The 118,737-nt window shown below is 45.0% G+C and overlaps 4 protein-coding genes and 2 long non-coding RNA genes across 9 annotated transcripts; 2 read left to right on the forward strand and 4 right to left on the reverse strand.

The window, feature by feature from the left end:
* Positions 1 to 268: 268 nt before the first annotated feature.
* On the forward strand, positions 269 to 35,191 carry Ripk1 (receptor interacting serine/threonine kinase 1). Of its 3 annotated transcripts, XM_021657763.2 has the most exons (11): positions 269 to 586; positions 7,810 to 8,031; positions 8,701 to 8,857; positions 11,332 to 11,469; positions 13,288 to 13,516; positions 15,795 to 15,944; positions 21,631 to 21,707; positions 25,773 to 25,863; positions 27,526 to 28,068; positions 29,914 to 30,054; positions 32,298 to 35,191. In XM_021657763.2, exons 2-11 carry the CDS (start codon positions 7,868 to 7,870, stop codon positions 32,582 to 32,584), a joined length of 1,977 nt encoding a protein of 658 aa, XP_021513438.1. In that variant the 5' UTR covers positions 269 to 586; positions 7,810 to 7,867; the 3' UTR covers positions 32,585 to 35,191. The 3 variants fall into 3 exon arrangements, with proteins under 3 accessions (XP_021513438.1, XP_060228597.1, XP_060228598.1); XM_060372614.1 differs by lacking the exons at positions 269 to 586; positions 7,810 to 8,031; positions 8,701 to 8,857; positions 11,332 to 11,469 and adding exons at positions 12,636 to 12,747; positions 12,840 to 12,900; XM_060372615.1 differs by lacking the exons at positions 269 to 586; positions 7,810 to 8,031; positions 8,701 to 8,857; positions 11,332 to 11,469 and adding an exon at positions 12,645 to 12,900.
* Positions 35,192 to 37,717: 2,526 nt separating this feature from the next.
* Bphl (biphenyl hydrolase like) lies at positions 37,718 to 72,870 on the forward strand. Of its 2 annotated transcripts, XM_060372617.1 has the most exons (8): positions 37,718 to 37,877; positions 45,502 to 45,605; positions 47,828 to 47,994; positions 51,221 to 51,374; positions 61,718 to 61,849; positions 65,128 to 65,251; positions 70,435 to 70,513; positions 72,452 to 72,870. In XM_060372617.1, exons 1-7 carry the CDS (start codon positions 37,771 to 37,773, stop codon positions 70,463 to 70,465), a joined length of 819 nt encoding a protein of 272 aa, XP_060228600.1. In that variant the 5' UTR covers positions 37,718 to 37,770; the 3' UTR covers positions 70,466 to 70,513; positions 72,452 to 72,870. The 2 variants fall into 2 exon arrangements, with proteins under 2 accessions (XP_060228600.1, XP_021513447.1); XM_021657772.2 differs by lacking the exon at positions 70,435 to 70,513.
* Positions 48,894 to 50,841, reverse strand: LOC132649253 (uncharacterized). Its single transcript, XR_009587689.1, has 2 exons — positions 50,701 to 50,841; positions 48,894 to 49,707 (listed from the first exon to the last, which is right to left on the reverse strand). It is a non-coding gene; the product is annotated as an uncharacterized LOC132649253 (long non-coding RNA).
* A 231-nt stretch (positions 72,871 to 73,101) lies between the features above and the next one.
* Tubb2a (tubulin beta 2A class IIa) lies at positions 73,102 to 77,098 on the reverse strand. Its single transcript, XM_060372616.1, has 4 exons — positions 76,939 to 77,098; positions 75,599 to 75,707; positions 75,191 to 75,301; positions 73,102 to 74,353 (listed from the first exon to the last, which is right to left on the reverse strand). The coding sequence occupies exons 1-4, from the start codon at positions 76,993 to 76,995 to the stop codon at positions 73,293 to 73,295; spliced, it is 1,338 nt and encodes a 445-aa protein (XP_060228599.1). The 5' UTR covers positions 76,996 to 77,098; the 3' UTR covers positions 73,102 to 73,292.
* A 5,975-nt stretch (positions 77,099 to 83,073) lies between these two features.
* On the reverse strand, positions 83,074 to 87,117 carry LOC132649211 (tubulin beta-4B chain-like; the record flags this gene model as incomplete). Its single annotated transcript, XM_060372485.1, has 3 exons — positions 83,074 to 85,545; positions 86,590 to 86,700; positions 86,997 to 87,117. Coding segments are annotated over 3 exons (303 nt in total), but the record flags the coding sequence as incomplete, so codon positions are not given.
* Positions 87,118 to 90,728: 3,611 nt separating this feature from the next.
* LOC132649219 (uncharacterized) lies at positions 90,729 to 94,591 on the reverse strand. Its single transcript, XR_009587660.1, has 3 exons — positions 94,509 to 94,591; positions 93,732 to 93,852; positions 90,729 to 90,946 (listed from the first exon to the last, which is right to left on the reverse strand). It is a non-coding gene; the product is annotated as an uncharacterized LOC132649219 (long non-coding RNA).
* Between the last annotated feature and the right edge of the window lie 24,146 nt (positions 94,592 to 118,737).

Genomic DNA, 118,737 nt, shown 5'->3' on the forward strand with positions numbered 1-118,737 from the left:
ACAGTGCTTTCCAACGGGCCAAGCCGCCTCCGCCCTGACAGAGCAGCTCTGATTCTTGGAACTAGCTAGAAAGCAAGGCCAGAATGCCATTTTTTTTTTTTCGCGGGCAGAGCCTCGGGGATCTAGGCTCTAACCTAACCCTAACCCTGCCCCGTTCAGGGCAGCTCCGTGCCCAGCTAGGAGGCTGGCGCTCGCCGGTACACACCGCCCCGGGGCGTGCGCAGAGGCGGAGACAGGGGCGGACGCAGCCCAGCGCCGCCCAAGCGGAGCTCGGTAGAGGCGGACGAGCGGCCCCCGGAGCGGCCTCGGGAGCGCGGGTGTCGGTGCCGCTCAGCACCCCGGGGTGTCGAGGGGCCGCGCGGGCCCTGCAAGGAGCGCGGTGCACGCGGCGGGAGGCGGGAGGCCGCGGCGAGCCTGGGCGTGGCTGGGCGCCTCTCCGGCACCCGGCTGGGTGGCGTCCTCCTCGGGGTCCTGGAGCCGGCCCGGCCCGGCAGCCGCGGCGAGGGCTGCTCCTGACGCTCACCGCCCGTCCGTCCTCACCTGGGCTACGGGGCTACGTGGCCGCGGAAACGAAAGCGACTCCGAGGTAGGTCAGAGCCGGGGCCGAGGCCGGGGCCGCCGCTAGTTTCCCCAGCTGCTGGCTTCCCGGAAGGGGCGGGGGCCGCGCGATTCCAGCGCGTGGACCGGAGGGCGGAGCTCGTTGTTTCCGGAAGCCGGGTGGTGGGCGGGACCGCAAGCGTACCCGGAAGTCGAGAAGCGCGGGAGTTGCTGTCTCCCAGCGGGAAGTAGGACCTTTGAAGTGGTTTTAGCTTAGGTCGCGACAGAGAGTGGATCTCTGTGCGGCGGCCCTTGGGCTGTGGCCATGGTTGTGCTGTGACTGTAGAACAGGTGTTCCTCTTACTGTTCTTTCGGTAGGGATGATGGGTTATCGAAGCGCCAGTACCCTAACAAGGTTACATGGATGTAACCTACAAACCCTTTGAAAGGATCAATTACTGTTGTACTTGGGGCAGCAGAGGGTTGCAGAGCAATCAGTAGCTTTCATCATTATCTTAGAGGTGAGCTGACAAATGAGGAGACCTCAGCTAGAGACCCCTGGCAAGCATCCAAGGCTTCTCTGGTCCTCGGTGGCATTTGCTTTTATGGATTGCTGCACACCCTCTCTAGATTATGAAAAAAGATAAGCCGTATCCTCCTCACCTAAGCGTTGGACAGAGCTTCCCGAGGATGGATAGATGCTTCGGTCCAGGGTGGCTCATTCCTTGTCTCTTACAGAGCTTTTGAGTTCCTTGCTCTTTTATTTTGGATAAAGAATAAAGCTGTTTTAACCACGAAATTACACAACCGTGGGGGGGGGGGAGGACTCGATGACAGAGTGAACTCTGAGATGTAATGACTTAGTCATGTAATTTTTGGCCACTGAGAAGATGCAACTAAGGCCTATTAGGAAGGTGAACTATCACAGCTCTGCTGAATACAGAAATATACTGGTCTTGTCCAAAATGAAAGTTGGGATGTTTCCTTTGTATTACTTTGTATTGACAACAGCAGCAACGATTATCAAGTTCAATTTCCATTTTTTTCTCTTTCTTTGCTATTTTGAGCATCATACATAATGTTAAGCTTTCAGGATTGTATTAATAAATATGCCCAAGGAAATAATTTACAAACAGGGCATGGCATTGCTACTTATTAATTTGTGATATTAGTATCTCCAATAGGATCTGCTAATTGAATAAAAAGTATAGCTTCCCACACTTCAGTTGGATTATTATTCTGACAGATGTCTCTTACTATATAAACATGGACTTAATACTTAGTTTTATAGCATAGTTTTCCTACGTTTTTAAAATTTAGTCTGTACACTCCCCCCACCTCATGTTTTTAAATGTAGAATATTTATTTAATCTGGATAAGTCTGATTTATTTATTTTTTGTTTCTTTGTTTGTTTATTGTTTTTGAAAAAGGGTCTCTTTATGTAGCCCTTACTATCTTGAAGCTAGCTATGTAGAAAACCAGGCTGGCCTTGAATTTCCAGAGATCTGCCTGCCTCTGCCTCCCTGGTGCTGGGATTGAGGCATGTATCACTATGCTTGGCAACAATTTGTTTTACATCTGGGATTTTGAAAAGATAAGTCGTTAGTTGCCTTATAATAGTATGTATTAGAGAACTGGGAGTAGAAGTCTGAGAAGGGGTAAGGTTTGAATCTGTTCATTTCAGGTAAATCTTTTAACCTCAACTTTTAACTAAAAGTTATTTATAAATTGAAAATAGTCCTGATAAAATGATTCACAGATCACAATGTGCTAATGTATTTGATCATTCCAATTTTGTTTTTTTAATTAAATTTTTATTTTTTTAATATTAGTTACAGTTTATTAACTTTGTATCCCAACTGTAGCCCTCCCTCCCATTCCCACCCTCCCTCCTTCATCTTCTCCCTACACCTTTCTAAGTCCACAGATAGGGGAAGTCCTCCTCTCCTTCCATCTGACCCTAGCTTATCAGGTATCTTCAGGCCTGGCTGCAAAGTCCTCCTCTGTGGCCTAGCAGGGCTGCTCCTCCCTCGGGTGGAGTGGGAGAGGTCAAAGAGCCAGCCATTAGGTTCATGTCAGAAAAAGTCCCTGTTCCCCTTACTAGGGTACCCACTTGGATACTAAGCTGCCATGGGCTACATCCAAGCAAGGGTTCTAGGTTATATCTATACATGGTCCTTGGTTCAACTTTGTCTTTTATTGGTGGTTTAATTCTTTGTTCATTGCCCTTTTTGTGATCAAAGCACAAGCTGTTTTAATTAAGATGGCCTCTGATCATGTCACTTACCTGAGTAAAGTCAAAATTCTATTAGGTAAGAAGGGGGCATATTAAGCAATTGACATTCTTTGTCCTCCTGCTCTTAGTATATGTGATTGTCTTTGGAAAGTTAATTGAGTTTTAAAAGGAGTCCAGCCACTAAAAGGGTGTGTGTGTGTGTGTGTGTCTGTGTGTCTGTGTGTCTGTGTGTGTGTGTGTACACATTTTCTGAGACAGGGTCTCACTGTGTAGCCCTGACTGGTCTTCACTAAGTAAGCTTGAACTCAAACAATATTATGTGTTTATATAATGTAGACTTATTTTTACCAGAGTTAATTTTGAAATTTCTTGGAAATTCCTATTGATTTCAATGGAAAAATTTTACTTTCCTGTAGTTCTGAATTAATAATCATTTATCTCAAAACACTAGCAAGTCCCCATTGAAAAGGATATGACATTAATTGAAATTAGTTATGGCTTACTATAACAGTTCAACATACCTTAGTTAATTATTTCAAACACTGTTTGATTACTTGGCTTACTACCTTACATTTTGTGTTTTTGCAGTTCTCGGATCTACCTCAGTAGATGCCCACATGGCTCTCTCAAAATACACTGCTGATTAACCAAATGGGGCTCATCAGTAGAGCACTTGACTGGCATGTCAGGGGTGTTTGGTTCTGTCTCTAGCATTGCCAGATAATAGTAGCATAAACTTGCATTCAAGAGGGGAATTAAAACACAAAAGAAATAATTGAAAATCCATCAAAAGAGGATTTGTACTAAGACCAAACTAAGAAAGAAGAAGACTAGAAGAACTGACTTGGGTCTGGAGCCAAGTTCCCAAAGTGTGGTGGAGTCCTTCCCTAGCTCCACTCCACTGGAGGCTCTGGAGAGACAGACCATGACCCATGGTTTCATGGGTCTTGGCTAGGTAGGAGAGATAACCAAGTAAAACTCATAGGGTTGAAATCATGCCCTTGAATTGGCAGATTTCAGGACATGGTTGTAGTTTATTTGCTGTGGGCATTTGTGTGTTTGTGTTCTTAAACACTCTGTTTTTTTTCTTTTTTTCATGTGTATGAGTGTTTTGCCTATGTGTATGTCTGAGCACCACATGTGTGCTTGGTAATGGTGGAGGCTCAGATCCCTGGGAAGTGGAGTTTCAGATGGTTGTGAACTGCCATGGGGGTGCTGGGTATCAAATACAGGTCCTCTGCAAAAGCATTCTTAACCACTAAAAGCATTCTTAATCACTAAGTCATGTCTCCTCCACCACCCAAATTTCTGTTTCAGTGTTTGTGATTTTGCTTTTGTTTTCCTTCCTGAGACAGGCTCTCACTATGTAGCCCTGGATGGTCTGGAACTCACTAAGTAAGCTTGAACTCAAACAAAATCGCCTCCCTCTATCTGCCTCTATAACTGGGATTGAAGAGTGCACCACCCAGCCCCACAAAACATTTTCATCCTGCATCATTTTTGAAAACTTTCAGCTGTATTTCAGAGCATCAGTGAGTTATAACAGCTCTTCTGTACGTACACATACGTTCTACATGCCTTTGCTGCTGTATGTGACATCACTAGGAACATTACTGTGCGTCGGTGTGTCAGGTCGGATTCCTCAGAATAAACAGCTACTGAGTTAAGCTGTGATTCTTTCAAAACATAACCTTGTTAGGAAAATAATTTGTGTTTATTATAGGAAATGTAATAAAAAATGTAAAAGGCCAGGAATGGTGAACGACAGCTGTAATCCCAATACTCCAGAAGTTGAGGCATGAGGATCACCTATCTCAAGCCAGCCTAGGCACACACAATTCCCTGACTTAACAAAAGTAGAGAGAAGAAAGTAAACATTTGCCCTACAATGTAAATAAAATGCTGGCGAATAGTTTGGTGCCTTTCTCTATGTCTTTTTTCCCCCTGTATTGAATTACCATATAATCTATTTTATACTTTATAACCTGTTTAACTATATCCTTTGTTTTTTAACAACTGAATAGATCTTGAAATTTTTTTTTTTGCCACTTAACAATTGCTTACTCTATGTTTGGTTCTGCTGGGTGCTGGGGACAGTGGCAAAACAGGTTTTTTGGTTTTGTTTTGTTTTTTACCTCTGTAAACTTCATTAGAAACAGTTTTAAATAACTGTTTGGGGAGAGTTCAGGATCTGTAAACATCTTATAACAGGAAGACTTAAATGGGTTTCCCCAGGAAATGAGAGTACTTGGACACCTGGCAGACCAGCAACCTCTAGTCTTCCTGACTAGAGGTTTTAAAGGAATGTGATTGGGAGAGAAGCACACTGTGAGATGGGGAAGATTAGGCAGGGCCTCATGTCTCAGAGCATCTATAGCAAATGAGGACTCCGGCCTGGAACGTATATTAACGTTTATACCTTCTGTCTTCACACTGTTCCAGCCTTCCTCTCAGTAGAGACTTACTGGGTTGTCACAGTTCAATGTTAAAGCCCAAATTCAACCTGTAACCAAGTAGTTCTCTGGGGCCCTGTTTCCTTGGCATGGCAGAGCCCTCAGGAACACCTTGATGGGAGATGGCCATTGTAGTTCTACCCCTTCTCATTAGGCATCATCTTAGAAGTCTTTTTTGTACACTTGGAAATGCCCCTGTGTACACAGGCCCAGTGACACAATGGGGGTCGCCAGAGCCCTGGTGTTTAAACATAAACAACAGGGATAACTGTAGCCACAGCCAAGAAGCAGGCAATTATAGTTTCATGTATTATTTTCTCTTAAAATCTTTGGCCAGTCCCAAGAAGGGCTATTAATTCCTTTCACAGATGAGGAAATGGAGGTTTAAGTAAGTTCCTTAAAGTCACAAGGCAAGTGAATTAAGAGTTAATCCTCTCAGGAGGAAGGTCCTTACTCTGTACTGCCCTAATGGCTCTTGCTAGCTTGCCTCCAGTGCCTTCCTCTTTCCTCAGCCTTCATGCCTCCTCTCCTTGACCCTACCCCAGGGCTAGTCTTCTTGCTTGGCAATTCCTGAGACATAGAGAAGATCATTTGTCAGTCCATCTGCTACCAGGTGTTACGTTATGCCGGTGTCCTTCAGGGAGCCTCTGTACAGTGTAGGAGATTCGACTACTACCCAAGCGTTCTGCCGCAGGCCACTAGACAAGATTACAGGCACCCGGTGCTTGTAGATGTTATCTCTTCCTTGACTACCTCTAAGATAAAGTGTCTGCAACTTGTAGACCTGTGAGTTCCTGATAACAGAAAATGTCTCACCTAAACTATCCAAAATCTTTCACACAGTGTTAAGAGGATTCCCGGAACCAGGCCTGATAATTAGTGGTACCTCTGTATTTCTTGATACTATTGAAGGTCTTAGGTCTTCTCCCACAGTAAAGCACTCTGGGGCTGTGCCCTCGAGAAGAGCCTTTACCTTCTTGGTAGATGAGCATCATAGTTCCACCCCTTCTCATTAAACACATTGCCTCGGGCGTGGTCTTTTTACACTTCTTATGTCTCCTGGATTTTCTTTTTGGTCACTACTTCACCTTTTAGGTACTCATTTAGAATGTATTGCAACCCATAAACTATATTTCCTTGTATTTTATCTTCCTTACTTTGGAGTTTTCTGTCTTCTTTTCACAGCATTCAGAGTGGGAATAAACTTTCCTTATGTTGAATGGGCACTGTTTATAGTAAGTAACCTTGTGTGGAGGTTGGCTGGGAAGACGTTGAACTCAGCGAAGCTGCAGCATTTATCCTGGCACTGCAGCTCCATGCCAGCCCAGCAGAGCACTCTCCTTTAAGTCCTCATCCTGAGAAACAGCGAATGTCACTCAGCAGAGATGGGCAGATGTCTTGAGTCCTCATTCTCTTCCACATCTTTCTATTTAGTGTTATTCTTTCCAGTCCCCAGTTTTGCTCAGAATTACTTGGAACATATTTATTTCCTAATGTTATTAGTAGACTAATTACCTGAGGCTCTCACCAGTTTTTGGTACTGCTGTCTGTTGTATACTGTTATACATACTGAGTATTATACACACAGAGTCTAGCTCATAGGGAATTTTTTAAAATTTTGTTATTTATACTTTTGGAAAGGGAGCTTATGTTAAGATAACCTAGGGAAAGGACAGATTATGTCTGATGTGCCTTTAAGTTCTTTATTGACTTTAACCTGATAATATGAAGATGTCATCAGACTATGACCTCTTTCTAAATAAACATTTTTAATTCTGGGACTCCTGCCCTAAAGAGACAGCCAGGATCTGCTAAAGGCAAAACCCAAACTTACTTGGAGATGGCTCAAGGTTATGAATTCACAGAGAATCTTTTTTTAACACCCATTCCTAGTTCTAGACATATGTATTTATTTTATGTATTTATCTGCTAGTGAGTGCTTTTTTATTTTTTCCAGTCCATCTTTCCACTGAGAAGTAGTATGCTGAGGAGGTCCAAGTGATGAGGAAGGCCTCATTCCAACCCTCTTATGCTACATACCACCTCCACTCCTAACTTAGGGCCACACTGGTAAAGTTGTCATCCTGTGAGTCATTGCCCCTTGTGTGCTGTTTGTCCCTAGATTTTTTTTTCCTTTCCACTGTACTGAACTATGAATTTCAGTGGACGCTCAAATTATGTTATCTAACATGCATAGCTTTGATACAAAATGTTTTAAATTTTTTTTAATGTTCCGTGATGCCAAAAAAAGAAACATCCATTGGAATGAAAATCAGAGTCTTCTGAACAGCTCATGTTACTGGTTACACCTCTTCCTCAATAAAAACAACCACACCCCACATATGTGGTGCCTTTGTGGGGGTTGTTTTCTGAGACAGGACTCACTATATCGTTCAAGCTGGTCTAGAACTCACTGTGGAATACAAGCTAGCCTCGGACCTTAAATTCTTCTGACTCAGCTTCCTGGGTAATGGGATTCCAGGCATGTGTCACTATGCCTGACAACATGTGGTATTTTTTGTTTTGTTTTGTTTTAGTCATGGTCTTTTTGCCCTGATATATCCCCTCTGTTTTCTTTATAGGTCACAGCACTAAGCAAGAACCAAACGTGTGGTGTGTTGGGGATTCTGAGCATTCAGAATGCAACCAGATATGTCCCTGGACAACATTAAAATGGCATCCAGCGATCTGCTGGAGAAGCAAGATCTAGACAGCGGAGGCTTTGGGAAGGTGTCCTTGTGTTTGCACAGAAGCCATGGATTTGTCATCCTGAAAAAAGTGTACACAGGGTCCAACTGTGCTGAGTGAGTTGGGAGCAGAGATGCATTGGCCTTATGCTAGCTACCTTCAGGAAGTAGTCCTCTCCATCTGTGTGGCTAAGCACGTGGAGTGTTAAATGAGGCTGACCTGCTGGGAGACTGTGAGGGGTGGCATAACTCTTACTATTAATTTGAGTGAGGACTTTGGGGTTAATGAAAAGATATTAAGGCTTGAGAAATGTATGGGAAAGACATCATTAAAGACAAGAACCTGGGTAATAAGGGGAGACAGTGAGAAGAAAAGAGAGTCATGGGTGGAAACACCTAAACCTGAAATAAAATAAAAATTTTAAAAAAGGCCAATTCCACCATGAAAAAGCCCAGCAACCCTAAAAGGCAGTCAGTGGATGGTATCTCTCTTCCTCAGACTAGTTTTGAGAAACATGCTTTTTTTTTAATTATGTTTTCCAGGCCAGGTCAATGCTGTCCTTTTTATTAACTGATTTGCATGTCAGAAGTGCTCAACAGCCAGTTTCTAAGACAGGGCTAGAGGGAGGAGTATAAAGATGAAGTGAAACCTCTCTGCCTTCTAGGACCTGTCTGCCTAGAAGAGACAAATGTCTGCAACAGGACGCACTGTGGGAACACTTAGGCACCTAGGTAGAAGGGTTCACCCCGCCCTGCCCAGCCTAGCACGACCTTTCCTGCCCACAGGTACAACGAGGCTCTCCTGGAGGAGGGGAAGATGATGCACAGACTGAGACACAATCGCGTGGTGAAGCTACTGGGCGTCATCATGGAGGAAGGGAACTACTCCCTGGTGATGGAGTACATGGAAAAGGGCAACCTGATGCACGTGCTGAAGGCTGAGGTAGGTGGCACCTTAAGGCAGTCTGTGCTACAGTGTCAGGTGATAGCTGCTCTTGGGGCTTTGTTTGTAGCTTTCTGGCTGGGAATTTTGTTCCATGGTTGAGACTTCCTTCCTTCCCTCCATCCTTCCTTCCTTTCTTTCTTTCATCCTTTCTTTCGTTTGTTTGTTTGTTTGTGGGGGTTTTGTTATTATTGTTTTGAGACAGGGACTATCTGTTATGTAGCTCTGGCTTTTCTGGAACTCGATATATAAACCAGGCTAGTTCTTCAGGAGCCCATAGCTAATGCAACACAGGCAAGTGCAAGAGATGGAAAAGCAGGTGAGCACATGACGTGATGCTGTTTGATAGGCATTCAGTTCCTGCTGTGGAACATAGGCGAGGTGCCCACCCCAACGTGGGCTAGGTGGGAAAGGCTTCCCGCAGAAGGACATGTTGAAGCAGATAACGAGGGAGTAAGCGTTCCAGGCACAGAGAATGACATGTGGGAAGGAGCGAGAGGATGCCAGCCTTGTAGAACTGCCGCTCACCGACTTTGGCCAGAGCACAGATTGCATGTAAGGGGCTGAAGCATTTGGCTGCCTTTGTGGCAAATATTCCCCCTCCCTCCATCTCCCCACACCTCATGTCTGCTAAATCAGCGGGTCACTCAGAAACATGAACACCCATGGGAAGGATAAAAGATGATACACATGGCATTGTAGTTTGACCAGATGGTTCCCCCAAAACAGGTAAGATCAGCCATATGACAGAATTAGGCATTTTGATCCAGACATAAGTCATCTGCGATGGAAGGCGTTCTGTGGGGTCAGCCAATAATAAGCTTCACAGGGTGCAAGAAAAGTCAAGGACCCAAGAGAAGCAGGAAGAGGTTGGGTGGAGGACAGTCATACCTGCTAACAACGCTTTCCTGAAAGTATACCAATGAAGGCAGGAGTACATCTCTGGTGCTGTTTTCAATTCATCAAGTAAGTTTTGCAAACAAGGTCGACGGCAAAAATAATCCTTCTGCCTCAGCCTTCTGGGTGTCTGGGCCTACAGGCGTATATTGCCTTCTGCTGTCTTTTATGTTGTGGGGGTCAGCCTGATGATACTGTGGTTCATTGGCAGCAGGATGTGGATGAACACAGTGTGAACACTGTGGTTTGGGAATCTAAGTTCTGTCCCCTGGACCTTTTCCTGGGAACCAGTAACACACACACACACAGGGTTTAGGAATCATCCTGTCTGTACACTGGTGTTAGTATTAAGAAAAACTGAAATTTGCCAGGTGGTAGGGATGCACACCTTCAATCCCAGCACTCAGAAGGCAGAGCAGGCAGATCTCTGTGAGTTCAAGGCCAGCATGGTCTACAGATCCAGTTCTAGGACAGCCAAGGCTACACAGTGAAACCTTGTCTTGAAAAAATAAAAAAGTAAAAAGAAAGAAAGACTGAAATTTTAACACTTAAAGAGAAACATGCATTTATGATACAGAGTACAATTTTAATAGTGATGTAAGATTCTACAAAGATCTGAAGTGCTGCTGCCAGGTCACCACATAAGTACTAATGGGTCCCAGCATGGCTTAATAAGAATAACGTTAAATAGCAATATCCTATCACATAAGTACACAGTGGAAATATTTGTGGTTTCTGCTGGTCATTCAAATATTCTGGACATTATTTTAGGTATACAGAGGCAATCTTTACAGTAGTGGTATAATTAGAAGTTATACTACTACTAATAGCAGTAATAATAATAAATGCCATTGTTTGCAAGGAGTTTGATCTCAAGATTTTGTAAACATGAGTTTCTATTATATAATACACTAGAGGATATCCTAGAGTGAGTAAAATATCAACTGTTCCCAGGATAGTCTTTTATAAATAATTTATTTATTTTTAAAAATTAAAATATAATTACATCATTTTCCTTCTTCCCTTCCCTCCCTTCGACACCTCCCATGTGCTCCCTCAACCCTACTCAATTACTTATGCTCAAATTCATAGCTTTTTTTTTTTTTTAATTTTTACAGTATTTTGGTTTTTCATCTTGTTTTGTTTTCAGTACAGGGTTTCTCTGAATGTAGTCTTAGCTGTCCTAGAACTCTCTTTGTAGACCAGGCTAGCCTCAAACTCACAGAGATCCACCTGCCTCTGCTTCCTAAAGTGCTAGGATTAAAGCCATATGCTACCATGCCCAACTTCTCACAATATTTTAATATGCATCCAGATGGGCACAGAATTTTTTTTAGTTTTTTTTTTTTTTTTTTCACTGACCATTACACAGCATTAGTATGTCGTACCTGTAGGCCCTGGAGTAGAATCTTCCTTGGAAGGGGCTTGTTTCCCAGGGACAGCGGCGCTGCACCCCACCTGGTGGGAGGAGCCTGCTCACGCTAACCTTGAGCTCGCATTCCACCCTCTCGGATGGAGTAGTTGCTCCTGCCTGTTAGGCTGCTTCTCCATTTCATAGACTTAATATGTTGTTTCAGGTCAGTGTCCCGCTCTCTGTAAAAGGAAGGATAATTTTGGAGACCATCGAAGGAATGTGTTACTTACACGACAAAGGCGTGATACATAAGGACCTAAAGCCTGAAAATATCCTCGTTGACCATGACTTTCACATCAAGGTAACCCACAATCTGTACACTTTGAGGAGGCTGAGTAATCATAGGTTGAATTTTCCATTGGAAATTCATCCCTGTAGGCAACCATGATAAAGGAGGACCTAGTTCAGCATTGAGCAGGACGGCACTACTTACAAGGCTGCTGTGGTATGGAAGAGAAAGGTGCAGGCTTGATTGGCTCTGAAGATAACTGTAAGGATATATAGGTGAAAAAAAAAATCTCATCCCCGGTTCCTGGGTTTTATTTCCTCTGATTAGACTTGGAAATGGAAACTCTCAAGGTTTGCTGTCTTCACTCTGGAATGGGCTGTCCTGCTCATCATTTTTTCCCCAGGAAATCTTGTGACTAAGACTTATCCGTGCTGGAGGTAAAGGAAGTAAAATGGAAGTGTGCGGATAATATTCTTAGAATTCAGAGTCACAGCAGCAATAAATTAGCCATTTTGGTCTCAGAATCATCTGCTTTGTGGAGCTAGGGGCATGGTCCAGTGCGGGAATACTGGTCTCACACATCTGAGGTCCTGGGCTCAGTTCTGGCACCCCAAGACAAAGTCCTCTGCTTTGACATTTTGTTTGTTTCTCTTTTCACTTTAAAAATAAGTTTCCTTTTGAAAATTTTTTTTTCATTATAGCAAACGTAGTAAGGAAAAGAACATCCATCGATAGTCTATTCAGGGACTTCTTTTAACAAGGGAAGCAACAGCACATAAAGTTAGTGTTGGCAGCTAGAATCCAAGCTGAAAACCTGAAAGGGACTTGATAGCTCAGGGGCAGAGTCTTGGATTCATCCCCTGAGCCACATCAACAAGAACCAAAAAGAACCCAGGGAAGAACCAGGACCTGCCTGCAAGATCCCCATAAGATACCATTCGTGTCTTAGACAATTAATCCCAAGGTCCTTTATGACTGGTCACTCTCTCAATTAACAACTTATCCTTTATGTTCTGGGTTAACATCTGACAACTTCAGGTAAGCTCATGCTCTACCTAGCTCCTCCCCAGATGCTTCTTAAGAGACAGAAGGGGGCCATCTCCTTGGATTCTTCCATAACTGTCCTGCTCTGCCATTTCGCCCTGCCATTATTTTCTTTGCTCTGTGCCTGACTTTGTTGTCTTTCTGTGCCTTTATGTGTGTTTCTATTTCCTTCTCCCTATCCTGTCTTCTCTTAGGTTCAGACTGCCAACTCAAAACCAGTAGCAGCAATGGTCTCATCCTCAGGGTGGCTTTGGGATGCTTGGAAACACAGCCATGGTCCTCTGGATGCTATTGGGCAAACCAAAGGTGTGGTAATCAGTCTCCATCTTCCCCAGAAAAAAAATATGAAAAGTAAATGAGAAGCTAGCACAAACACAGTTTTGTTGTCTTTTCCCCAGTCTTCTTTATGCTTGAGAATTGAGATGCCAAGGCCCCAGCAAGATGGCTCAGCTTCTAAAGGTACTTGGTGCCAAGCCTGAAGACCTGAGTTCATTCCCAGCACCCACCTGGTGAATGATGAGAAAGGACTTCGGAAAGTTGTCTTCTGACTTCCACACACGTGTATTTTGGCATATGTGGTCCTTCCATAAATAGATAAGTCTTTAAAAAGAAACTTAAAAAAAAAAATTGAGATGACAGAATTTTTACGTGAACGTTCCAAGATTCTATGAGAGTCTATTGAGAGGTAACTCTTCTAGCTAGGCCCAGTGCAACCATTAGAGAATGGACTGTGCCACACATGTACTGGATAAGCCCGTACTGGATAAGTTCGATTTCATGAAAATCCAGCTTGATTTACTTGTAGCCTCCATGCAGTAAATTTTGGTGGCCCCTCCTCTTTTACAGATAGCTGATCTCGGTGTAGCTTCCTTTAAGACGTGGAGCAAACTGACTAAGGAGGAGCTCAACAAGCAGAGGGAGGTGAACAGCTCCTCTAAGAAGAATGGAGGCACCCTGTACTACATGGCGCCCGAGCACCTGAATGACATCAATGCAAAGCCCACAGAGAAGTCCGATGTGTACAGCTTTGCCATTGTACTGTGGGCAATATTTGCAAATAAGGAGCCCTATGAGAGTAAGACATTGTAGTCATGGTATTTTGATAGTAATCAAAATTGTTACTTGAGGGTTGTTGAGATGGCTCAGTGAGTAAAGGCATTTACCACCAACCCTGACAACTTGAGTTCAGTCCAAACTCCAGGACAGAAGGAGAGAACTGACTTCCAAAAGTTGCCATCTCACTTCTCTACATGGACTATGGCTCGCAGATGTATCTCCTCTCTCTCTCTCTCTCTCTTCTCTCCCTCTTTTCCCTCCTCTCTCCCCCTCATACACACACACTGAATTTTTTACATGTAATAATTTTTTAAAACTTTTATATGAAATAATGGTCTTTAGTGAATTCTGTTCCAAATCTATAATTGTTCATTTCATTGCTTTCTGTAGTGTCATAAAGGCTGGTCCTAGATGTAATTTATTCACTGGTATTTCTTTAGCAGATATAACACACATACAGACACAGACACACACGCACATGCACACACACACACACACACACACACACACACACTGGAATACATAAGGTACTTCAGAAGACTTCTGTTGAGTTAGTCATCCAGTTTAGGATGAACTTGTCAGCTGGATAGACTCCTTATAATCTAGCTTAGCTTGGAAGTTGCTATAAAACTCCAAGATTCTTCCTGGAGTGGGGATGGCTTTTCATATTATCAGGCATACACCTTACACTTTGATTCTATTTGTGAATGAGCCTTTTTCATTACGTACTGTGGGCAGTTCATTCAGTTGGGAATATAAAAATGAGTAAGTCATTGTGTAGGGGAACAGTCATGCTTAAGTTAAGTGTGGAAAGAATGGCTGCTTTCTGTGAATTCCTTCTGATTATCAAAACTAGTAAATCAGGGATCATCATCACTTTGCTGATGCCTCTTAAATCTCAGTCTTGGACCACGGCCAGGATATCTGCTTGCCTGTTAGACCCAACACAGGAACCTCCAAAGTAGCATCCCCGAACAAAGTTCCCAAGTTAGTCAGCACTCTCCCATAGCCCTCTGGTTGCTTAGCACCTGTACTTAGTGTCACGATAAGTGACTTTACCAGCCCCTGAGCCTCAGCCTTGTCCCTGTCTTCCACATCCAATAAAACCCCGAAAACTGAATTCAGCAGCTGGAGTTCAAGCTCAGTGTTACTGCAATTGTCTACCATGCACAGGGCCCTGGGTTCAAGCCCCACCACTGCCTGAAAAACTACATACTTTTCTTTCTACAAAGCATATACCCCATACATGATGAATAATCAACATCTCTGTGTCCCCACTGGCCTTCTTACTTTAGACCCTCCTTATTTCTGCTGCCTTCCACAATCTTAAAGCCGCTAAGAAAATCGTCTTAAAAGGCAGACAGGATGGGCTGAAGAGACGATTCAGTGGTAAAGAGTACTAGCTACTCTCGATTTCTGACAACCAGATGGCTGCTCACAGCTGTCTATAGTTCAGGCCCACAGCATCTGAAACCTTCTTCTTGCCCCATGGGCATTGCATACATGTGGTGCACAGACATAGTACAGGCAAAACACCCATACACATAAAATAAAAATGAAGGAAATAAAATTTTTGAAAGCAGGTAGGACCGTCTTGCCTACTTAAAAATCCTTCAAAGACTCTCATAGCCTTCAGGTTCCTCAGTGTAAAGTGGGAGATCCTTTATGGCTCCACTTAGGCTTCTCTCTAGCCCCTCTCTGGTCTCTCCCTCACGTCAGTATTTCCACCTGGGCACAGGTCCCTGGCGAACATCATGATTTCTATCATACCCATCCTATCAGTTTCCTGCTTCCCTAGCCTGGAGTCTCCCTCAGGAGTCCTCCTTCTTGATTCTTTACCTAGATAATTCTTTATTTTCTGGACTCACCAAAATCTTAGACCTTCTGTTTTCATCTTGATTGTTTTACTAGAACCCCTCATTCTTGCTTCTAGAATATCAGTTATCAGTTATATTTTAAGTCACTCTCACTAAACTGAGCTTCTAAAAGACCAGGCCATTCTGTATTTGCCTCTGTATTGAACTCTGGAGAATTCCCTGGCTTTACCCATGCATACTGTTTGCTCTTTAAAAAAGTAGTATTGTTTTGAATTTTGTCTCTCATCTGCAAAAAATCAAAACATCATTCTATCACCTCTACAGTACACTATGTCAGCTCCTTGTCACAAGGCTGTTGCTCTGTGGAGTGAGATAGCCATGGGAAAAGCATGCCCTAGGTAGAGACAAAATAGCAGTATTGTCCAGGTCCTGTCATCCTCCTGCTTGAGAGCCCCAGCTGAAGCTCATCCCTCTTTGCAGATGTCATCTGTGCTGAGCAGTTCGTCGTCTGCATAAAGTCTGGGAACAGGCCAGACGTGGAGGACATCATTGAGCACTGCCCACGGGAGATCATCAGCCTCATGGAGCGGTGTTGGCAAGCGACCCCAGAAGACCGGCCAACATTTCCTGGTAAGAGCGGGTGTGAACCCCACGTGGTGACACTCTCCGGTAAGGTGACACTGGTAGTCTGTTGACTCTTTCTGTTGCTGTGACAACATACAGGGCAAAAGCAACTCGAGGGAAGGGTTTATTATGGCTCAGTTCAAGGGTCCATTCTACTATGGCAGGAGGGTATGGCAGCAGAGGTGTGAGGCAGCTGGCCACATTGCACGTAGAGTCGGGAAGGAGGCAGACATGGAGGCTGGTGCTCATTTGCTTTCTCCTCGTGTTCAGTACAAGGTCCCAGCCCATGGGATAACACCGCCCACATTCAGGAAGGGCCTTCCCTGCATAACACCCTCACAGGCACACCTAGAACTACATTTCCCAGAATCACCTGGAAGTGAGACCCTAAATCCCGTCAAGCTGGTAATAAAAGTCAGCCATCACAGACAGGAACAGGCTTTGAGTACCCACTTCGCATGTGGCTTCAGAGCGACTTGACAGATGTCAAGCATCTTGTCAATGAAGAGGTACCACCCTTCCCCAAAGCATGGGCTCCTTCATTTCCTTCTTTAGTTTGGGGAATTGGCATGTTTATTGTTCTGAAGCATGTGTAACACTTTCCATTTTAGCTCTTGTCAGTACAGTCCAGTGGTGTGAAGTCCATTTCTATTTTTCAGCAAGTTACCACCGTCCCTTTCCTGGATCCAGAGCACAACTCTGTTCTCAGGAAGCATTAACTCCACTTCCTCCTTTCCCCTTTATAGCCTTAGTGTCACTCTTCTATTGAATTTGACTGTTCCAGGTGTCTCATGGAAGCAAAAATTGCACGATACTTCTGTTTCATATGTCTTGTTTTACTGAGTATGTCGTTAAGGTTTATCCATGTTGTAAAATGTGTCAGAATTCTCTTTTTCATTGCAGAATACTATTCCGTTCTATAGATACATGGTTTTTGTTTGTGTATTCATTTGTTGATAAACACTTGGCCTAACCATTTCTAGCTTCTTTCACTTATGTGCCTCCCCTTGGTTAGCATCCTAGTGGTATCCTTAGAAATGTATTCTACCATTTTGATTGGCTCCGTAATTGAGGAAAATGAAGGAGACATGAGTGTTTGGCCTACTTTTGTACCTGTCCCATCCCCTAGATTACCTAGGATGTGAAGTAGGCCAAAGGAGAAGAACAGAGATACAATAGGATGCAGTCCGGAGTATACAAAGCATCATGCTGTTGTATTTCTGTGAGAAAACAGAACTGGACTTCCACCTATTACTACTATTTGTGGACCAGGCTGGCCTCAAATTTACAGAGATCTCCTGCCTCTGCCTTCTGGTTGCTGGGATTAAAGATGTGCACCATCACGCCTAGCTAGAGCCCCACCTCTAATAGGTCCCAGAGTTCTTGACAGTGCTGCAGGCTGAGGACCATACTGTACATTGGAGGTCATTCAGCATTCAAACTATAGCATTTTTCTGAAGTGTCTAAAACCCTGTATTAGAATTTTAGTTTGATTCATCTGTAGTGTTTTTCTCTGCATGGTTTTCATGGACATTCTAGGCATTATATCATCCATATGTCATTTTATCACATGGTTTATTTTTCCAGTTTGCCATTTTAGCACCCCAAGTGAAGTATGGGAACCTTTCCTTTCTCAGGTATTTCTCCTGTACACACGTAGGCTGCATCAGACCATGTTGTCTCAGCTTTAGTATTCACAGTTAAAGAACCTCAAAAAGAAAGCCTTTTGCTTTTCTTTACCCATTGTTTTGACTGCCTTGTGTCACTTTTCTGATAGTACACATATTTTGCTTATGACAGTATATAGGCTGTCATGAAATTCCACACTTAAGGGCTTAGTCTCATGTGACTATCACCAACCTTGCACACATGGGATACCCAGGCTTCTTCCCAGCTGACTATGACTTTGAGTGTGCATACTCCATCTCAGGTTTAGAAATAGACTCATCTGGCTCAAGAAATATTGCACTTAGGTATACCTATATGTTGTAGCATATCAAGGTCAAAGGCAACCAGAGAGAAGAGTGTAGGCAGCATATTCAGGTAGAGGCTGCTGAGCCTCCAGACCCTCTGCAGGCATGCCTCCTCAGTATTTCTTTTGTTCACCAACCCAGAAACTTTTGGACCCAGCCACTTACGGGTTTGTGTAGGAGTTGTATTATGTGGGCACAGTTGGGCAAATTGTCAGTCATGAGTGACTAAACTTAATCTCCAGTTCCTCTCCCCAGAGCTCACATGGCGGTGCCCAGCACTCCAGCTCTAATCAGCAGCTTGGCTTTTCTAGGGACCATCCCCTGTTCTGAGGCTATTACTCCTCCTGCTTCTGCCCCAGTGACATCTTTACTTCATCAGGAGTTTCAGGGATTTTAAGAGCTACATGAACCAAGCAGGAGAAAGGCCAAGGTTGTAGTTGAGAAATCATGGAGTGTTTGTGTGTATGTGTGTATCTCCCTATCAGACACACAGACACACACACACACACACACACACACACACACACTCATTTTCCTGTGGATAGTATTTTCCCTGGTTATATTTTTAGTATTTTGTCTTTGCCTTTCAGGTTAGTTGTTTGTCTTAGTGTGGAGTTCTGTTTCTTCATGCTGAGGTTTGCTGAGTTTCCTGAATACACAGGTTTTTCTCTCACCATTATTTCAGAATCTTTAACTGTTTTTTTTTGTTTTGTTTTGTTTTGTTTTTTGGAGTGCTTTTCAACTCCCTCTTCTTCCTTTCACCCTCCAGTGCTCTGATGACATAAATACCAGATGTTGGTTGTGGTACCACAGGTCCCTGGTATGTTACTCTTTTTTTTCCAGTGAACTTTCTCTCTCTTCTTCAGATTCGGCAGCTCACTGTTTATTCTCTGCTCCTTCCACAGTTTTACTTTTAAACCCTTACTGAGCTTTTTGTTTTGGCTATTGTATTTTTCAACTCTAGGATTTGTATCTCTTTCTGTGTGTGGATGTGGTATGTGTGTGGTGGGGGGGGGTATTTGTTTGTCTGTGTATATGTATGTGATGTGTGCGTGTTAGTATATGTGTCTTTGTGTATGGTGTGTATGTGTGTGTGGTATGTGTGTCTGGTGTGTGCATGCTGATGTGTGTGTATGTGGCTTGCACTTGTTGGTGTGTGTGTGTCTGTGTGTGGTGTGTGTCCGTGGTATATGCATGTTGATGTGTGTGTACATATGTGGTGTGGGTATGTGTGTGCACCCATGCATGTGCACACAGGCACACTGAACATTAACTGAGAGCCTTAAGTATGCAAAACTCACACTCTATACCACTGACCTGTATCCAACTGTGTCTTCTTTTCTTTGGAAATGACTCTAGCCAGGCCGGGTGGCGCACACCTGTAGTCCCAGCTAGGAGGCTGAGACAGGAGGATCGCTTGAGTCCAGAAGTTCTGGGCTGTAGTGCGCTATGCCGATCGGGTGTCTACACTAAGTTCGGCATCCCTCCTGGGATCAGGGACCACCAGGTTGCCTAAGGAGGGGTGAACTGGCCCAGGTCGGAAATGACGCTAGTCTTCATTTGTTTCAAGCAGGTTTATATTCCACTAAGCCACTGAGCTGTTTTAATGTCACTGGCAGATAATAACAGTGTTTGTTTTCTTCGTGTAGGCATGTTTTAGTCCTTTTATCAGCAGTGTAGACTCTTTATGGTTTAATGTAAGAAGTGTTTTTCCTACTTTAACTTACATACTTTCGACCCTCTGTATGCTTCCTGTTCACGCTGAGTTTTCTGATGCTGCTCTAGTAAGGGGAATAGCGAGCAGCACCTTGCTAAAGTCAAATGAAGCTCCAAGGTCCTGTGGACCCTATTCACAGCTGGTCCGAGTCCCTCTGCCTCTGAGTGGAGAGCCCTTATAACCACTGGAAAGCGAAACATGCCCCTGCCATCTCTACAAAGCTTTCTCGGACATTTTGCTGGTGGTGCGAAAAGGAGTATCTCATTTCTGCCTGGCGGGTACCAGGTTACTCCTGTGACTTACTGATGATGTGGGATTGGAAGAGCTCGTTACCAGCTTCAGGAGGGAGAGTTCTGTCTTTCTTTTTGATGACCTCTTGTATCATGCTGGCAGGGACTGGCAAGCCTCTCTTCAGGTTGGAAGTTTGCTTAGTTACGTTTCTATTGCTGTGATAAGACACCAGAACCAAGACAACTTATAGAAGAAAGAGTTTACTGGGCTTACAGTTGCAGAGGACTAGGACTACCATGACAAGGAACGTGAAGACAGACAGGCAGGCACGGTGCTGGAGCAGTAGCAGAGCTCACATCTTAAGACAGAGAGGGTAACTGAGAATGTCTTGGGCTTTTGAAACCCCCGAAGCCTACCTCCAGTGATACGCCATCTCCAAAAAGACCACACCTCCTAATCCTTCTCAAACAGTCCCACCAACTGAGGACCAGGCAATCAAATATATGAACCAATAGGGTCTGTTCTCGTTCAGACAACCACAGAAGTCTAGATTGTCTATTAGTGAGTCTGTGGGAATCGGGTGAAATCTTGGTTGTTCTCTGTGTGTTATCTGGTATAGTAGATTGATCACTGACTGAAGGTTTTACGTAGTAGCAGGCTGTTTCATGCTTAGTCTTCTGGCTAGAAAGAGCAGGCTTTTGTCTCTGTTTTGTTACTGCTGTTGTCTGTGCCTGGTGATACTTCTGTATCACTAGCTTTTCAGCTTTAACTGTGGGGTATATGAGGCCGAGAGAAAACACAGTGAACTTAATGCTATGTGTTTTCACAAACCGTGAAGTCCCAGTCACTTTGTCTACCTTTCTTTCGTCCAGAGTATCCATGGTTGTTTTATATATAATATCTAGGCAGCTTTATTTAGAAGAAAGAATAAGGAAAAACGTGGTAGTCCATCTTCCTAGAACTGAAGATTTCCTGTTCTGTTTTGTTTTGTTAAGATGGGCCTCACACTTTAAGTGTAGGCTAGCTTGGAACTATCCTTGAACTTGTGTCTCAGTCTTGCAAATTCTGGGATTATACGTGTAATCTACCATGGCCAGCACCACCCCCACCTCCATTCCAGTAGCTCTTGCTTTTTAGTGCCAGAGAGATAGAAACTTGAAGTTCAGTCAACTTTATTCACTTGGAGATTACCTCACATCATCAGGACTTTGTGCTGTGGCTGAGCAAGGCACACTGTCCTGCTGGGGCCAGGGACTGCGAGTGTTAACCCTGAGCTGTCCACCTGGCACTGAGCTCTGGTCTCCTCATCAAAGTCAGTGAGTAGGAGTTTCAAACTTTATTCCGTTGTTTTGTCTACATACTATGATGAGTGACTTAAAAATAATAGGTTATTAATATTAGATTTTTTTTTTATTTAAGAAATTCAGAGGACTGGGAAGAGGGCCCTGTTGGTAATGCCTTACAAGCAGGAGGACCTGAGTTTGATCCCCACATAAAAAAGCCAGTTGTGATGATAAATACCTGTCATTCCAGCGCCAGGAAGGGGGAAACAGGCAGATGCTGAGGCTCAATGGCCACCCAGACTAGCCTTGGCAAGGTTGAGGCTAGCAAGAGACCCTGTCTGTAAAAGCAAGGTGGATAGCAGCTGAGGAATGGTGAATGTTCCTTCGGGCCTGCGTACACACTCACACAAGCACGCATGCGCGCACGTGTGCACACACGATAAGAAATTTAAAGACTGTTTTTTGTTGTTTGTTTGTTTTATATACAGACATTGGGAAAGAATTTAAACCTTTTTACTTGAGCCAACTGGAAGAATTTGTAGAAGAGGATGTGGCAAGTTTAAAGGTGAGTGATAGAGCAAGTGCCTAAAACATCGGCACACCAAAGTGCATTATTGAGCATGGAAGAAGAAGCAGTGTAATTTGTTACTGAGATTGAAGTAAGCTAGCTTGGGGAACACAGAAAACAAAATTAGTAATCATCTGAAGTGTCATGTTAGCAGTTGGGCCCATTTCTCCATTGCATTGCATGAAGTGAGAGGGAACTATATCTATCAATACAAAGAAGAAGAAGAAGAAGAAAAAAAAACACCCAACATCACTGGAAGAGACTGGGATGTGTTACAAGTGAGTCGGTCATTCTGAGGAATTTATAAAATACTTCCTGGGGATATGGCTCAGTGATAGATCATGCATGAGGCTTTGAGTTCTGTTGTCAGTAAAGAAAAAAAAAAAAAACAAAAAACAAGGCCCAAATAGAAAGAGAACAGAAACATACCTGTTGAGACACGCACAGGAATAAAAAATAAAAAATGCTAATCCACAAGTTAGTGCTGAGAGAGGAGCCATGGAGAAGCAAGCAGACACCGCTAGAGGCAGCCATTTGAGAACCACATGCATGCTGTCAAGATAATCTGCTTTCTCCAGGTACTTCATGCGAAGTTCTGAGTGGCAACAGCATCTAAGACCGAAGTAGGGAGTTGGGTGTCTGGAGTCTGAGGGCTACATCAAAGCTTAGGTTCCAGCCAACCAGCTAAGAGGAACAGAAACCTGTATGAGCTCTCTCTCTTGAAAAGTAAACTTCAGTAACTAGACCAGGCTGCTCTACGTTGTGTGAGTTTTCAAGACTCAGACTTAAATGCATTGTGTATTAATAGTAACTATAAAAATCAAAATCAGGAACGGTGGCCCACACCTTTAATCCCAGCACTCAGGGAGGCAGAGGCAGGCAGATCTTTGTGAGTTCAAGGCAGGTCTGGTCTACAAAGTGAGTCTAGGACAGCCAAGGCTAAACAGAGAAACCCTATCTCAAAAAACAAAAGAAGTAAACAACAATGACCAAAAAAAAAAAAAAAAAAAAGACACACAAAGAAGACCTATAAAGAGAAAATCACTTGGGTAAAAATGCTGGGCATGGTAAAACACACCTTTAATCCCAGCACTCAGGAAACAGAGGCAGCCTGAGTTCAGTTCTCTCTGAGTTCAAGGCCAGCCTGATCTATATAAGTGAGTTCCAAAACAACCTAGGGCCACATAGTGAGACCCTGACTCAAACACAATGAACTTAAAGCTATATTTGATGATAAATAAAAGCAGCATTTAAAATGCGCCAAAGTATGGACATACAAATATGCAATGGTATGCCTTCCCAAATAATGAACGCATTTACAGCGTGTGATTTTGAAGCACTTACTGATTTTAGCATCCTGCTAAGAACAAAATACAACTGTTAAGCAGGAAAAAAAAAATCTTGAAGAAAATTTATAAAAATGTTAACCTTTGTAATAAATAAATATATAAACAAAATTAAATTTTAAAAATTGTTAACCTTATACCTTTTGGGAGGCTTTCGAAAAATATAATTTCCTACATTTTAATATTTTTTAATTTTTATATTAGTTAGAGTTTATTCATTTTGTATCCCAGCTGAAGCCCCCTACCTCATTCCCTCCCAATCCCACCATTCCTCCCTCATCTCCCATTCCCCTCTTAAAGTCCACTGAAAGGGAGGTCCTCTTCCCCTTCCATCTGACCCAAGTCTATCAGGTCTCATCAGGACTGGCTGCATTGTCTTCTGTGGCCTGGTAAGGCTGTTCTTCCCTCAGGGGGAGGTGATGAAAGAGCCAGCCACTGAGTTCATGTCAGAGACAGTCCCTGTTCCCCTTACTAGGGCTCCCACTTGGAGACTGAACTGCCCTGGCTACATCTGTGCAGGGTTTCTAGGTTATTTCTAGGTTATCTCCATGAATGGTCATTGGTTGGAGTATCAGTCTCAGAAAACACGCCCAGATTGTTTGGTTCTGTTGCTTTCCTTGTGGAGCTCCTGTCCCTTCCAGGTCTTTCTTTCTCCCCTTTTTTTTCATAAGATTCCCTACACTCTGCCCAAAGTTTGGTTATGAGCCTCAGCATCTGCTGGGTAGAGTCTTTCAGGGACTCTTTGTAGTAGGATCCTGTCCTGTTTCCTGTTTTCTCCTTCCAATGTCCGTCCCATTTGCCTTTCTGAGTGAGGATTGATCATCTTACCCAGGGTTCTCCTTCTTGCTTAACTTCTTAAGGTGTACAGATTCTAATATGTTTATTCTATAGTAAATGTCTAATATCCACTTATAAGTGAGTATATACCATGTGTGTGTTTCAGCTTCTGGGATACCTTACTCGGTATGATCTCACTTTAATAATTTATTTTTTAATAAAAGTGTTACAGAAGGAAGAAAATTTTCTTTCTCATCACCTTCCCCTAATCCTGAGGTTTGATCTTAGGGTCTTATGCATGCTAGGCAAGAACTCCACGACTGAACTGTATCTCCACGCCTATTTTTTATTTATTATGATAAAATACACATAAAATTGAGTTTTCAAGCCATGTGAAGGGTTGTGTGGCCATTACCACTTTCTATTTCTAGAATTTTATCATCACAAACACAAACTCTACTTACTAAATGATAAGTTCCTATTTCTCCCCCTCCCCAGCCTCTGGCAGTCCTTATGTTCTGTCTCTGAATTTGCCTGTTCTAGGTAGTCCACAGGAGGAAGACATACAGTGTTTTTCCACTTGTAGAAGCATTTTGTCTACTATGTCATTCATTTTGTTGCTGAATAAATGACATCCCACTGTCGTATAGTACCACTTTTGTCTGCGCACTCTCCTGTCCCTTTGAGCTGTTATGAAGCTACGGAAATACTGGTGTGTGGGCTTTTGTGCTGAGTGTGTGCTTTCAGTTCTTTGTGGTACTTACTCGGGAATGGAACGGCTAGGCCATAGACATCTTGTTCCTCTTTTTAGGAGCCTTTAAACTATTTTCCTTGGCATCTGAACCATCTCACCAGCAGCCTAACATGAGTTCAGTTGCCATATCCACACAAAGACTTGCTATTTTTATGCTGTTGCCATTCTTTTTGTCTTCTGTTTAGCCATTCTGTCCAACATGAAATGGCATTTCCTGGTGGCTGAGCATCTCTCCTGTGCTGGTACTTATCCCCACTTATATATCTTCTTTGGAGAAATGTTGATTCAATTGCTTCTACTTTGTGGGTGTTAGTATGCTGTTTTTGTTTTTGACAGTGTCAAACCAAGTAGCCCAAGCGTGTCTGCAGCTCATAGTCTACCTGACTCCACCCTGCATGCTGGGGTTATTGACATGCCCTCACATCCATGCCTGGCTAAAATAACATGTATGCTTGGAACCCAACCAGGACCTTCCACATGCTGGGCAGTGTTCTACTATTATAAATTGTAGGGGTGTGGATGGTGGTGGTCATTGTTGTTAAGTTGTAGTTCTTTGTATATTTTGAATATTCATCTCTCATCAAATATATATAATTTGCAAACATTTTTTCCATCCTGTGGATTGTCAGTTCACTCTTTAGATAGTTTCTTCTGGTGCACACACTTTAATTTTGATATAGTGTAAATTTTATTTAATTATATGAGAATTGTTAGCTGGGCTTTTGGTGTCATTGTCAGAAAATCATTGCAGGGATCAGTGTCATGACCACTTTCTTCTGCACTTACTTCTAAGAGTCTTATAGTCTTGAGTGCTTGAATTTGGGTCATTGATGTACTTTGAGTTAATTTTTGTATGTGGTAAGGGTCCTTCTTCATTTTTTATATGTGTATATCCAGTTTTCCCTCACTGAATGTTCCAAGCATAGGGGTGGAGAGTATTTCTAGGCTCCCTATTCTGCTAGTATCAGTGTTTTGATTTCTGTAGCTTTTAAAATCAGGAAATATAAATCCTCCAACTATGTTAATTTGACATGCTACTTTATCCATTGGAAAAATGTTTAATTTGTGAAAAAATGTTACTGCTTATTAAATTTGTATGAGATGTTTTGATGGTGTGAAGAGATTGATTCTTTGCAGAATAATTTTCTGCTGGTTACTAAAGTGTATGTGTGTGTTCAATTATAGAAAGAGTATCCAGATCAAAGCTCAAATTTGAAGAGATTGTATTCTCTCCAGAATGATTGTGTGCCTTTACCTCCAAGCAGGTCAAATTCAGGTAAGGTACCCATTCATTCATTTGCTTACCCACTCATTCACTTCAGCCCCTAAAATACTTCCAAAAACTATAGAAATTGGAAGAAAACATGAGATCAAAAGGATTTTTGTGTACTTTAGAATCCAGTCATGTATCTTGGAAATATTTCTTAACTATATGCTCATCAAAATCAGCACCCTGATAAAAACAATCTGATACATCTCACAGGAAGACAGTGACAGTTCAGGGAGTATGTGGATGCAGAAACCTTGAGATGAAGGCACTGCAAAAATGTTGATCTCAGACTCACTTTTTGTGGGTGCTTTTTTTAATATGACAAAAGGGAAGACATAGTGTGAGATACAGGTCATTGCCATCTCATCTGATCTGGACCAAATTACCTATCCTCACCCATTCATAAATATAATGACCTGCACTTCCAAAAGTTTTTTGGTTTGTTTGTTTGTTTGTTTTTGTGACTAAATCTGTGCACCACATATGGGCAGTGCCTGTGGCAGCCAAAAGAGGGCATCAGATCCCCCTGGAACTGGAGTTAGAATTTGTAAGCTGCCTAATGTGGGTCCTGAGCAGAGAACTGAACCTAAGTCTTCAGCAAAAACAGCAAATGCCTTTCTGAGGCATCCCTCCAGCCCTCCTACAGGCTTTTAAAAAACAAAAGAATTATTTTCTCCCTCTTCTGATGACTATCCCATTTGCCTTTTTGAATAAGGATTGAGTTATCAGAAGAGGGAGAAAACAGGGAATAGGACAGTATCCTACCATAGAGGGCCTCTGAAAGACTCTACCCAGCAGGGTGTTAAAGCAGATGCTGAGACTCATAGCCAAGCTTTGGGCAAAGTGCAGGGAATCTTATGAAAGAAAAGGGAGATAGAAAGACCTGGAGGAGACAGAGCTCCACAAGGAGAGCAACAGAACCAAAAAATTTGGGTGTGTTTTCTGAGACTGATACTCCAACCAAGGACCATTCATGGAGATAACCTAGAACCCCTGCACAGATGTAGTTCATGACAGCTCTGTCTCCAAGTGGGAGTCCTAGTAAGGGGAACAGGGACTGTCTCTGACATGGACTCAATGGCTGGCTCTTTGATCACCTCCTCCTGAGGGGCAGCAGCCTTACCAGGCCACAGAGGAGAACAATGCAGCCAGTCCTGATGAGACCTGATAGGCTAGGGTCAGATGGAAGGGGAGGAGGACCTTCTCTATCAGTGGTCCTGGAGAGGGGAATGGGAGGAGAAGAGGTAAGGAGGGTGGGATTGGGAGGGAATGAGGGAGGAGGCTACAGCTCGGATACAAAGTGAATAAATTGTTATAAATAAAAAAAAAATTAAATAAGAAAAAAGAACAACAGTATATGCATAGGACATAGGTGCTGCTTTTCTAGACTCCACGTGGCTCCAAGGTGCTAGTCACTGTCTCAGTCCAATGCAAGTCCTCTTCTGCCTCAGCCATCCATGCAGCACTCTCTTTTGTTGCTTGTGAATATTTCCTTGTGTTCTTCCCTGGCAGCCAGGGTTCTGCTGAACATATACTAACTAAACTTAGAGGAACGGGCTATTTATGCTTTCCATGATCCTTATTTTCAGTATGTTACTCAAGGTCAGGTTTATGAAAATGTTCAAGCTTAATTTACTTTTAATATCGCTCATTTCTTCTCTGCTGCAGAGCAACCCCATTCACTGCACAGCTCCCAGGGACTCCCGATGGGGCCTGTGGAGGAGTCCTGGTTTTCTTCCTCCCCAGAGTACCCACAGGAAGAGAATGAACGTAGCGTGCAGGCTAAACTCCAGGAGGAAGCCAGCTATCATGCTTTCGGAAGATTCACGGAGAAACAGACAAAACCACAGCCAAGGCAGAATGCAGCTTATGACAGAGAGGAGGAAAGGAGGCGGCGGGTCTCCCATGACCCCTTTGCGCAGCAAAGAGCTCGTGAGAATGTTAAGAGCGCAGGAGCTAAAGGTCTTTCCAATCCCAGCACAAGCAGTTCCGCAAATGCAGCACCCCAGCTGTCGGGGCCAGGCAGCCAAGCGCAAGTGCCACTTTGGAACAACGGATTATATAATCAGCATGGGTTTGGAACTGCAGGTGCAGGAAGTTGGTATGGGCCAAATCCAAGCCAGATGTTTAACACTTATAAAACGCCAGTGCCTGAGACCAACCTATCAGGAAGCACACCCACCGCTCCCTTCATCTCCTTGCCGCTAACAGGTAAATGAAGTTTTAACAGTTCCTATCTTGTCGTTTCCCACCCCCCCACCCCCAAAAACTGAAGCCACCGTTAGCATTGTCATTGATTCTAAGTAATTGATGGAGGCGAAGAGTAAGCTACTCAGAGCCTTCAGCTGGCAGGTACAGCCTTCTACATTGAAACGGTCTCCATCAGATCACTCGGGCTGTGATTGTGTTTGGCCTGTGACTCATCATGGATGCCTGCAAGCCTTATAACTGACAAGACACCCAACCTCTCCAGTGAATGGAAGGATTCTCTTATATTCTTTAATCTTGCTCCTTGTCTTCTGAGGATAAGAAAGAAGTCTTAGGTGTCTCTGTTTCTTGTTTAGATATAGACTTATAGTTTGTGGTAAGAAAGGTGTTTTTTAATCTTTTATGGCTTTCTGGTGAAATCCAAGCCAGTTGATGTAGTTTCTAATAAGAATAATAAGTTTCTAATAAGAAGGGACTTAGTATCCATCATTATTACCAAATAATAATGTTGCCTTCACTTACCCAGATGTCATCCATTAGCAATTACCTACTGTGTCCTAGGAATCCTGAAATCAGCATGCATAGAGGAAGCTTTGAGAACCACAGAACTTTCTGAGCTGGCTGTGTAGCTCAGTAGTACAGAGCTGGCCTAGCATGCATGAGACCCTCCGGTCCTTGATACAAAACAAAAGACCACAGTTTCTTCCAAAATGACAAATCCGCTGAAGTATCCTGCCTTCTCTGTAGGTTTTTCTGTGAGTTCTGTGAAAAGGACATCACTGGACTAGGTTGAAGTGGGACCTACACCTATATAGATAGGAGTACCATACATATACTCATGAATGAGCTGTCCTGTAGTTTCTTTTGCATTTTTAGCTAAACTGTTTTATGTCACCATTATATTTTGTCTATTCATGATTGACTCAGTAAAAATCCCTAGAGTGCTTCCTGCTTTGTGTCAGGTTGCTGGAGAGCTGTAACATGAGCAAGCAGCCTGAACTTCTCTCCTTGTTTGGCTCGAGTGGGTCGAAAGCAGTCATAACCCGTATTTAATGTGTCAGGTTTGGGCTTTTTGTTTTGTTTTGGTCCTGTCTTCATACGCATAGCCTAGTCTTACTAGTTCACTTCAAGAGTCCTCACTTTCTCTTTAATCCCCAGCCCTGCCATCTCTAAATGATGCCGAGTTTTTGCCATTAATAGGAGATCTCAGCTCAGTCAGTCATGGAATCACCATTGCCTAAGGAGGATCTCTCAGAGCTCCGACTTAGTAGCTGAACAGGTCGTGTTTCTCACTACAGTGTGATTCTTTTGCTTGCTTCTGTGATCAGATAGAACTAACAAATGTGACCTTCCTGACTCTAACTGCCATATAAGGAGGATGTGTTTACCAGTAAGTGGGAATGGAGAATAAAGTAGCACAAGAGTTGTTATCTATTATTTTGGGAAATGCTGCTATAAATGTGAATATGGCCATCTCAGTCAGTCTTTCTCTGGGTCTCTCTCTTTGTGAGTGTGTGAGAGAGAGAATGTATGTGTATATACATACCTAAAATGGTATGCTAAAATCATATGGTCATTCTATCTTTAATTTTTGAGAAAACCCTGTACTGTCGTCCCAAGAATGTATAGGTGCTTCATCTTTCCACATTCTTGCCAATACTGGTCTTTTTTCAATGGTAGAAGTCATAATGGTTGTGAAGTCAAGTAGCCATGTTGTAAAGAAATGACTGTCAAGGGTGTCAGAGGATAAGCAGTTGAGCATCTGTAATTAATGCCTGTACCTTTACATGCCATATATTTTCTCTTGCTTTCAATCTCATGCACTTACCTATCTCTTTCTCTACTCAGATGAGTCCTTAAGATATACCATACTCAACAGTTCTGGCATTCAGATTGGAAACTACAATTATATGGACCTTGGACTGAGTTCACAACCACCAGACTTCTTGCTCAAAGAAGAGTCAGCTTCCAAGTACCAAGCCATCTTTGGTAAAGTGCTCACTGAGGACCAGTGTTGGGCTGAGGCATAACTATGGTAGACTGCCTGCCTGGCTTGCATGAAGCCTGGAATTCAATCCCCAGCACTGAAGGGGATTTTTAAAGGGGTCTTATGTCTTGGACATCTCTTGACCATTTTTTTTTATATTAATTACAGTTTATTCACGTTGTTCTTGACCATTCTTACTTCTTGAGAGGATATAATAGAATCTTAAAGTTTCTTTTAAGATTCTCTCTGAAAATTATCCCATGTTTCCTTGGTAAATTTTTTTTTAGATTTATATATTATTTGTATGACTGTTTTATCTGCATGCATTACTTGTGTGCCTGGTGCCTACAGAGGCCAGAAAAGGGTGTCAGATCCTTTGGAACTGAAGTTACAGATAGCTATGAACTCTGTGGCTTCTGGAATTGACCCAAGCAAGAACAACAAGTGCTATCTACTCTAGTCCCTACTCAGTCATTTTTAATCTTTTGTAATCACAGTATCACAGGTGGTAGTATAGTGAAGCTTCAGTTAGTCAGTGTGTGTTGAAAATGCAGGGCGCTGCCTGTGAATATTAAACACGTCATCACCATCCACAATCCTGTTCAGAATTTGGAAAATAGCTCTTTAGGCTCTGCAGCAAAGGGATTCTGTAAAACAGAGAAGACCATGCCCTCCATAGCACTCTGTAATAAAAACTGAGTGCTCAGAGGTGTCCACAGCTTTCTGCCATGTGGGGTGATACATGCCTGTAATCCCATCACTAGGGCAGTTGAAGTGGAAAGATTGTGAGTCCCAGGCCAGCTTGGCTATAGCAAGACCCTGTCTCAAAAAGGAACCAGAATTTGGCTTTCTGGTTTACTTGGGGGTTGGCATTTGTTTTCTGTGAAGGGACACTGAATAGGCAAGGCTCTGCTGGCTCTGAGGCCTCTTTGTCATTGGAGTGCAGAAGCAGCTACAGATAGTCTGCATGTCAGTGAGTACAGATATGCTCCCTGAAACTATTTACAAAAGGCAGGAGCCAGGCTAGGCCCACACCTCACATAAAGCCCTGAACTACCCCATAATTACATTTAAAATGCCTGAGAGACAGGTTCTTAGCTTTTGAGGAACTAAAGTTTACCTTTGTGTCTTCACGGACACCCAGGGCTCCTCTCCTACAGAGACTGGCCATTTATCTTGGGAGGTTCTCAGTCTGCTGCCAGAATTGACAGACTGAGGAAAGAATGGGAACTGAGGGATAAATAAGGTGGTTTTCCTCCTTAGATTCAGCCTTCTAAGGGCGGGGATGGGAAATAAGGACCAAAGGTGATTTTTTTCCTTTTTCTTTTTTGAAATGCGGTCTCTCTCTCTCTCTCTCTCTCTCTCTCACTCTCTCTCTCTCTGTATATATGTGTATATGTTTGTGTGTAGTCCTGTCTAGAACTCGTTCTGTAGACCAGGCTAGCCTTGAACTGACAGAGATCCACCTGCCTCTGCTTCCCGAGGGCTGGGTTAAAGGAATGTGAATGTGCCCCCACACTGGGTCATTCCTTATTTTCATGCGTCCCCTTTACTTGCTAAGATGATGGAGTTAGTGGCAAGAGAAAGGTCACGCATATATAAAATGAAGGGTCAACAATTTGATGAAGGGAGAGAAAAGTGTATGTGCCTCATCCATTGAGAGAGGAGGGAAGACACTGTAATTGAATGAGGGTGACACTTGGTCTGAGTGTCCTTGTTAAGAGGAAAGTCTGCAGGTAGGTGGCCTTGGACTATGGCCATGTGTAAGCTGACAGTGCCCCAAAGGGACAACCCTGTCCTGCCCAATTGCTTCATTAGTCTAACTAGAACAGGACTCAAGTGGGAGTTTAATAGAACCACTAGCCATGCACGGCATTTGTTCATGACGCCGTTAGTTATGGCTCAGGAAGGTGAACATCTGCCAAGAAGGAAGGGACGCCCTATTTTAAGTCATGCAGTGGCTCCTTAATGGCTGCAGTTAGGCCAAGTATTGTCCAACGAATCAACGACAGCTATCACCAGGCGTGGCGGTGCACACCTATAATCCCAGTCCTCGGAGAAAAAGGGGCTGCAGAGCAAGATTGTCTCAAACAAAACAAAAGGCCCTTTGTGTGTGGGGGGGTGTCTCTTTGTACTCTTCATTTTTCTGGGCCCCTTTCAGCATGACAAGACTGCTACATTTCAGTATTACAAGAATAGTGAAATGGCCTAAAACCTGATGCTGCTTCTTTTTTCTCTTTGACAGATAACACCACTAGTCTGACTGATAAACACCTGAACCCTGTCAGGGAAAACCTGGGGAGGCAGTGGAAAAACTGTGCCCGCAAGCTGGGTTTCACAGAGTCTCAGATCGATGAAATTGACCACGACTATGAAAGAGACGGGTTGAAAGAAAAGGTGTACCAAATGCTTCAGAAGTGGCTGATGCGGGAAGGCACCAAGGGGGCCACGGTGGGAAAATTGGCCCGGGCGCTTCACCAGTGTTGCAGACTAGACCTGCTGAACCACTTGATACAAGCCAGCCGGAGCTAAACCTGGGCTGACTCTGGTGGTGGGAACCAAACTGTTCATCCAGTGCATTAGGGCCTTTTGCTCCCTGGCCTTCAGAACCCTGTCTCATATGAGCTCTGTGTCTGAGCGAACAGTGTTGTGCATTTGGGAACTGATGAATGAGAAGAGATATCTGAAATCACAATGATTCTTCCGAAAGTACAAGCATGAAGGCAGCTGAACAGTCCAGAACCAGTTGGGGGGAAAGGATAAAAAGAACAGCCTATTGGGTTTTGAAAAGGAGAGACAAGGTGTTGGAGGAAAAAGATGGTCTTCGTTCAGCTTGTGTTATTTTGTGTCTTCAGTTATTCTATTTGCTCAAGTTTCCTGTGGTTTCATTTGGGTGTGAGGGAAAAAAGGAAAAAAAAAAAACATTCAAAGAATATAAAATCAACTAGCTTCCTACTTCATGCACTGCAAATGCAGTAACGTTCTGCTCAGATACATGTCTTATATGAGCCACGGTTCTTCTGAAAACTATGGGATTTGTTAATGTTAGCATCCAATGCAGGACTGTCACCTTAAGCTTTAAGAATCATGTGCAATTCCCGTCTATCAAATTAACATTCAATGAGGAATTCTTAAGGAGTGCTAAGGAGGAGAAAAAAACTACAGGGCAAAGGGAGATCTTCAGATTCTGGCTGTCATCACTGAGAACCGCTGTTGATTACAACTATTGAAAAACTACTGTAAGTTTCTAAATTTCCTCCTACGATTCTGGTGCTTTCTGCAGTTTCCTGCAGAAACAGGTATGCAGGAAATGTTGATCAGGACATGTCATCTCTTCCTCCCTGGGTATGATTGGCCCCTCAGCACTGCTTACTATAGAGCTGTTTCCTCAGTTTACCCCAGAGTGTTGTAGAAATTTGTTTCTTCCATGTGCCACAAATCAAAAAAAGGATGGCTTCAGAGTCTGGTCATTGTGTCCTTTAGCAGGCCCACCCGCAACCTACAAGTGAGTGAAAGAACTAGAAGAATAGAAAACTGAAGCCACCTGAGCTAGCTGCAGTCACTGATGGCACTTGCTGGTCAAAGGCTGTGCAGTGACAGTCTGGCTGTTAAGAAAGATTTTGGTGTCTGGTTAACAACAGTGGGTTGTGGTTCTGAATCCCCTCCAACTTCAGCACATACATAGCACTCCTAGAATGAGCTGCGAAGCAGCTTCTGCCTTGTTGGCATTTTGGCACTAGTGGGCACTTCATCCTCCTCTGTTGGGCTATCCTGTGTTCTCTAGGATATTTGGAAATATTCCTGGCCTTATCTACAGGAAGCTAAAAGTACAAACCAATCCTACCCGCCAGGTCTAACAAAAGTGTCTCTAGACATTGCTATGTGTTCTCTGGAGAGACTCTACTGTAACTTAATTTTTCCCCCCAACAAAACACAGTTTCTCTGTGTAGTTCTGGCTGTCCTGGAACTCGTGATGTAGACCAGGTTGGCCTCAAACTCAGAGATCTACCTGGCTCTTTTTCCCAAGTGCTAGGATTAAAGGTGTGTGCCACCGCCACTGTCACCACCACCAACCACCACCCAGCTTCCTACTGTAACTTTACATGCCTCAGTTCTCCTGTCACATAGGCTGGGTTCATGCCTTAATTGCATAGAACATGTACAGTGGAAGGGAATATGAGCAGAGAAGTTTCCAGGCTTTCCTGGAGGAGCCTGAGTAGTCTTTAAATGTTTTCCTCTTGTCCTCTCTTCTAATGCTGTTTTAAGAAAACAGAATTGGGGCTGGAGACATGGTTCAGAGGTTAAGAGCACTGGCTGTTTTTCCAAAGGTCTTTTCCTAGCAACCACTTGGCTCCTAAAGCTCTATAATGAGATCTGGTGCCCTCTCCTGGTGTGCAGGCACACATGCAGGCAGAATATTGTATAAATAGTAAATAAATAAATCTTTTTTTTTTAAAGACAGAATTAGAAGTACTTTTAGTGGAGTTTTTTTTTGGGGGGGGGAATGGCAAGAGAAGACAGGGCTGGTTTTGGAATTGTAGTAGCAATCAGGGTTCTAGTATTAAAATCATGTCCATGAGGAAAGAATTGTGTGTCCATTTTAAAGATAGGTGTTTCAGGTCTAGGTCCAGATTGTGACCACAGGCTTCCATATCTTTTCCATACATAACTGACCAGGCCCACCACTGACATCCAGACAATTGCTTGTCACCTTGGGCTGTGGCTGAACCTACATGAGTTGAAGGACAGTCAACAGATGAAGCATGCTGGCCAATCCCTCGAACAAGAAAGATTTGGACCCACTACATGGAGCCAGTCATTGATAGGTTAAGCCCTCCATTTGTATTGGCTGTCCATGGTCAGTGGCACTTGCTGCAACCTCTGGGAGCTCAACTCGGAGTTAGACCACCACTTCCCAAGCTCTGCAGAATGCTGTGAAATGAGGTGCAAGTCAGATCTAAGTGAGACTGTCCACATCGTTGAAGAAAACAAGATGGCCACTACTAGGATGCTGAAGGCCCGAGGAGACTAACCCTGTTCGCAGAACTGAGAGTTCTGTTTGGTTCTATTTTTAGGGAGTTAGCCTTTCATGTCTGTGTATGTGTATACACATGTAATGAAATAAAATTTTATACTTTACATACAGGGTACTGAAAGATGTTTGTGTGAATATACTATTCATGTTGGCATTCCTGTGCATTCTCCCCATTCTTCTGTTGCTGATAGAAAAGAGTCTGGTGAAAAGCTATTCCCAAGCAGTACGTTCTCTCCCCAAGGGGCCAGCAGCAACACAGTCCCTCCACATGGCTTGGAGGCCTTTCCTTCATCTCTGCTCCAAGTGGGTCCCTGAAAAGAGCCACGTTTACCTCTGCAGGTTTCAGTCTAAGACACGTTCAACTACGGTGCCTGGCCAGAAACCAGATAAGCAAGGAGAGCCAGACCAGAAAACAAGGGAGGAGACTCCACAGTTACTCTCAAGCACAGGTTTCCCACTTGCTGTGGTTGTGATCCTGCCTTCCATCTGCTGTGTAGTTACTGAACAGGAACAAGAAAAAGAGTCTACCTCAGAAACAGCTTAACCATTTATTTTGTTTGGTTGGTTTTTGTTTTGTTCTGTTTTTTTGTTTTTTTTTTTAATTTACTTTTATGTATATGAATGCTCTATCTGCCTGTATACCTGCATGACAGAAGAGGGCATCAGATCACGTTATAGATGGCTGGGAGTTGAACTCAGGACCTCTAGAAGAGCAGACAGTTCTCTTAACCACTGAGCCATCTCTTCAGCCCTTAACCATTTATCTTTTGCTTTTTAAAGAGTTGTTTACAAAAAGATACAACCTATTTTAACAAGATAGATACTTTCAAACATTTCGCTTTGAGTTAATGAAGGTTCACAAATGACCAACATAGCCAATTAGCACTTTCTTCCTTCCTTTCCTTCCTTCTTCCCTTCCTTCCTTCCTTCCTTCCTTCCTTCCTTCCTTCCTTCCTTCCTTCCTTCCTTCCTTCTTCCCTTCCTTCCTTCCTTCCTTCCTCCCTTCTTTCTGTGCACATGTGGGCTAAATGGCATCTTAATAATGAGACCAACAGCACAGTTTTTTGTTCCTTCACATCAGTTCCTTGAGAGAATCTTGCACCTTTTTTCTTACTACACATTTCCAAAATGTCATGTTCATATTTCAATGAAAATTCCAAACTGTCAGCACATCTGGATGCTCTTAACTGTCAGTACTTCTTCAGCTGTTCTTTGCTGTACCCCCAACACTTGTGAGGCTGAGAAAGGAGGATCAAGCATCCAAGGCTAGCTTCACCCTAGGCTTCTCCATGGCATAAGCAATTTACAAAGTTGTCTAAAAGGCTGACTTTTAGTTTGTGGAGCAGCTTAGTCTGATAATGTTTCATAATTGCTGACATAGTAATACCAACAATTGAACCAATTGCCTCTTCATGTCTATGCTTCGGGGCCATGGAAGGTGAGGAAGAAGGGGAGGAAATCAAAGTGGCCTTCATAGCCCCCCCCTCCCAAAAAAAAAAAAGGAAATTTAAAGAATGGAGAAGGATGAGCTCAATGACATTTTACAAACTATAAAGAACTAAAAGCTAGTGTTATCGAAGTGAGAGGTATGGTGTGTTAATACAGCATTATGAAACTAAGCAGGCCTCAATGCCTCTCCACAGCTGTGTGATCCAAGGCTTTCTAATGTCCCTTGCCACCGTTGCCTCATCTATAATTCGGGGGTAAGGGCTTGGGGTAGAGTAAGAATATATACTAATTAAAAATAACATGAAGCACTTGAAGGTGGTCGGCACAAACACGATGGTAGTTTCGTCCTGGTTAAGTAGCTTTGTCCCCCGTCAGTGGAACCAATCATCGGTGGGTGATTGGACCATGAGGGTTCTGATCTAATCAATGAAGTAACACATTGGTCGTTTGATGGCGTTACCAGAGGCAAGGCCTTACTACAAGAAGCATGTTACTGGGAGCACATCTTTGGACAATTTCTTCTGACCCTTTCTTATCTCTTTCTCAGTCTCTGCTAAAGTGCTTGGCCTCTGTTCCCACCATGCACTGCCTTGCCTCAGGCTCAAAGCAGATGACCTCGGACTGAAAGTTTTTCCTCTCTTTAATTGTTGTTCTCAAGTGTTTGTGACAGTGGTGCACGAAGCTACCACGGTAAGATGTAGAAATTATGATTTTCCTGAAGATTTATGTAATGAATGTTGACACGGGTAACCTGAACGCCTACGTAGCAGCCAGGGAACAGGGCTAGATGTGTGGAAAGCAGAATGTAGCCAGATGCAGCGATGCCGGCCAGTAATCCCCGCATGAGGCGGGAGGATCAGGAGTTCAAGGTCAACATTAGCTACAGTTCTAGGCCAGCTTGAGCTACATGAGATTTTTTTTTCTCAACAAAGGCAGGAAAGCAGTGGTGGTCTGCCTGCGGCGCACCTGTCACTCATTTCCCAGCAGGTGAGGGCAGGGCAGCAGGTGACCCCACCTCTCCATAGCTTTGGACGTCGTTGCAATTGCTAGCAAGGAGCGGTGCCTACTGGACTATCCACCCTGGGAGAGCTGGGAATGAGAGAGGATGAGCTCCTTTCTAGGGAGGCCCGACGAAGGCCTGAGCGGGCTGGGGGCGGGGCTTCAAGCCTAGCACTTGAAGGGTGGCATCCTGCCAGGCGCACGCGCGTTCAGGGAAGCCGTGCGACCTGCAACTATGGCTACCGCACCAGTCCACCCCGCAAGCCTACGGCTGCGGTTGCTCCTCTCGCCCTTGAAGTCCAGGATCCAAGTGCCCATGGCCCAGCGCGCAACCGCCTTTAGGTAACGGCGCGCTCCGGGTAGCGGGAGGGAGAGAAGGGGGCAGAGGAACGGGGAGGGCCGCTGCCTAGGGAGGGACAGGGGCGCCTGGAACCGACCACCCTTCCTTCCTCATATCCTCACCCAGATCCAGTTGAGCTAGTGCGCAAGCACTTCGGTGCCTGGGGTTCGGTTCTAGGTGCTGAGCGGTGGTCCAGCCTCCTTAGTGCAGAGCAAAGGAACGGGGAGTGACGTTTGCCGTAACAGATCCCAAACCCAAAGTCTGTTAGCCAGTCGCTGGGGACAGTAGTTATTCCTGCCTCCTCAGAAGGCTGCCGAAGTTTTCCTGAGTCCTCTTGCCTGCTAATCTCAAACTTCAGTGTGCAAGAGAAGCCGCTTGGGAACCTGTGTAGATTCAAAGTCCCAGGCGCTCCTGCCAGAGGTTCTGCTGCGGGTGTGGGGGGGTGGCCAGGAAGACTGCGTTTTCCCTTCCATTCCCACCGTGCTCCACTCCAGCCCTTTGATAGAATAGTAACATTCAGGCAGACCTGCTGTCTTGGAAACGGGTACCCAGTCTCAAGAGAATCCTTTGTAGAAAATGTGGATAGAACAGCCTGAAGTTGTACGTGCGCCGCGATATACACACGCAGACGTAGGCAGTGCGCGTGTGCAGTTTACTGTCCCTGAGCCGTTGACACTGGTGACCGGCATTTAGAGCTTTACTAGGTGCAATGTGCAAGCCCGTCGTTTGAGCCCATCATCTGGAAGCAGAAAGATGGTTAAATTGACTCAGGTTTTGTTTGTTTGTTTTTTTTTTTACATGTTCATAGCATGACTGTGTAGCTCTTTGGTTTTATGTCTATTTCAGATTTCTTTTCTCACTTTAAGATTATGTGACTTTCAGCACATACAGGTGGGGAAACACGTCCGTGGCTATGGCTGTGTAAATCGCTTGTGAAGAGCAGGCGTTTTATCCAGTTTCCTCATTGAAGGATGGGATGGGATGAGGCTGCTGGGGTTGTGTTAATGCAATACTCATCTGTGACTTGATGGCTGTGGAGAGTCCCCATCAGCTGCACTGTAGATCACTCTTCCTGAGAGATCTCTGAAAAGGCTTCCCTGCCTCGTTCCACACAAACAGGGTCTGTAACCTGAGAAACAGCCCCAGATGGTTAACCCTGAAGCCAGGCTGCAGCCGGGGGCAGCAACTCTTGCAAAAACCCGTGCGTAACCAGTGTCCAGACCACAGCTAGCTGAGTTGTGAGCCACAGAGTTGCTTGTAAGCTGGCTCCTTGGAACTTTGACTCTTTCCTTAACTTCGTCATCTCTGTGATCTGTCAAAAGGTTACGATATTAATAATTTACCTACCGAACCTGACTATCTGAAAACAGCACTTTCTGAGCTAACCTAAAGGAGGCCTGGCCAGAGAATCAGGTTTAATCCTTCTTCTCAAGCCTGCCTCCACCCCCTACTTGGCAATCAAACCGAATGCCACCCCAGCACTTTTGCCCTACTGGGGACTCAGTTCTGGCATGAGATTAAAGAGATATCATGGCCTTTTGAATTCACGTAGTTTATGTAGCTGTATTATTGCTCCTTCCTAGCTATGTGACTGCAGACTAGTTACTCAGCCTCTCTGGATTTCCGGCCTTGCAGGCTTTATATTTGAAACAATGACCGTGAAAGGCCTGGAACAGAGTAACTATGGATAATTAGCAAGTGCAATTAATGATGTAAACAGTGAGCATATTAAATGAAAAAAAAATAAAGAAGAAGAAAAGGAAAGGATGTGACTGCTCCAAGGTATGATGGAGGAGAAACTTTATTGTAGATGTGTGAGAGAGCACAGCCAGAGGCAGACACATCTGGGAGAGTCCAGAATGGTCACAACCCTGAGCCATGTAGGGAGGGAGAGGGGGAGAGGAAGTGAGAAACGGGAACCTAGTACAGCAGCCAGGAGGCCAAAGGTACAAAAAAGGGGTGGGTACCCGAAATATCTGGATTCTGGAAGGAAGAGCCTCTGGGGAAAGGGCAGCTGAGCCCCTGGGCAAAAGAGTTCAAGGTAGAGGACAGGGTTTGCCAGCCAGACCCCGTAACAGGTAGGGAGGGGCAAGAAATGCGGGAAGAACCGGAGCATAGATCTGCTTTGATTATGTTAAACAGATGCCTCGGCCAGCTGTTTTCCCCAGGTTTGAAAACCTAACACAGCTAAATAATAGCACAGTGTATAAGAGAAGTCACCAACCTTCATGTAGTCAAGCCCTGGCAGGCAGCAGCTGATATGGTGACTCGTGGTTATTCTAGAAGCAGCAGCGTATACGCAGTAAAGGCATTCCAAGTGAACCCAGATATAGCTAAGCAGTCTCCACTCTCATCTCTAAGCAAGGTGCTTGTCTTGAGTTTCTATTGCTGCCATGAAAGCATCATGACCAAAAAGCAAGCTCGGGAGAAAAGAGTTTATTCAAGCTTACACGTCCACAGCACATCATGGAAGGAAGTCAGGACAGGAATTCAAGCAGGGCAGGGACCTGGAGGCAGGAGCTGATACAGAGGCCATGGAGGGGTGCTGCTTATGGAACCCAGGACCACCAGCCCAGGGATGACACCATCTACCACGGGCTGGGCCCTCCCTCATTGATCACTAGTTAGGAAAATGCCCTCCGGTTGGATCTTATGGAGGCATTTTCTCGGTTAAAGTTCCCTCTTCTCTGATAACTGCAGTTTGTCTGTCAGTTTGTCATAAGACCAGCAAGCACAGTGCTGAAGCCAAGACTCCAGCTCATACCTTCAGGTACTCATCTGGGCTGGGTTATCCTGTGTTTGGCAAGCTAGCTTTCCCACCAACTTCCAGCCTGTCTGTGGTAATGTTGGGTTAAGTGCATCATACAGCTTAGAAATGAATGGCAGGTAAAGTGCTAACAGAGCGCAGACACGTAGCAGTAAGTACTAGATCTAGTCTACCTGTGTGCCGCAAGCCCTATGCTCTAACCTTCCCACACTATCACCTCTCCCTGTTTGAGGGGAATAGACTCCCCGCCCCCACCCCACCAGTACCATATAAAAAAATCGAAGGTCTTGCTCTCAGGGAAGGGAAGGGAGTCAAGGATGACACAAGACAGGAAAGGTGCACTCTGAGGGACTTTGGAGCCTGTTGTTCTCTACGAAATTAACTCAGTCTGGCTAGCCTGTTGGACTCTCCTGAGGAAAGATGCCCACTTCCCATTCAGACTGTGGTGTGGTGCAGCCCTGGGCTCACGGATTTAGAAGGCTGGCCCCAGTGATTTGCATCAAAGGTTGCACCCTGCTGAAATAACAGAGAAAAGAGATATTGGTGCTGAGTTGCACCCACAACCCAGGCTCTCTACCACCTCCACCTTCACCTGAAAGGCTCCACACATGCACACAAAGCCTCGGCGCTGGGTGGCATCTGTCCATCTCCTGCTAGCCTTCAAGCTTCAGAAGGACACACCTTTAGTGTCCTGCAGGTATGACTTTGGTAGCTTCTGCACGGCGGAGAATCTCTCGGGATCATCCCAGACATGGGTGTTTGTAAAACACGATGCAATCTGGTAAACACACCTGCTTCAGAGCCCATGGTGAGAAGACAAGTTGTTGGGGGGATGGGAAGAAAGCGGGGAAAAGAACCTCTGGTGGCCAAGAAAGAAGGGTAGATTGTTCGTTAAGTTTCCTGAGGGTTTCTGTCTTTATTCCTACCTGAGGGTTTGAGAAATCACTATTGAATGAGTAGTCCCAGAAGTAAGCAAGTGTTAGAGCTGTCAAAGGCTTGGGCGATGTGCCTGATCCTTTCCACACATACTCAACTATTTATAAGGGTCCTGACCACAGCTAAAGAGACCTCTTGACAATCTGGAGCCAATGCTTTGGGCTTGAAATGACCCCAAATGATTTACCACGTGTTTCTGTGGAAACAAGGCAGCTTTCACTCACTCTGTAACTAAACATAAACCTTTCCTTACGGTTGAAATGAATAGTTTCTTAATGTTTCATAATTTTGTTCATAAATAATTCTTTACCTTCTCCCCAGCCTTGGAGAGTGGAATCAGGTGCTTGGCAGGATGGGCTGGTGTGATGCCTGTACCTCTGGTGTGGTGGCACACTGGATGCCTATGATAAAGCACCAGGAACCGACTCCACTTATGGCAGAGCCCCACACCATCCAGTCCCTGCCCCTGTCCCTGTGTCCTCCCTGTCTGGCTGAACATGGGCTTATGAGCAGGCCATATGGTCTCCCAGCAATGCTGTCCTGTAATGTTCTCACTTAGATGTTTACCTTTCTTTGGCATTTCTTCACGAAAGACACTTTTCTCTCCTCTCAGATACCTCTCCCCAACCTGAGGTGACTTTTCTTGTTCTCTCCACCAAAGCCAGTTCTAAGCCTTTGCAAATCCTTCTCACCGAAGAGTTTCTAAAAAGCTGAACTCTAACAACCTGATGTCCCTGTACTCCCATTAGGTGGTGATAATTTAGAAAGAAGTCTGGATGGGAAACCAAAACTTAGATACAGCCAGATGATGGAAGAAGTTAGATTTGTTGCCTTCCTTCCTTCCTTCCTTCCTTCCTTCCTTCCTTCCTTCCTTCCTTCCTTCCTTCCTTCCTTCCTTCTTCTCTCTTTCTTTCACAAAAGAGACTTGAGTATGATCAGAGGAGTTGAAGGAGAGATGCCCTTTTGAATCAGTGCTCCAGGGAAAGATAATGATGCTCAGGGCTCTGGCAGCAACAACAGTCCCCAAAAGCCACTGGCTCTGTACACTGAGGAAAGCAGGGAAGGGTTTCCTTTGTACAGAATACCCGAATAGCGCAAAATGACTTTAGCAAGCATATTCTTGGTACTGCAGGGAAGGGGCCCCCTAAAATAGCTCTAGTACAGAGACACCAGTAAAAGGAGAAATAGCATTTTGTGCTTTACTTCTAACATAAACCCAGTAAACGTCAGTCAGCTGCTTACGGGGGCGGCTTCATTTAGTATCAGAAACAAGAAACACAGAAAGGAAGTTTTATCTGGCCCTGGTGCTCCAGCCCAAGCCAGCCGTCCCTGAGAAAATCCTCCTGGTCTTTGTTTTCTCTCTGGCTGGGCTGGGAGCAAAACAGATGTGTCAGTAAGTGAACTGGGCTGAAGTGAGTCTTCGTTGGTAGACTGTGCTTCTTCGAGTCTGTCTGGATTCTAAGATGCTTTATTAAAGCCATCCTAGCAACAAAACACAATTCTTTGGAGGAACAGGATGTTAACAAAAACAAATTGGAGTCGTTGGCTGTTACTTAATGCTCCTCCATTATTGCTCCTCCTATGTTTGTATGGATGAGTTGATTTTAGGCCTTTTTATTTCTAAATTTTGTCATGTAATTTGTGGAAACTATATGCTAATATTAGGTGTACCGGCATTCAAAACACATGCCAACATTCTTTCTTAATTTTATTGCTATTGGGGGCTGGAGAAACGGCTCAGAGCTTAACACTGGCTGCTCTTCCAGGGGTCCCGAGTTCAATTCCCAGTGACCATCTATAATGAGATCTGGTGCCCTCTTCTGGCCTGCAGGCATAACACAGTATATATAATAAAGTTTTTTTTCAGTCATTTATTTTATTATGCTGAAAATATAATGAAAAAGAGAATACTTCTTTTTCATCTTTTTTTATTAATTACACTTTATTTACTTTGTATCCCCCCATAAACTCCTCCCTCCTCCCCTCCCAATCCCACCTTCCCTCCCCCTTCTCCACACATGCCCCTCCCCAAGTCCACTGATAGGGGAGGTCTTCCTCTCCTTCCTTCTGATCCTAGTCTATCAGATCTCATCAGGAGTGGCTGCATTGTCTTCCTCTGTGGCCTGGAAAGGCTGCTCCCCTCTCTTTGAGAGGTGATCAAAGAGCAGGCCAATCAGTTCATGTCAGAGGCAGCCCCTGTTCCCATTTCTATGGAACCCACTTGGACACTGAACTGCCATGGCTACATCTGTGCAGGGGTTCTAGGTTATCTCCATCAATGGTTCTGGGTTGGAGTATGAGTCTTAGGAAAGACCCCTGTGCTCAGATTTTTTGGTTCTGTTGCTCTCCTTGTGTAGTTCCTGTCCTCTCCAGATCTTACTATTTCCCACTTCTTTCATAAGATTCCATGCACTCTGCCCAACAGTTGGTCATAAGTCTCAGCATCTGCTTTGATAGTCTGCAGGGCAGAGCCTTTCAGAGGCCCTCTGTGGCAGGCTCCTAATTTGTTTCCTGTTTTCTTCTTCTGATGTCCATCCTCTTTGCCTTTCAGGATGGGAATTGAGCATTATAGCCAGAGTCTTCCCTCTTGATTAGTTTCTTTAGGTGTACAGATTGTAGTAGGTTTATCCTATATTATATGTCTATATGAGTAAGTATAGACCATGTGTGTCTTTCTGCTTCTGGGACCAAAGACCTCAACATAAAACCAGACACATTAAATTGGTTAGAAAAAAAAGTGGAGAAGAGCATTGAGCTCATTGGTACAGGAGACAACTTCCTGAACAGAACACCAACAGCACAGGCTCTAAGAGCAACAATCACTAAACGGGACCTCATAAAACTGAAAAGCTTCTGTAAAGCAAAGGGCAGTGTCATCAAAACAAAATGAAAGCCTACAGATTGGGAAAGAATCTTCACCAACCCTCTATCTGACAGAGGGCTAATATCCAGTATATATAAAGAACTAAAGAAGTTGAAAAGCAGCAAATCAAGTAATCCAATTAAAAAAAAATGAAGTTTTTTTTTAAAAAATATATTGCTATTGTTTAAAAGAGTTTCCCTACATATATATTCCAGGCTGACTTTGACCGTGTGGCCATCCTCCTCCCTGTACCTTCCAAATGCTGGGTGTTCATGTGTGCCACTGTGTCCAGCTTGTACTTTTATTACTTGAACTTAGCGACTCAGACAAAACCAACACAAGGAACACTAAACCTTGTGTTTTCAAAAGTGCCACATTTGGGGAACCATTTTGACCAAGGAGAGAGACGAGGTGAGGTATGCAGAATAAAAAAGAAGTCAATGGTTGACTTAAACTTGCTGCCAATCCACAAGAAGAGTAATTCCTCTTAGCCTCTGTCCTGGCACATACACACCCACACCCACCATCCCCTACCCCCCTCAGGGAAGTGGGCAGAAAGGTCATAAGATCAAGAACTGAAGCAGAGGCCATGGATGAATGCTGCTTACCAGCTTGCTCAGCTTGCTTTCTAGTATGACCCAGGACCACCTGCCCAAGAGCGGCACCACTCACAGTGGGCAGGGACCCTTCCACATCAGTCAGGAAAGTTTAAAAATGCCCCATAGACTAGCCTCTGGGCCAGTCTAACAGAGGCCTTTTCTCAACTGAAGTTCCTTTTTCTGAGATGACCCAGGTTTGTGTCAAGTTGACCAGGAAAAAAAAAAAATCTAACCAGGACAGAGGGTGCGTTCCTGGGCGCTCCCGTGGGTCAAAACAGAAAGACACTGTCCAGATTTGCAGTCTGTTATGAAGACACAACCTGGGTTGGAAAACTGAAGGCACAAATCAAAGCAGTGCTGTGTGCCCGAGTGAGTGCAGGAGAATGGATATTTTGTCCTATTAGATATGTCAGTTTGGCATGATAAGTAAGTCTTCCTTTGGGAATTTCTTTCTTTTCCAGCACTGCCGTAACGTCTGCCAAGATACCTGTGAATGGCGTTAACCTGCATTATCATCGGGTGGGAGAAGGGGAGCACGCACTCCTTTTACTCCCGGGGATGTTGGGTATGTATGGATTTTAATGGGATGCTCCTGGAGGCTGTAGATCCTCCATTATATATCGGGATGCTCAATGCCAAGCATTGATGGTTCCCGTCAGCGACTGCTAAAAGCTGTTAAGGGATGTTTGCCTCGCTCAAAGTGGAGTGGTTTAGGAAAGTAAATAACTTTCTACTGTATTAATTTTTTATTCTTTTGCCCATTTCCTGCCCCATTTAGACACACTGTGGACAGGGTTTTCTGCTTTTTGCAAGGGTTACACGGGTCATGGAAAGTGGGGTCCAACGAAGGAGCAGATGGTGAAGATAGCAAGGTGTTGAGCAGCTACCCTAATTAGTTTGCCTGGTACCCAGAGCTCTTCTGGAATGTGAGACTTGAAGTGCTAAATGCAGGAGAGGGGGCAGCTGAATCAGTTCTGTTTGATTTGTTTAATGAAAGTGAGAGGTGGGGGTGAGTGGGCTGTTAAGAGACTGCTCTCTCCCTCTCTCTCTCTTCCTAACTCTAAAGCTTAAGTTCACCATAGCCTCATAAACACTGAGATCGACAGGTTTGTGCCACCATACCCGGCCAGTTAAAGTCTTCTTTCTGAATCAAACTCAGATTAACACATGACCACCTGCCATTTGTAGAGCATAGGAGAGCCTGCTGAATCTCATAGAACAGCAGTTCAGGTTTAGAAAGTTCTGGAAGAGAGTCTGCAGTGATCTTGGGACATTGCAAATCTACTCTTAAGGTTTTTGGGTATTTGTTTGTTTGTTTGTTTTTGGTATTTGTGAGAGTGTTGGAACACTTAGCACCATTTTCTTAAGCTGCTGTAATCAAGGAGATACTTACTCCAAAAGCTGGTGTCCGGTTAAGTCATCAGCAAAAATCAATTTACCGTGTATATTATTATTACTTCATGATTGCAGTCATCAACTACACAAAGCATTCACCAATATAATTTTTCATTTTTGTAAAGTATTGGTATGATTCTAAAGCTTTAAAACGGATCAGTGGGAGTCTCTCTCCTACCTTGTCCCCTAGCCCCCATGGGCCACTCAGAATCATGTACTAATGATTATGTATATTCTTGAAACACTTAAGGTTTCTTGGCCCTAGTCTTCAAGCGCATGCACACATGTCAGAAAGCAAGTGTTTCTTTGTTTGTGAAACTGTCATTTTTACCCTGACTTCCCCCATCTTCCTGTCTCTTACTTCCTGTCCCTCCTTCAGGATGGTTCCATCTCTCCTGTGAGAGAGCAATAGAGGAGGTCTGAAAACCCATTGGTCTGCTTTTGGCATGGGGTTCTTTTTTTAATTTTATTTATTTTTTTGCCCCTAGGACAGGATATGTCTGCGTAGCCTTGGCTGTCCTGGACTCGCTTTGTAGCCTCGAACTCACAGAGGTCCACCTGCCTCTCTCTCCCCAAGTGCTGGGATTACAGGCATGTACCGACATGCCCAGCTGGTTTGGGCTTTTTGAATGACCTTGATCACAGTAGGTGAACTTGGCTGTCTGATCAGGCAGTGTTTCCTGTGTATTTGTGGCCTGAGTTCTGAGTGCTTAGAAATCAGACAAACTGCACAGTCAGTATTGACCTGCCCCTCTTAGCAAGTGACCTTCCACTAGCCCAGTGGATGTGAGCACAGATGGGGATTGCCAGTCGGCCGCCACAGTCTCTTGGCATAGGCTCCTTTGTTCTGGCTTGATAAAGTACAGCTTAATTTCTTTACTTTTCTCTGTTTTGATTGTACCTAAAAAAATCAACTCTTAAGAGTCATTCATATTAGCTTAATGAAACATCTGGAATATGGGACTTCTATCTGGATGTCATTGGGATCTCCATCATTTCTAAGTCATCTTCCTTAGAGAAAAGAGAGAGAGAGAATACCCAGAAACTATCAAAAATGAAAGTTCGTTTCAATGTGGTTTAGTTAATTCTTCCAAAGGAGAGGGTGTAAGGACTAAACTGAAAGGCTGTGTCCTAAATGCTACAAAAACGCTGCTCCTGAGCCTCGCACTGGACCTGTGTCTTCTTCAAAATCACCGCTAGGGGGAGACCGGAGGCAGGTCCTCACTCCACCGGGAGTGGGTGGAGTCGGCCATTGAAAGACAATTTTCTCCTGGCTAGCTTTGAAGAAAACCAAGAACTGCGTTTTGAGCTTGTTTACCGCTTCTGGTTCGCTGGGGTGTGCTGGCTACGCTGAGAACATTCAGCGGAACCTAACCGGGTGGCTGTTTTCAGGAACTGGGAAGACCGATTTTGCGCCTCAGCTACAGAACCTAAATAAGCAGCGTTTCACAGTGGTGGCCTGGGACCCTCGGGGATACGGATATTCCAGACCCCCAGATCGAGATTTCCCACGGGACTTTTTTGAAAGGGATGCAAAGGATGCTGTTGACTTGATGAAGGTGAGCCCCGGAGAAGGGCTGGAGTAGGGGAAGAGAGTGGGCCCGTTTCCATTTCTAATTCCTGGTGTTCTTTCTTTCTACGAAGGTAATAAATATTACCATGAGAGTCTTCTGTAAGGAAGACCTACAGGACCAAGTAGAAACAGAGCCCAGCTATCTAACGATGCTACTGGAAGACACCAAGGCTCTGCCTGGCCCTCTAGTCTCATGGCACACATCGGTGCTGTTTTAGTTTTGTTGTTTTGAGACAGGTTTTCATTGTATAGTCTTAGCAGGCCATCAGTGCTTAACCCTTCTGCTTCAGCCTCTGGCATGCTAGGATTGCGGGCCTATTACACTACACACAGCAAAACACACAGTTCTATACAGACGTAACTGGGGTCCTAAGCCACCGGTTCAACTCCACAGCGTCCAGTGTGTCAGGTGTAGCCACTCACCCCAAAGAAATCAGGGAGAGTTGGTGAAGAGAAGGGAAGGCATTTTGAACAAAATTGCCATTTGCTGAAGGTAGAGAGTAAGCCCTTCAGCCCATCTTCGAGGATTGACATGAGATTTGGGTTTAGGTAGCCCAAGAATTGGAGAGGCAGCAGGAAATTTGCATAACTAAGCAGCCTTGGCCAGGGTGTGGTCTGATGTTATCTCAGTTCTGGTTCTACATGGTGGCCCGAGGAAGTCATGACCGCCCATGCTGAGGGGGTCATTTGGTGGGGTAATCTGTCTGTAAGGTTCTGCGGTTCCTGGGATCTAAGCTGACTTTAGTCAAACTTAGAGCAGTGTGTCCAGGTAAGAGGCAACAGTAAGATGTCATCACTGCTGTTACGTTTGTGCCTTCAGTGTTGAGGGGTTGTCCTAGTTAGGGTCATCCATTGCTGTGATGAAACACCATGACCAAAGCAACATGAGAAGGAAAGAGTTTATTTGGCTCACACTTCCACATCACAGCTCATAATCAAAGAAAGTCAGGACAGGAACTCAAGCAGGGCAGGAACCTGGAAGCAGGAGCTGATGCAGAGGCTGTGGAGAGGTACTGGCTTGCTCATCATAGCTTGCTCAGCTTGCCTTTTTGTAGAACCCAGGACCTCCAGCCCAGGGATGGCACCACCTACAACAGGCTGGGCCCTTCCCCATCACTCACTAATTAAGAAAATGCCATACGGGTTTGCCCATGGCCTGATCTTATGGAGGCATGTCTCCGTTGAAGCTGCCTCCACTCTGTTGACTCTAGCTTGTGTCAAGTTGACAGAAAACTAGCCAGTACAGAGTTAAGATTGGCTAGGTACCACCAGCTTTTGGACAGCTTTTGCTCCTCGAATGCTTAACATGCCTACATGCAGAACTGAGCAGAAATCCAACCCAAAGTGAAGAAGATGCAAAATGAAGATGGAGAAATATCCAGCTTTTATTCTTCCTCTAGTCACCTTATAGGCCTAGGGGAGGAGATGGCTGGTGCTTTTAGCAAGCACAGTATTTTGTCTGGTAATTTTGGTTTTCTGAGGCAGGACCTTGCTGTTTAGCTCTGGCTAGCCTCTGCCTCCTGCATGCTGGGCTTACAAGTGTGTGTTACTCACAGCATCACACCATACCTTACACGTCCTTCCAGAGTGCTTCTTCCACTGAAGACCTGTCAAGGAGATGCTGTTTCCTTCCCGGTGAACATACGCCATTATGCCCTCTCCATCCTCTGCTTTCAGCTACCCATGGGTCAACTGTCATCTGGAAATATTAAATGGAAGTTCCAGAAATAATTAATCCATAATTTGTAATGTTTTATCATTTAAGATAAGTTTACTTTTAGCTTTTATATTAAGACATGAAAAATTGGTACATGCCAGGGGATTAATAAAGGTTCCAACACATGTCTACGCAGTGTTCAAATCAGGCTAAACATGTCTGTTTCATCAACTGTTGCTGGTCAGTTGCTTTGCACCTTGATTTTTGAAACAAGGTCACTGGCCTGAAGGTCACCAAGCAGGCTAGGCTGGGTGGCCAGCAAGCCCCAAGGATCCTCCTGTCTCCACCTCCTCAGAGCTGGGATTACAAGCATGTAGCTTTTCATATGAATCCTGGGGGAGAACTCAGATCCCCATGCCTGTACCACAAACACTTCGCCAACACAACTATCCACATCTGGCACCCGTCCCCAACACTTATCATTTACTTATGAGAAAACTTTCGAAATATTTCCTTCTGTCTTTCTGAAATGCAAGTTGATTGATGTTATCTGTAGCTCTCTGTCCTGAGTTTCAAATCCCATGACATTCTGAGTGGTGCAGTGAAGTGATGCTGCCCACCCATCCTGCCTCCATCTTACCCAACTTTTAAGACATTCCCTGCCCAGAATACTCACTCAATACTGCATGTACGTGTATAGCCCTTGGTACCATCTATGTTACATGGCATCCCTGGTGAGGCGGGGCCTTAGAATATAACCCCAGTACGTACAAGAGAGTTGATTTTAAGTTACTTTTTGTTAGAAGTTATTCATGAACATCTGTCACTTTTTGTGATTATGAGCAATGTTGTTTGTGTATAACCTGGGTCTGTCTCCAGATAAGTGAATCCAGACTGCAGAAAACGTAGAACCTCATTGTGCATATTAATGTCAGATGATTATCCCGAGTATGTACACACATGTGTGATATCCAAGTATCCCAACTAACTTTTGTTAGTCCCTTAGCTTTGATCTTTTCAGACGCTCCATTTTACCTCTGGAAGCCTCTCCTGTATGCTTTGTCAGCTTTCTCTGCTGAACACATTTTCAGTGTCCTGGGTGGACAGATGCAGCTTCGTCATGACACCAGGGTCCCTCGTCTCTAGCCAGCTCTTCCCACAGCTGCAGCTGTGGCTTCACCAGTTTCCCTGATGAATTTTATCTTAAGCTCCTCTCCAGTCCACAGACTCGCCCTCTGAACCTTGCTCAGGGCATTCACACACAGTGCTTGCCATACCCAAATACAGCGGGTCGCTGCTGCTGATTCTGTACTTTGACATTTTATCCAACCAGAATGTATGATTCCCGAATAAGTCAAAAATGATACTGTGTCCTCAAGGTTCTATGACAATTACAGTGTAGCAAAGCGAATGGCCAACGGGTCTCCCAGTGGCAGACCTGTGAATTCTGATCACCACCCAGGTTCTTTCAGCAAAGTGGAATGATAACTGTGCCGTGTTTTCTGGCCACAGGTGAGCAGTAACTATGTTGTCTGTGCTGCTCTGCTGCCCACAGGCGCTGCAGTTCAAGCAGATCTCCCTCCTGGGCTGGAGTGATGGCGGCATAACTGCGCTCATTGCTGCTGCAAAGTACCCATCTTATATCCGCAAGATGGTGATCTGGGGAGCGAATGCCTACGTCACGGAGGAAGATAGCAGGATTTACCAGGGTGAGTTCTGCCAGCCAAGGCGGAGTCATGACGATCCTCCTTGCTCCCTCCTCATCTCTTGTTTTGATGTGTGTTGACTGACAAATCATATCTCATCCACTTCCAATTCTCAGCTCTAAGGTCAAAAAGAATGAGTTTTCATAAAAGTCATATAATTTAACTAACCTAGAAATGGACCGTTTTCTATTTCCAGAAGTGAAACTTGGATGACTCAGGCCACGGCTCTGGTTAGGCGGTGTTTACATTCACTGCCACGGTTAGTAAGCTTGAAGGAAAAAGGGGGCGCTGTGAAGTGTTACTCATACCCTCATTTAAAGCAACGTAAAAGCCGGTTGGGGTGGCACACGCCTGCAAACCTCAGCTACTTGGGAGGTTAAGGCTGAGTTTGAAGCCAGCCTGGGCAATAGAGCATGACCTGGTCTCAACATAAAAATCACAAGTGAATGAATATATGAATATAATGAGTATTAAAGGAAGCACTAGACTAAACAATGAATGGATGTTTTGGTTGCAGCAGTCTGTGCAGTTTTCTTGGCCAAGGTCTCCTTTGAGCTTCTCCTGGAGGTTTTTAGGGGCACACAAGTGGGGCCTGTGATTCAACTCCAGCCACTTGCTTTTGTAATATCTGAGGCACCAATGAAAAGTTAGTTCATGAGTTGGAGGCGAAGCTGGGGCATCTGTCTCTTCCTCATTTTCCTCCTCCTCCCAGCTTTGCTGCCTGGGTAACACCAATAGCCAGAGCATATGGGAGGCATCCAGTCTTGGCATTGTTTAGTCTCTACCGAGCCTTCTGAATTGAGAAGATCATGCTCTCAGAAGAAGAGAGGTGTTCCCCAGGGTGTGGGGGTCACTGGGGCAAAAAAGACGCTACCTCGGCTTCCAACGACTTCTACCAGCCTCCCTGGCACATCACACCCACTCCGCCCCTGCCTCTCAGTGAAAGCTTTCTGTGTCTCAACTAAACCAAAGATGGCCTAACAGAAGAGGTTCACTCCCAGGGGACCCAGCGTTTTCTCTCTTCAGCTGTGTCTATATTCTGTCTTTGGTGGGTGTCTTGGCCTTCAGAGGCTGAAATATTTTCTCCCTGTCCCTGACAGGAAAGTTTGCAGAGCTCTGCTCAGGCTAAGTCTCGTCCAGGTGTTCTGCATTCACATTACTTGGAGGCCACATCCTGTTCTAGAATCCTAGTTCTCTACTGTCTTCCTGTTTTTAGGGCAATCTGAAACTCTTAAGTGACAGATGATTTAGAAAACAATCCTAATCTGGCCTCTGTTTGTCCTCATCGTCTCCCCACCTGGCTCAGAGTCTCCCGTTCCACCATTGCCATCCATTACCCCCTGCTGACTCTGGCCCTAGAGGCCTTTGCTTTTCCTGCCATTCTCTTACTGGAACTTTGCTCTCCACCTCAATGGATAAACATTACTCTTCCTCCAAAGCATTGCCACCTTTCCCTGTAGTTCTTCCTTAGCACACTGTATCCCACCCCACAACTTTATTAAACCAAGCATCTCTGTTCTCTCTCATTCTGTGGCATTGTGGTCCTTCTGATCCTCTCTGCTGAATGGCTCTCACCATAGCAAGTATAATATTGTCTCAGACAGTGGATACTGTTGACTTGTCAGTAGCCCTCCCTCACTACTCTATAGACATTTGAGTCACCCGCTAAGTTTGGAAAGGTGGTAGACATACCTCCTTCATCCGTATTGGTCATCTGTGTCACCAATTCTTTGCCTGGCCAGTCACTGATCTTTTCAAAGCAGCAGCACCTAGTGTTTTCTGTCTTCCATTTTTGTTTTCTGTCTTCCATTGTTTCCATCCTCCTTCTGTTTGCTCTGGGTTCTGATTTGCTTTATTTCCTCTGATCTCCAAGTAAAAAATTTGGATCATTGATTTGAGATGTTTATTCTTTTCTAATATCTCATTTTAATGCTGTAAATTTTCCTCTAGAGCTGCTGGATCTAAGCACCTGTGTATATAAGGAGGATAGACTGGTTTACAAGAAGCAGTCTGGGTAGCCCAACAAGGGCTGTCTCACCATGGAGCAACTGAGAATCCAGTAGTGTCTCCATCAGCAAGGCTGGCTGTCTTAGTGGTCCCACTCTGAAGGCCTGGAGGATTCTTAGACAACCACTGGTCTTCAGTCTACATTAGAATCGTGAAGATGGTTTGAATATTGATGAAGGAAAGCTGCAGTGTCCTTGTTAGGAATCCTAACTAGGACATGATAAAATTCCATGACCAAAAGCAACTACTGGGAAAAGGGGTTTATTTTACCTCACAACTTTTGGGTGACACTCCGTCACCAAAGGAAATCAGGGCAAGAACTCAAGGCAGGAACCTGTGGGCAGGAACTGAAGCAGAAATCTTGGAGCAATGCAGACTACTGGCTTGCTCCTTTTTCTTTGCTTGCTCTGTCTGCTTTCTTATAGCATTCAGGACCAATAGCCCATGTGGTTCCACTCAAGTGAGCCTGGCCTTCCCACAACAATCACCCAATCAAAAAAATGTACCCACAAGCTTGTCCACAGGTGATCTGGTGAGAGCATTTTTTTTTTCAATTGAGGTTCTTTCTTCCCAACTGACTCTAGCTTGTGTGAAGGTGACATAAAGGTAGCCAGCACAATCAGCAACAGGATAGATGGACTCGCCAGCAAGAGTGAAGGCAAGCAGGCAAAAAGAAATGTCCTTCTTCCTTATCCTTACATCTGGGCCGCCATCAGAAGCTACCATCCACATAAAGAGTGGTTCTTCCTGTTTCAAATAATCTGATTAAGAAAATCCCCCACAGGAGTGCCCAGAAGTTTGGGGTTTAACTGGTTCCAGATGCTGTCAGGTTGACAACCAAGATTAGCCGTCACAGCACCTACAAATTTACTGTGTTCTATTTCCACTCATCAAAAGATATCTTTTCTAGTATCTCCTCAGGTTATGCCTTCACATGTACATACTTAGAAATGTAATGTGTGATTTCTAAATACTTGGGGTTTCCTAGATATATTTCTGCTGCTAGTATTTGGTTCTTGGGAGGCATTTGTGCTCTTTCAGTTCTTTTAAGCTGGTGAAAGTTTATTTTATACCCTGGGACAGGGACTGTCTTGTTCTAAAATTGAACACCGCCCCCACTTCTCCTCACCGCCTCCCCACTTTCATTCAGCTAACAGCCCAAACCCTCTGAATGCTGGCATGCCTCCCTTGAGGGCTCAGTCATCTGAGCTCTGCATCTCATGGTGACTTTGTGCTGTTGATGCCACACACTGACTCCTGAGTTACATCCTCCTCCTCCATCCTCCTTATCCCCCCCCCCCCCAGTTCAGAACCTCAACTTCTTGGGTTATTCTGTCCTCCATAGGGGGGAAAATCCTTTGTAAGGCAAAAATCAAGCGATTCCATCTCCCACTTAAAAAAAAAATCCTTTAGTAACTTCAAAGAAGTCCCCTCAGCTTCGCAGGCCCTTGCCAGTCTGGTTCAACTCCACTTTCTGACTCTTTTATCCCCATCTTCCTGTGATCTTCCTGCGTTGATAAGCTGCCTTCCCTTGGTGCACCTTGCCCTCTCCCAGCCACACCCTTCTCAGTATTCACCCCAATACCCAGTTCCCAGGTACTTACCTGGGAAGGTATCCCAGAGCCTGTGAGCCTGGTGGGCCCTGTAATGGTTTGCACATGTGCACACTGTGGTACTTTGCCCCGGGCACTGTTACCCTTTACTCCTTGGCCTCAGTCACTGTAGGATAAGTTTCCCCATCACAATGGCTCTGACTTGCTTTTCCTGCTTTCTGAGACAAAACAAAATAAAAGCTCTCCCGATCCCACAATACTCTTCCCTGTCTAGGATATCTGTTTCCCTCTCTAAACCATTGCCACTTCCTCCAGTCCAGCAGAGACGGTGCCTTCCGTGTAACCAAACCCTCTGGACACTTGCCTCCTCTGTGTTCTCCCCCGGCCCTCTCTGTGGCCACTGAAAGCAGTCTCCTAATATTCATGGTACAGCTCACACCCTCTTCTCCGGCTTCCTCTGGGTCGGCTTTCCGGGCATTGTGTTGTCAAGGCCCTGGCGTCTCTCTCTGCTTGCTCTCTGGCTTTGAAATGTGGGGCAATGCCACTGAGGTCCTCAAGAGCCATCCTTGCTTCTCTTTCACTGTGTGTGTGTGTGTGTGTGTGTGTGTGTGTTGTGTACATGTATGAGTGTGGACACTCTTACATGCACACATGTATGTGGATGGGTGTGGGTGCCTGTGGACGTGCCCGTGCGTGAGGAGGGTAGAGGTCCATTTTGGGTGTGTTTTGTTTTCTGAGCTGGGAATCTCTCACTGGACCAGGAGCTCACTGGTTGGCCTGTGAGCCCCAGGGATCTGCCTAGCTCTGCTTTCTGGCTTATCAGTGTACACTACATTCAGACTTTTTCCTTGGGTTCTAGAGATCAGACTCAGACCTTCATGCCTGAGTGATAAGCGCTATACTGACTGAACTATCCCACAAGCCTCATTGCGCCCCCCCCCCCCCACTTTTAAAGACAGCATTTCAGCGTGTTGCCCATGCTCGCCTCAAACCCTTAGGGGTCGGAGCAGTCCTCCTACCTCAGCCTCCTGAGTAGCTTAGATTGCAGGCGTGCTCCACCATGCCCACTCTGTCCTCACTCCGCGCCCTTCTCTGACTTCTCCTGGCTTCCAAGCCCCCCATAGTGGACTCTTCATTTGATTCTTCTTTATCTGGCTGCCATACAGAGACCCCTCTATGTCTGCAGCCTGAACTCAGTCTTTCCTCTTGCTAAATGTCTTACCCTGGTAAATGATTCACCCAGAAGCACAGTACACAGTGGGTTCAGGCTGGAACATAGCCTCCTGTTACCTCGGCTTTACTTTCCGTGGCTTCACTTAGCTGTGTTCTGAAATCATTAATGGAAAATTCCAGAGCAATCAGTCACTGCATTTCAAGCTGTGTGGCGATGTGAGAAGGATGCTGAACTATACCGCCGTACCTGGGGCTGCGACACGCTACCCAGATCACAAACCGTGCCTTTGCCCGATGTTTCTTTTCTTTTAAAGGATTTTTTTTTAAAATCTATTTTATGTATGAGTGCTCTATCTGCATGTACACCTACACGTCAGAAGAGGGTGCCAGATCACATTATAGATGGTTGTGAGACACCATGTGGTTTCTGGGACTTGAACTCGGGACCTCTGGAAGAGCAGCCAGTGCTCTTATGCTCTTAACCACTGAGCCATCTCTCCGGCCAGCCCGGTGTTTCTATTACACTCTGTCCACTGCCTGCCTGTTGGTCCTCAGAAACCTTCTTGGTGAACAGATTCACTGTCAGCTTGTCGCCATCCCTGCGTTCCACCTGTTTGACTTAAAACACTTCACACAATGAGGAGCGATGCGGGCAGTCCCGCTGCAGCGTCTTCTAGTTGTTCTGGTTTATGTTAGTTATTGCTAATCTCTCTTACTGAGCCTCCTTAGCAATGAGCAGCAATCCTGGGAGAGCACAGCATTTGTGAAGCTCGGCGCTTTGCACTTTTAGGAAACCAGGAGTTCTGGCAGTGTTTCTGGCGGACAGGGGCAGCTGCTGGGCCGTGGATGCTGTCTGTAAGCTCTTGACTGTGAGGCTCTTAAGACGAAAGCTCCGTCTCATCTGTCTTGGTCCATTTTCTGACACCACGGCCGCGGCAACTTATAAAAGAAAGTGTTTCATTTGGAGCTCATGACCACCGTGATGAGGGCATGGCAGAAGGCAGGCAGACGTGGTGCTGGAACAGTAGCGCTCACACCCGCACCCGAAGTAGGAGGTAGAAAGAGCGAGCTGGGAATGGCAGGGCTTGTGAAGCCTCAAGGCTCTTCTCCCCAGTACACACTTCCTTCGACACGGTCACACCTCCTAATTCTTCCTAAACAGTTCCACTAGCTAGGGAGCCAGTATTCAAATATATGAGCTCTTAGGGGCTGTTCTCTTTCAGACCACTGCATTATCCTAGTTTCTACTGGCGGGAACAGGCACTTAGCAGACTTTTTGGGTGCTTACTGAATTAACTTAATTAATTAGTTTTCATTGTGGTTCTAGTGTTTAGTGTGGATTCTATGCTATAAAAGAAAGAGGGGGGAATATATCAGTTTCTTTTGGGATCCAAATTATGTTTTGAATCAACAAGCAGTTTGATTCAACTGGTTATTCTGGGCACTTGCCTATGAAGCATAATTACTGATTTTGGGTAGTGATTATGCTTTGGGACAAAAATGGCTTTCTTTTTAAATAAATTAACAAAAGTAAATATATAAATACAAAGCTATCTTTCTGAGTACATTTTGCATGCCAGGCACCGTTGTCAGCAAATTTCGAATAACTGCTTACTCTTTATTCTAGAGCGTTCATAAAATTCATATTTTCTGAAATATGAAATAGGAAATGAGCACAGAGAGGTTAAGTAACCTGCCCCATTTCATACAGCAGGAGGTCTAGTTGTTGAAACTTCCATCTAATCAGTCTGATTTCCAAGCCTGTGTTTCAACCACTGTTTGTAAGAGCAGCAGCTGAATCTCCCATCCCTGAGATCTTGTGCCCTTTCCTCTGGGATCCTGAAGGCTTGCTGCAGACCTGACATTCCCGCAGACAACCTTCATTCCAAAAATCTACATGCGATTAATCCATTAAAGCTCCTCGTACTGTTCACAGCAGCTCCTGTTCTTCGCCAGGGGACACTCTGCTGAACTCTCATCCACTGCACTCCCAAAAGCTCTCGGATTTCACATCACAAGGAGCTTGGTTTTCCTCATTGATTTTTAAAGGGATCCCCCCCCCCCCATCGTGCTTTGGTCACATAGGCATAAGTTCCCGAGCAACATAGATTTGTCAGCAGGCCACACGACATAATTTCTTGCTTGCACTGCCTTCTCTGACTCTTCACTACCTTGCTGAGACTCTCTCGTGGTGCCGCTTGTGGCTGTGGTGGCCTGGTTTCTGCCAATGGATTGTATTCTCAGATGTTATTGGGAAAATCTGCCAGAGCAGCCTTTTCCGGACTCACCCTTCCTCCTTGGCCCTGTTGTCAGGGTTTGCTGTTTTTTTTTTACACACTCACTCGTACATATTCGCTGGTTTATATGACTCTGTTAAAGCATGAGAACTGTGTTTTGTGTGTCTGGGGAGAAATCTCAGTTGGTAAAGTACTTGTCACAGAAGCACGAGGACCTGACTTCCGGTCCCAGCGCCCGTGTGAAAGGCTGAGTGCAGTGGCTCACGCTTAGTGCTGGAAAAGCAGACAGGCCTCCCTAACCAGGCAGCCTAGCTTGACCCATGAGCCCTGTCTCATAAAACAAAGGAGACTGTGTGAGGAGGGATGACATGTGATGCTGTCCTCTGGCCCTCAAATGCACATGTCCACAGGCGTGCGATCTCTTCGCACACATATATACACAAAAGATTATTTTATTTTATTTTATTTGTGTGAGTGTTTCGTATCCATGCATGTCTCCATGTGCATGCCTGGTGCACACAGAGGACTGAAGAGGCATCGTATCCTCTGGAACTGGAATTACAGATGGTTGTGAGCTGCCGTGTGGGTGCTGGGAATAGTTCCTGGGTCCTCTGGAAGAATAGCCGGTACTATGGCCCCTCACAGGGTGTGGTCTGCCAGGCAGGCCAGAGTGTAGGTATCCACAAGCAATTTTTAAGTATTATTATTATAGTTGGGAGATAGGAGAGGTGCTAGGAGTTAAACACAGAGCCTCACACGTGCAAATATTTTACCACTGAACTCCCCACTACCACCATCACCTCCCTGGCTTTCTTCACATCTTGCTGGCCTCTTTCCCTTTCCCAATTTCCCAACTCTCCTTTCCTTTTTCTGAACTCTGCCCCATCTTGATTTTCCCCTTCTTGGTTTTCTGACCCACCTCACCACACCCCTCCTTGAAGTCTTTTCCCTGTTTGCCAGACAGTTCAGCCATTCTAGTCTCTGCAGTCAATTCATCCTGGCTTCCCTCTGAATATCTAGACCAGTCTTCAGAGGTAGAGGCAGGTACCTTCTTCAGAAAACAGTAGAGCTGTAAATCATGATGATTTCCTCCATTTGAGTATATCCATTCACCAAGTATGCCCAAGCATGCCAGGCGCTAGACGCATCAGTACTCTGCAGAAATTACTATCTGATGTCAGTGTGTGTTACTAGTGTGAGCTGATCTTTCTGGTGTGTCCTTTAATCATGCATTCGCTAAACATTTTCATACACAGCATTTAATATGTTCAAGAGTGTTAGTGTTACTGTTTATTCTATTTTATTTGAATTCTTATGCCTCTACCTTCCTTCCAATCCACACTTTATCCCTCCTAATACCTTTCAACCCTCCAACACTAGGTAGGAGAAAAAGAAGGTTAGTGGGGAAAGGGGACATAGTGCTCTTTTGCTGCTTCTGGCTAGTTAAGGTTGTCAGGTTGTTTGGGCCAGTACCAATCCCAGTCTTCAGGATAGCCAGCATTCCAGCAAACCAGCAACTGCAAACACAACAAAAGGATGAACCAGCAACAACAGCACAGGGAGCAGAAGCCTTCTTTGGCGTTTTCCTGGCTCAGATATTTATACCCTCTCAGAGTCCTTAGAATTACACTATATGCATCTGTCAAAGATCATGTGTCTGCCAGAGCACAAGACAATGATAGTTAGTTAACAGCTGTGTAAAAACTAAAGCAGCCCCATTCACTTGGGATAATAACAGAAACATATTTACATAATATAAATGAGTTTTTAAAGAAACCAAAACTTCTACTACACAAGAACACCAGAATCTTGACCACAGAGTTTAAGGTAGTACAGAAAAGATCAGGCTTAGTAAATTACACTTGCATTAGTTTAAAGGTAGAGGTTAGCTCTTATTATGAATTTATCTCCTATAATATAGTGTAGACTTAATAGTTAGCTCTACACTCTATTTCTTCAGCCGAATTTACATGCATCATTGTTTGTTTCTCAGTGTACCAGAAAAGCTTCTCTACACAGCTGGCCCCCTTCACTGCATTTGTAGATCAATCAACCACAGCCAAAAATATTTGAAAAATAAGTTACCTCTGCTTTGAACGTATACAGACATTTTTGGTCATGATTTCCCTAAGCAGTATAGTATACTACTTATATAGCACTTAAATTACATGAGTTAAAATTAAAGAATGTAGAGATGGCTTGAGTATTTGGGAGGAGCCAAGCACATTCTCCACAATTTTGCATAATGGAGCATCCATTATGCTGGAGCATCCATAGTGCTTGGAGCCCTCAGGGGTTCCTAGAAACAGTTTCCCCTCAACATTGTGTGGCAAAACTTTTTCAGGGGAGTTGCAACACACATGTCAACTCACCCCAGATAAGGATCCCACGACAGACCAAAGTATGGATTTCACAAACATGAGCTTTATTGGGGTTACTTCCACGGAGCAGAAATGACTCAACTGCATCACCAAAGTCCTCCCCGATATAAGTGACAGCTCACAAAGCTGGGAACTTGGAGCACACTGCACAGCTCACAGGCAACTCAATAGGTTGGAGAGTGTCCTTTCGGTGTTCCTCAATTGGTCCAAATCTCTTCCAGGCATTTGAGCTGGTTTCTGCTTCTTCTAGGCAGCTGGTCTGGTCTCAGGGTCTTCTTTGCAGTTTTTCTCTTCTGAGAATCTAATTCGCAGTTCAGCTTTCTTTAGTCTGAAAAGGATGTTCGGCTTTTATAGCTTACTCACGCAGGTAGGGGCCTAGTGAATCTGGTCAGTTTCAGGGACTTCCTGAAGCTATTTTGAGTAGTTTACCTTTCTGTTTAAGGAGATTTCTACAAAATGAAATGCTTCAATCTTGGGGGAAACTGTTCCACAACACTTTAGGAACCAAAAGATAACTATAATATCATTCTTACTCTGGAGACACAAATTAAAGAAATGTTTCCTTTTACTGTCTTTAGCAGAAAACATCCAGCTCAGGTCTGCTTTCATTCAATCACTAATGATTTATCATGTTATTCCAGTGGGAGGCCCAGCCTAGGGTCTAATGTTTAGCAAGACATAAAATAAAACCCTTGCACCAGGCATGATCCCTACAGGGAGATGGACAATCAGGCACAAGGCAGAAAGCCCTGCAAAGCAGAGAAGTGCTAAGCATGGCAGATGGAGAGGGAAAGTCACAGAGGGCATGTGGGTGGAGGTGGGGCTCTAACATCTGAGCAGAGAGCTAGAGGATATGAGTGAGCCGGGCAGGCACTGGGGAAGGTCTTCGCAGCTGGTGGGACAGTGAACACGATGCCCAGAGGTGGCCTGGTTACTTCCAGATAGTACTTTAGTGTGAGGCTGGACTCATGCTTGTCCACACTTTGGTTTTTCAGGTATCCGAGATGTTTCTAAATGGAGCGAGAAGGCAAGGAAACCTCTGGAAGCCCTATATGGATATGACTACTTTGCCAAAACCTGTGAGAAGTGGGTGGACGGCATAAACCAGTTTAGGCATCTGCCAGATGGTACGTTGCAGGGACTGATGGTTCCTTCGCTAATTGCAGGGCATGCTTGAGTTCTTCCCTTGACTTCCCAGCATTCCTCCATGATGAATAAACCCACCCATTATCCTTACACTGCTATTGTGTGAACAGACACTGACCATCATACACAATATGAGTCCCTGTGTAATAAGTGTAAATGCCAAAGAGGACCATGTGAATAAAGGTTCAAATTGAGGTTCATTTAACAAATAAAGGTTCATTTAACAGCATTCATTTCCCTTCAGTCCTTTGCATATGGGGCTGCACAGATCTGTCTGCCAGAAACCTCTGGTTCTACTTTCTAATTGAAGAGGAGACCATTAGAAAAAGAGCCACCATAATAGACAGGTCCCCCCCCCATCTGCCTGGGTCCACCAGCTTCTCATCTTACTCTAGGACAAAGCAGGAGGAAATTTCTGCTATGATCTGCAGCCCCAGCAAAGCCAGTGAGGGAGACTGTTAAATTCTCTTTCCATCTTCAGGACCAAGTGATATAACTGTAGCTGTGGAAAAATACCTCCTTTTATTTATCTGAAAAATTAATAGGATTTCCAACAGGAATTAACATCTTTAAGATTATTTTTACATAGCTGTGTGTTTAGTCAGCTTTCTGTCACTGTGACAAACACCTGAGATCATCAGCTTATTGAGAGGAAAGATGCATCATGACTTAGTTTTGGGAGTTCTGATCCATGACTTGGGAAACCTGCTGCCTTTAAGGCTGGTGGTGCTGTGAATCATGACAGGAGAGCCTGGCAAGGCAAAGCCATTTGCTCCTAGGCAAAAATGAAAAAGAGGACAAGACTGGAGTTTCCCTCTCCTCCAGAAGCACACCCCAATGACCGATGCACTTCCCCTAGGCCCCACCTCTAAAGCTTCCACCGCTTCTCCCTCCATACCGGGAAAGAAGCTCTAACATGGGAGCCATTGGTGAACACTGTAGCAAGCTGTGGAATCGCTCTTCTCCCCCTTTTTTCTTTTTATTTTTGTAACTGCTGCAAGTATATAGTGGCTAGGATTTAATCCTGGAGACTTTTAGTTACAGAATGTGTGTGTCTGAAGAGACAGGTTAATCTATTAGGTAATCCTTTCCAGCATGAATCATCTTAACGTCAAAGCTTTTGCCATGGAAGGGACTTTGGAAATGTTACATGTCTGGTTTAAGTTCAAAAGACCAAATCCTCCGTGCCTTTCAGTGATGCTGTTGAAATGCACTTTGCATGCACAGTACCAAATCTTTAAAATGTGTTTCTTTGAACCTTAAAATAACAGGGGAAAAAAAAGTGCTATTAAAAAGAAAGAAAGAGGAAGGAAGGAAGGAAGGAAGGAAGGAAGGAAGGAAGGAAGGAAGGAAGGAAACCATGTGAGGCCATTCCCCAGGAAAGTATAAAGTTTGGTGCTTTCTGGGAGAAGGCAATGAAGAGAGGGAAATTGTGTTAAACAATTCAAAAGCACATTCTCACACAGAGAATCATATGGAGATCATCTTACATCTGGACTTAATTAATCTCCCTTCTGTACTTCTGATCTGACAGGAAACTTTTGTTCATGGCTGTGTGCTCAGGTTTAGACACTCTATCCCACATGGGTGATTGCATGGAGTGGAGTCACTCAGACCTGTGCTTGAGGTCTTTGCCTGCCAACAGGATGGCTTTGGGCAGTGACTTGGCTTCTGGAGAACATACTAATACCTCCTTCAGAAAGTTTTTGCAGGGATTAAATGAGATAATACACACTCGGATAGGATGCTACAAATAGTTATCATGAAAGTGCTACCACAGTTATAAAAAAGCACCTAATTTACAAATGTTTGTCTGTATTGAATGAGTTAAAATGTAACTGCCAGCCTGACTTGGTGGCATGTGCCCTTAAACGCAGAACCTAGAAGGCGAGAGACAGGTGAATCTGTGAGTGTGAGGCCAGCCTGGTCTACATAGTGAGTTCCAGTCCAGCAAGACCCTGTCTCAAAAGAAAAGCAATGTAAATGCTGGAGGCATTAACAGGGACTGCTGCAGCACGAGGTTGGAGAGCGGGCTTTCATCAGCATCACCTCATACATCTGGCAGGTGTGCTCTGCCCAGCACCCGGAGAGGAGAGCTTCGGAGACCCAGCTCTGCTTCCCCAGTCAGCTGGTCACCCTCCCTCGGTGGAGAGCAATCCTCAGCCGAAGAGAAGGGCAGAGGCCTGGTCCCAGTGGGCAGTGCCATATGCACTGGATCCCAGCCAGCTCAGGGGTATAGCACTTACTTTCAGCACAGGCAGAGATGGGAGGCAGGTGAAGGAAGCAGCTAATGCAATGGATACCCAGAACCTTCGATACGGCGCACCGTTTGTGTAGCCTCATCACAGCCACGGGCAACCGTGATTACTGCTGTTTCAGACTAAAGCGCTGGCTGGCAAGGAGGCCACCAAGGTGTGTTAGTCAAGAATGGCACTGAGGCACAAGAGTAGCTTGTGTCCTACGTACAAGCGAACTTCACCGTGAAGTCCCCGCACCCTGAGGGCTGGCTAGGCTGCAGCCACTGAGACACAACCTCAAGGGAGAAGGCTGCAGATGCCTTTATCCAAGTGACTGACAGGCTGCTTCTTTGTAATATGTGGGAGTTTCGCTTACTTATTTGATTTTTTTCTATCATTTTACATGAATAATGAATTTAAATCGTTATTTTAGACATTGGTTATAAAATTTGATGATTTAAAAGCTGTTTATTTACTGGTAGAGCATCGGCACAAACAGACAGAGCACAGAACCAGAAGGGAAAGCCAAAAAATGTTAAAACCGGAAGAAACCCCAGATCAAACTAGCTTCCACTGACAGGGAAGCCTAGATGCAGAGGGACATGCATCTCAACAGATTAACAAAAAGAAAGAAAGAAAGAAAGAAAAAACACCTAAGATAATAGAAAAGGTGCACCTTGGCTTGTTCTGGAGGTTCCAGCTGATAAGCAAGTGGCCATATTGCTTTGCATCTTCAGTGAGGCAGCCAGTTACTTCCCGAGTTGGAGAGCAGAAGGGAAGAAAGGATGGGCTGGGGTTTCACAATCCCTTTTAGGTGTATGTCCCCAGTGATTAAGCATGTCCCACAAGGCCACATCCTGAGGCTTTCACTGCTTCCTAATGGCACCCCTCTAGGGACCAACCCTTTGGTGCCTCTGGGAAACATTAAAGTCCAAAGCCTAGCTTCGCGTGTCTCTGCAGAGTTTTGCTTCTTCCCTGCGTTGACTGTGCTAAGGCAGTTCCCTGTGCTCCTCGTCTCTCAGGTAACATCTGCCGCCACCTGCTGCCCCTGGTCCAGTGCCCAACCCTCATCGTGCACGGGGAAAAGGATCCACTGGTCCCACGTTTTCATGCCGACTTCCTTCTCGAGAACGTGAAAGGGTCTCGGTGAGTCTTGTTACAGCTTCACAACTCCTAGGCACCGCAGAGCCTCTGAGGAAATGAGAGAAACCGAGGGAAGGAAAAGATGTGGGAGAAGTGGGGTTTAGGATATATGGCCATCATTTGGTCAGAGAGTACCACAGCATTGAGAACACCACAGACACAGAGGGCCTGAGCTCTGAGCTCTGGCCATCCTCAGCAGAAGGAGCACACTGAGGCCATGGTCTGTAACAAGACCATCACTTTGTGGTGATTTGTAGCAACGATTGGTAACAGTTTGATATACGTGGGGATTTTTAGCTCATTTAAAAAAACAATAACAATAAAAACTATTCATGAAACCAAACCGAGAAAGCAAACTGTCCTTTGGTAGCCAACTGCATAGATACAGTCACATTCTGTATTCAACTCTGAAGCATATTTTTCCTCACTAAAATTATGTTATAAAACTTTACACTATAAAATATGTACTCAGCGCCTCCATGTTCCTGGTTTTTGATGCCTGTGAAAGGTCAGCACTGCTTATCACACCTAGCTTAGGTCCCTGTCCTCAAAGTCCCTGAAGCCCAGAAGGAAAAGTTGGCATCCCAGCAGCCCCACTACCTGTGGATAAGCCTCCTCAGTGTATCTTAACACTTCCCAGGGGATTTAGAATTAAAGGGGGCGGGGGTTCTTATTCCACAGCAAAATACAATTTCACAGCAATTCATATATCTATGTACATGAATTATATGTATATACTTATAATTCTTTACATCGAAAGGCCTCTCTCTCTTCTTTCTACACATTTCTTCTGTATCAGTTCAACCATGAGGTAAACAAAGGCAAGAATGTGAGCACGAACAGCAACCGACTTGGGAACAATCTAGCGTATAAGTGGAGAACAGAGGTAGAAGTTAGATTAAACTTACACTGTGAGTAAATGGACTTTTTCAAAAATTGGAAGTCTGTGGTAAATACGTCATTTTCAGACTTGACTATTATAAAATTATAATACTAAATCGTCGTTGTGGCACAAAATTCAAACAGCTTATTTTCTTACTAATCTTCCAGATGTTTTCTATGCACCTCAGCTGCTTTGTTTTATTTTAGTTTTATACGTTTAGGGTGATGCTTCCAAATGGCATTTTTCCATCTTAAAGATATTTCACTCATATAAAATATCTATTTATACTTCACCTACAAACTTAGCAAAAATTGTTTCATTTTTTTAGATGAGAATTCAAGGGTGGTTAATGTTAAATGTGTTTCAAGCCATTTAGTTGATAAATGACAAGTCCTGGATTTTCTTAAAACAGAGCTTTTTTTCACCATAGCATAACTGCCTCTTATGAATGTACCCTTAGAGAGAAGGTAAGACAGCTATATCAGGTGGCCTGGCTGATTGTTTCCTGCTTCAAAAATGACCAATTTTTTATACGCTGATACTCATGATAAATGCAGAGACTTCCCTTTAAAAAAAAGGGAAACTCATTAAACATCTGTCTCTAAGAGAATTTGGTCTAGGAATTCTGTCTCAAACCCATCTCCTAGCAACAGAATACATCAATATTGAAGAAAAGCATGCCCTTCCTGTGCGTTTGGTGGAAAATCATTTTCTTATGTCGCTACTCTTTGGAACTGACGGATTGGAGGTAAAATATTATGAGCAACGGTTCTCTAAAAAAAAGTAACAGTCTTATTTTCCACTCCTCTTGCTAAAAGAGCCCTTTGTGTTGGGTTGGAACCTGCAAGACCATGGCTGACTTCTTTGGGAGCACAAAGAGAACTGGGTTCCTAAGAGCAGGAAATCCCTGCTGTGCTTCTGCACCATGCCTTGTGAGGCAGGACGGCAGCACACCTCGCCAGACACCTTTAAACTCCACTTCAAGGCATAGTCTGGGCTCATGGGTTTTTACCAAAAAGCGCTTACTACATATGAGTCACACTGCACTGCTTTTACCTCCTTGGAAGGAGACCAGCCTCCAGCTTTGCCAATCTGTCTCCTCCTCTTCTCTTTCCTCCCTTCATAGAGAATTCTCTTAAAAGCAAAGAGGCCTTTGTTTTAAAAGTTTTCAGTTCCAGGCAGCTACATTCTCCCACAAAAGCTCTTGTGTAAAACCCATAGTGAAGTCTGACCGCAGCAGTGAGGTGAGGTGTCTTTGCCTCCTGCCCTGATCCTAGTTTCAGGGCTGCTGTTTAGCCAGAACTCTCTCCTGGATGATGGGCTTCTTGCCTGTGTCGTCTGCCAGCCCTGTTACAAAGCACGCAGCCAGCCCCAGCAGCCATCTGGGAAATCTTGTCAAGTGGTAATTGGTACTCATCATACTCTAGAGCTGGTGTGAAGAGGCTCTTGGAGGCAGCAGGGATGGACTGACTGGAGAGGTTGTGGACCGCACAGATGAGTCAGGCCACTGTGCTGGGAACCAGCTAGCTTGCTGCCACAATGAAGGTGGAGAATTCCTGCTTTAGCCGTCCCCTAAGAAAGACTTTCAACTCTGCAGAAATGTCAGAGCTCCTGTGCAAACATCAAAGCTCACTAAACTGCATGAAGTCCTCGAAGCTTGGTTATAAATCAGGGCCCATGGCATGGGAGATGATTTTGCTCAGCGGTAGGCTGACATAAGCATTCCAAGCGTGTTTAAGGTAGGTGAGGCTAAACTGTGGTGTTTGGCAATATGGATATATTAGGTGCATTTTTTTTTTCATTTCTTGTTTTGTTTTCAGACAGGTTTTCTCTGTGTAATAGTCGTGGCTTTAGACCAGTCTGGCCTTGAACTCACAGAGATCCATCTACCACTGCCTCCTGAGTGTTGGGATCAAGGTCATATGCCACTACATCTAGTTCCCTTTAAGGGGTGGGTGTTAAGACAGGGTATCTCAAAACAGCCTTGGCTGTTGTGGACTTACTTTACTTTGTAAAGCAGGCTGGCCTTGAACTCACTGAGATCAGCCTGCCTCTGCCTCCCCGAGTGCTGGGATTTACAGCTCGGTGGGTGTGCCACCAAGCCCCGCTATTCATACCTTTTTCAACAGCTCTCGGCACGTGATTTAATTTTTACCCCATTGAATAGCTCTCTCAGGATATAATCTATCACATTTTAAAGGTTCTGTGAGTAACAGGGGAGGCATGAGGTAGGAAGGGAGGAAAGCAGAAAGCATGTGTGCAAGCAGGAGCAGTAGGCGTCCAGAGGTTAGGCTCTGAAGGGGCCCGGCTGCACGGCTATGCAGACCTGGGAGCCAGTCAAGCAGGAAAGAACAGTGGTAAAATTGATATGTGCAGAATGACATTGCAGGTTTGCTTCAGCCAAGGGGAGGAGCTAAAGGAGTCCTCTCTGGAAATGAAACAGGCTGAGTAGCAATTGTGACAATGGAATTAAGAGCACCAGACGGTCATTTGACTGTGTGCCCTTGAGTATTTGCACATGACATCTCTAGCTTGTTTTCTGGTGTGTAAAATGTAGGTGCTAGGTATCTTCTCAACTTGACTGTCAACAGATTAAACTAGCTCTACACACACTAGGGGGGTAATTACTTTATTCAGCCCATGGATTCAGGTCTTCATGCCATTCCCAGCACACTCGGGCCCAACCACAATAATGTCTGATAAAATATCTGGGCACCCCAGAACCCAGTCCAATTGACATGCGAACTTAACCATGACTATGGAGAAAGGCTGACAGGGGTATGGCTCCTCTGCACAGACTTCTTGATCTTGGCGTGGCTTTCCTGGAGATTATGTGAATGGAGTGGTAGGGGGTGGGCTAGTTACTGTCTTCTTGTCTGAGTCCCTGAGAGGAGGCAGGTCCTCCTTCTGGAGCAGTGTGAACTGGAGCATGAAGGTGGAACCGGTTCACACCAGCAGCTGAGTTCCCTTTCTCTGCCAGATAGCAAAGCCAGTCCAGGGTTCTGGGGGAGAGAGAGGCTGATGAAAGGCACCTGCTGAAGCCTGTGCTTGCATACCACATCTTGCTGGGAACTCCCACCCCTCATGCCGTGGTGACTTCTCCCCTAAGTGGGACCTTTGCAGAGAAGAGCAGTCAGCTACAAACCCCTGTGGCCACAGCATCCAGTCCAAATAGAAATCCCCGGAGTGGAGGCCTTTTTCACTCAAGAGGAGCAGAGTCTGACCCTTTCCAGGCAAACGTTAGAACCATTTTGCAAAACTTCTCGTAAGGAGAAAAAATGGCTCAGTGGTGGGCGGGGTTAGAGGGAGAGGTGTAACTGTCAGTGCAAAGGCCATGTTGCCTCCATAAAGGCACTATTGACCCCCACGGTTTATGTTTATCATTTACTGCCATTGGTAGGCTCCAGACAGCTTCCTGGAATCTCAGCAGCTCTGTCCCCCCCACACCGCCGTAGATCGCCAATCCTGCAGACCTGGTAGAAGCTAGAGGCGCTCCACCGTGGGTGGGTCGGGGCCACCGCAGTGGTTTGATTTCTTTTTCATGCGTGGGGCATGATTATTGGATTTAAGAAAAGAAACTTCCCCCTTGAGATGTCTGCCCCTCCACCCCCAAATGTCTGGTAGGGTAAAGTCTGTGGGCTGTGCCTTCTAGCTCCACCGGCTGGAAGAAACTTGTAGTTCTCGCATCTTTACCTTTTCCTCGAGGTTTTCTCGAAGGCGAAATCAAAAAAGAAGACATTCCGTTTCTAAATAGGAAGTCTGGTGTGGGCAGTCAGGTCTGCATAGCTTTGAAGCCCGGCCATTGAGGGATGAGAATGGGGCCTGTGTAGTTTGCTGCTGGCCACTTTCTTGATGGACAAGAGCCCCTCACAAAGAACCAGCCGCTCATTTGGTTTTCAGGGAAAGCAGACATGCACATACCCTTCCTGGACAATATATAGGTTCAGAAGATACCGAGAATTTTGTCCCACTTATTCAGAGTGAAGTTGCTATATAGCATGATCATTATGGCCTTGTCACTATCAGACAGCTCAAATGAAGCTTTATTTGAAAGCTAAAAATGTGAGAGTGAAGACAAAAATGCCAATATGGTGAGATCAGTGTCTCATGCCAGCATGACTGAGAGGGGCTGGACCAGCAGAGCTGAGATGACCACCAGGTTTACCCCAACTTAACAGTGCCTCCCCAAGAACTCTAGAGTCTTTTGAAAGATGCCACTTGCTGCAGGACCCCTGCCTTAGAAATAGAAACCTGAACCCGGTAGGGCCCCTTCACTGTCATCTGAGCCTGTGGTTAATCGCAGGCTTTCCTACCAGTTTTCCTGGAGAACGTGATTGTTTGAAAGCCACTCAGTGAAGCATGTGGATCCCTTTGTTGTCTCGGTAAGAAGTGGGTCAGCAGCAGAGTGGCTGCCTGGCCAGGTGTTTGTGCCTGGCTGTGCAGTCCTGTTCCCAGGAGTGAGGAGGGTTTTCCCAGGAGGCTCCAAGCAGAGTGAGGGGGAGGATTTACACTAAGAGAAGGCATCAAGGAGAATAATTTTCTTCATATTTTCTTATGTCCATCCATCCATTCATGCATCCACTTATTCACCCACTTACCCACTCACCCATCCATCCATCCAACCACCCATCCATCTACCCACCCACCCACCTATTCGTTTCCTCAGTCATCATCCGTTCTCTGGCCATCTCCGTATCCACTAATGCTCCCATCCAGCATCTAGAGCAGTTCTCTCATGTTTTTAACATAAAGAACCTTATATCTCCTTTCCCAAGATGTAGGGATGTTGTAGAAAAACTGTAGGCTTCACCTTTACCAGGCTTCATTGTATGGCTAAAAAAGGGATTTGCAGCTGTCCTTGTTGGGAACAGGCAGATTGTAGAAACGGGGCAGGACCGGGGGCAGCTGAGTTGGGCATTCTCTAGATGTACTTCAGGATGGCCGGGTCAGGGTTTCTTGACTTCCAAACCCAGCTTAATTAAGATAAATGGTTATAGTCTGGCCTACGCTCTTGCTTCTGTCACCTCAGCATGCTCAGCAGCTGAGTGTTTTCTGTGTCTTAAAACGTGTAGCTTTGTGCATGCCTGTAGCCCCACACCTGCGTGGTGTGGCTGGTATAACTCCTCCCTTTTAAAACGCGTCTTTTCAACTTAAATGTTTGAGTTACCATGAGTAGCATTATTAGTCTTGCAGCCACCCCTGAAAGATACCAGCCATATATATTTCCTTTCCATTTGATTTTCTTGGTCCTTCCACCCCTGCTACTGGCATGGCAGAATCGCAAGAGGCCCAGCATCTTCTGAGCAGGGCCGCCTTCCTCCAGAGTCCTCCCTATCAGCCGCTCAATTTCTGAGAGCCATCAGCCCTCATCAAAAAGATCAGACAAAGTACAGAGTGTAGCCACTGGAATTTTGCTCCAGTCTATTTCTTTCAAAACCCAGTTGTCACTGTAGACAACATGGCTCGAACTTAACCTTGGCCTCCTAAAAGCTTTGTCTAAACTCTGTTTCTATGCTTTAGAAGCTAATAAATAAAATAGATTTTTTAAAAATTTGTATTTGTTTTTTTTTTAAAAAAATTGCAAATCAGTCCCCTTTGACCAAAATGATATTAAATGGAAAAAGGGGGGGGGGGCTTTCCAGGACAGAGGGGTCCACCAAAGACATGATTTGACAGCTGCAGAAGTAGTTGTGCACACATGGCTGCTGAGGAGTCTCAACACCCACCCAAAATTCCGAAGGCATTTTTCCATCTGTCTGCTGGCTGCAGTCAGGCTTATTTGCTCTGTACCCTGAACGTGACAGATGACTTAGAACCTTATATGAGGTCTGCTGCTGGGGCCTGAGCATTCCTATTTTGCTTGCCCACTCTGCAGATACCTCCCCCCTCCCCAAATAAAAACTCACCTCTGCAACTCAGTGAATTCCCACCATGTCTCACTCTTTTCATCTTTTGAAGAACTGGGGTTATGGTCAATCGCCGTCACTACTATAATTTTTATAGTCATTCCCCCAGTAGTCTTGTTTAAAAAACAAGTTTGTTAAAAATGGATTTTTAAAGTAACTATCAGATCACCTTCTCCACTGTTTTCCAGTCAACCTGTAACTGTTTTTGTTACCTGATGCCAATCCCAACATTGTCACTGTTCAGTGATGGCCTTATGGTCCATCTCTGGAGTGGCAGGAACTTGCACGGGAGTTCACCCTGACATTCACATCCTTGGAATGTTCATATGGTTCTGAAAGAGTGTCTTCAAATGCTAGGGAGAGGGAAACGTTTTTACTCTAGGCCACTGATCAAGCCCTTGGTTTGTCTCTTAGGCTGCATCTGATGCCTGACGGCAAACATAACCTGCACTTACGCTTTGCCGATGAATTCAACAAGTTGGTAGAAGACTTTCTACAGTGAGATTCCAGGAAGCCTTCGGTGTCTGGGGGATTCTGTACTGAAGGACCATGCCAACCCTGTTACCAGGATGCTCCACATGGCCTTCTCTTGCTTTTCACCTCAGTTCACAGACAGAACGGTCAGGTTTTTTATACTCCCTATGGTGTAACTATGCAAGCAAGAAAAACTGCATACCCAAATCAGGTTATAGTTTCAGTGGCTGCAAAAACATGAATATTGGCGTTTTTAACATTAAATCGTGAGTTTCTATCATTGTCCTGAAAGCAAATTCTTTTATCGAAAGGCAAATTTTACCGTAATTTGTTTTCAAATAAATTTCATGGTAATCATCTGTAGTGTTTGTGTTTGCTATTTTAGCACATCTTGAATTTACAACATATTTTTATTGCCTGAGAATTAAAAGCTTTTGATTAAGTCCTTGATTTGACAAGTTCATAGGGTATCTGGAATGCTAACAATTAAAACACTAATCAAGTCCCACAGTGTTATTACACCCTGAAGCTTTGTATTTCAGAAAAAAAAAAAAAAAAAGATAGGATGTCGAGGACAAAAGGACCACAGGTTTTATAGACATGCTTTTTTATTAGTATAGATTTCTTAGACAATACTGTAATCTTGAAAGGAGGTTCAAACTATAACGTCAACAGTGAATTTCTGATAGAGGCAAACTGAGCACCATAATTTACAAATAGAAAGACCATGCTGAAGGACAACAGAAGTTCACTAAAGGTGCACAATGTATCTGAGAAGTTCTTAAGCCTCATCCTCGCCCTCCTCCTCCTCGAACTCGCCCTGCTCATCAGCTGTGGCATCCTGGTACTGCTGGTACTCAGACACCAGGTCATTCATGTTGCTCTCCGCCTCGGTGAACTCCATCTCGTCCATGCCCTCGCCCGTGTACCAGTGCAGGAAAGCCTTGCGCCGGAACATGGCGGTGAACTGCTCCGAGATGCGCTTGAACAGCTCCTGGATGGCCGTGCTGTTGCCAATGAAGGTGGCTGACATCTTGAGGCCTCGAGGAGGGATGTCACACACGGCCGTCTTGACGTTGTTGGGGATCCACTCCACGAAGTAGCTGCTGTTCTTGTTCTGCACGTTGAGCATCTGCTCATCCACCTCCTTCATGGACATGCGGCCCCGGAAAATGGCGGCCACGGTCAGGTAGCGGCCATGGCGGGGGTCGCAGGCGGCCATCATGTTCTTGGAGTCGAACATCTGCTGGGTGAGCTCGGGCACTGTCAGGGCTCGGTACTGCTGGCTGCCCCTGCTGGTCAGAGGTGCGAAGCCTGGCATGAAGAAGTGCAGGCGCGGGAAGGGCACCATGTTCACAGCCAGCTTGCGAAGGTCTGCGTTCAGCTGGCCTGGGAAGCGCAGGCAGGTGGTCACCCCGCTCATGGTGGCTGACACCAGGTGGTTGAGATCGCCATAGGTGGGTGTGGTCAGCTTGAGAGTGCGGAAGCAGATGTCATACAGAGCCTCGTTGTCGATAGAATAGGTTTCATCTGTGTTCTCCACCAGCTGGTGCACGGAGAGGGTGGCGTTGTAGGGTTCCACCACGGTGTCAGAGACCTTGGGTGAGGGCATGACGCTGAAGGTGTTCATGATTCGGTCTGGGTACTCCTCTCGGATCTTGCTGATGAGCAGGGTCCCCATGCCTGAGCCGGTGCCTCCCCCCAGTGAGTGGGTGAGCTGGAAGCCCTGGAGACAGTCACAGCTTTCGGACTCCTTCCTCACCACATCCAGGACAGAGTCCACCAGCTCGGCACCTTCTGTGTAGTGGCCCTTGGCCCAGTTATTTCCTGCACCGCTCTGGCCTGCCAGGAAGGAAGAGAATATTATACAAACTTAAGCATTGAGGGTGGTGTCATTGGACTGTGAAGGAAAAGGAAGAACTGGCCTTAGAAAACATCCAGTGGTCTTTTTGATACACTGTTTTATAGGAAGGAAATATTGTCCATGTATCCCTGACCTTAAAGACTCTGGGGATCATAATAAAGTAAGAATTAAGTGTGAGGGCTAAAAAGATGGCTCAGAGGTTAAGAGCACTGGCTGTTCTTCCAAAGGTCCTGAGTTCAATTGCCAGAGATCTTGTACCCTCTTCTAGTATACAGGCAGAATAATTATAAATAGTAGTAAATAAATAAATAAGTAAAACTTTTTTTTTTTTAAATAATCAAGTTTGAGGAAGAGGACACATTTTAACAATACTCAGTAGCTTCTAAAATTAAGCACGGAGAACATTCTGTAAAGATTCTTCATTAGGCATAATTAAAGAGGCAGGGGAAGGCAGCTCTAAGCACTTGGTCTACACCTTGGTCACTGAAGTGGTTACCTGGCATCGCTGGCCCTTTGAAGTGTCCTGCAGCCTGTGATGCCCTCTTTGAAGACTTTCATCTTCTCACCCCTCCCTCCCCCAGAGGCTGCTCCTCATGGAGGCCTTTCACAGCCTCAACAGGCCCACACTCTCCTCTGAGCTGCCAAGGGTGGCCACAGACATGATCTTGTCAGCTGCATAGGGCAGGCCAGGATTTGCGGTCTGTGGGACACAGGCTCAGCTGGGCACTGCACACAGAACACAGAATTGTAAAGCCCGTGGCTGCTAGGAAGGGAGTGAGTCATTTGGCCGGCTCTCATGGAGCATGACGACATACCAAACACAAAGTTGTCTGGCCTGAAGATCTGGCCGAAGGGTCCCGACCTCACTGAGTCCATGGTGCCCGGCTCCAGGTCCACCAGGATGGCCCGAGGTACATATTTGTTGCCTGTGGGGACAAGAGCTGACTTACAACTGGGCTTGGCAAGGAGATAGATGTAGCAGCAGAACTCATTACAAAAATCCCAGCTTTGAGACAAAGGAGGAAAAGAAAATGGAGAGGCAGAGTGTGCTTATTCATGCCAAACATGCAGAGGTCTCCAGAACTACAGCACACATTTTTTTTTTTCCAGATGGCATTGTAAGTGAGTATGCAAAAGGCATTTTCTTGTTTGCATGCTCCTAGGCCACTTCCTCTGCCACAGAATGGAAAGCAAGTCTGATATCCAAACATCCAAACCCTTACCAGCAGCTTCATTGTAGTACACATTGATTCTCTCCAGCTGCAAGTCACTGTCGCCATGGTAACTGCCGGTGGGGTCGATGCCATGCTCATCGCTTATCACCTCCCAAAACTGCAATGAAGAGAGTCACATGAGCTTAGGATCTAACTGTCACTCAGAAAGGTCTTGATCAGACAGCAGGCAAGAGCCCAGTGAGCTGCTGGCCCCTATGTGTTTGGGCAGCAGCTGCTGCAGAGGGTCTTAAAAATGCGCAGTGCACCGGCCATGTTATGACCACAGATGCTGGGCTGGGAGGAGCCTGGAGAAGGAAGTGAGTACAGCAGATCCCCTCCCAGAACTGCAGAGGCAGTGGTTCTCTATCACTCCAGGCAGGGCTGAATGTTACTAGGTACAGGCTAATGGATGGGGAAGGCAGAAGGGAAGATCAGGTGCCCCGCCCCCTGCGCCTCCAGGGATCAATGGCTCCTGGCACAGACTTCAAGGCAGCTTTCAACAACCCAGTTTTATACCACTGACCTACATATTGGCTTCCGTATATTGACCCCAAGCTAGGAATGTTTGGCGATGGGCAGCACGATCCTGAGAGGGCGCCTGGCAGCCCTGGCAAAAGCCATCCTCAGGATGGAGCCTCCATTGTAACTTGGCAGCAGGAAAGGGGGTGGGGAGGTTGGGTGGGCAAGATGGCGGTGCTGAAAGAGACCTCGTCCTTGTACAGGCACCCGCCCACACCCATGTTAAAAGCCCACTGCTGCCTCCCGACCGTCGTCGGGTCTCACAGCCCCTGTTCCGTGCAGTGTCACAACGGAGGAGAAAGACGACCGTAGCATTTTGTGTCACGTCTAGTCCAGCCCTCGTAAGAGAATCTGTCTAACACCCTCGTCTGTTGGCCCAAAGACACGCCTCTGTAACATCTGTCAAACCAATGACACTGCATTTTTTTTTCATTCAAATGACAGACCAAAAAAAAAAAAAAAAATACAAATTACATTTGATATGAGGTTCTCAACGCAGATGACAGTGATCCCGACCCAAATTTTAGAGACGAAAAAAAAAAAAAAAAAAAAAAAAAACAAGACAGAGTAATGCCAACTGCACCTCCGTAGAAGGGCTGCGTCTCAAAGCAATGTAATGGACCTTTGATTTAAGACACCCGGTCGGGCGCGCATCGTGGCTGAAAGACCGGCTCCCAGGACCCGGCCCGCCCAGTAGCCATCGATGGAATGCGTCACTAGCCTGGGCTCCTCTGGATCCCCCAGGCTCGGCCTGCCCCCTCCCCCAACAACCTTGGGACCCCGACCCAAGCGGGCGACCCCACCCACACCCTCCCCGGGGGCGCGCCCACCTTAGCGCCGATCTGGTTGCCGCACTGGCCCGCCTGGATGTGCACGATCTCGCGCATGGTGCTGGCTGTAGAAGGGGTGGTGGCGCTGGCCCTCGGAGTACTGCGTGGACGGAGGGCTAGGGAGCGCAAAGACCTGTCGCCCTCCCCCAGCTCCGCCTTTTATAACCGGGGACCCGCCCGGCCGCGCTGACGTCACGGGGGGGGGCAGGGCCGAGGGGCGGGCGCGGCGGGGACTGCGGCACCGCGAGAGGGAGCCGGGGCGCGGTGCGAGGTGCCGGGCCACGCGCCCTGCAGCCTGCGTCCCAGCGCCACTGCGCCCCTCGGCGGGTCCTGCTAGCTTCCCCGTCGGCGTCCACCTGAGCTGCTGGTCTGCTGGCGAGGTCACACTCGGGCTTCTCCCCCACCCCGCTCACTCCCAACACTCAGGGGCTAGAGATTGGGCTCCCGCCTCCCCAGTAGCAGGACAGGTGTGTCCCCACGCTCTTGGCCTCGGAGCCCGGAACCGAAGATGCATCTCCATTGGAAGTCCTTCTGAAAAGGGGGCGCCTGCATGCTGAGCAGAGGCTTGAACTCCCACCCGGTCCTCTTTCGAGCGTGGGTGGTAATTGAGGGAGAGCTAAAACGCCAGGCGTGGTACCGCGTGGGGGGAGGAGGGGAGGATCCAGAGAGGGTCTGGGCTTACTTCAAGGACTGCAAGGCTGAGCTCTGCAGATAGATTACCGGGTCAAATCCCAAAACTAGATTTGCCATCAGTCTGCTCTGAACCCTTGGGTCCTAAAAGCTTCTTGAAAGTCGAAATTTCTGCCGTGCGCACGTGCTGGAGCGAGAGAGCGAGGGGAGGAAGGGGAGGAATCTTGTACAGCGCTGAGGTCAAGGGTACTCCTCCAAATATTAGGCTACCAATGAGGTAATTTCAGTAGCCACTAGCCACAGGTGGCTATTGAGCTCTTGAAACGCAGTGCCCTTCCGGAGTTAAAATGTTGCTGTCTGAGCTACACAACAATTTTCACCGGCTCGGGAACCTAGCCAGAGAACTCCACAACAGGTCACAGTGACCGTGTTTGGATACAGTGTTTGAAATATATATATATTTTTTAATGATTCACTTTTTTTTCTACTTTTAAAGATGTGATAATCAGCTGCTGGGAGGTGGTGGCGCACGTCATTAATCCCGGCACGTGGGAGGCAGAGGCAGGAGCTTCTCTGTAAATTCGAGGCCAACCTAGCTAAAACGCAGAAACCTTTTCTCGAAACAAAACAAAACAAAATAAAAAAGGGGGGAGGGATAACCAGGAAAATGTAAAAACTGTGATGCAGCCCACACGCAGGGCTCACATTACACTTTTCTTGGCCAGCACTGTTCTACAGTAGGCATCATTACTGCCCCGATTCTTCCCATCAGAAAGCAAGGTTTAAAATCTGACCAGCTAGAAAGCCAAACCCTGGGTGAGTTTCGAAGGCTTGGGTGAGGCCTGGACCAAAGGGAGTTATTCTTCATTGGGTCTGGAACAGTCGACAGGTAAACAAGAGCCTCAGCCTTTGTCTCTTGAGATCCAGTTTCTTCAAACATTAAATAATTACAGGTGCCTTGCAGCCGGCTTTGTGAGCAGGAAATGAGAAGGCATATATGAAAGCAGGTTGGGTTTATGGAGCGAAAATGCCTCCATAAAGTCCAAGGCGATGCCGCTGTAAATGGGAAACCTGCTGTATTAATATCCGGTCATCCGCTTAGGTGGAAGCCGCAAGCCAGTCACCCGCCATTAAGCCTGGGCTAAGCCACATCTTCATTGGCCCTGCTTCAGAGATCCAGACCTCCAGGCTCCTCCATCCTAGCAGGCAGGCAGCGCTGTACCTCACGTGGGGATGGGTGTCCTAAAAATGCTCTTCTTTCTCCCACCCCGGAAGCTGTTAGGTCCCCACTGACAGCTTGTCCAGCTGATACTCTTCCAAGGGCCAAGGCCTGACCCCCATCTTCTTCCCACTCTGCCTCCAGCTCCACATCTTGGCTCTTCATGATCAGCCAGAATCTCCCAGAACCTCTGCAGAAATTCTCCCCGTTCCGGAGAATGTCGCTGGTTGTGGCATTTCACGAGGGTTTCCTGGAGAGAGTTGCCTACTGGCCTTTGTCGCTTCGCTCATAATGGAAGTTTTTAAGGCCAAGAGGAAAAGAGACTATGATCCTGGGGAGGTGAGGTCCCCAAGCAGGCAGAGAGTGGGTCACCTCAGGGAATGAGGTGACTCTACTGCTTCCTAGCTGGGTCCCCCAGCAACTCACCTCACCTTTGAGCCTACCTCATCAGATGGAAATACGGCACTGAGGGAGGAGCAGCACCCAATGTGCTCTGGACACTGAGTGGTCCTAATGCAAGAAAACAGTGGCTGTTGCTCAGGGCAGGCACAGGCTCCTGGGGACCATCAGCTTTGGGCATTATCAAGTCAGCCTGCTTCCGCCATTGGGCACCCAGCCTTGATGTCAACTAGGGAAACCGATTTTAAACAATGCCTGCCCTGCCCCGTAGTGACTCATCTGAGGGCTGAGTCTGCTTTACTCTCTCTCCGCAGTCTGAATAGCCATTATCACAATGCGTGGCTGCTTTGTGGCTTTCAGAGTGTAGACAGGAGGAAATGAGCCAAGTAATCCCCCAACCCCTGCCCAAGCTAACACTGCCCTAAAACAGGTCTCTCATTGTTTTATGGAAAATAATTAGCCCCTCGCTCCTTTTATCTGTTTTTCTTGTCTAAAAGGAGCAGATCTGCTGGACAGGTGACGGAGGGCAAGGGACAACAGTGTCCTCCAATCACAGGCCATTTCCTGCTTGAGAACTGCCGTCGCCAGCATCATCCCTGCCTCGAAGGCATTGCAGAGTAGCGATGACACAATTTAGACCAGAATGTGGAGAGCTGAGCATGGACTCAAGTCTCTCATCCTGCCCTGTTTCTCACCTTGCGTTCACCAGGTTCCACCCGGGAGGGTCCTAGGAAGAAAGCTTTGGTGAAATGTGCTCTGTGGGTGAGTGGCAAGTTAGCTGCAACAGAGCTGATGCCCCATCTATAGGTGACAGGCATACCTGAGGCAGATAGGTTAGTTTACTCATAAGGGGTGTAAAATTTTGAGGGCACTCGTTTCGGCATTTACCCCAGATGTGTTAAATTTTCACCAGATGATAATTGAGAATAAATGTATAGTGATAGATTTCAACCACCTTCAAAGATGTGTCATGGTTCCTTTTTACAAGCATGAATCTCCTTTGGAGATGGAAGAGGTACCTCCTAGACAAGCTTGAACTCATGTTAAGCTCTCACCCCATAAATAAATGCATGTTGTGAACATACTTCTTGGTTATAAAATTAAAATATTCAGAGCTGGCACGATGGCTCAGCAAGGAAAGATGCTTGCCATACAAACCTGGCCACTGAGCTTGATCACTGGAATCCCCATAAAGGTGGGCAGAACTGACTTCGCAAACTGTTGTCCACATGCGTGTAATTGCACTTGGGCACATATGCACATATACAATTTTTTTTTTAAAATATAGAAAATAGTTGAGGGAGGGGACTTCTATCAGGATATATAATGAATAAATTGTGAAAAATAAAAATTAAATTAAAAAAACAAAACAAAATGAAAATCAAACAAGAAAATATAGAAAGTATTAAGAGGTTTGGTGTATCCACTCATCCCTAGATGTGTCTGTTTCAGTATCGATATTTGATGCTAATATCTTCCTTTTTCCTCCACTTGTGGGTTGAAGACTTTTCCTTCTGAACATCATTTTAACATTTATGCCTTCGTGATTAAGAACAAATACTATCTTACTTCTTAAACACAATGTCACAAAGTCTCATTATATGAAAACATCCCCAGCTGCTGCCCATCACTTGGACCATACTGAATCCTCTGAATGAATTCTGTCTCATATGGCCAAGGCTGTTTTGTGTGAGCAGAAAAATCTCTTTCCTGCCCCCCATTCCCTGACTGGTAAGAGCACAGGCCACAGGGGCTTAGTGAGTGGATGGAAATCCCAAACACCTAACCTCTTTGTGACCTCTTCCTCATCTGTGAAGTGGGAATAGTCATACCCTCTGCATCTGTAGCTTCATCTCTCCATATTGAAGGAGTCAAAAATATTTGCTGTAAATGCTTGCGGCTGGGCATGTATCAACTTTGTTGTCATTGTCTAAACAATACAATGTGAACACCCAGTAAATACAACAAGATATGTATAATGTCAGGCATTGTTAGTAACCTAGAAACAATCTGCTGGCCATAGGAGGCTGTCCATAGGCTGTGCAGATTCTATACTGTTTTGTACAAGAGACTTGAACATCTAAGCATCTCCGTAAACACTGAGGGACAACTGTACCTTCCTAGGGCTGTTACGAAGACTGAAGAGACTGACCTGCGACAGCAGTTACAATGCCACCTGCCACATGACACATGTTGCTATGTAAATCTGAGCTGTTGCAGCTGGCATGATGGTAGGCCCCTCCTTGCCCTCTTTTCTCCTTCACCCATTCAGGGAGCTTGTATTTCTTATTATTCTTGCAACTGTATTAGAATATCTGATAGGGGCTTCTGATTGCAGAGGGTTCAGTTTGTGTCCACTCTGCCCCGTATGCTCCTTTATAGATTAGAATCAACATGTGTCAGTGCCATAGTTTGTATTTTCTGTATCCCCCAAATGCTTATGTGGTAAAGGCTTGCTCCCTAACTTCTGGCCCTTTAGGAGGTGGTGGAGCCTTTAAGAGGTGGGGTTTAGTAGAAGGAAGTGAGGTCACTGACAGAGTGCCCTAGAGGGGGATACTGGGAGTCTAGCCCCAGCTGCTGTCTTTCCTTTCTTAGCCACCATTCACAGAGCACCTCCCTTCACCATACATTTCCACCTTAGAGTATACATCCACCGCAGGCCACAAAGTAACGAGTCAACCAGTCGTGAAGGGGAACTGCTGAAACCTCGAGCCAAGTGAAACTTTCCTCCTTACAACATTTTTTTTTTCATCCTGGGTATTTTGTCACAGTGACAGAAAGCTGACTGACACTACTTTCTTTGTGATACTCTAGTTCAGTAGTTATCAACCTGTGGGTCAGGACGCCATTGGGGGTTGAATGACCTTTTCACAGGGTCAAATATCAGACATCCCGCATATTGAATATTTACATTATGATTCGTAACAGTGGCAAAATTACAATTATGAAGAAGCAACGAGGTAATTTTATGATTGGGGGTTTTACCATAACATTAGGTACGTGTAGTAAAGGGTCACAGCATTAGGAAGGCTGAGAACCACTGCTCAAGCTAACTGAACCTTTTCCATGCTCTGCACCCCATGCGTGTACATCCTTCTGTTATCATCCATCCTCTTGGCCTATGAGAAGGACCAGTGACCTGTAGATGTGACAAAACAGTGGCTCTCGTTAGAAGCAAGCTGAGACATCCTTTGAATGTTCCTCCCTAAGCAAGCCCCTTGAGCCTGCAGGTCCCCTGGGAAGCCCTGCACCATGTAGGGCAGTGGAGTGACCACCTCGATGAGGTACCAAGAACCCAAGAGACCTTGTTCCCATTACTTTGCAACTTTGTTTACTTCATTACCTATTCACAAAGCACTGGCTTTCACATCTCACCAAGATCTGTTGGCCAAGGAATTTGGGTGGAGCTGAACAGGCCACCCCCGACCTGGCTAAGCTAGTGTAGAAATAATACTATTCAGATCTTCCAGAACATTTCTGAGCCCAAGATCTGTTCATTTTTGCTTTCAAGACAAATAGCAACTTGGGAAGTTTGACATCAATATTTTCTTTTTTTCTGAAGGGAAGGAAGCCACTTATTTGAACAGAGCCTAAAAACCCTGCCTTTGCTGAAAACATGTTTTGCAACAAATATTTGCAAGCACGGGGGAGAGAGCCTGACTCAGGGATGGTTGCCCTGTGTGTTCTTCAATGAGGTCCTTTCCTAGCCACACTGCAGTACTGCAGCCTCTGATCCAGAAACAATCCCTCCCTCTGCCCTCCCCACCATGGTCGATGCTGCTTTTTCAAGAACAGTCTGCATGGGAGGCTAAATTAAAGGAATACCCAGGGAAAGTGCTTTCAAAATACCAAGGGACCTCCTCTGTCTAAAAAGGAACACTGAAATAAAATTTTCAACAGTGTTTATTGGGCCAAGAGCACTTCAGCCATGAAAATAAAACAAAACAAAACAAAAAAAACTACCGACCAGGGCCATCCTGACTGTGAAGCTGGGATCTTCAGGGAACCCCCCAATCCCTCCTGGTTCTTATGATTCCTTTATATCCCAGATAAATCCTAGAAATACTTAATTAGTTGGAAGGGGTGCTCCTTTTCATCTGTCACTATAGATGCCTAATTGCCACATGTACAAAAACAGTCCTGAGCATTATCTTCATATGTCAGATATAGATGAATTTTAAAGTTTTCCCCCTATAATTGGCCCCTATACCTGCACATAACACATCTATGGAACCAACCAATCATGGATGAAATATATCAAAAATAAACAACTATTTGCATAACTTTGCCATTGTATCAGAGTTTATCTGTAATCTAGAGACAACATCCAGTAAACATGAGGAAATGTGTAGGTTATATGCAAATATTTGGCCATTTTATTGGCATCTATAGGGACCAATCCCCTTGGAAACCAAGAAGTAATAGTATTTTATAGCCCCAAATGTTGTTTCTATTAATCAATACTTTGTGGCTAATCTAACATGCAGTGCAATATATAAACACATATATATTTCATTATAAGGAACCTATGTGACCTCTCTACAGTCAGGTCAACTTTGCCATTTGGCAAAACAAGCACAGTATTTACTAATGAATGAGCTAAGTTATTTACTCTGTGATAAGCACAGGTTTATCTGGGTCCAAAGACCATGTTATTTCCAGTCTACACAGTCCATGTGTATTAGGCAGATTCTACAATGACCCTTCTCCAACTGTTCAACTAATCTAGGTACTGATGAGATGGATTTTATAGCCAGTTAGGTTTTATGTCTGTTAGCCGTAAGGTTTCCTGAGTTAGGCTGTCTCTAATGGTCCCTAAAACAAGACTGTTTGCAGATGGTGTCAGAAGAGTGCTTCGGTTTGGACCACCAGGCTGAGGATGCTCTCCTGGTGGCCTTAAAGGAGGAGCAAGTGTGTTGTGGTGAATGGCCAGGCAGCGTCAAGATATAAAGAGTAGCCTTTTGTCAATAGCCTCAGAGATGAGAAGACCCTTAGATGAATTGCTTGAAACAGGCCTCTGAGTTTCAGGTGACAGTGTAGACCAAGCTGGTCCACTCTGTAGGGTCCTGAGGGAAGGATTCATCTTCACTGTTGAGTTTCTGGTCCCTGGAGACTGTAGAATGACTGTGTCACTTTCAGCCACTCATGTCATAGTGACTTACTGCACAGAAATATAGGGCTAGTGCGGTTGTCCTTTGGTACCCATGGAAAAGCGTTACATAAACCTGCAGATGTGAATTCCTTCCGTAAAGCAGCTCACATATGCCTAGGACATCCCACATGACCTCGTATGCTTTAAATCATGAGCCAGAACACCTAAGCAGTGTAAATGTCATGTAAGTAGCTCTTTGTACTGTAGTGCTTATGGACAGTGACAAGAAAAAGTCTATGCATGCCTCATACAGATATAACCTTTCATCCAAATAGTTTCCAATTGAGGTTGGCTTAGTCTGCAGATAGGGAGCCTATGGACATAGAGGGATGGTTATGCCTGACTCCTTCCATGATGTGGGATGGGAGACTTAACAGCAGATATTGAGAATGGTCTGGAGCTTAGGAAGCACAGGAAGGGTCCTGCAGAATGAAGCCGAGGAAGACAAGGAACCCAAAAGCTTGCACCAGAGAGAAGATGGTACCATGCACCATCACGCCTATTGTCCACGTTTACTTTCAGATCTTGGTGCTCCTGGCCTAAGTATTTTATCCCCTCCCTGGGCCTTCATGAAGCAAGGCTTTGAATCCCTTCTGCTCCAGGAAGGCCCTAGACCCAGAACTGAAGGAACAGTCCAAGGATGTTGTCACTCCTTTGATTGCTCCCGTGTAAAGGGATGTCCCTGGGCACCTCTGACCACACCAGCTCCAAGACTGACGTCATTTTATCAGTGCCTCAGTGACAGCTGCACTGGTGCCTTAGCCCCTCCCCACCTATTTTACTCTTAGTATCAGCATCCTAGGTAGAACATAACCTCTGTGGGGGAGCATGAGCATTTCCAGAGAAAGGGTGGGTGGCTACATGGCCGGTCAGGGGTGCAGAAAGGGCACTATGCTCACACCCAGCACTCTCAGGTCCACATTCAGCTGGCCTGAGGAGTGCAGACCAGTGGTCACCCCACTCCTGGTGACTGACACCAGGTAGGTGAGGTCATTGTATATGGGTGTGGTCAGCTCGAGGGTACAGAGGCAGATGTTATACAGGGCTTCCTGTGTTCTTCACCAGTTGGTGCCCAAAAAGGGTGGCATTGTAGGGCTTGCCCTTGCTAGCTGAGACTGTGGGAAAGGGTCTGATGTCTAAGCTGGTGCCACCCTCAGTGCCGTCTGTGTAGTGGCCTTTTGCCCGGTGATTTCTGTGCTGTTCTGACCTGTCAGAAGAAAGAGAATATTAAAAAGACACACAGAAGTTATACCATTCAGACTATGAGGGGCAAGGTGGGACTATTCTTGGGATCCCTTGGATAATCTTTGAGGCACACTTTTGTTGCCAAAGGTAAAATTTCCATGGATTAATGACCCTGGAAAAGGTTGAAATCCAGAGTGTTGGGGAAATGTTGATCACAGTTGCTAAGCTACGGCCAAGGGGAGTTGAGGCCCTGCTGTGCTGTTGCCATAGAAACAACAATGTTCTGTACATGTCAGGAAGCTGAGAGGATTCTGAGTTTTTACCACTCAGAAACGTCTGAGATGAAAACGCTCAGCCTGCTTTTAAGCAGCACACAATATATACATATGTCAGCTATTGTATGGCACCTCATTACTATCTTCAGCTGTTCTGGTTTTATATATTGGTTTAAAAACTTTAAAAAAAATCACCTTTTCAAGAATGAGGAGTACAGGGGAGGCTAGAATCAAGCTGAGGGGCTGAATGTGGTAGCCCATGCCCAGTAAAGCCAGCACTTAGGTGGTAGAGGCCAGAGGGTCATCCTGGGTATAATGAGACTGTCTCAAATAAACAACTTGAGGGAAAGGAGTTGCTTATGAAAATAAGCATGGAGAACATTCTGTAAAGACTCTTCATTAGGCATAATTAAAGAGGCCGGGGAAGGCAGCTCTAAGCACTTGGTCTACACCTTGGTCACTGAAGTGGTTACCTGGCATCGCTGGCCCTTTGAAGTGTCCTGCAGCCTGTGATGCCCTCTTTGAAGACTTTCATCTTCTCACCCCTCCCTCTCCCAGAGGCTGCTCCTCATGGAGGCCTTTCACAGCCTCAACAGGCCCACACTCTCCTCTGAGCTGCCAAGGGTGGCCACAGACATGATCTTGTCAGCTGCATAGGGCAGGCCAGGATTGCGGTCTGTGGGACACAGGCTCAGCTGGGCACTGCACACAGAACACAGAATTGTAAAGCCCGTGGCTGCTAGGAAGGGAGTGAGTCATTTGGCCGGCTCTCATGGAGCATGACGACATACCAAACACAAAGTTGTCTGGCCTGAAGATCTGGCCGAAGGGTCCCGACCTCACTGAGTCCATGGTGCCCGGCTCCAGGTCCACCAGGATGGCCCGAGGTACATATTTGTTGCCTGTGGGGACAAGAGCTGACTTACAACTGGGCTTGGCAAGGAGATAGATGTAGCAGCAGAACTCATTACAAAAATCCCAGCTTTGAGACAAAGGAGGAAAAGAAAATGGAGAGGCAGAGTGTGCTTATTCATGCCAAACATGCAGAGGTCTCCAGAACTACAGCACACATTTTTTTTTTCCAGATGGCATTGTAAGTGAGTAGGCAAAAGGCATTTTCTTGTTTGCATGCTCCTAGGCCACTTCCTCTGCCACAGAATGGAAAGCAAGTCTGATATCCAAACATCCAAACCCTTACCAGCAGCTTCATTGTAGTACACATTGATTCTCTCCAGCTGCAAGTCACTGTCGCCATGGTAACTGCCGGTGGGGTCGATGCCATGCTCATCGCTTATCACCTCCCAAAACTGCAATGAAGAGAGTCACATGAGCTTAGGATCTAACTGTCACTCAGAAAGGTCTTGATCAGACAGCAGGCAAGAGCCCAGTGAGCTGCTGGCCCCTATGTGTTTGGGCAGCAGCTGCTGCAGAGGGTCTTAAAAATGCGCAGTGCACCGGCCATGTTATGACCACAGATGCTGGGCTGGGAGGAGCCTGGAGAAGGAAGTGGGTACAGCAGATCCCCTCCCAGAACTGCAGAGGCAGCGGTTCTTTTATTCCAGTCTAGGGAAAATTTCTGTAACTCAGGGATGGAAGGCTCTTGACACAGGCTCAGTACCTCACTGAACTATACAGGTTTATATCTGTCATACTGGCCTCTGGTCCTAATCAGAAGAGAATAAGTGAGTTTGGTGAGAAGGAGCATCAAAAGGAACAGCACAGCCATGGAAGGAGCTGGCTATTATTAGCACGCAGTTTCCATTGTTGGCCTCGAACAGGAAAGGAATGGGGGAGACATTTCTGTACCATGCCCACCCAAACAGATGTGGAGTTTCTCAAAATGACTTGCAGAAACTGGGAGCCAAACTGGTGGGGAATCAGCGTGGCCCAAAATCAGGTCACTTACATAGCTAGCAGTGTTCTCTCTGCTCAGAAGATTCTGTGTTGGAGCTGCTCAGGCAGACAGAGGGCACCTGAGTGCCTGGAAACGCAGTAAAATTAAGCGGCATTTGGAAAGGATGAGAAGCCTGACAAAGGTATGGTGAAGCTAAAGCCAGGGGTAAGAAGCAGGCAACTGTAAGCAGGTGGCTTCTCTTTATAGTTTCAACCCCTCCCCGACCCAAACTATTATCAAAGCAGGGTAGCGATGGAATGAAATTCATTGTCAGGTTGAGGTTTGGCCATTTCCAGTTGTTCTGTCTGCTTTGTGCTTGTGACTTAAGATATGAACTCTCAGCTTTCTGCCTAGTTCGCATGCTTAGCTATGGTGGCCGTGCCTTGCTGCGATGATGGCAATGGACTCTTATTCCTCTGGAGCCGTGAGCCCAAATAAATTTCATCCTCCTATAAGTTGGCTGATCATGGTGTTTTGTCCAAAAAAGTAACTAAGTAGCTGAGTGGGGTCTTGTCATTCAGATAAGGTTCGGATTTGTGAAAAGAGCATCTAGGACATTTTCTGATCCTAACGAGGCTAAAAACCTGCTTCAATGTCATTCAAAGGGCCAGAAGGCAACACAAAGGGCTGAAGCAGGCAGCACAAGTTGGCAGCGTCGTCCACATGGTTTAGCTTTAGAATCGTGAAAGATGCAAGACTAAAGGGGTCGTAGAATCCTCCTCTGTAGTTTCAGAGAGCCACTGGGGCCCGGCAACATGAGGCAGGGGAGTCCCTGTGTGAAAAAAAGACTGTGAGGGTAGGAAACCCTGGGAGGCCATTTTGTGATGCTGTGGACATGAAGTCTAGGCTACGTTATAGACCCCAAACTGTTGGAGATGCTGGAGCCATGAGATATCTTCCAAGAAAAGGTATATACAGTGAATGGGACCAGACCAAGAGAGAGATGTATGTTATATCTCTAGAACATCACTAGAAGGTAGAGCCATCCAAGCCCAATGAAATTAAATTCCCAGGCATGTGAGGTTGATCTAGAGAATCTGGTGTTTCTTCCACTGAGCTTTGGTCTTGTTTGGATCCAGTATTTTCTCACTAAGCTTCCACTCCTCCTTTTTGGGATGGGTAAGATGTACTCTGTGCTTTTCTATATTGGAAGTATGTAATTTGCTTTTTTATTTTGCAGGAGGTTACAACTGCCTTTCAAAAGAGATTTTGGACTTATAATCACTGCTGAAACTCTAAAAGACTATCAGGACTTTGAAGTTGGACTAAATGCATTTTGCATTATGATGCGGTCTGTGAGGACCAGGTTGCAGAATGTGGTGGTTTGAATAGAATGTCCCTACTGGCTTATGTAATTCAGTGCTTGGTGGTCAGCTGATGACACTATGTAGGCGGGCTTAGGAACATGTGACTTGGTTGAAGCATGTCACTGGAAGAGGGCACTGAGAGTCCAAAACAATGGTTATCAACCCTCTTAATGCAGTGACCCATTAATACGGTTCCTCGTGTTGTGATGACCCCCAACCATAAAGTTATTTCCAATGCTATGCTTCATAAACTCACCTCATAACTGTAATTTTGCTACGGTTATGAATTGTAATGTAAATATTTTTGTTTTCCAACGGTCTCAGGTGACCCCTCTGAAAAGATCATTCAACCCCCAAAGGCACCACAATCCACAGGTTGAGAACCACTGGTCTGAAGACTTCTGCCAGTTGGGGGTTGGCTCTCTTGCTCTGTACTTCTGATTAAGACGTGGACCCTCAGCTCACTGCTCAGGCCACTATGCCCGCCTGCTGGCATGGCTCCCTGCAGCGATAGACTTTCACTCCATAACCACAAATTCAAACAAGCCCTTCCCTCTGTAAGTCGCTTTGGTTATGGTGGCTTATCATAGGAAAAAAAATAACATACATAAACATAGAATAGGCTAGAGTGAATGAAAATTCCTAAAAAGAAGTTGTGTACAGATGCAAACAACAACAACAAATGAAAAGTCTTTGTCTCCAGAGATTGATGGACAGATTAGAATTTCAGTACTGTGGAAAGAGTGGAATTTTGTAGGTTCAGAGGCTGACTGCTTTATCTTGAACTAGTTTTAGTCTTCTGGGACGGCCATTCCTTGCTCCACCCTGTATCTGAACTTACACCTTGCGATAATAAATAGAAGCTTCTTAGAATCTACTAACTTAGCAGAACACTAGTCTTCAACAATCTAAGAGCTTAGACTGTCACCTGATAACAGCTTGGGCCTATAGAGTCCTGTTGCTATTAATTTATGGTAGGGTCTAATAATGTTCATTATTAGCCCTGTAATCATTACAGTGGTATTATCTAACCTACTATGATCAGTAAAGGACACAGACTCCTGATAGATTTTATAATGGCCTTATTTCCCTTTGGACTGGGCAGATAATTCCACCTACGCTATCTCCTATCTCCCATCCCCTATCCCAGTCCATCTGCTTTAACCATTCCTAACTAGACTCCCATCCCCAATTCCAAAATGCTTGCTAATAATCTTCATCGGGGCCAATTCCTCCATCCATGCCGGCCATAAGCTCCTTTCCACACTAACCCGTCGCGGCTTCCTTCTTTCTTCTTCTCTTCCTCCTGACTCACACCTTCCCAAGATCCTCTCTGTTCTCCAAGCCCTCGAACCTTAGCCACACCCACCCCATTCGCCCTGCCCACGTGTGTCGGCTTTTTATTAGTCAAACAGGAATAAGTTTTTAGACAAGGTGACAAATATCATTTTGGGGTACGTGAGTGTCTGCTCCTTTGGGCAGCAAGCAAATCTTGGCGGCCAATAATCAGCATCAGAATACACGGCAACAGACCAACCCCCAACATAAACGAACCTCCCCCGTCTTGATGCATCTGCCAGGCTGGCGTACCCGCCAGTATATTCCAAACTTACCTTTATTTATGACTCTTCTTTAGTCTGTTAAAGCATTAATAATAATAAAAAAACATCATGAAACAGCTTCCACATTGGAACATGAGAATTCGGGAAAACCTAAATCATACCTGGGTCATTGGTCACTCAAAACGGCTCCAGAATAAGCTATCTTTTATTCCCTTTAAGGTGAAAGCTGCGGTTTTTATGTCGAAACTGAGCTCAGTGAGAGCATACAATCCAGACTTGAGGTTATTTTCGAGAAGCTCAGTGTGAAGGTCCTTTAAGGGAGGGTTTAAGATACGGGCAGTTGGAGGGATTCCTCTGTTTGTGGTCTGAATACTCTATGAAAAGTCTATGGGAATAAACAGCAGTCATGTCAGAGAGCATAGGAAGTCAGAAACATGCCCTGGCAAATGCTAAGGACTAAGAGGCGTTCATGAGCTCTCTGGTAAGGTGAGTGGTTTTGGTAACATCGTTTACCCTTTTCCAAAGCATAGCATGGGAAGTATGAAAATCGTGGTGAACTTTAAGGGGTGACCTGGGCAGCGGTCCTAGACAGAAAGCAATCCAGCCATGGCCTCCTATAGCTTAGCCTTTTCAGTTTCTTCCAAACCCAGAGCTTCCTGTGCTGTGGCCTCTTGAGGGCTTTGTGGGGAAAGAGTTGCAGCAACTTTGTTTTTTAGTTTTTGTTTTTGTTTTTTGTTTGTTTGTTTTGCATATGATATGTTTTGTGGACTTTTTGAATTGTCTGGTGCCTGGGAAAAGCTCAAATCAGAGGTAATAGAATCATTACAATAAAGAAAGAAGAGAGTATGCTTAAATAATTGGTGGGAGTTACTGTGGTTATCTAAATCAGGGGACCTGGAGCCTTTGTAAACTGCTGTTTGACCAAACAGCTGGGCACCAGGAGTCTCCTCAAGCAGACACAAAGGATTTGACTGCAACCCAACACAGGCTTAGAGATTTCAGTCAGCTTTTTAGTACATCTGTTATAAATACGGATGGCCATGGATCAATAAGATAACTCAGCAAGGACAGGCACCTTTACCACCAAACATGACCACCTAAATTCAGTCTCTGGAACTCTACGTGATAGGAGAGGAGAACCAACTTTTGCAGGTTGTCCTCTGACCTCACCATGTGTGCTAAGGTACACGAAACTCTCTCCATATATGTGTGTGTGTGTGTGTTTTGTTTTGTTTGGCTGTCCTGGACTCATTTTATTGACAGGGTGGCCTTCAACTCACAGTAATCCTCCTACCTCTGCATCCCTGAGTGCAATGAATATAGGGTTTTTTGTTTTTAATTATTTATTTTTTATTTATTACAATTTATTCACTTTGTATCCCAGCTGTAGAAACCTCCCTCATCTTCTCCCAAACCCACCTTCTCTCTTTCTTCCGCCCCTATGTCCCTCCCCTCATAATTTTAAAGGCTTTTTTAAAAACTGGAGAAGTGACTCAGCACTTAAGAACATTTATTTCTCTCTCAGAGGACCAGAGCTCAGTTCCTGGCACTTATATGTTGGCTTTCAACTGTAACTCCAGTTCCAGGGGATCTAATGCCCTCTTCTGGCCTCTATGGACACCAGACACTCACATGGTGCACATGCCTGCAGACACACACACACACACACACACACACCAAATAAACAAATAAAATAGTTTAAAAGATTTTTTTTTAATGAGTTTGCATAGGGCTGGAGAGATGACTCATAGGTTAAAAGCATTGGCTGCTCTTACATTGGAATCCAGTTCCCAAATCCCATATTAGCAGCTCATAACTGCCTGTAACTCCAGATTCAAGGGATCTGAAACCTCTGGCTTCTTGGGAACCTTCCTTCATATGTATATACTGACACACAGACACACACACATATACATAATCAAAACTAAAACTAGATCCCAAGAAATGGAGAGGCAATCAACTATTACTATACTGGAAGACCCAAGCAAACAAAGAGAAAGCAGGATATACAGATATCATATAGGGGAAAGAAAAATACTTAAAAATCTTATGAGTATCTTTAGATAAGACAAAATAGTGAGACTAGAAATAAGAATAGAAAAACTGGCCAGGTGTGCTATCTCATGCTTGTAATCTCAGCTCTTGGGGGACAGTGAGCAGAAGCATCACCTTGAATTCAAAGTCAGTCTGGGCTACATAATAAATTCCAAGACAGCCTAGGTTAGCTTGGATTAGATTAGATTAGTGACTCTGCCTTAAAATAAAATGGTAAAACTAAACTCTAAAAAGTTATTTAAAAGGTTCTTGAGAACCGCAAAATGTAATAGCATCAACCAAATCCAGTGGAGACACTGGAAGAAAAGCCGGACAACTCTTGTAGAAAGTAGAGTAACGAAAGAAGTGGGCGGGAAGCAGGAGAGAAGCAGCAAGCACAGTCTGGAAGGTTAAACACCAGATGGATAGGAACTCTGCAGAGACAAACGGTGAAAAAAAATGAGGAACACATAATTATAGAAATACATGAAGAAAATGACTGAAAACAGTTTTTTTTTTTCCAGACACAATTTTTCTTTGCAGGGGGGGAATCTATCATTTCTTACAATCCAAGTGCAGAGTATAGTTAATTTGAAATTATTTTTCTCAAGTTCCTTGGGGGAAAAGACAGAGATTTACACACAAAGTGTGGTGCACACTAGAAGAAGCCAAGAGCTGAACTGTGCAGCCCCTGTGACGTACCAGCTATCCTAGGGAACTCTAAATAGACGCCCCCAATTGGGGCAAGAGAGTACGCCCCTATACTCCCTTTCTCTCGGCCATGAATTTGGGGAAGCCATAAAGGTCAGTCAGCTTCTCCGTATCTGAAGACAACTCTTCAGGAAGACCCTGATAGCCCCAGCTACCGCAGCTGGGGAAACGAAAGCCTCATAGACTGGAAGAGGAAGTCTGGCAGTCTACACAACATCTGCTTTGCTAGTTAGAGGACGGGCTTGTCGTTTTTTTAAAGTCTTTTTTTAGTACATGTTGACTAAGACCTCCTCCTGGTGAGACACAGGCTTGTTGGTGACCTGTCTGCAGAGGGTGCCCTGGCTCCCCATGGCATGCATGAGCACAACAACCCTGGCTGGGAGCTGGGTCTTCGAGTGGTGGAGGCTCTCCAGCACTGCCTGTACCTGGAGCATGGATTCTCTCCAGTTAGAGCGACGACGGTATTAACAGGCTCACTGCTGCCAGGCAGGCGGCTCCTGCTGTTTGTCGACTCTGTCTCACTTGTGATATCCATCTCACTTGGGTCTGAACACAAGTAGCAGAAGAATGAGGGGTTTAATGAGAAACTTCAACAACACCCTTCCCCACCCCCGACACCCTATGCAGCTATGCTTGTTCAAAGAGAAAACAGTAACTATATTTTTCAGAAGTGGTGACTTAGAAGCATTTGCATCTTTAACGATTTCTCAGTTTACAAAAGATTGATATTCTGACACTGCATCATGAAACTTGAGTTTCTACTATCATGAAAGTTACAGAAGGGGAGTTAAGTTCTCATTATCAAACCTATTTCTTCATCACATCTCTCTCTTGCTCAATCAATTGGTGCCTGTTAAGTGAAGCAAGCTGGTGAGGTGGGTAGGAGAGAAGAGAAAAAAAGCCACACCAAGAGTCTGCTAGGTTCAGTACCAGCTATGACACACACACACACACAGAATGAATTGTCTCCTCATGTGTGAAGAAACTGGCTCAGAAGGGTTAAAAGAATGCTCCTCCCCACCCCCAGCATCACACAATACCAGAAAGAAAGGAAGAAAAATCAAAACAAAAAACAGTAATTGCCGATAGCACTTTTTTCAGAGTTTCACATCCAAGCTGTTTCCTAGGCAACCAGCATCCAGCCTCCAGGACTGTCTGTCTGAACTCAGAGGAAGGGGGGCTTGTAGCCAATGTCTACTCACCCCCTCATTTCCTGCCTTAGCGATGATGCCACAGCCCTTTGTTGGGGTGTTAATGTGGCGAACACAGAAAGCCCAGAAGCCTGTCCGTGGGATTCTATTTCAAATGAGCTATTTCTACTCACTGAAGGTCCAGATATCCATTGAGAACCTCCCTTGTGAGAACACTGAGCTCATTTCTATTTTTAATCACACCCTGTTTTTCCTCCTCTCACTTTTTTTATGGGGGGGGGACCCTGGAGCAAGAATGAGTCCTCTTTATTCACATGAGGTGGGACCCTTTGAAACCCATGAGAAAAGAAAGACCTCCCCTCTTCCAGCCCTGCCCATGGGAAAAGGCTCTACAGTGTCTTCTCCAGTTCCCAGACCAGGATGGGGACAGGGCTACCATGTCACTGCGTCACATATCCTGTTTGGCCTGGTGCCAGGTCTTTGTAGTGTGCATTTCCCCGGGCAGACACAGATGATGGTCTCTGAAACTTAGGGAATTTGCTTTCCAGGTGAGCTGGAAGAAGAGGTTGCTGTGATCCGTGCCATCACCGCTTTCACCTTTCTGCCTTCATCCATCCAAAAGCAGGTCCTTTACACTTTACTAAAAAGCGGAGCCAAACTTGCCCTTCTGATACCTATGGGAATGAAATTCAAACTCCTGCAGGTTGCTAAAATCCATCTCCTATGTTGCTACTGATAAGGACACCCCTGTGTTACATCTTCATTTACCATTTCAGGGAACAACCATCAGCCCCAAGGTTGTCACAGGTCATGGTCAAGAAGCAGCAGCCTCACTGTGGTCCTGGCCCATAGGGATGGGGAACAATGGGCCCTGCCCAGATCGAGAGTTGGTGGCTGAAAGTGCCTGACAAAGGTTCCAGATTTGACAGGAGATGGAGTCAGACTTTGTGCTCTGGAAAGAGCAGGGAGTGCAGGAGGGAAAATGGGAGTCAGACGACATTCTGGCAGGCAGACAATGGGGAAAGAGGCCGTGGAGAAACAACATTCTTCTGGCTTCTTCGTCACCCAGGACAAAGAGTTGGCAGACTTCCTTCTTCCCTTGGTGGACTCCCTCTGGCTGACCTGCTCTGATGTATCCTAGTCAGGCCCTGACCCTGGATGCTATGAGGCAGTCAGCCCACTCTTCTTTGTCTAGTTTGACCAGTGCAAAATGAAGGAAGGAGGAGCTGTTCTATACCACCAAAACTACTAAAAAGACCTAAGCCCCACCCCTGACCCCCACCCCGACCCCCACCCCCAGGTTGGTGGTACAGATTTCAGTGTCTGAATCTCCTTCTCACTTATGGGGACTTTGTCTTCTGGGGTGCGTGGGGGGTGGTGGTATGTGATATACTTTCACTTTTAATAAAACTTGCTATGACTTATTTTCTTTGTTTTAATTCTTTAGTCAATGGAGAAAAGAAGCCCAATCCAAGACCCCTAGACAGTAACATGGGGGGGGAGCTGTCATCTGTAATTTGAAGACTACTGACCCACAAAGGTAATTATGAACCAAGACAAACTGAGAAAGGAGAGAGGAAGGGTGTGGTGGTTTGAATGAGAATGCCTCCCTTAGGCTCAGATGTTTGAAGGCTTGGTCCTCAGTTAATGGAACTTTTTTGGGAAGGATTAGGAGGTGTGGCTTTGCTGGAGGATGTGTGCCACATAGAGGGGGCTTTGCGGATACCGGACCCAATTCTCTCTCCCTTTCTTCCTCCTTATTCCTCCATCTCCCTCTTTTCCTTCTTCTCCCTCTTTCTTTCTCTGCCTACAGATCACGATACAGCTCTCAGGTACTACTCCACTGCCATGCCTTCCTGCCACCATAATTCCTGCCACCGTATCATGGAGTCACTGTATCATGGAGTCACCGTCAGAAACTGTAAGCAAATCACCAGTTAATACTTCCTTTATAAATTGCCTTGGTCATACTAACACTTCACATCAATAGACAGAACAGTAACTATGACAGAGAGTGTGACAGTTAAGCTCTCCTGACCCCTCCCTCCCCTTGAATAAGGGATTCCCAGGTTTAGTAAATGGAATTTCTAGACTGGTAATTCTACTTCTCCTTTACTCTGCTAGGGAGATTCCTATTTAGATTTTAGCTCTAATGCCTATCAGAGAACAAGAGAATTTTTTTTTTGGTAGTCTTAATCAAAATTTGCTGGAGCTGGCTTCTGGGAAACTTCACAACCTTTACTTTAAATGAGAGTGAATCTTTCACCTTTACCGTATTAATCATGTCTTCTCAAACAAGAAGGAAGATTTTATCTTAACTTTCCTTGGTGCTTATCTCACCTAAATCAAAATGAAAAGGGCCATTAACAAGTAGTTAAGAATGTGTGAAAGTCCTTTAAGAAGAATTAAAGAGGTTTGTTTTCTTAGAAAAATGAGAGGAAAGACTGGAGATATAGTTCAGCCATTAAGAACGCTTACCGCTCTTACAGAGGGCAGCAGTTCAGTTCCCAGCACCCACAGGGCAGTTCACAACCACATGTAACTTCAGTTACAGGGAATCTGATGCCTTCTTCTCACCTCCACCAGTTACTATATGCAAATGATGCACACACACAGACACACACACACTATAAAAAGATTAAATATGAAGGGGGAGCAGTGCTCTGCCTCTTTCTTTAGGGAGCTATGGAAAGTTGCTTTTAGCCTGAAAACAGACCTTTGTTGCTTTTAAAGCATCTATATTACCATCCTTTCTGTCCCCCTACAAATTTAAAAGAGAGAAGGCCCACTATTAACCTAAAATTTCCATGATAGCTAAATTTGTCTTTCTCATTGCAGGATATTTGGCTAGCATGTATAGAAAACCTAATTGTTAGCAAAATTATGAACTTCTAAATATATTTCAGATGCAGTTAGGTGTGTCCTGAAGATATGCAGCTTGGGTGTGTCTCTGAAAGCCTCCATAGATAAAGACTCGAAAGAATGGAAAGTTCCTGCCTACTTTAAGGCAAGTTGCTTGGGAGACATCTTATGATCTTTGCTCTATGACCCAAGCCAAAGTCAGCTGGGTGGTGTTGGGCTGCCCCACTGTAAAGATAAAACAGTTCCAACCCTACTGACTTGGCTTGGAAGGCCCCCTCCCAACATACACACCATGACAGTGACATGGTCAGGGTGCCAAGGCTGTACAGGAGGAGCTTAAGACTTTTTATATAGCACCTGGACATAAGAGTTTGCTCTCTCTCTCTCTCTGTCTCTCTCAGCTTGAAAGAGCCCTCATAGAAGAAGCTCTATGAGACCCCCAAAGACTACCAGGAATCAACTCCACTGCAAAACACATCAGTGTTTATTGGACACAAGCTGGAGCCTGGGTGGGTGGCAAAATTTCCTGTGGAAGCAGGAGAGGAATGCGGTGGGGCAGTCTAGGGGAGCATGATTTTTAAAGGGAAAAACTGCAAGCAGGGAGTTATATGCCTTGGCATTACATGATTGGGTAAAGGCAACTGACTTTTGAAATGATTGGTTTACTTTAGGCGCCAAGACCATAAACGGTTCTGGCCTGGCCATCTGGGCCGGTTTCCTAGCAACTGTATTTCTAGTGGGCAGGAAAAGAATGTGAAAAAAGCTAGTTCCTCCCCTGCAGGTAGCTGGACATGTCTCCACCTGGATGGCCTGTGTTCAGGCTTGTGCTTTAAACTTTAAACCAATACCACCACCACCTCCCCCAAAAAAATCCCTAATATTTAATTCTTCTGTCTCTCAACAGGGATTTCTCTCTGGGCTTTCAGGAGCTAGCAGTTTAGTCGTAGAATTAAGCTTGTAGAGATATACATATATAAATACATGTATTATTTATTTATTTTATATAGTTCAGCAAATTGTTACCTAGCTGACTTAGCAGGTTTTTACCTCGGTTTATGCCTCCTGTGTCTTTGTTGGTATAAATATGAGATGATTTAAAAGGACAAATTTTACACTTCTTCTCTAAAAGCCATTTGAGAGGGACCTCACACTGTGATTTTAGTCACTCCCATAGTCCAGTATGGACTTCTCTTGTTTGGGTTGAGATCATAGAATTGCTTTCTGCATTTCTTTACTTTGCTATTTTGGTAGTACATACTTGAGAGTGATTTCTCCTGCTACATCCGTGCTAACCTAACTTGGATGAATAACTTTTAAATTTTTAATAATTTTTTAAACTTTATTATTCAAAAAAGTTGCAATTTAAAAAATATGCAGCAAAATTAAGCAGATCCAACAGATGCTTATTTTAAAAGTAAAGGGAGTGATTGTCCACATTAAGCCTATGAGATTCCACAGGGACTCAAGCCCTGATGGGTGATGGACTCACTTTTCCGTAGAGATGAGCACACAACTGGCAGGAAGAAATCGGCCAGTATTTTTGCCGTCTTAGCTGGTGACCTCATCAAGAGGAAGTGACTATGCAACTTGGCCACCGTCTTGATTAGTGATATCAAAATAGTGACACCCATAAAACTTACTGTTGAGCCCTCAGAGGATCCTGTGCCATAGGTCATACACCCTAATCCTCACCTCCTGGATCCCTAATAGCATCATGGAATTGGGAGACCTGAAGAAAACACCAGCCCTGGTTCTATTGCCACGATAGGTCAATGCATTCCTTATATCAGAGTAAGGAAGTACTATCAGACCTCCACAGTAAGCCTTTTAGATTCTGACACATTGTTTTGCATGACATTATTTACTGGTTTTTAAGAGAGATATGGTTTGGGTTCCCTTTCTCCTCTGATTAAAGAGGGCCACCTATTTTGAGAGAGCATCTTTGCAATTTGCCATGTGTAAATTGGATTTAAGTCCCTGTAATCTGGATAGGGAGACACACACACACACACACACACACATACACACACACACACACACACAGATACACACACACACTTTACAAGGCATATGCATCCAAAACTGTCCAGCTAACATGGGGAGTTAGCACCCTGAAATGGCTACCTAGAAAGCAGTGGCTGAACATTGTAGAAATACAGATCCCAACAAAGACCTGAATGACATAAGCTGCTTCATGTAGGCACACGTGGCAGCTAGAAGCAGGATCAGCCAGCTTGGGCAGGAGGCTAGAGATATAGACACCACTGGGTCTTAATGCCTGCTGCTTTTCCTGATCTCTCTAGGCCTGTTTTTCTCTGAGATGGAATGTCTTTCTCTTCTCTCCACAAGACTCTCTTGATCCACACTTGATGGCTTCTGTCCCGTTGCACCCTGGGTACTCTTGCTTTTACTTTCATCATTCAGTGACAGTGACATAGAGAGGCTAAGAAAGCAACAACAACAAAAACAGAAACAAAGCAAAACAAGCCATACTGATGCCAACACTTTCTAGTTCGTTGAGATGCTTGGTGTGTGTGTGTGTGTGTGTGTGTGTGTGTGTGTGTGTGTGTGTGTTCAGATTACTGGATTTAAACTAAATCCACATGTGATAAGTTGCAGAGATGCCCTCCAATCTAGGCAGCCCTTTTTAATCAGAGGAGAAAATGAATCTGAACAAAGACCCTTAGATAGTTACACGTACAGACAAGGGCTCAGTGTCCAGGCAACAAGGCAGTACCAACATCCACAGGTCACCAGAAGTGGCAGCTAAATACAAGGTGACCACCTGCTGAATACCAATATACCTTTCTTGGGTGTGGTAATGGCGTTACAATTATGTAAGGTGATGCCTGTGTCCTTAGGAGGAGTTAGCTAGAATATTTGGAGTCAAGTGCTAAGATATCTATCATCCCCTTTCAAATAATCCAGCAACACATGCACACACACCGCATGGTGAGGGAGGAGGGGCAGAGGCCAGCAAACACTCTAACTAATTGCTGATGTTACAGAAAAGTGTGCAATGACTGCCGGCGTTGTTCTTTTGATTTGTGGGTTTTCTTTTTCTTTCTTTCTTTCTTTCAGTCCAAGAGGGGTTAGTGATTGGTTCTAGGCCTTAAGCATACATCAGATTTCCTCAAAACTAGCCTGGAGTTTTAGCTAGAATATATGGTATGGTTAGCTGGCTGCCTCACAGATATATAATGAAGAAAGGGTGAAACAGAATAAAAACACTACCTCCCCAATCCACCGATTAAAAATATTTTCTATAAAGCAAACTGGAAGGCCTATTTTTATCTTGTATTTTCTCGTTCTCCCATTTTCAACGCTTAATTGTTTTTTTCATCCAAAGGAACCTTTTTATCTGATGAACCCTCCTGTGGCCGGAAGCAGAAGCATGTGCTGCGTTGAGATTACACCACAACATGGGCACAAGTCTTCTTAGATCTTGGCAGATTCTGCTATAAAATTTTTCCACATGTATTTAGTGTGTGTGTGTGTGTGTGTGTGTGCGCACTGTGGGAGAAGGTAAGAAGACAACTTTTAAAAGTTAGTTGTCTCCTTCTACCATATGGATCGCAGAGATGAAAGTCAGACTATCAGATGTGGTGGTTAGTGCATTTACCCATGAGTCATCTTGCCTACCCATGGTTCTGCTTCTAAGGCCTTAAGGAACTAACTCACCCAATCAAAGCTCACATATCTGGCCACTTCTGTACAATTAGCAAACATAGTTTATACTAAGGCATGGAAAGTCCATGACACTGTTGGTAGCCTGGACTTTTGGAGTCCACGGGAGGAAAGAGAGCCTACTTTATATTTGTACCCCAGTGCCCAGCATTGCATACATTTGCTGACTAAGTAAGTGAATACATAATAAAAGCAGAAGACAAGGATGTGACGCTGGAGATATGTAGCAGCCAAGTCACTGTTTTCATGGCTTAAGACATTTGCTGAACTGAACATGGTGGATTGATAGTTAATGCTGGCGGAGTCATGATCCAGGAGTATGAATATGTAAAACATGTAATTAATCAAGGACTAGAAAGTGTTAAACAAACAAAACTAACAGCTGTGCCAGCATGGTAGTTCAGGGTTCAAATAATCCAGCAACACATGCACACACACCGCATGGTGAGGGAGGAGGGGCAGAGGCCACATTCTTTTAAAAGTGTGTATGTGTGTGTGTGCCAAAGGAAGGGCATGAGGTCAAAGGAACTTTTCAGAGTCAGTTCTTTCCTTCCACCCTGTAGGCCCTGAGGAATGATCGCAGGTCCTTAGGCTTGATGCGGGGAAGTGGGGATTCAACCTGGTGGGTCATCTTGCCAGGCCCTGGGCACCATTCCTTATCCTGTATGCATTTTGTTTTGCTTTTAGGTAGACAGAGTCTTGCTACGTACCCTTAGCTGGCTTTGAACCTTCGATCTTCCCCAGTGTAGGGTTACAGACACATGCCGCCACCTCTGGCTCCCGTTATTTTTGTTTTTTATTTATTATGTATGCATTTGTTACGGGGCGGGTGTGTGTGCGCATGGCACCTGTGGAGGTCAGAGAACAGTTTGTGGGAGTCAGTTACCTCCTTCCAGCATATGGGTCCTAGAGATCACACTCAGGTTGTCCGGTTTGTGGCAAGCACCTTTACCCAATGAGCCACCTTACTGGCACCGGTTTTGTTTTTTAATGGAAGTTATTTTAACATGGGTATTATGTTTGAGTTGCAATGGGAGATTGCACTTACCTCTGGGCAAATGGAGACAGTTTTAACATAAAAAGGAAATATTACAGCATGGAGAACTGCTTGCCTCTGTTCATATGGAGTCAGTTCAAAGACTTAGCATTTTGATTTTTTTTTTTTTTAATTTAGATTATCGGGAAAGAGAAGCAAGATGTCAACATAATGAGACCTGGGATCCCACTGAGCCTTATTTCCCTCATCCAGTCAATAGAATGGACAAAAGGTTTGATGAGGACCTCTTCCCTGACAGGATTTCATGTACCTAAAGCTGGCCTTAAACTTGCTATGTAAGTAGCCTAGGGTGGCATTGAACTCCTGATTCTCCGGCCTCCAACTCCCAAGCACTAGGATAATAGGCATGTGCCAGTAAGCTCCATTTATGCCATATTAGAGACTAGACCCAGGGTATCATGAGTGCTAGACAATCACTCTGTCCTGTGGGTTTCATCTTCCATCCTCAAAGAGGATGCCTTTTAAGTGATTTATCTGGTGCTTGACAGTTCTGTACATATGAGTTCAAGGCTGTAAATGTCAGTTGCATTGCTTTCATGTCCATTGATATCACTGTGGTGCTTTTAAAAGGAATGCTTACTCTATAATCAATGAATGGTGCCAGTCCTCACTGATAGTTAAAGAAAACAGATTTTATGTAATGCATACTATGGTTCATCAAGTTGTCCATGTTTTGAAATTCATAAAGTCCATTGCGGGAAAACAGGAAATCTTAGCACATAAACATGTGCAAATAAAAATATCTAAATCTCTTCTAAAACTTATTTACGTATTTTGGTGTTTAATTTCTATCTCATGAACCCCTATTGTCTGTGGCAGTGGCAACTTCAGTGTAGGTTAGGCCTTCAATGTCTCCCCGAGGTGGGTTCCTGGTCAGAGATGAGTGCAATGGCAGGCCACTGTAGAGAGTGTTAGCATGTGGTCCCTCTCCTGACATCCCAACACTGGTGCCTGAAGAAGTGTCACATTCTCTTCCAGGTTCCCATTGTAAAGGTCACAATATCAATAATCAACCACGTCCCACTTTTTGCATCATGACCTCATTAGTTCTCTTGGGCGGCAACTACTTCCATACCCTTCCAAGTCAAGGCACAGAACGCTGTTCAAAGATTGCCCACAAGGTTCTAGCACTCAGTGCGTCTCTCTGGTGAACCTGCGTCATGGTTAATTTGGGGTGCTAAGCAGACTGGATGGAGGTCTGGTAAGGTTCTGCTCCTGAGTGTGTCTGGGAGGTGTTTCCAGAGGAGGCTGGCATCTGGGTGAGCAAAATGAGTGCTGAAGGCCTAGAATGTGAGCAGTGCCACCCGGGGGTCTGGAGGTCCAAATGGGACAGAAAAGCTTGAAAAGGAGGGACAGTCCTTCCACCTCTGCACCTTCTGAGCACAGTGGTCATTCCCAGCTGCTGCCTTCGGATTCAGAGACTTGCACCAGTGGCTCCTTGGGGGCCCTCAGGCCTTTGGCCATGGTTGATTTTGTACCCATGGTCTTTCTGGTTTGAAAACTTCTGGCCTCTTGGACTGAGTCATTCCTAATGTGTTCTGCTGTTTTCTTAGCTATGATCGCTCCTCTGTACAGTGAAACCACGCAACTTCGTCCTCTGATCACCTGCACTGAATGGCCACTCTCTCCCTGTCCCCCTCTTTTCTCTCCTCCTCAGCCTCTGGCAAGTACTACTCTACTTTCAGTTTATATCAGATCAGCTATTTTTAGGTTTCCACATATGGGTGACATCATGTGTTTTGTCTCTGTGTGCTTGGCTCATTTTGCTTACTTACCTCCAGGTCTGTCCATGTTGCTGCAAATGACAGGACTTCTAACCTTTTCCGGAACCAGTGTGCTGCTTATTATTATTATTATTTTTACTGTACAATGAGGAAAATATAGCGTGCTTCATTAAGAAGAATGTATAAGAAGCAGTTGATGACAAAGTATCATTCTATAATTAACAATAAAAAAAATTGGATGCAACATTTCAAATAATTGCTTTTCAGGCCTGGGAAAATAAATGCTTAGTTACAGTCTGGGGAGCAGGGGTACATAGGAAGAAGGACCCACAATCACTCCTACTTCCTGCCTGGTTTCCTTTCCTTATTGTGGTTGAGGGAACAGGCATCCAATCAGCGTGTAGCAGCCTGGTGGAATTACACAGACAAACCATGCCTGAGGGAAAGCTATGAAGGTTCAAGAACGAGCAAACTGCTCCATAAATATGCAGTGTTTTGAAAATATTGGCTGAATGCTAGGCTGTTATGTGCAGATGAGGTTCTACAAGGCTGTGCAAATAGCAGCTACCAAGAAAACGAGCCACTGCAGGGTAATCAAAACTTGCAAAATCCTGAGAAGTCTCTATTCTGTGCTATCTTGGGCTATCTCAAGAGAGCCTCTGGGCATTCATTAGAAACCTTGGGAAGTTCAGAACTTCAGAGTACAGTGGCTTTCCAGGACCCACAGGGAAATGCTTCAAGATCTCCCTTTGGGTCCCTATATTACACTACCTATATAAACATATCACTTTATAACTGAGTACAGGAAGAGATTGATAATCATAACCACATAACTAATAAAAATAGAATAATTATGACAGCGTACTATCTTAAATGCTTATGACTTGTTTATTACTGTAATTTTCTGTTTAATATTTTCAGAGCATGACTGGCTGCAGATAACTGAAGGCATGGAAGGTAAAACTGTGAAGAGGGAACTACTGTAAGCAGAGCAGCACAAGGCAGGAGGCAGCATAGATCCACCACAACTGTGCTTAGCGATAAGCTGTGGAAGGGTCAAGCTGCCTGGAACAAAAAAGTCAACAATGAAACATTGAAAATGTCCAGCATTCAACCTGAAGATGCCAAAGAAATAGGAAAATCCGGGAAAGGCAATTTGATCAGTAATAAACATTCAGAACGGTTAGAAGGGGAAATGTTATTAAAAAACAAGAGTTTTATTGCTGGAGAGACAGTTCAGGGGGTAAGAGTGAATACTGCTCTAGCGGAGGACCCCAGTGGACTCTAGCACATACAATGGGTGGCTTCCATCCACCTGTACATCACCCACTGCTCACACCTGCACTCATGCTGACCGGGAACCCTCCATCCAGGCAGAAGAGGCATCAGAGTGAAAGTAACCCGAGAACTTTCCAGGGAAGTGAAAACAGGCTTCATCATCAGTAGACCTGAGCCTCCGGAAACTTAAGAAAATTCCTGAGGCTAAGCAATGGAAAAAGATTGAAACCCAAGTCTCCACCAAATGAGCGGTGAATGAGTCCAGGCAGCGTCAGATATGCCGTCAGTGTGGAAAGAGAGCAAAACACACAAGTCACACACACACAGTGCTCCTCCTCAAATTGTCTGATCACACCCTGAGAGCCTAGCAGCTGGCCTCCCCCATGCCAAAGTACCCCCACCCCAAGACCTCAGCTGCTACTGAAAACTAGGACCGTGGACACACCTACCTTCTGGACCACAGGCTGCACTGCCCAGCGCAAGCACGCTTAACCCTGTTGACCTTGACCTGATCAGACTGGGGAGTTACAAACCCATTCTTGTCCTGCCCCATAATTTAGAGAATACCCACACACAGAGAAAGGACAGAGGGGCCAAGGCAGTCTTCTGCCTTGCGCTGTCAGCCTGTAGGCCTCATAGCGATTGTGACATTGATTGAGCAGGAGTCCTTTTTTGGTTCACTTTCCTTTCCCATTGCACACATGAGTTCCACACTGCCGGGGCTCACCTTTCCTTTCCTCGGCCACCCTGGGAGTTAGCAAAGACATTACGTAAATGAGGCACCAGCTGGAATGTGCTGGCTTTGTGCTGCCACCCAAGATGATTCAGTGTGACCTAGAAAGTGGATTAAACCAGTTAGTCCCTGGTTCCAGTCTCTGGCCTCTGTCGTCTTCTGTCTCACTAGGAGATCCTCAGCAAGGCATCTGACTCCGTGTCACTGACTGTTGCCTTCCTGAGAAATCCATCTATTCAAATCCTAATTCCTAAAGTGATGGCTTTAGGAGGTAGGGCCTTTGGCAGGTGGTCAGGTCGTGAGTTTCGTGCCATTACAAAAGGCCCCCCTTATCCAAATTCGTGAGAGACCAGATGTGTTTTGGATTTCAGATATTCTAATTTGTGATTATTTGCCTACATGTTAAGGAAATATCCTAAGCAGGGAGCTTGTATCTATTTATGAAATTCATTTATGATTCATATACGCCTTATCCACAGGGGGCTGAAGGTAATTTTTAAGCATGTTTAAAATCATCTGGGGCATGAAACAAACTTTTCTGGTGTAGAAAGTCCTTCTTAGGAACACTCAAAAAGATTCAGATTTTGGAACTGGGTGAGCTTAGGAAGCTTGGCTTTGACCAGTAATCACCCTGGTCACCAAGGACCCACGTGGATGGTGAGTTGTGTTCGTGGAGAGCCTGAAAAATTAAAAAGTAACTATTTCAGGCATCAGAATTGTAAAACCAATGCAGAGCAAAAATACTCACAGTTGAGGGCTCAGTCTTTAAAAACATGTACTGCTCTTACCCCAACCACCAGTAATTCCAGCTTTAGGGAGTCTGACTTTCCCTTCTGGCATCCATAGGTACTATGTTCACACACACACACACACACACACACACACACACACACACACACACTAAATCTTTTGAAAAAAATACTCAAAGGTCCATATAATTGTCTGACACCATCCACCAGCCCCCACTGCATTCTCATGCCTCCTTAATTCTAACCCAGAAGAGATGCGGGTTACGGGAATTGACAATTTTTCTCTGCAAGTTAACGATTTCAAACATTCTTTATGTGACATTTTTTGCTGATTCAGGTTTACGACACAGAAATATGCCTGCCATTGTTTTGTGTTGGTAGTAGTGCAAATATGGTTTTGTGTGTGTGTGTGTGTGTGTGTGTGTGTGTGTGTGTGATGTGTAGGTAATGTATAATGTGTGTGATGTTTATATAATGTATAATGTATATATGTGAGGTGCATGTGGGGGGGAGAGGTCAACACTGAATGTGCTCCTCAATCAAGCTCTACTTTACTTTTTGAGAAAAGCTCTTTCATTGAACCTGGAGCTCAGCATTTTGGCTGGACTAGGTGCCAGTGGCCCCCCTGGATCCTCTGTGTTTATTACCCCAGCACTAGGGTCATAATAGGTGAGGGGAGGGGGAATGGGTTTTGACATAAAAGTAAAGTGAAATGGCTAAAACAGTCACCAGATTCGGAAAGTTGGCTGCTGCACACCTCACTGAAGCAAGCTAGAACCAGTTTTAGAAGCCACAAAGAATTTGGCTTTGAATGCTAACTCATTTCACCCAAAGGTGAGAGATTTTCACAGTGGAAGGAGATCTAAAATTGCAGACATATCAGTTTCTCAGAGGCTCCTGGCTCTTGATAGGAGCTGTTGGCATGTCCCCTGAACCTTCACTTGCCTTCTGAAGTTCTTCTCAGGCCTCCCTGCCACATCCACGGTGTCCGACAGCTGGGCTGTGATGTTACATACCACAGATGACGCAAATCCACCCCAAACATTTCTCATTCCTCAGCAGTCTGGAACCCAGCCCTTCACCAGCTGCAAAGGAGCCAGGGCTAATGATTTGGAAGCAGGTCAAGTTCATGGTCATCTCAATCGGGAAAACCTGTAGGCAGGAGTTCCAGTCAGGTGACATAGCGCTCAGAGCAAAATGCAACCCAGCAAAAACGTGCTGGTGGGGAATGATGGACAAGTTTTTTTACATGGAGGAAGAAACATGTAGAACGTCCATGTAAAACCGTCAGAACCAGGGAGTGGGGGGGGGGGGCTGGGAAACCCACCAAAGTTCTCAAAAGCCTCTGGACAGGATGTGAGACCTTCAGCCTTTCTGTGGCAAGTAGAAAATGTCAGAGGGGAAGTGGAGGCTATGGCTTGGAAACAGGTTGGCTGGCAATCGAAGAAGCAGAGCTGGAAATCGTGGAGTGAGTTATCCATGGGTTGAGCCCACTTCCAGAGAGCATTTAAATATCACACTAAGGTAAAGGCCTGCTAGTAGAGCAGTACTTAGCATGCACAAGGACCTAGGTTCAAAGGCCAGCATCGGAAAACACTGAAGCAAACAAACCAACAAAACCACCACACTGGAAGGACCTTGCACTTTGCACCCTGGAAGGCGTCTCAAACTGACAACAGCACAAATCATAGACTGAGTTTTCCTTACATGCATGTCACATGGCAGCAGGTGTCAATTAATATGGCTGAATGGATGCTCAGTGAAGAAGGACACGAAAAGAAAATAATTCTGACTGGGCGGGCCAAAAAAACTATAGTGTCTGAAACTATATAGACGGGAGGGGCAGGGAGCTTGACAGGAGCTGCCGCCCTGCAGCCACTTGCTTAATTTTTGTCTTGGCATGCTAATGTTGCAAGAGGAACGGTTCACTGGAGCTGCAGTGAGTCAGACACAGCTGCCGTGATATCCTGGAATCTGTTTTCAAGAGGACAGTGGTAGCGTTTGCCCCCCTTCTCCCAAAGCTTGCTACAAATATAGGATTTCTGGCCACTCCCCAGAACCACTGAGTCAGAACCTGCATCTTATGGAGGTTCCAAATGATAGTTAGTCAGTTGTCAAGTCTGAGGAGCCAGATGTGGACTCAGAAGATCTGCCCTGGGTCATGAATCATCATAAGAAACAAGGACAAGAGAAAAGAGTTTGGAGTGTGGAGGTGCGGAGCTCAAAAATGTGTACTCTATTCTCCGTTGCTCAAGACTGACAGTGGGGTCACCTGATAGGACCCCATGTTTTTTTCTCCACAAAATTCCGCAATCTCATGATTCAACCCGACACTCTGGAGAGCACCCAATATGTGACTCATGCCTCCTACTCACTCAGTTACAGCATGGCATCGATATGCTCCTGTTCTTTGACCTGTGTGCTGGCCGTGGCTCCAGAGGAGAGCCTGGTAGAGATGTGCCTTTTGTTTAAGGGGTGGAAATCCTGCAATGCCTTCTTACGTCATCGACAATGACAAGCCATATTAATATCATACCTTGCTCATGTGTGCTCAGCCTTGTGATGATTTGTACAATGATCGCTTGCATTTTATAGACGATGATGAAACCACAGGGAGGCTGAGTAAGTTGCCCAAAGTCACACAACTTGAAAGCAAGAAAGTAGAACTACTTGATTCCCTGAGCATTTCACAAAATGCTTAGCCAAAGAGCCCTCCCTCCACACACACACTTTTTAAAAACATTTTATTATTATTATTCCTTTTTGGTTAGTGCTTGAGGAAGACAGACATGAGGTAGAGACAGACAAGAAATGCCAGGCTGGAGCCATGGAGACTTTTAGGATAGTGTGCTACATTTTGGACCTGGGATGTCCCACACAGGCTATTGCGTTTAAGACATGGCCTCCAGCTTGATGAGGTAGAACCTGTCCAAGGAGGGACCTTAAGGGAGGAAGTTAGATCACTGGGGTTGTGATGGCTCTTGTTTAACTTTACCACATCTGGAATACTTAGGAGTATACTTGGGCGTGACTCTGAGGGGGTTTCCAGAGTTGTGACTGGGGAGATGCTCCCTCTCGGTGTGGATGACCTTGAAGTAGGCAGTCCAGACACAGATATGAGGGAAAAGCAGTGCCTCCTGCCTTTGATTCTTCATGAGGCATCCAGGACTCTGGCTCCCACCACCGCCACCACCATCACCATCTTTTACTGGCATCAGATTCTGACTTCCTCGGCCTTCCATCCTGGAATGAAATACCGATGACTCACCAGGAATCTGAAGCCTTTGGCTGAAGAGGAGAATTGCTGTGTTACCAGAATCAGCACAAGAAATGCCAGACCAAGATCTTAGCATAAAGGAGATTTATTTGCCTCAGAGGGGAAAAGGGCAGGGAATATGTGACAACATAGGAGACAGAATGAGGGAAAAAGAAAAAGGAACAAGAGAGAAGGGGAAGGGATATTTGTCCCAGAGGGACAAAGGACTGTCTCTGGATAAAGTGGAGACAGACATGGCCCATGGACAAACGGCAGTTTATAAGTGGAAAGGGGGAAACCTGGTGTTAGGATAAAGTGTTTAATTTTAATTCGGCATGTTAATTAGGTGAGCCAAGGGGAGCATTTAATTGCTGGACTTCAATTCTTTGGTAGCTGGACCTTGGTAGTCAGCCTCAGGGGGAGGAAGTGGACTAATAAGGGACCTTGGGGGCTAGCTTTAGGAATGTAATCTGACTGGTTCGGCAGGGTAGAGGGAATGGAGAAAGGGCAAGGCCTGCCAGAGCCGTGCCTGCCATGCTCAGGTTTGTGTCTGTCACGCTTGGGCCTACTGGAGCCCTTCAGTATCCAGCGTCATGATTTGAGCAGCCTCTCCTGCACGCAGACAGCCTTTGTCAGGTCACCCAAACCTTATTATGTAAGCCATATGCACACATGTGTATATACACTCACATTCTGCCAGTTCTAGTCCTCTAAAGCAGTTTTGGCTAACACAGAGCACACCCTTGAAGTGCGCCCAGGACTCTGATTTTCCCCATTTCTCTCTGCATCCCAGTCCCCATGGGGTGAACTTTTATTTCTTTTACCATATTCTCTGGCTATGGTGTGCTTGCTGTGTTGCCACAGTCCCAAAGTAACAGGACCATAAGCCGAAACCATGCACCCAAACAATATTTCCTCCTTTCAGTCAGCTGCCTTAGTTATTCTGTCTCAGCTATGGAAAGCCGGATGGCACAGAGGCACTGGAAGGATCTGTTTGGATGGCTCAGGGTGGTGGGGATTACTCAAAGGATTAAAGTACTCAAGGTGTGTGGTAGTTTTGCTAACTCCACACAAGGTAGAATCACCTGGGAAGGGAGGCTTGGAGAAGAATTGTCCACATTAAGTTGGTGACCGAGTTAGCATTAACTGTGGACGTGACACAGCCCAGAATCACTTGAGAAGAGTCTCCTGTAGGTAGTTTATCTCTTATCAGGTTGGGCTGTGTGGGTGTGTGAGAGCGTCTTAATTGATAGAGAGGCCCTCTGACTGTGGCTGGCACCTTTCTCGCTGGGCAGGTGATTCTGGAATGTAAAAGAAAGCTGCTTAAACATGGGTTTGGTTGTGAGCCAGGAGGCAGTGTTCCCCTATGGCTTCCGCTTCAAGTTCCTGCCTGGGTTCCTGCCCTGGTTTTCCTCAGTGATGGATTGTCAACTGGAAGCTGCAATAAAGCCTTTCTTCTTCTAAAGGAACATGGTATTGTCACAGCAATAAAATGAAACTAGAACAGTTGGACCTACCTGTTGGGGGGTTGAGTTGATTGCTGTGATTGAATTGGGACAACTTAGCCTAAAAGTGTCAATCACCATTTTCCACCTGGGGCCTGGACTGTAAAAATGAAGTGAGCTGATTGGAGCAAGCATGAGTAATTTATTTCTTCCTGTTCCTTGACTGCAGATGTGATGCTTCTGGTGTCTCAAGATCTTACCACTTTGACTGCCCTGCAATGATGGACTGTAACCTAGAACTGCATACCAAAATAAACCCTTTCTCCCTTTATGTGTTTTTGTCAGGCTATGCATCACAGCAACAGGAATAAAATTAGGACAGAGTACAACCATGAAGGCTTGAGTTTAGATCTCAGAACCCACACAAAAGTCAGGCATGTCTGTAACTCCAGTGCTGGAGGGCAGAGACAGGGCTCCTTGGAGTCTGCAAACTGGCTGGTCTATCTGAAACAGGTTCACTGAGAGACCCTGCCTCAAAAACTAAGGTGGAGAAGAGACTGAGGGAGACATTCTGATTATCCAGTCTCTGACCTCCACATGAGCTTGCATAATCAAGCATACCTGTTCCTACATGCACACAGACAAACCACACACACTCTCTCTCATACACACACACACACACACACACACACACACACACACACACACACAGAGAGAGAGAGAGAGACCCTGATTTTCCAAAGCCAAAGTGAACATCCAAAGTTAAATGTAACATCATAATTGCTTGCTTGAGAAGAACTGAGGTAGGAAAACAAGGAGGCCTTTGGGATGCCCAAGGCCAGAAGTCTAACCTAGGACTAGTCTAACCTCTGTGCCTAGAGGTAAAAGAAAAGAAGGAACTAGAACCCAGGGGACATCCCAAGCTCACTGTGGTCTGATCGCCTAGGCTCAGCTAGCCCCCACCCCATCCCAGAAATCATTAAAGGGTGGCAGGAGGAACCACAGACACTGGGCATATTGTGCTGATTTGTAGGACAGTTAGATTGGCAGAAGAACCTTGTAGCTGGAATTCCATGAAGACCAGCTTTATCATGCCCAATTTCTTTGAGGAAGTTTCTACTCTTACCTTATGGGACTGGCTTGCAAAGGGGCTCACCCAACCTGGGTGAGGAGTAGGGGCCAAGAGCAGAGTGGTCTCATAGCAGTTGCCAAGGCTTGGGCATAAGTTATGGAAGCTGGGTCAGGACTGCGGTAAGTCCAGAAGGGTGGGCACGGGCACCAGGAACCTGGCAACACTTCTCCATCCACCTCTTCCTATCAAGTCACTTCTTCCAGGCTGTCTTTGCTCTTTTTTTGTTTTAAATCCCAGCTGTAGTCCCCTTCCCCATCCCCTCCCAATGCCACCCTCCCTCCCTCTTCTTCTCCTATGCCCCTTCCCCAGTCCAGTGATAGGGGAGGTCCTCCTCCCCTTCCATCTGACCCTAGTCTGTCAGGTCTCATCAGGACTGGCTTCTTTAACTTTCTCTGTGGACTGGTAAGACTGCTCCTCCCTCAGGTGGAGGTGATCAAAGAGCCAGCCCATGAGTTCACGTCAGAGACGGTCCCTGTTCCTATTATTGGGGAACCCTCTTGGATACTGAGCTGCCATGGGCTACTTCTGTGCAGGGGTTCTAAATTATCTCCATGCATGGTCCTTGTTTGGAGTATCAGTCTCAGAAAAGTCTCCTGTGCCCAGATGTTTTGGTTCTGTTGCTCTCCTTGTGGAGCTCCTGTTCCCTCCAGGTTTACCCTTAGTGTGGCTCCTTCTGTGGCTGATTTTGGGAAAGGCTTTTACCTCCCACCTTTCTCTCTTCTGCCTGTGATCTCGGGGTTGCTTCAGAGCCTCAGGACCAGTAGGAAGGTGTAGTGGTGTGTATTGAGAAGAGCCTGCAAGTCCTAAAGAGAATCGTGGCTTCTGTCTTTTTGACCTTTCCAAATGAACCGTCAAATGACTGAATAGATTGAATATAGTATTTGACAATCAAAAAAATAAAATAGCATTCCGATAAACAGAAACAATACCCGGATGTTTGTGCTCTGTCGTAGAGTTCTGCCCACAAAGTCTGCTTGGAGAAAGCTGGACAGAACACAGCCTGTCTCTCTCTGTGCAGCACACACATCAGGCCCTTGGCCTATATCCAGACAAAGAAGCCATCCAAAGAGCGGGATGGAGAACAGTTGGGGGTCGATGTCACAGGTCAAGAATTGCAAAAACGTTCTTTTCAGGCTCCCCCTTTCAGCAGAAGAATCCAAAGCTGTAATCTGATGTGATATGTCAGCCTCAAGGAGGAAGACGTACAGTCTGTACCAGGCAACAGCCACTCTCTTCCTCCCAGAGCCTGTCAAAAGTCTCTAAATGGAAGCAAAACCAACAAAAGATAAAGAAGATGAAACTTAGTGGTTGATCACATGCATGAGGCCCTGTGTGAACCCACAGCACCAGAAAAAAAGATAGGAAAAATGAGGTCAGCAAGGCTCGGTCTCAGTGAACACAGCTCTCCTGTACCCCGTGACGGCATGTCCTGGATGTTTCATGAGCCATCATTTAATTCATCCCCCTATGAGAGACTGCCTCTGGCTAATATGCAACCCCTCAGACCTTGTAGTCACAGGAATAATGGATGCAGTTTCCTCTATGAAAGCTTCACTGAGGAGATCCTGCGGGAGAGTCCATGCCTTCTTTGGGTTTTCCCTAGTATATTCGTCACGGTGCCTTTATGTGCTGTGTCTGCTTCTCTGGTTACTTTCACACTCCTTGAAGGTCGGGGTGTGTTTACACACATTCGTATCATTATTACTATGTCAAAGTAAAATTTAATGTAAATGGCTAGTGACACAGTTGGAACTTGGAGAAGCAAGAGACTAGAAGTGAGACAGTCTGGAAGATGCAGAGATTATGGCTGTGGATCGCAAGTCTGAATTCTCCCTTAACTTCTCTCCCTCACCTTCCCTGTCTACCAAACAAATCAAGAAGCAAAATGTTTTTATAATTAATTAATTTTGGGGACAGGTTCGCACTGTGTACCCCAGGCTGGCCTGAAACTCACAGTGATCTACCTGCCTCTGCCTCTCTGCCTCTCCTCTTCCTCTTCCTCTGAAGTGGTGGGATTAAAGGCAAGTGCCATCATGTCCAGCAAGAAGCAAAATCTAAGTTATCAAGATAAGCAATCAAAATGCTCCTTCACGACAGAGATTATGGTGAGAAGGAAAAAAAAATATGTCAGCAGCAGTTTCCATGACCACTAACAGCATCGAAGGAAAGAGGAGACTCCTGTAGGAGTTTTGGTGGGAACGCAGACGCACATCTCCCAAGTAGGTAATTAAAAATAAACAACAGGCCAGGGAGATGACCCCGTGGTTAGACGCACTTGCCACCAAACCTCGCCACCCGAGTCTGATGCCAGGAGCCCGCATGATGGGAGAAAACCGTCTCCTGATAGTTGTCCTATAACCTCCGGGTGTACCAACCCCCCCCCACCAACACACACTAAAACAAACAAAGAAGCAAACACACAATTATAAAGAATCTCTTAAAATTTCTTTATGAAAACAGCAGAAGGGGAAGCTATAGAGCCAGGTTATTTATGAACTGGGGCGTGGGGGTACGGGCACTTCTTTTTCCCTTCCAGGTAGTAGGAAATTTCATTTCATTTAGAAATGAGCTACAGAGCTGGATGTGTCTCAGTGGTAGAGTATTTGCCCAGTTTGTGAGAGGTCCAGGTTCCTGTGTCCGATTGCAACAAATAAAATAAGGGTTATGATCAAATTTCATACAACTATATTTTGTCGTGTTTTTGAGATAATGGCATGGAGTCCAGGATGGCTGAATTCATGATCTTGCTGCCTCTACGTCTGAGTGTGAGGAGTATGAGTGGGTACTACCATAAAAGTATTAAGAAAAAAGCAAAAGAAGTTAGGAGCAGAATAATGTCTATGCAAATTTATCATCTTTAAAAAAAGATAACAAGGGGCTGGAGAGATGGCTCAGTGGTTAAGAGCTCTGATTGCTCTTCCAGAGGTCCTGAGTTCAATTTCCAGCAACCACATGGTGGCTCACAACCATCTATACAATCTACTGCTGTCTTCTGGCATGCAGGTGTACATACAGATAGAACATTCAAAATAAATAAATAAAATCTTTTTAAAAAAGATAACAAATATCAAAGAAAATATTAAAGGGAGAAAAACTCTGAAATGAGATTTTGTTAGAAAATAAAGATTTGTAAAAGTGATAAAAAAATAAAGAAAACAATCATAAGCAAAGTTTAAACTAAAAGGCACATAAGAATGAATGAACAGGACAAATACTGAAATGAGGGAAGTAGTATAAGGAAAGCCAGACAGGCTGTGTGACAGGCTAGGAGTGGCCTTCAATGGGAATGTAGAAAGGTCAGTGAGTAACCATCATCTGAAATGTGCTCCAGGCCCTGAGCTGGATTCCCAGGATAAATAAATAAATAGTCTCTTCCTACTGAAATAGCTTCAGTAGGACAAAATAGGACTATGGGTATGAGACGATGGTGACAGCCATCCTTGAGAAAACAAAAAACAACAAAATGAGGTTGCTGTGTGATTTCCCCAACACACACTCTCTGGAAGCTGTGGAGAAGCAAGGAGAGCTCCAATAGAATTAGAGTCAGAGATCAGCTTTCAGAGCCCAAGTCAGCTAGATCACAGAGCCAGAACTTGCTAGAAGGAACTTCATCAAGGGAGCTCTGGAGGCTGAGCATAGTAGGACACACCAAGATACAACATATTAACTGCTGGAAGGGCTGGAGAGATGGGTCAGTGGTTAAGAGTACTTACTTCTCTAGCAGAGGATCTGCGTTTAATTCTCAGCACCCACATGACTGCTCACAACTGTCCGTAACTCTAGTTCCTGGGAATCCAAAGCCCTCTTTTGACCTTGGTGGACATATCTCTGAACCAAGCGGGCATATGGTGCACAGACACACATGTGTGCCAAACACTCATACACATATAAAATACATCTTAACACCTACTTGGAAAATAATAATAAAAACTGAAAAGAGAAGCATTTTATACAAGAAGATAAAATTATTAATTACTGGTCACTTCACATTTTAATACAAGCTGAGAGACGTAGAATGACATCTTTTAGGGAAGCTTATGAGTACCTTTTTCTAAGTCATTTTATTGGGTTCCAACCACCAACACTACGTAGGAAAGAAGGAAGGTTAGAGGGGAAAAGAGACATAGATCTCTTTAGATGACTGATTAGAAGCATTGAGTTCCTTTGAGCAACTCCAATCTTCATAGTCAGGATATCAAATTCCTTCTGCTTGTCTATTTGCTCAAGACCACTTGGCAAATTGCAACAATAAACGGCAGCAGCAGGGGAAGCAGCAGCCAGCAAAGGCCCTAAAGACCTCTCACATTTATACCCTCTCCTCAGAATTCCAAACATCTGCAAACTAATTCCAAACTATCTGAAGCTGGCAAAAATCACACCTCTTCTAGAGCATGAGACCATCACAGCAGCTGTGGCCATATCCATAGCAGCCCCATATCCAACTCCTGGGATTAAAACAAAAAACATATTCACATAACATAACTGTGTTTTTATAGAAACCAAATTATCACTACATTTCGCCCTTTTAGTCCAATAAATATACTTTTCTTTACTTATCAGTCATATATAATAAAAACAAGTATGAAAGCTATCAGATTAGAATTACATTAGAAGTACTTAAAAGTACTCCACTATCCCTCTTGTCTTGGTGAGTGTAAAGTTTTGTACCTAAACATTACTATTTAAACACACTTGCATTTATTAACCTAAAAACATTTTTTCAGATTCTAAAACATTTTCTTACATCCTAAACAACTTAAGCTTTTATGTGTAATAAGAACTGTAAGACTGTGACTATCTAGTCTTCAACTGCATCAGGGACCTGAGAAGGATAAATATTCCCAGAGTAAACAGAAAGTGCAGAGCAAGCAGCTTCCAAAACTAAAGAAATGACAGAGACTGCTGGCTGCCTGATTAGTCACCTAAGATTCCTCTCTATCAGGGTATCCAATCTTCAGTCAAAAGACCCAGAATACCAGACAGACTTATCTGTGAGGCAGGAATTTTGAAGAACTGGCCTAATCTTGTCTTGGCAAAGCTGGGCAGTCAACTTTTCAGTGTCCTGCTTTTCCACAGTTAGGACAGAATGCTGTTAGCAGTTAAGGGACAGTTTTTTTGCCCCATGGCTAGCTTTGCCACATTTGAAGCAAACTTCAAGTGGAGGTTTTTTTGGTGCCCATCACCTTCTTTGGAGAATAGGGATGCTACCAGGAGCTGGTGTGTCTCTCTGTCAGAGAAGGCTTTTATTATTAAAACATCTTAAATGCCATATTCTGCAGATCTCCGAAGTGTTTGAGGACCATCTTTCTACCTAAAGTATATCTGAATAAACAAATGTTAGTTTTTAGCTACTCACTTTCTGCTTTACTTTGAAAACATGCACAGGAGGCTAAATAAAGCTTATTTCTGTAACTAAACTACTACTTAACAAGAGTGCAAGCTTGATTATTTAAAGGTGACTAAGTCTTAATTATCCTAAATAGTTTAAAATAGTAGCTTTCGTAAGACTAGTACTTTACTGGTGTAATCATTTTTAAAATGAGTTGCACTCAAGTTGTATGCACATATACCTTAAACAAGAGTTGAATCATATATACAGTACCTTGCAGCAAATATAATCTTAAATTTTTATCATCATACAGAAATCTATAATATATATAAAATATTTGAGACTTGTTGCTTTTGTAGTCTAAAAGAAGATACAATAATCCACCTTTCTTTCTTCTTTTCTAATGAGATACAATAATCCCTTTTTGTTCTTATATTCCTACTATCCCTGAAAGCAAAAGACCATAATGCTAGTGTTTAATTTGTAACATTAAATTTTTGCCTGTTTGTTACCTCCTGGCTGACCAGAGGGGAAAGGCTTGTGTTTTTTGCTGTGGGGCCTGTTGCTGGCAGGACCCCCATTTTGTTTCTCAACAGCAAGAAGTTACCTTGTATGTCATTTTTGGACCTGCGCTCATTAGTCCAATGACATCACTTGCCACAGTGTCTACAAACTCCAGGAAGGCACGCGTTCTTTTGGAGAACCCATTGCCACCAGAAATGGCTTGGTCACTTCTACCGCAAAAAGTACCATATTTCTCACAGTTAATACAGCTGTCATTTTGAGATCTAAGGCTTTTCACCTCACGATTTCTCTGTAAATGGCCAAATTCACAGCAATTAAAGCACCGGGCATTTTAATTTTTAATACATGTCTTTCCTGTGATGTTGGCATGATGCTTATGAGAGCCAGTGTCAGTTGTGTCTCTTATCGCTCATATTGGTAGCTGCTCATGCCTTTAAAGGCCTAATAACCTTTTTTCATTCAGTATTCACATACTCAAATGCAAAGGTCGCTATCAACACCTG

The sequence above is a fragment of the Meriones unguiculatus genome, chromosome 19 (genome assembly GCF_030254825.1).
Source record: "Meriones unguiculatus strain TT.TT164.6M chromosome 19, Bangor_MerUng_6.1, whole genome shotgun sequence".
Lineage (NCBI taxonomy): Eukaryota > Metazoa > Chordata > Mammalia > Rodentia > Muridae > Meriones > Meriones unguiculatus.

What these genes read in the sequence shown, in the direction of transcription:
- Ripk1 (XM_021657763.2), top strand. Translation starts at nt 7,868, where the DNA reads ATGCAACCAGATATGTCCCTGGACAACATTAAAATGGCATCCAGCGAT. An exon ending in ACCATGACTTTCACATCAAG is followed by an intron (nt 11,470 to 13,287) that starts GTAACCCACAAT and finishes CCTCTTTTACAG; the next exon opens with ATAGCTGATCTCGGTGTAGC. An exon ending in TCCAAGCAGGTCAAATTCAG is followed by an intron (nt 25,864 to 27,525) that starts GTAAGGTACCCA and finishes TCTCTGCTGCAG; the next exon opens with AGCAACCCCATTCACTGCAC.
- Bphl (XM_021657772.2), top strand. Translation starts at nt 37,771, where the DNA reads ATGGCTACCGCACCAGTCCACCCCGCAAGCCTACGGCTGCGGTTGCTC. An exon ending in CAGCGCGCAACCGCCTTTAG is followed by an intron (nt 37,878 to 45,501) that starts GTAACGGCGCGC and finishes TTTCTTTTCCAG; the next exon opens with CACTGCCGTAACGTCTGCCA. An exon ending in GAGAACGTGAAAGGGTCTCG is followed by an intron (nt 65,252 to 72,451) that starts GTGAGTCTTGTT and finishes TTTGTCTCTTAG; the next exon opens with GCTGCATCTGATGCCTGACG.
- Tubb2a (XM_060372616.1), bottom strand. Translation starts at nt 76,995, where the DNA reads ATGCGCGAGATCGTGCACATCCAGGCGGGCCAGTGCGGCAACCAGATC. An exon ending in GTACTACAATGAAGCTGCTG is followed by an intron (nt 75,302 to 75,598) that starts GTAAGGGTTTGG and finishes TTGTCCCCACAG; the next exon opens with GCAACAAATATGTACCTCGG. An exon ending in GCCAGACAACTTTGTGTTTG is followed by an intron (nt 74,354 to 75,190) that starts GTATGTCGTCAT and finishes CCTTCCTGGCAG; the next exon opens with GCCAGAGCGGTGCAGGAAAT.